We start from the raw sequence: 133315 nt of genomic DNA, 5'->3' as shown, positions 1-133315 counted from the left end.
AGGGTAGGGAGAGCCCCTGGGCAGGCTCGGGGGTGGGTGTGCACCCCCCTGCCATGCACATAGCGTGGTTCTGCCGCCTGATGATGCTGATGCTGACCTGGATGCTCCTTTGGACCATGTGGATCCAGACAAGGAGCCTGATTCACATCCCCCAGACCATCATGGTAAATGGGCAGCTGTAAAGGGAGGAGCGAGAGGGGCAGGGATGCAGGTGGATCGAGAGCTTTCCCGGTGCTGTATGTGCCGGATCAGGACCCACGGAGGGAAGGTCTCTCCTATGCTCTTATCAAAGGTACCAGGTGAGCAGTGACGGACCATGGACTTGGAGCCCCGTGTACAGCTCATTTGATAGGGTCTCTCTGGGATGCTCACGTACCAGGATCCGGCACATACAAACATATCCATGTTTCCATCAACCCCCGCAGACTTTTCCAGCCTGATCATCCATCCTCACAGGATCCTGGCTCCATGTTCTGTGCGTGGGGCCGTGGAGTGGGGTAATGATGGTCTGGGTTTTGTGTTTCAAACGTTGTAATTGTGAGGAGTGTGTTTGTGGGATCCCTCGTGTGTGTCTGTGTGTGTCTGTGTCTGTGTGTCTCTGTGTGCCTCTGTGTCTGTGTGTGTCTGTGAATGTGTCTTTGTGTGTGTGTGTCTGTGTGTGTGTGTAGGTGGCAGGCAGTGTTCTGTGTGGTTTTTGTTGTCGGGTTCCCGTATTAGTTTTTAAGGGAGGGATGGAAGCAGGCACTGCTGCCCCTTCACTTGTTTGATCCCCGTGTGCAGAAGAAGCTCCCCCCGATCCGGCTCCCAGCGTTCCTCCAGTGGCACGGCCGGGATGGACACCGGCGCCGTGCAGTGAAGGAAACCCCCCGAAAACCCTTTCAATCTATGGGAGCACTGGGGCCGTTTGTAGACACCCCACAGACAAAGCCTCAAGAGCGCCTGCAGCACGCGGGGCACACGGGAGGAGCCCAGCTCAGGGTGTTTAAAGTGACCTGGGTGTGAATCCGGGGCTGGGAGGAGCGGATGGATCGGGTGACACCAGAGCTGCAGGCTGGAACAGCGAGAGGGGCAGTGCAGCCCCGGCTCCATCGGCTCCATCACCTCCATCAGCTCTATCGGCCCCATCACCTCCATCACCTCCATCGGCCCCATCACCTCCATCACCTCCATCAGCCCCATCAGCTCCATCACCTCTATCAGCTCCATCAGCCCCATCAGCTCCATCACCTCTATCAGCTCCATCAGCCCCATCAGCCCCATAACCTCCATCAGCCCCATCACCTCCATCAGCCCCATCAGCTCCATCACCTCTATCAGCTCCATCACCTCCATCACCTCCATCAGCTCCATCACCTCTATCAGCTCCATCACCTCCATCACCTCCATCAGCTCCATCAGCTCCATCACCTCCATCAGCCCCATCAGCTCCATCACCTCTACCAGCTCCATCAGCCCCATCAGCCCCATCACCTCCATCAGCCCCATCAGCTCCATCACCTCTATCAGCTCCATCAGCCCCATCAGCCCCCTAACCTCCATCAGCTCTATCACCTCCATCACCTCCATCAGCCACCAGCCAAGCAGCATCGGAGTCAGGAGAAGAGGAAACCAAAGTGAGACGAGGCAGAGCTGGAACAGGAAGGAGCCAGCGCAGCTCCTGTGTTTCCGACCTGCCAGGCCCTTTGCCTGCAGGGAACGGCCCAGCCAACTCCTGCAGCGTTAACACCGGGCCGCTTGCTTCTGCAGCTGCTGCACGCTCCTTGTGCCTCAGAGCGCCTCTGCCCTAAGGAAACCCTTCAACCTGCTGATAACCTGGGGGGTATTTGTGTCCTCCTGCCTACAGGTCCACGGCGCTGCCTGCAGCCTTTGTCAAGCCTTGCCATGGGCTGGGCAGGGGAGAGGAGGAACCGGATGCCTCAGCTGCAGGAGCTGCCCGTGAGTACCCCAAGCAGAATGAGGCAGAGGAAGAGAGAATCGAATGATTGCAAAGCATCACTTGGGGGCAGCTGAGCAGTCACAGCTTGAACGCGTGTGCTTGTAACGTAGCTGTGATCAGCGGCTGGGATTCTGTGTGTAAAGCACCTGTATTTACTGGCCAGGTGCTGATAAGAAAGTGCACCTTGCATTGTCTGGGTTGGTCCCTTGTAAAAGAGATGTTGGAGCGTGCCCATTCGCAGCAGCTGCTAGAAAATCCTAAGGCAAAAGGCGGAAAGATTCCAATGGGATGGCAGTGTTCTAAAGCAGGCGTTGACAGCAGATCCCTGGAACAGAACGGGGCAGGTCAGGGTTAACCCCCGAGCGTGCACGGTGAAAATGCATTCCGTTTGGGACCTCGCTGGGTCCCTGCAGGATGGGCTCTTCCAGTCTTGTCTTCTGCCTCTTCCTCACAACAGGACTGCCCCTACCATGGCTTCCACCCAGCCACAAGAGAGCATCTGCAGCCAATGGACAGGACAAGACACCCTGTGCCTGCCGGGTGCCAGAGCCAGGAGTGCTTTCAGGCTGCTATGGGATGCCTGGGTGGGGGCTGGCATTCCCTCAGCTGCTCCAGCAATGGCAACACTGTAAAATGGATCTGGATCTGCATTTTCACTCACACGTGGGCACACGGGGGATGCTGGGGGTACAACAACCAGGAGCTCTTTACAGCCACAAGAGATTCCTCTGTTTCCCAGCTCCCAGGGAGCCCAATCCTGCCCCAGCCCCAGCTCCGTGTGCGTGGCCATACCCCGCTCACCCAAGCACACTGTGTATAAAGTGGGGTTTGGAGGCACAGGGCTGTAAGGGACATGGGGTCCACACAGATGCTACCACAAGAAGCAGCCAGGATGAAGCTGGGTGGCAGGGGGTCACTGTAGGGATGCTGCGGACAGGATGGGGACAGGTCGCACAGGCTGGCAGCAAGGTGGCATCTGAGGGCTGGGAAAGGCTCCCTGAGAGCTGCAGCACAGGGACAGCAGCCAGGCCCTGCTGGACCACAGCCACCAGCACTGGGGCACCGACAGCATCCAGACTGGGGAGGTTATAGCAACAGCCAGGGGTGCAAGCTGTGGGCACCCAGAGCCACGGGTTGGGGTGGGGCCCAGTGGTGGCAAGGGCCTTTGCCAGGCCCAAACCCAGCTCGCCCCAGGCAGGGGGACAAGAAGCTCAGCCCTCTGCTTTGAACCAAACCATGTATTAAGAACACAACTTAATTCTTCACATGCCCCATGTGTGGGGAATGGGGGGACGGGGAATGGGGGGTGAGTGTGAGAACAAGAAAGACTTGTTCTCACAGGGAGCACTCCCACAGCCCATCTCGCTGCAGGGAAAGGGCTTCCTTGGGTGCCTGCCTGGGTGTGGAGGAGCACAGGACTCACCTGGGATGCGGGAGGGCTGCACACAGCTCTTGCTGCTGCGCTGCAGGTGGGCAGTGCAGCTCTGGAGCCCATCCGGGCAGGGGAAGGCGACGCTGTGAAAGAGAAAGGGACCATTTCTAACCCCAGAGCTCAGGGCAGAGGCCCCCATCATCCCCAGCCGGCACAGGGGAGGTGGCACAGACACAGGCAAGGATGGGGGCTCGAGCCCCAGCGGGGAGCAGAGGCAGGAGCTGCCTGCACAGAGCACTGAGGGGCACAGGGTGCTGGTGCCTGTCTCACCTCTCCACTCGCCTCCGCTTCAGCGCAGGGGCTTTGGGGATGCAGGAGCTCTGCATGGCCAGCGCTGGGATGGGGGCTCTGCAGCCAAGGAAAAGAGGGTTAGTGCCAGGGCATGGATCCTGACCGCCCGCTCTCAGAAGGCTGAGAGGCAACACCAGTGTCCCCTCTGAGCAGAGCTGCAGCGATCCACAAAGGGTTCCCCCAGACAGCAGGGCCGCAGAGGGGAGACCCCCAAGCACACACTCAGCCCAGCCAGGGCAGCACTTACTCAGGCAGGAAGGGGCTCTCCTGCTTTGGTTGCTGGCACTGCCTCTTCTCCCTGTGCCAGCATTGCGAGAGGCGGATGGGAACGGGCAGGATGGCGCTGGGGGATCTGCTGTGCGGGCAGAGCTCAAAGGTCACATTGAGCTCGGGGGCAGGCGGGGAGCACCGGATCTGGGCAGCTGACACTGCCAGGGGCGCAGGGCTTTGGGGGCCTGGTGCTGAGCTGGATCTGGGGCTGTAACCCAGTGGCACCGGGGAGCCAGGGGATGCTGGAGCTGCGGACTCGAGCCGGGGGGTGCCTGGGCTCTGTGGCCCGGGAATCTCCGCTGCCTTCCCACGTCTCTGCTGGCCTTGCATCTGCCTCCTGATGCTGCGGCGAGGGGCTGAGGGGGAGGCACTGCCCAGCCCAGGCTTCCTCCTCCCAATAGGGCTCAAAGCCGTGGGCACACGGCCCGAGAACGGAGCAGGCTGCTGCAAGCACTGCGGGCTGGAACTCATCACAGGGGCACCGCACACGGTGACAGATGCCGCATCTGAAGGAGCAGGAAAGGAGCAGTCACCTCTCTGCCTGCAGCTCCCAGGAATGCCCAGACCTCAGGGCAGCCCCCTCTCCTCCATCACTGCTCAGGGGACATCTGCCCAACAAGCCCCACGGCAGTCATTTCCCGGCGGGGGTTTCCATCAAACCGCATTAAACCCAGAGGAAAAGAGCCAGCACAAGGAATCCTGCCCCTGGCAGCCTCGGTGATGGCACCAGCCTGCTCCCAGAGCAACTGCCTGGGGCAATGCCTGAGCTCTCCCAGGAAAATGGGGTCTGCAGAGCCCACAGCCTGGCTACTGGGTTCATGGTTAACAATGAGGACGAGGAGGAAGAGCTCAGCCCTGGTCACACGTAGGCCGAGGACACAGCCAGGGTGACTTGGGCAAACCAACCAGGGAGACAAAGGAGAGGGGCCAGCACCAACTGTCCCAGCTCCAAATCCTCACCATCCCAGCTCCACTTCATCCTCTTGCCTGGGGTGGCCTCGCTGAGCTCTGCAGGCCTGCTCAGAGGTAGAGCTTGCTCAGGGCTCCCACCAGTGTCCTGAGGGACCAGCTGGGCCAGTTCCTCCAGCACAGACACCAAATCTGGAGTGAGGAGGTTGGCAGCCTTCAGGACAGAATAAAGCTTCCGGATGCCGCTCAGGCCAGAGGCCACAGGCCTGGGGACAGAGACAGGAACCAGTTAGCAGGTGAGCTTGAGCCAGTGTCACCAGGAACAGAGGCTCAGCACCACCAGCATCACCTCTGAGACACCACCTCAGCTGAGGCAGAGCCCATCAGCAGAGGTCTGGGGCAAGAGAAGCAAATGTGAAGCTGTGAGGTGCCCAAAGGTGAATCTCTTGCTGGAGAACACCGAGCTGTGTGTTCACCTGCTGGTTACAAGGGACCAACCAGCACCTACAGGCTTTTTGCTGCCCTTCAGACACTCCTTAGCTTGGCTAGAGACAGATCCAGGCCCACGTCTCCCCCCAGGAGACCTTTCTAAAGAGCCAAGATGCTCGGGGCAGACTCATGAGCAGATGGTGCTGTGGGAGCCCTGCCAGGGTGGAGCCAAGGCAGGAGCAAAGACCTCAGAGGTAGTTTCACAACTAACAACACACACTTCAGGCTCCAACAGTTGCTGTGCCTGGAAACCTTCAGAGCTGGCATCGCCAGGACAGATTATTCCATGGCATTAGATCCCAGGAGCCAAAGCCCTTCCTGTACAGGGCAGGCAGTCATCTGAAAGCGAAGATGTGGGCCCGTCTTCATCTAGACCATCCCCAGGATGGCCACATGCAACAGCAGGGGGGACCCCCCACCTTCCACAGGCAACCAAGAGGACACAGGGGGGGCAGGAGGACACTCACTGCTCTGTGCGGTGGCCGGACAGAGGGCTGTTTCCTCCAAGCTTTGGCTCCTTCAGTCCCAGCCGCAGATCCACCCCATGGGATGCTCCAGGGCTGCTGGTTGGCATTTCCTCTGGAGCCTGGAGCAATCACCCAAAATTCCTTACCCATTAGCCCAGGGTTAGCCCACAGGTGAGCTGAGTTTGGTCCCCAAAATGCTTGAACCTGGGAAGTTAAGGGCCTTCGCTAGCAAACCACAGCCCAGCACGTGCTGAGCCAGGACACACGGACCCCTGAGCTCCTGCCACCTCCCAGCAGGCCCCAGCTCAGCTGAGAGCCCCAGCTTCCTCTGGGCCCTGCTCATCACCCCAGGCCCTCCTGTGCTGCCCATCCCTCCTCTCACCTCGCCCTCCAATTGCAGCTGCATCTGAAGAGGAAAACGAGCCTGCAGCTCCTGCTGCTCTCTGTCATCCTGCCCCTCACCATCAAGGGCCAAGCCCGGCTTTGGGACAGCTTCCTCCAACCTACAGAAGCCAGAGAAGCAGGCACTGAGCCAGAGAAGATCCTCTGCTGAAGCGCCATTTTGCATAAGAAATTTTGGGATGGACCAAACACCAGATTGGGCCTTTGCAACCCAGCTCCCCTTGGGGCTTGTGTGCTCTGCTCCAGCAGGTTCAGAGCCGAACCCAGCCACAGTCGAGATGATGCTGCACACCAGCAGCTCCTCTGCTTCCTGACAGGCACTAGGCTCTCACCAGCACTAAAACCCTGCAGGTTCCTTGACACAGGGGACACCAGGAGGTCACACACAAAAGCTCTGTTGCTTCTTTCCCCCCAGCCTCACCTGGGCAGCTCCACTGGGCTCACGCTGGACGGAGCCTGTGGCCCTGCTGCCTGGTTCTCTGCCTCACGGGCACCATCCTCATAAGCAAGAAGCTTTGCCCTCAGCTCCGCCACCTGCAAGGAGGGATTTTCTGTTTGCTCAGATGGTTTTATGACCCCTGGAGCTCAGAGGTTTGCACCCCAAACAGACCACAGCTAAAGACAGAGCCCTGCCCTCCCCACCAGCATCTCACCTCCCCTTTCAGCTGCTCACACAACTCCACGTATTCACAGAGGTGGGAGTCAGAGCTGCACATGTTGCTCTTCAGCTGCAGAGACAGGGACGAGACAGAGGTTACAGAAGCACTGGGGCAGCACATACCCTCTCCTGACACCGGAGCGGGGCACCTCCTCGGCCTCCTCCAGGATGCAGGGGCCCCGTGGAGCCCCGGGCTGGCTGCAGCAGACACAATCTGCACTCGTGGACCTACTGCCGCAGTCACAAGCCTTTCTAGGCTCAGGGCTGGGGAGCTTCAGCAGAAGCCTGGGCACACACTGTCTGCAGCTCCATCAGCTGCTTTCTGCCCAGAGCAGCACCCCCAGGGCTGGAAAACTCACGCCGGAGAAGGGAGGCTCCCACTCACCTACCCCAGCATGCAGCAGACTCCCTCCCATCCAGCAGCAGCTCCCAAACACCCACAACAAACACATCACCCCCACCACATGAGCTCCTCACCGACAGCTTGATCTCCTTGGCCCTGCTGGCATACTTGAGGGTGTTGTAGGTGTCTTCGTAGGCCAGCACAGAGGGGCTCACCGCTGCCACCATGACGCTGCGGCAGTTGCCACCCAGGCAGTCCTTCAGCAGGCGCGTCAGCTTGCTGTCCCGGTACGGGATGTGGCTTTTCTTGCCCTGGAGCAAGAGAGCCAGGATCTGCTCAGCTTTGGGCCCCCAGGCACTCAGCTCCTACCCCTGAGTGACCAGGGGATGGCTGCGCTCACCCCACAGCACCAGCAGCACTGAAACTTGAGCACACCGCTCACATTCAGGCAGCCCAGGGAGCCAGAGCCCAGCAGGGCCATGTGGGGAACAGCGTTACCTTTGCATCAGCCAAGGCGTTGATGACGTTGATGAGGGCCAGCAACGAGCGGTTGATGTTGGCCCCCTCCCGCAGCCGCTCTCCCCTGGTGTTGGCCACCGACGCTCGCTCTGAGCCTGCCAGGTCGATCAGGCTCATCTTGGCCACCTTCAGACCCCGACTGAGGCTGCCAGGGCAGTGCTGCTGCTTCACGTGGATCTGTGAGGACAGAGATGGGTGAGGCTGCAGCTCGACAGGGGGTCGGTGGTTGGAGGCGGCTCAACAGCAGGGCAAGAGGGTGATGCTTAGAACGGGATGGCCAAGTGGATGGTGTGGGCTGTGAGGCAGAGAGGAGCCTGGCACGCCAAGAAGACAAGCCAAAAACTCGGTGATGACCCAAACAGCAAAACCATGGAAGGGATCCTGCAGGAAGTGACAGCTATGGGAAATAATCAGCATCTCCTATGCTTGGTGCACAAGCAGGGCAGAGCCGGCTGGGTCCCCAAAGGGCCAAACACCACCCAGAGCCCCAGCCCCAGTGCATTTTGTCAAAGTCAAGACACCGATGGGGGCCTACAGGCCTGGCATCAGCCAGGGCTTTCAGTGCTGAGCCCAGATCCCAGCTGGTGTGGGCAAGGAGGGACACAGCCACCAAGACACATCGGGCAGCATCGCTCCCTAACTTCCCCTTCTGCATCCCTAAAGGTCTCCCTGGAGAATGCAAATGCTTTCCCCACAGCCTTAAAACACACTCAGCCCCTAGGAACAGCACCTGCACGGACTGGAGGTGCCATGGGACTGCTGGAGCCCACTAACAGGTCCTGCATCCTCACCAGACTGTGCCGTGCCTGCCAGGAGGCAAAGCTGGCAGCGGGAAGGGCACATTTCCAGCACAGCAAATGGATTCAGAGCAGGCAGGAATCCAGCACCCACCAACAAACCCAGCTGGGGTGCCACCTGGAAAAGCATCCAGGCACCTGGACTTCCCCCTGCAAGCAGCCACGGGTGAGACACCAGCTTCAGACTGAAACTGCAGTCGGAGCCCCCCGTTTCCCCACACAGCCGTGACCGCCCTGCTCATTCAGGAGAGGGCCTGGCTGGAACTGAAATCAGCTGGCAGGTGTGCATAGGAGAGCACCACCAAACTGGGGAGCCCATTTACAGAGCCCCTGCGGGAGTGTAATTCCCAGCTCAGTGCCAAGGAAGACACGACGGAGGAGACAGCCTGCTCAAGGCACGAGCACAAACCAGCCCCTCTGCTCTGGGTCAGCTTTTAGGTACAGCTGCCACACGTTGAGTCAACAAGAGTCAAAAGCACACAGTGAAGTTTCAGCCCCAAGGGGCAGAACACCAAGCTGAGAGCATGGAGCTGGCCGGGAGGTGCGGCCACCAGCGTGACCGGTACGTCCCGTCCTGCGGCAGCGTGCCCAGGGCCCTGTTCAGCCCCATACCTCTCTTTGCAGGGCTACAACTGCTCTGCTTTACCCCGTGGCACATGAGGGGCAGTGGCAGGAATCCCAGTCCCGCCATGGCCTTGCTTCCTCCTCTCTTTTTAAGCACAACCCCCCAGTGCCACTGCATCCACCAGCCCTCACCTGGAAGATGGCATGCGAGCGGGAGGAGACAGCGTTGGCGTCAGTGGGATGCTGCGTGCGATTCCTGTTGCCGTTGGCCAACATCTCCAGGAGCTGCTCTGCTGACGCAGGCTGGGAGAGAACAGGGAGAGGGATGCTACCAGTGTGCCCCATCTGCAGGCACAGACACAACCCAACACAGAGCACCCACGGCTCTGGCATCCTGCAGCACCGTGGGCCTCGTCTCAGCTCAGGCTCATGTTTGCTGCCAGCCAGGAGCTGTGCAGGTCGCACCCCCCTATCTTCAGAGACCCCCTGTCTCCAGGGACACATCTGCTTTCAGAACTGGTGGAGGTGCAGCACTGCCCATTCTTATACCTGGTGGAAGGAGAGGCCCTGGACCACAGCTCCTCGCTCAGGATCCTCCCGAATAGCTAGAGGTCCCTTGGGCTCCAGCAGGTCATAGATCTGCTCGTTGTACACCTGAAGCAGGGAACTCAATGTAAGGCTGAGGTTTGGCTCCCCAGTGGTGAGCAGGGAGAGGAGCTTTGTACCCCAGGGTCACACATGACCTTGTGTCCCTCTCCCAACACCACCTGCAGGACATCACTACACCCAGGGCAGCTGATGGTGCTCTAGCTGACAGCTCAGGAGGGCTTTCAAAGCAACTCACTTTGCCACAGCTCCTCTAAAGCCTTTCCAGCCAGGAACCCCTCATTGCTACGTGCATCATGGCAAGGAAGAGAAAATCCCATGACTCCAGACAGGAGAAACCAGGAACACCAGGTCATTGACCCGGCAGGGTGAGCTGCTCCCTTCCAGTTGGGCTCTAGGGCTGCCCTGGGGGCACTGGGTACCCTGAACGGGGCACTACAGGGTCTGCATCAACCCCAAATCTTAGTGACGGGGACCCAGTTGCGGCAGCCCCAATGCACCTCCTGGTAGGAGACTAGGACCTCACAGCTCTTCTCCTGCCTTCTGGCCTCCATCCTCTGGTACAGCTCCACCATAGTCAAGTACATGATGCCAGGGCTGTGCTCCGAGCCCAGCATGGTGTAGGTTTTCCCTGCTCCGGTCGCGCCATAGGCAAACACTGAGAGGAGAAAGGGTGGATGGGTGAAGGAGTGAATGGGAGCAGCAGAACATCCGCTCCTTGCTGCAGAGGAGATGTGGAGATCTTCCCGCAGCAGCCCCTGCAGCAGGGCTCGCTCACAGGCTCCCGGAGACGAGGCAAAGCTCATTACCCTCTGCACTACCTGCAGCAGCCTTCAGTGCAGGTTATTTCCTCATTGCAGCCTCTCCAATTTAGCAGAGGCAGAATGAGCCCCCAAACCATCACCGCTTGGATGCTCCAGTCACCTCCAAACACTTCCCTTTCATAAACCAAGCAGCCCCATTCCCCCATCTCTCACCAGAATGGCTTTCTTCATCCAGCCCTCATTATTCATCTCCATTTTCAGCCCCAGTCTTTCAACACCCTCTTTAAAACATCACCATCAGACCAGGACACACTGATCTAGAGAGCCTCAGCCCTTCTCCCTGTTAGCAGCACTCGGGGCCCAGCCACTCTCTCCTGAGAGGATCCTGGAGCTCTTTTATGCAGACAGAGACACGAGCCGTGCCTGCCAGGTGGGCACGGTGACAGAGGCAGCCTTCAGCGCCTCGCAGAGCACACGGGGAGCCAGGAATAGCATCCTGCAGCGCCAGTGCCCGGCCCGGCACGCGATGAGACAGGAGCGCGGTGTCTCCCGCTCAGTGCCTGCCTCGCACAAGGGATGGGCTCATTAAGGCACCGTCTGCTGACAGCCTGCAAACGGCACAGGGGCTGCAGCACCACGAGAGGAGCTTCCAGGCCCAGCTTCATGGAGCTGCCAGCCTGGGAGATGCTCAGGAGGGGCACAGCAACCCTCAAAGCACCCCAAGGTGTGGCTGCTGCACCCCAGATCCCTCCCCGAAACTCAGCATCCCTGTGGCCGCAGCCCCACATCCAACCTACCTTCACTTCTGCCACAGGGCTCTGCTGACTCCCGCTCAGGTCAGGGCCCACCAGAACCCACAGGTCCCTCCCAGCCACACAGTCCCCAGCCTGTACCCAGCTCCTGGGTTACCCCATCACATCCGTGTTAAACTACACATCCTCGTGGTTGCCTTTCCCAGCCCAGGCAGGTCTCTCCCACAGACCACATCACATCCTCAGCACACTTGTCATCACTAAGGGATGCCACCACCAAGTTGAAGGCTGCAGGTTTAGCACTGCTCTTGTGCCTCCCGTCCTCCCCACTCCCAACCGCCTGGGGGCTTCCAAACTAACCCCCCAGCTCTCCCAAGCAGATGGGGCAGGAGCTCCCCCAGCACCCAAGCCAGCGGCCAGCTCTTACCGGAGCAGTTGTAGCCCTCGAGGACGCTGTCGAGCAGCTCGGAGGTGCTGTGCTGGAACACCTCCTCCTGCGTGGCCTCTTCCCCAAAGACCCGGTCAAAGACAAACTCCAGGTCCTTGCCCTTGGGCCCCCGCGCGGGCAGCGCGCTGCCGGGGGCAGCCCCGGGCTCCGCGGGGCTGAGGACGATGCCGTGCTCGTTAACGACGTGCACGACCGGGGGCAGGACCCGCTCGCTGCGGGCCAGGGGCCGCACACGCACCACGACAGTCACGGGGCCCTCCTCGGGCGGGGGGCACGGCCCCATGGTGGCAGCAGGGACAGGCACCGGGCTGCTGGGACGGCTCCGCTCCGAGCTCCAACGTCTCACAACGGAGCTCGCACACTGGGGGAGGGCAACGGCTCAGCGCGGGGGCAGCGGCTGAAGGGGGGGGGGGGGGGGTCTGGGAGCTGGGCACCCACCCCTGCCCTAACCCCGGAGCCACCGGGACAACACCAGAGCCACCGTTACAAACCCCAGAGCCATCCCTATAACCCCCAAGCCACAGCTATAATCTCAGAGCCACCGCTATAACCCCAGAGCCACCCCTATAAGCCCAAAACCACCGCTATAACCCCAAAGCCACCGCTATAATTTCAGAGCCACCCCTATAACCCCAAAACCACCGCTATAATCCCAAAGCCACCCCTATAACCCACGAGCCACCGATATAACTCCAGAGACACCCCTACAACCCCAGAGCCACCCCTATAACCCCAGAGCCACCGCTATAATCCCAGAGACACCGCTATAATCCCAGAGACACCGCTATAACCCCAGAGACACCGCTATAACCCCAGAGCCACCCCTATAACCCCAGAGCCACCGCTATAATCCCAGAGACACCGCTATAACCCCAGAAACACCCCTATAACCCCCGAGCCACCCCTATAACCCCCAACTGCTCCCCAACAGCCCCACATCCCCTCCACCCCAGCACCGACCCCCCCACCTCCGGGCCCCCACAACCACTCCCCCCCCTCCAGGTCCCTGTCCCACAGCCCTTCCGGACTCCTCGGACCCCGCACAGCGCCGCGCCTCCCCTCCAGACCCACATCACCCCACAACCCCTACACCCGCCCCACATCGCCCCCTGAGCCCCACTCGCTCCCCTCAGACCCCTTTGCCCTCCCTCCCCGCCGCCCACCTCCGCTCTCCACACCGGGCACCGCTCCGTATTCAAACGGAAGCTCAACAACCGCTGGACAGCAGCAGGGCGATGCTGTGGGGCAGTGGAGGTTACCATGGGGAACACACCATGGGTTGGGGGGAATTCTGTTGGGCCAGACCACAGCAAAGGGATGCCATGGGGCAAGACTGTCACTGGGAGATGCCAGGGGGGCGATGCCGTGGGTCCAGGCTCAGTCCGAGTAGATGATGAAGCCGGAGAAGGTGCTGTACTTGTTGTTGTTGCCGCCGTGGGCTTTGCCCCCGTCCAGCTTGATGAAGACCTCGTCGCCCGCGTCCAGGTGCAGGATGACGCTGTTGCTGGCGTAGTCGTAGTTCTGGTCGGCGTCCTGGGCGATGGCGCTGGCCCGGACCTGCGCAGGGGACACCGCGTTACCCGGCTCGGGGCCGTGCATCCCATGGGATACCCAGATCCCAGCTCAGGCACAGCCAGGGAGAGGGCCTGCGAGCGCCGGTGCGGTGGGGGGGGAGCCCTGGGTGCCCACCCACGGGTGGAGGTGGCTGCTCCGAGCATCACCCAGAGCCTCAGCTCGAGCTGGCAGGTGTGGGTTTGGATGGGGGACAATGGCACGGACATAGGACTATGGGTGCGGGACCACGGCTCGGACATGGGAGCCCATCTCTGGGTTCGGATGCATGATGGCAACGGACCCTGACTCCAGGTTTGAGTGCAGGACCACGGCTCGGACATGGCACCATGGCTCCGGGTACGGACACAGGACCACAGCTCACACACAGAACCCAGGCTGAGATGGGGCACCACAGCTCTGACGTGGACCCGACCCCAGGTCTGGACGGCTCAGACATAGCTCCACATCCAGATGTGGGACCACATCCTGGACACGGGACCCCAGCCCCAAACCAACTTAATGAACCCAGCGCATCCCCACAGGCTTCATGGGGATCGTGAACATGTGGTGAGGGCTGAGCTCAAACCCGCCCCCCCCCCGCCCAAACCAAGCCTTGAGCTCAGCCAGCTCCCACCCCGCTGCGGAGCAGGATGCAGGAGGCCAAGGCCAGGAGGTGCTGGCAGAGCTGGAGGTGCCTGGAAGCTCTGTGGCTGGAGCCTGCTGCTGCTGCTGCAGCATCATTTGGGTAATCAAATCCACGGCGGCGCCTTGCGGGGCCGTGGTGTGGCGCTGGGTGACAGTGACAAGCTGGCAGGTAAAACCCCAAGCGAAAGGCAGACGTGATGCTCCTAATTACAGCCAACCGGAATGGGCTTTTAATTGGATCGCGCCAGGCGGGGAGGCACCGGCGAGAGGCTGCGGGGTCCCAGATGTGGGGTGGGAGGAAGGAGGGGTGTCCCCAGGGAGCCCTGCCTGTTGCCCCTAGGGCAGCGTCCCCTGGGAATGCAGCCGCCCCTTCCCGTGCTCACTGCGATGGTGGGGGGCAAGCACTGTTAACTCTGGAGCCTACTGACAGCCCATAGGGCTTGCTCTCATGCAGCCGTATCCTTCGTGCCATCACCATCACCCTGGGTTTACCCCAGCAGCACCGGGGGTCCCTGTCGCCAAGGCTCACCGTGGGTCACAGTGCCCCGCTCTCAACCAGGGGTTGTGTGAGGAAGAGGAGCAGAGGAAGAAGCACAGAGGGAAGGAAAGCGAGGAAGAGCCTTGGCGCCTGGCTCTGCTGCCATCGTCCCCCCCTGCAGCCAGAGCCACTCGCTGCCATCCATCCCTCTTCCCTCGGCACTGTGTGCCCTGGCACTCACCACGGCCAGGCCGAGCCCATGGCCTCATGCCCCTCATCCTGCTCCGTGCCTCAGTTTCCCCTTGCCACAGCTACAGGTGGAAACCATGGCGGGGGGACACATGGCCCTCGGAGCTGGCTCTGCCATAGCCTCTGTCACCGACCCCAGTGACAGCGCTGGGGGTGTCACCATCCCTGGGGACACTGTGGGATGGTCCCCAGTGTCACTGCTGCACCCGAGGGCCCTGGGCTATTGGGGTACGGGGTGCTCCTGTGTAGAGGCTGAGCCACTCGGTGCCTGGGGGACACCATGTGCCACGGCCACCATGGCCCAGGATGCCCAGTGTGTGTCAGTGGACCCCCCCCAGAACCCACAGGTGTGGTGGTGGGTGCCCCCCTTCAGCCCACCCCCGGCCAGGGCAGTGGGTACCCTCCAGACAGGGTCCCCTGGGGACCCCAAACCCACCCGGTTCCAACCCAGCACCTCCCATCCCGCTGCCCCTCTGGCTTCATCCCCGGGTAAGGCAAACCGGAGCCATTGCCGCTAATGAAGCACCCGCAGCAGCTCCCTGAGCACGGGCTCCCCAGGCTCTCATTAGCTCCAGCCCCGACACGGCGGTGATGGGCTGTGCCCCAAACCGGCAGCGCCCAGAGGAGGGAGAGGGCTCAGAGTGGGGCGGGGGGGGGGGGCAAGCTCTAATTGCCTTGGAGAACCCCGCGATTGACCCTAATCCATTGGGAACCCCCCTGGGACCTCCCAGCCTTGCCAGGGAGGGGGCGGTTTAGCAACGACCCCCCAGGGTGTAATGAGTGGGGGCGTTTGGGGGGTACCCGTCTCAATCCGAGCCGAAGCGCTCCCGAGCGGCTGCTTCAGCACCACCGGAGCCCTGACAGCTCCTCAGTAATTAACAACCCGTTAATTGAGCTGCATCCCCCGGCCGGGGGCTCCGCATCCATCCGCTCCCATCGACCCCACACGGGCTGGAGCGCGCCGAGGGAGGGGAGGAGGTTGGGAAGGGTTGGGGGGGGGGGCAACACTATTCCAGGGGAGGAAAAAGGGGTCCGGAGCTTGGGGGAAAGACCCAGGTGTCACTGAGAACCCCCGGAATTTGGGGGAGACAAAAGAAATGAACCAAAGGGAAGGAGACGCCAAGTGTTTGGATGTGGGGAAGCGCCGCGGGGCTCCTGCTCCTGCTCCCGCTCCGGGGGGGGCCGTGCAGGGCTCCCGCTCCCCACACACCCCCACACACCCCCCCCGGCTGCTGTTTGGGTTGAAAACTCAGTGTTTGGGTTCATTCCGCGCTGTACGTCCTCAGGACAGGGATGCACCGCGGGGCTTGGTGCCGGCAGGAAACGCTGGGAAGCAGGAGCAGGGTGGGATGGATCCCACCGGTGACACCCAAGGGGATGGGGCTCCGGTGAGGTTTCGGGGGTCAGGGCCACGTCTTGTGCCCCGGGTTGTGACTGGGGGGGGGGGGGGGGGGGGGGGGGGGGGGGGGGGGGGGGGGGGGCACGGGGTGGGGAAGGGGCAACGGTTTGGGCATCACCCGGACGCCGCGGGGATGGAGAGGCTGTGTCTGGGCATCGGGAGGGTTTCCCGATGGATTGGGCTGGGGGGAATGCTGGAGCAGGGGGGGCAACAACGAAGCCAGCCTCGAGATGCCCCCCCCCCCATGTTGTCCCCTGTAATATCTCGGCACAGCCCGGGCAGGGATGGGGACATCTCTCCTGGCACAGCAGCAGCAGCAGAGCTGGCTCCGGGCTGGGGGTGCAGCACCCCAAAAGCAGGGCAGGCGCTGCCCCCCTCCAGGCCACCACAAGCACTGACCTCTGTGGAGGAGCCCTATCCCGTCCCCCTCGTCCCCCCCCCACCCCGGGCAGTGCAGAGGGGCCAGGAGGGGCAGAACACTGCGGGGACACCCCAGAGGCACAGCCAAGGATGGGACCGAGGGGACCCTTGGGGACACATCAGGGCAGCGCGGATATGGAGCACTCAGGGGAGCATCTCCAGGGATGAGGCACCCTGGGGATGCACCCAGAGCCCAGCATCACTACCGGGAGAAGGATGGAGCATCCCGGGGGAGCTTGCCCAGGGCTGGGAGAAGGATGTGGCCCAGTGGGAATGCACCCAGAGCCCATCATGTCACTAGGAGAAGGACAGGGCACCCCAGGGGTGCATCTCGATGGCCAGGAGCTCATCACTGCCACCGGGAGAGGGACAGAACATCCTGGGGGTACATCTCTGGGGATGGGAAAAGGACGGGGCACCCTGAAGGTGCACCCAGAGCCCACCATCACCTCTGGGAGAAGGATGGAGCAGCCCAGTGATGCATGCCTGGGGCCACGAGAAGGACAGAGCACCCTAAGGGTGCACCCAGAGCCCACCATTGCTACCGGGAGAAGGATGTGGCATCCTCTGGATGCATCCCTAGGATAGGAAAAGCACGGAGCACCCCAGGGAAGCACCCAGAGCCCATCATTGCCACTGGGAGAAGGATGGAGCACCCCAGCGATGCATCCCTGGGGCCACGAGAAGGACAGAGCACCCTAAGGGTGCACCCAGAGCCCACCATTGCTACCGGGAGAAGGATGTGGCATCCCCTGGATTGCATCCCTAGGATAGGAAAAGCACAGAGCACCCCATGGAATCACCCTGGGGCCACTAGAAGGACAGAGCACCCTAAGGGTGCACCCAGAGCCCACCATTGCTACCGGGAGAAGGATGTGGCATCCCCTGGATTGCATCCCTAGGATAGGAAAAGCACGGAGCACCCCAGGGAAGCACCCAGAGCCCATCATTGCCACTGGGAGAAGAGATGGGGCACCCTTAGGAAGCCCCCCAGAGCCCATCCCCGGTGTTTGGGGGGGGGGGGCAGCAGCTCATCCCCGTCCCCGCGGTGGGGCTGGCAGCCGGGATGCCCAGCCCTTACCTGGCCGTTCTTGCAGAGGTCGGCCCACATGCTGGTGCCGTCGCCGCCGCGCATCAGGACGTGGTAGGTGAAGAAGTAGGTGCCGGGGATGGCGCAGGTGAACTTGCCCGAGGCGGCGTCGTAGCTGTTGCCCAGGTTGGTGACCACGTCGTCGAACTTGAGCACCTCGTAGCCCTCGTGGGGGTTCTTGAGGCCGGCGTAGAAGGCGACGCGCGGCACCGTGCTGTAGGTGGCGGCGCTCACCGCGCCCGTAGCCCCCGGTCCCGGCAATCCCGGCGGTCCCGGCCGCCCCGCTTCACCCCGTGCCCCCGCCGGTCCCGGCGGTCCCGGTTCTCCCGGCGGTCCCGGTGGTCCCGGTTTCCCCGGTCGCCCCGGTTTTCCTTGAGGACCTTGCACCAGGGTGGAGGGCGGCGGGAGGGGGCCTCGTTCCGCCGGTTGCGGGGGGGGAGCGGCGGGGCCGTAGGGCTCGCAGACCATGCGGCACGTCCCCAGCATCTCGTAGCGGCCGTCGGTCCCGGCGGAGCTCACCAGCACCGGGATGAGCACCACCAGCACCAGCACCATCACCACCCCCGCCGCGGCCGCCAGCAAAGTTTTCCGGCCCAGGCTGAGCCGCCGCCCGGCCGGGGCGCGCTGCCGCCCGGGGGGGGGAATGGTGCCGGTGGGGGGGAGCAGGGCGGCGGCGGCGGGGGGGGGGGATCGGCGGCGGCGGCGGCGGCTCCGCTTCGCTGCGCTCCGCTGGCTCCCGTGCGCCCCGCGCCCGCACAGGCCACGCCCACTCCCGACACGCCCCGCCCACCGGACACGCCCCCCCCCCCCGAACCCTCCCCCGTTTCTCCATGGGACCCCCCCCCCCCGAATCCTCCACCCGGTGGCCACGGGGACACCCCCCGGGACCCGCCACCGGTGTCCCCAAGGGGGGACGGTCCCCAGAGCCGCCCCCCCCCCGTGCCTCAGTTTCCCCTCCCTGTGACAGCGGCCGCGCACCCCCCCCGCGGTGCTCGGCGTGGCGAAGGCCGCGGTGACAACGGAGCCGTCCCCGCGGGGCGCTGAGCACCGGGGGGCTTCGTGGCACGGGGACACGCGGCTGCGCCCGCTCCATCGCCCGCCACCGCCGTCAGCCTCGGCGGGGACAGCGGGACGCGATGGGAAGTGACAGCCGCCGCCAGCGCCGGGGGTGAGCGAAGGACGCGAGGCCGGGGGGGACACAGGCGATGGGGACAGGGCGGGCGAGGGGGGGGGGCACAACACACACAGCCCTGCGCGGCCCCGGGGCTGCTCCCGGTGCCACCCGCCACAGGTGACAGCGCCGAGGTGGCACCAACCCCGATGGGGTCCATGGGGTCATCGTTGTCGTCGTCCCCCCCCACCAAGAACCCGCCCTGGGGGTGCGTTCCCCAAGCCTCAAAGGACACACGGGGGGAGGGGGACACAGCCCCCCCAGCCCAAAAGAGGAGGGGACCGAGGGGACACTCGGCAGCCCATCGATCGTCCCCAGCTCCCACAGAGGCTTTACTTTGATGAGCAAGAATCAATTAGTCAGCTTTAAGGAGGTGATTTATTCCTGGGGCTTAACGAGGCTGGGGGGGGGGGGGGGGGGGGGGGGCTGCCAGCCCCGTGTCCCCCCTCAAGCTGTCACCATCATGGCACTGGTTCCTTCCCTGGCTCTTTCCTCCATTCTGCCCCTCTCCCCCCCCCCTTCACCCCATTAATTCTCCTTCTGTTTTAACAAGCACCTAAAATCACACCCGGTTGAAGCCACCAGACCTGAGTCACGGCCGCACAGTGCCCCCGGTGGGCAGGGGCTTTGCGTGGGGATGGGGTGGCCATGGGGGTCCCAGGCACACCCCGGCTGCATCAGGGCACTGAAGGATTCAGGGGACATCCCTGGTCCTGGCCACTGGGTCCTTGCAGTGGGGACCCCAGCCCAAGTCATTTGCCACAGGCCATTGTGCTCCCATGGCATGGCCACTACCCCAGGCCACCTCATCACCCTGGGCCACCACGTCCCCATGGCATGGGTACCACGTCCACAGGCCATGTCCCTACAGCCGAGCCAGGACGGCCTCACCACTGCCGTGGGGTGGGACCAACGCCGCAGCTGGTCCTGGCCGGGTACCCCAAGGTGCTCCCTGCCCCTGTTCCCAACCCCTGCATGAGGAGGTGACGCAGCGCAGTCCCCCAGGCCGGCTGCATCCCCCTGGGGATGGAAAACGGATCACAAACCTCCGAAGGGCCCTGTTTGAGGAGGAAGGACAAAGGCGGGAGGTGACAGCGGTGGCAGCGGTGGCTGCGGCAGCGGCTGCGGCGCTGGCTCTGCTCGACGCCAGCCGCTGCCGCTCCTCTGCAAAGGTTAAGCAAACAGCAGCGCCGGCACAATCGATGCGCGGCCGAGCCTGCCGCTGTTTGCTCTGCAGCATCACGCGGGGAGCGGGGTGGGTGACACCGAGGGGACGCTGCCGGCGGGATGCATCCCCCCATGGCTCGCTGGGGAGCTCAGGAAGGGGGATTTGGGTCAGGGAAGGGGTTTTTGTGGGGAGCAGTGCTGGGCCCTGCCTCAGTTTCCCCTCGGGGGGGCACAGGGGCGCTGTGCTGCTGCTGTGGCAGCACTGATGGCTCAGCAGGAACATGGCACTGGGAGCTGGAAACAACCAACAACCCCGATGTCAGCCCACGCTGCTGAGCTTGGGAAAGGAGCTGCTGCTCGCAAACTGTCCCTGATGGTTTTAGGTGCTGGCCCCCAAACTCATGCTGTGTGCCCAGGATGGGGCCCAGAAGGGGCTGTGGGAGCACATCCATCCATCCATCCATCCATCCATCCATCCACCCATCCATCCATCCATCCATCCATCCATCCATCCCTCCATCCACCCATCCATCCATCCCTCCCTCCATCCATCCATCCATCCATCCATCCATCCTTTCATCCATCCACCCATCCATCCATCCATCCATCCATCCATCCATCCATCCATCCATCCATCCATCCATCCATTCATCCATCCTTTCATCCATCCATCCACCCATCCATCCATCCATCCATCCATCCATCCATCCATCCATCCATCCATCCATCCCTCCATCCGTCCATCCGTCCATCCATCCATCCATCCATCCATCCATCCATCCATCCATCCATCCATCCATCCATTCACCAACCCGCACCTCCTTGCATCCACACATCCTTCCATCCATGAATTCATCCACACATGTATGCATGCATCCATTTGTCCATCATCCACTCATCCATCCTGTGTCCCTGCATCCCGCCATGCATCTGTTCATGCACCCTTCCATCTGCGCATTCATCCACGTATGTCACATCCACATAGGACACATGTCCATGCATCCACGCACCTATACATCCACATGGATGGCTCACTGGTTGGTTGCACACTTGGACAGAGGGTTGGCCAGTTGGCTGCATGGTTGGATGGCCAACGGGCTGGTTGGCTTGAAGGCCACTAAGGTGGCTGTTTGCTGGCTACCTGCTCACTCGCCTGACTGGGTGGCTGCTGGCTGGCTGGCTAGCTGGCACTGGGTAACTGGTGGCCAACTACCTGGCTGGCTGGCTGGTGGCTGGCTAACCAGTTGGCTGGCTGGCTAAGAGGTGGGCTAGCTTGCTGGCTGCATGGCCAGTTGACCCGTTGGGCCCAGGTCTTGCTGGCCAGTGGCAGGCTCATTGACCAGCTCTGGCCCTGGGAACAGGGACGTGCCAGTGCACCCCAGCCCAACACCGGGCACTGCCCCTGCCCATGGGGGAGCACAGCTGCAGGTGTCCCCCCTGTCCCCATCCCAGTTCCCGTCCCCATCCCGACCCCGATGCCTCTCATTACGGACACAGCGGGACTCATGCCCCCCCACTGCGCTGCAATTAAGGGCTGTGGTGCTGCTGAGAGCCTGGCTGGGGAGGGATGGGGCACCGGATCCGGGATGGGCTCAAGGGAACATGGGGCTGGAGCAGCGGGGACTGGAGCTGCTGGGACCTGCGGTGCTGTCCCCAGTGTGCCCCATGGCCAGGGTGCGCAGTGGCACTGGGTGACAGCCTGCGGGAGGTGCAGGGGGTGGCACTGGAGGGTGTCCTGCACAATGCCAGCATGCGACACCCCAGGCCATGCAGTGATGGTGACAGTGGGTGACAGCCCTTGGGCCATGCAGTGACAGCAACACTGGATGATACACTGCGGGACAGCAGTGACGGTGACGCGGGGTGACAGCCCGTGGGCCATGCAGTGACAGGGCACCGTGTGACATCCCATGCGCCAGGCACTGATGGTGACTCTGGGTGACAACCCACGGGAGCTGCAGTGGCTCCGCGTGGCACCCGGTGGCCCCGCAGTGACAGTGACACCCCTGGGTGCCACGCAGTGACAGTGACACCCCACAGCTTGCACCAGTGACACTGCGAGACCATGGGGCTGTGCCGCAGCACTGGGTGACAGAGTGGGACTGGGCAGCCACGGTGTCACTGTGACACCCCAGGGGCTGTGCAGTGACAGGGACACTGTGCTGCACCGCAGGGACCATGCAGGGATGGTGCCAGCGATGACATCCAGGGCCACGCAGTGACACAGGTGGCACCAGTGCCATGTGGTGACACCACAGGCGGGCCCTGCAGCCTGGCTCCCCCCACTGGGGGTTCCTCCCTTGTAGGTATTGGGGCCCCCACCAAGCCCACACCTGGGGACAGTCCCTGGTGGGGGATGTCATCATGTCCCTATAGCCCTGGAGGGGGGATCCTGCCAGCTCCAGCACATCTGCACTTGCCATTCCCAGTGGATACCCTGGGATGGTGCTCTGCAGGGAGAGTGCTCTGGGACAGGATGCTCCAGGTAAGGGGTGCTCCAGGAGTGGGATGCACTGGGGAAGGGGTACACCAAGGACGGGTTGCAGTGGGATAGGGGTGCAGTGGGATGGGGGTGCAGCAGGATGGGGTACACCAGGGACAGGTTGCAGCAGGATGGGGTGCAGTGGGATGGGGATGCAGCAGGATGGGATGCAGCAGGATAGGGGTGCAGCAGGATAGGGTACACCAGGAAGCGGTGCAGTGGGATGGGTTGCAGCAGGATGGGGTACACCAGGGACGGGGTGCAGTGGGATAGGGGTGAAGCAGGATGGGGTGCAGCAGGATAGGGGTGCAGCAGGATAGGCTACACCAGGAAGCAGTGCAGTGGGATGGTTTGCAGCAGGATGGGGTACACCAGGGACAGGGTGCAGTGGGATGGGGGTGCAGCGGGATGGGGTGCAGCGGGACAGGGTGCAGTGGGATGGGGGTGCAGCAGGATGGGGTGCAGCAGGATGGGGGTGCAGCAGGATGGGGTGCAGCAAGATAGGGTACACCAGGAAGCGGTGCAGTGGGATGGGTTGCAGCAGGATGGGATACACCAGGGACAGGGTGCAGTGGGATGGGGTGCAGTAGGATGGCGTGCAGCAGGATATGAGTGCAGCAGAATAGGGGTGCAGCGGGATGGGGGTGCAGCGGGATGGGGTGCAGCGGGATGGGGTGCAGCGGGATGGGGGTGCAGCGGGATGGGGTGCAGCGGGATGGGGGTGCAGCGGGATGGGGTGCAGCGGGATGGGGTGCAGCGGGATGGGGTGCAGCAGGATGTGTACGGGAAGGCTGTGCAGCGGGATGGGGGTGTCCGTCCCTCACAAGCCCTTAGCAGCAGCAGCAGCAGCAGCAGAACGGATCCACCGCCATTGCCAGCAGTGAAACGCGGCTGCGGGACGGGCCCGGCTCCCGACCCATGGCGGGAGGTGCGATGAGCCGGGGCGGTCTCAGCACCCAGCGCCAGTGCTGGGGATAAGGGCTCAGGATGTGTCCGTCCCGCCCCACCACCCCGGCTGGGTTGCGCTGCCCTTCAGGCCCCCAGCAGGGCCATCAATCGCGCTGTCGATGCCACCCAGCAGACTCATCCGTCACCAGCGCTGCCGCTTGGCCCCGAGGGGGGCTGCACTCTGCGGCCGAGCCCCCAGCTCCGGAACCCTTCCCTGGGGAAGGGGGACCAGGGTGGGTTGAGCCCACATGGGGAAGGGGGGGCTCAACCCGGGTCACCCCAAAGCCAGCCCCCCCCGCCCCGCTAACCCTGTTAGCGGCTGGCGCACGTCAGCAGGGCCGCAGCGGAGCCGCAAACGCGATTACGGGGCCGGTCTCGGCTCCCCCCTGCTCCCGCAGCCCCTTCCCCCGCAGCGCTCCGGCTCCAGCCCCGGTTCACGGCTCGGCACCGCCATTAACGGAGCGCAAAGCAGGGGAGGGATGCGCGGAGGGGTCGCGCTCCCCCGGCACTGCCCGCAAAGGGGGGTACCGAGGGTCGGGGCTGCACAGGGAGCACCGCAGGCGAGTGAGGCACAGGAGCCCCGGGGGCAGAGCTGGGCTCAGGGCATGGCCATGGGGTGGGAAGGGGGCTCGGTCCCAAAAAGGGGCTGTGACGCCTGGGGAAGGTCCCTGTGCTGGCACAGGGGACAGTGAGGATGCTGCCTGGCTCTGCTGCATCCCTGCCTGCACAGGCAGGAGGTGGGCAGGGGCTGCAACGCCGGCCTTTCCCTATTGCCAGGGCAGGGAGACAGGGGGGTGGCAGCGGGACAGGGGGTGGCAGAAGGACAGGGTTGTGGCGGTGGGACAGGGGGTGGCAGTGGGACAGGGGGGTGGCAGTGGGACAGGGGGGTGGCAGCGGGACAGGGGGTGGCAGCGGGACAGGGGGTGGCAGCGGGACAGGGGGTGGCAGAAGGACAGGGGTTATGGCAGTGGGACAGGGGGTGGCAGCAGGACAGGGGGGTGGCAGCGGGACAGGGTTGTGGCAGTGGGACAGGGGTTATGGCAGTGGGACAGGGTTGTGGCAGTGGGACAGGGGGGTGGCAGCAGGACACAGTTGTCCCAAGGGGAAAGCACCGCCATAGAAAACCACAGCCAGCCCCCAAATCGCCCCCCAGGAAGCCAGCCCCAGCCCATGCAGTGCCTGGAGCCAACACAAAGCCATGCCCCCCCCCCCCCCCCCCCCCCCCCCCCATGGAAGCTCACGGCAGGGGCTGAGGCTCCCCCAGGCTCCCCAGGAGCTGTGTACTCAGCGCGCACATCAGCCCCGCTCGTGTGTGCTGAACTTTACCGAGCGCGGCGTGCCCCGGCATAGGAACAACCTGGGAATGGGCCAGGAAAGAGCAGCGCTCGCAGCCCCCCGCTTGTGGAGCTGCAGGGAGCCGGCTGCTGGTTAGCGCTTTATTAAAACAAATGCGAGGAGCCCGGGCTGGAGCTCCCTGCGGGAACACTGCCGCTGCCGGAGAGCTCTAACAGCGCTCGATGAGCTCTAACAAGGCAGGGGCTCAGGGCTCAGCCTGCTCCGAGGATGAATCAGACCCTCAGCCAACGCCGAGGGTGACCCCTAAGGGATAAAGGCAGAAACAGAGGGCAGGAGGGAGGGGGAGCTGAGCACCCAGCCTGCACGATGTGCAAGGAGGCGCTGGCTGCCAGCCCCTGGGGACTGAGCACGTTTCCATTAAATCAGCGTGCAAGAAGGGGGAATTCCATGTCTGAATTCAGCCTAGCCGGGGCTGGGAGCCAGGAAGGGATCAACCTGGGGACACCCAAGAGCAGAAACAGGACCTGGGAAGCCACCTCCCCCCCCCCCCCCCCCTGCATCCCCAGTGAATGGATTCACAGAATCCCAGCCTGGTTTGGGTTGAAGGGACCTCAAAGCTCATCCAGCTCCAACCCCTGCCACGGGCAGGGACCCCTTCCACTGGAGCAGCTTGCTCCAAGCCCCTGTGTCCAACCTGGCCTTGAGCACTGCCAGGGATGGGGCAGCCACAGCTTCTCTGGGCACCCTGTGCCAGCGCCTCAGCACCCTCCCAGGGAAGAGCTTCTGCCTAAGAGCTCATCTCAGTCTCCCCTCGGGCAGGTTCAAGCCATTCCCCTTGGCCTGTCCCTACATTTCCCTGTAAAAAAATCTCTCCAGATTCCTTGTAGGCCTCTTTTAGGTATTAGAAGATTGGCAAAGATTGTCCCGGAAGACATTAAAGTGCCTAAACCCACTGAAGTCCCACCACACAGACCCAGGAGGGGGAAAACAAGGGACGTGTTCCCTCCACTGGCCACAGCCATGCAAGGGGAACGGTCCCATCCCACAGGCAGGAAGAAAGGAGAGGGGCGACGGTGCTGTAGAACCACCCTCCCCTTGGGCAGGCTGCAGGGAGACGCCTCACCCCGCTGTCTGCATTCAGCCGGCAAAGCTCATTAAAGGAGGTGGCCTTTCAGTGCTCTTTTCAAAGGTGGAAATCCAGGCCCCTCGCACAACAGCAAGAGCAGGTGAATTACGAGCTGAAATGCCGGAGGAGGAGGTACACGAGCGCCCCGAGGCCGGCCACAGCCGTGCCCGCTGCCAGCCGCGCCCAGAGGAAATGCAGGGAATCCTCGAGGTGGCTGTGGAGCCTCAGGACCTGCCGGCGGGTGCTCTCCCGCTCGCCGGAGTTGTCGATGATGTGAGTTGCAAGCCTGCGCTTCTCCTCCAGCGGGAGCTGGGAGCGGATGCGAGCTTCTGCCTCCGCCTGGGACAGCCCATTCCTCCGCATGAGCCGGGAGAGCTGCGCCCCGGGGCTGCTGCCGGCAGGGGAGGACGGGGTGAGGTGGGCTCTGAGGGAGGAAGAGGAGGCTTCTGCCTGCCTTCCTCAGCAGAAGTTGGGGGGGGGGGGGGGGGGAGGGAGAGAGATGTGCCCTGTGTGGGCATCCTGCACTCAGAGCAGCACAGGCACCCCTGCAGCACTGCCAGGCCCATAACACCCTAAAGCCTGCCCCAGCCAACAGGGCGCAGGTTGTGGAAGGCCTAAAGACAGCGACTTCCCCTGTCACAACGGTGCCAGGCTGCAGGAAAACCGCAGTAAGAGGCCCCTTGCACACTAGGATACAGGGAGGTGCCACCCCTCACTCCTCATACCTCCAGGAAAGAGATTGATGCTGCTCACAGGCTTTGCGCCGGGGCTGTGGCTAAATCCTCACCAGAGCAGGAGGGCCATGATGGTCCCCTCCAGCCTCTCAGAGAGGCGGCAGCATCCCAGCCTCATGGCTCACACTGCACTTACCAATAAACCAGGACCGTGTATTTCATCAACTTGGTCAGTCTGTTGGTCTCAAAGAGCAGAGGGATGTCGAGGATCACGTAGCGGTAGCCTGCAGGAACATCCCCCCCCCCCCCCCCCAACAAGGGAACAGCATTACTTGGATTCCCCTATCTCCCATGCTGCACACACACTGCAGCCACAGCTGCTCCAGCAGCAGAGCTCCACATGACAGCCGAGAGGAGAGCAGAGCCTTCCTGCCCTCCTCCCTCTCAGGATGTGGTTTCATTCCTAGTTTCCAGAGGGGGGAGAAAAAGCAGAGCCAACAAACCCTAACCTGGCTGATCTCCGAGCAAAGGTGAAGCTGCACAAATATAATGAGGAGCTGAAAGGAGCTCAAATGAAAGTGCCTGTTCCTGCCTGGCGGGAGCCACAGCCACATCGCTGTTGCTGGGCTCTCCAGGGGAGCAACACTCACAGCAGAATCTGCTCTCCTCTCTTTCACTTGTCCAGGGCTTCACCCGACTGCAGCCGCTTGAGCTGATGTTTCCCAGCTCAATTTGCTTCCCTTTATGGAAGGCTTCGCTTCAACACTTCCAGTTTTCCAATGGGAGCAAGGAAATCTTGCAGACTTTTTGCAGCTGTGACACTGGCACAGCCCTGGGGGCTGAAACCTCCCCAAAACTGGGCCAGCTTGGTTTAAAACCCCATCACCACACAGCAGCTGCAGAGGAGAGCTCGTACCCACCAGCCACCATCCTCCTGGGCCCTGCAGCCCACCCCAGGCTCTCCATGTCTCCCTGTCTCCCACAGACAGCAGTATTTGGGGATGTGGGGCACATCCTGCTGCACTCGGGGAGGAGGTGAGGGCAGGGGAAAGCTCAAAGTCAGGACCTCGCTCCCCTCTGTGTCCCCCAGCCATGAGGACACCTCCAGTTCTCCAGTTTCACTGGTGTCCCCTCTTTACAACCCAAACCCCTCCAGCTGAGCTGGCCACGGCAATAACAGCCTTGACAAAGACATCCTCATCCACCAAGCGACCATTTTACCAGCATCTCCGCCCAGAGAGACTTCTTGCTGCCCTCCAGTTGGATCGATACAAGCTTTCCTTGCAGAGCCATCCTTAGAGACAGCATCCAGCTATCCCAAATCATTAAAACCTGACTAATGAGGACAAAGCAGCCTGCAGAAGACACTCGGTGCTCTTGCTGAGGGGCAGGACAGCGTCCGCCTCCCGAGCCTGCAGCCCTGGGTACAAGACTCCATCTCTGGCTCCCGGCTTTCCTGCCTGTTGCTTCCTTTGTGCCTCCTCCTCCTCCTCACCCTGCAGCAGAGCACGGCTCCTGCAGTGCCCCGGCACAGGCCTATTCAGCTGTCACAGGGCTCAGCTTTGATAAGCTCTATGAAACCAGACTGACTCTATTAAGACATCCTTCTGTCTACACAGAGACCTCCAAACCAGCTGGTGATGTTATCTGGCATTTGATTAGACCAAGTTTGACAGCTGTATTTGTTACATTTACCAGGGGGAAAAGCAGGACTTTGGAAGACACAGCTGTCAGCCCAGTTCTCACCTTATCGAGACTAAAAGGGCTCCGCAGCTTCCCTGGCAGGCCGGGCAGGCTGGCGGCAGGCAGGAATACTTGCCCGTTTCGGAAGGTATGACATTATACATCAAGTAATCTCAGAAGAGGCCTCACAATGCTTTTGCTCAGGCCCTACAGATGTACTTTAAGCCACAGAAGAAGGTGGTGAAGGGCAGCAGTGAAAGGCAGGAATGAATCCTCCAAACACCAACGCTAAAGGCCACCGGTGGCGGAGCACAAAGGCCGTCACTCAATGTCGGTTCCTTTTGTCCTTCCCTGTCCCTCTCCCCACTTTAAAACCAAAGGCAGAGCAAGCAGGTAGAGCTCCCGCTCGAGGAGGAGTCCCGGTGTGCTGGGACACAGCCTCTTACCTAACACAAAGTACTTCAAGATCTGCTTCAGCATCTCCTTCTGGATCTCCAGGTGGGTGATGGAGTTCAGCAGCTGCCGCTTCTCCGGCTGGGAGAAGATAATGCTTCCCAGAGCCTCACGATTTATCTCCCCATTCTCCAGGAGGATCTCGGTGCCAAAGTGATGCACTATCTGCTGATAGGCCTTGAGCTGGGGCTGCACCACTGAGAACATGAAACAGCTGGAGGTTAGAGCCAGTTCTACAGCACAGTTGCTGTTTGCATCAGTGATCGGCCTCAGCTGAGTTCGGTTCATTAAATAACCCAGCTCATTCTCCGTGGTGGGCAGCACATCTGCGTGCAGCACACACTGCACTGAGAGCAGCGTGGCTCAGCACCACAGCCCAGCACACACCTGCATCGGTGCTGCTGCAGGAAAGGGGCTGCAAAACCCCCTCTCAGCCCAAGGTCCCTTTGAGCACTGACACCCGAGAGATCGAAGCATCCTGCCCACATTAATTCAGAGCCACAACCCTCCCTGTGCTGCTGCTGCTCGGGGTTAGGAGGCACAGGGTGGCTGGGAGGATCTGCTGACAGCCAAGGCACAGGCAGGAATGGGGCTGAATGATTCCCAAGGCATGGGCAGGAATGGGGCTGAGCAATTCCCATCACCTGCAGGGTGAGGAGTGGAGCAGGGAGATCCCAAAGGGACCAGGACCAGCAGCAGGGTTGTTTGAGCTGCAAACTTCAGCACTGGGTGAATACAGCCCAACTGCTACAGTCAGCTACTAACGTGGTTTATCCTTTTTTTACTGTCTTTCACCTCAGTCACCCAATTCTTCAGTGCCATGAGCAGAGAAACCCTCTTAGAGATTGATTCCCAGTAGGTATTTGCAGGCCCTCTGACGTTACATGAGTGGATTTGAAAGCCACCAAAACCCCATCCAACACAAAGGATGCAGTAATAAAAGCATCATGAAGCTCAAGCTGAGGCTAAGCACAGAGAATCACAGACTGTGTATCATTTCCTCTCCAAAAGCCTGGAATGCTGCCACAGGTTGGAACCTCAGCCCAACCTAATAAAAATCTTTCAGGCCAATTTCTTTCTCCCATGGAATTTCACACGGAGGCAGTTTGAGGATGGGGGAAGTTCACATAGTAAATAAACGCAGATAAAAAAGGAATTGGAGGAAAAGGAAGCGATTGGTAGAAACCCAACACCGAGCAGCTGCGGTGTTTTCCTACCGTCTCCGAGGGCTTTTAGCACCTCCAGCAAATCTCCCACACCTTGAGGAGAATTACAGTGCAATAAAATGTTCAGAGCATCACAGCCTTGGGAAGCCCTTGCCCAAACAGAAAAGCACAGGCACTTCAAAGCAGCACCTCCTGCCCCACGCTCAGCCCCCAGCCCTCCCGCATCCCCAGTCGGCCGCTCCTCCCACTGCTCTCCATGGTATCCCAAGGGCACAGAGGGATGAAACCTCCAGCTCTGCGAGGGGACCACAGCTGCGGGTCTGGGTCTTTCCTGAACCGGGTTTGGGGAGCAGCAGGAGGCGGATGTGCTGTGCCACAGCCCAAATTCCCACTGACCTGGGATACTGGGAGCCCCTTTGGTTTATTGGTTTTGAGGCACAAGGAATTTTGTGGACCAGCCCCTCAGTGTTACCAAGCAACATCCAGCACGGAGGGAAATTCCTTTCCAACCTTGTCACTAATGCCACCTAACATTGGTTGTGGGTTGGGTGTCCTGGGGTTTAAGGGGGGGACATCAGATTAGAACCTACTTTACAGAGAGCCACCTTTATCTTCAGCTTTCTCAGCTGGGAAGCACTGCACTCCAGGAGAGGAAAACCGAGGGCAAGATCTCCCCGCAGTGTTCATTAGGCCACGATCTTGGTTTTCACTTTATTAAATGCAGATCCTCGATCCAATCCTCCCCGAGCCAGCAGCTCCAGAGAGCCTGGGAAGAGGAGGCAAAGCCTCATCTGCCGTACCCAGAGCACCCTCTGCTGTCTGCGCTTCCCCACAGCAACCCCGGTTGTCAGGAGCCGCTCAGCGAGCAGCGCTCACCCTGCCTGGCGATAACATCGGCGTCAATCACAGCGCAGCCCAGCTCCTGCAGCACAGCCACCACCGTGCTCTTCCCCGACGCGATGCCCCCCGAGAGGCCGACCAGGAACATCGTGCTCTGAAACGGAGAGAAAAAGACCTTGGAAAGACGTCAGGATGGGACCGTTCGCCTCATGCACTATGGGCTCCTTCCCCTTCCAAGAGGAAGGCAAACAGATGGGGTTAAAGGAGCAACAGGGAATCAGAGAGGGCACTCATGCTAAACAGCAGTGGCTGATGGAAAGCCCACTGATGCCAACCCCATTCCTGGTGGTACAGAGCCCTTCCTGGTGTTGTGCTGGGCCTGGTGTGACAGAGCGGCCGTGCCTCTGTTTACCACAGTGGGTTAAAACCCTGCCCTCCCCAGCACGCTATTCCATGCCCTCTGCACCAGCCTGCAAGGGGTAGGGCTGCAGGATGGGAATCAGGCCTTTGGCCCGCTCGGGATGGAGGCTCCACTTGTGCGAGAGCCACATGGAAACCTCTTGTGCATCGAGGCTTCAGCTGCAGTAACCCCGATGCTCGGGCCTCCAGCCTCAGCTGGGACTTGCTCCCAACGACCTTGGCTGTTTCTGTCCCTCTGCCGTGACAATTACTGCAGGGGTAAGAGAGCACTTGGAAGGGATAACCTAGAAACCACGGCCAAATGGGGCTTGAAAACGCTTGTGCTGTCACAGGGCCTGTACAGATCCGTGGTAGGAAGGATGAATCTTTAATGAGCCTGTGGCTGAACTGCACACAAGGGTACCGGGGCTCCTGCAGATGTTACAGGCAGGAGCCAGCACCACTTTTCCCCCAAATCTGCTTTATTTTGGTGTATATTTGGCCAGCAGCAACTAAATCAAATGGGGGGAAAGCAGAAAGCCACAGGGAAAACCTGGCAAGTTATCCCTCTGCGAGAAATGGGCCCTGGGGGATATACCCCAGAGCTGGAAAAGCAGCTTTTAAACACCGAGGTGCCCCAACTTCCCCCGTGTCCCAGCTCCTCCGGTTTTCCAGCACGAGTTGGCTGTCCCGAGCCCATGGAGGCTGAGGACAGAGCTGAAACGTGTCCTCCGGCCCCATCCCACCTCCAGCGCTGCTCCTGCTGCCCTCGGCTCTGGCGCACTCGCAGACCCGGTGCTCGGCTTGAGGAGCCTGCAGTTAAAGGGAGCACCCATATAATGCACCAGTACCTGGATGGAGTCGCATCACCTGCGACTCCTTGAACGCTTTCATCAGCGCTGCCTCCGTACAATTCTAAACATAGAACCATAGAATAGTTCGGGTTGGAAAGGACCTTAAGATCATCCAGTTCCAACCCCCCTGCCATGGGCAGGGACACCTCACACTAAACCATGGCACCCAAGGCTCCGTCCAACCTGGCCTTGAACACCGCCAGGGATGGAGCATTCACAACCTCCCTGGGCAACCCATTCCAGTGCCTCACCACCCTCACAGGAAAGAATTTCCTCCTTAGATCCAATCTAAACTTCCCCTGTTTAAGTTTGAACCCGTTACCCCTTGCCCTGTCACTCCAGTCCCTGATGAAGAGTCCCTCCCCAGCATCCCTATAGCCCCCTTCAGACACTGGAAGCTGCTCTGAGGTCTCCACACAGCTTCTCTTCTCCAGACTGAACAGCCCCAACTTCCTCAGCCTGTCTTCATACAGGAGGTATGAACATCCATAGGACTGGCTACGTGTCAAATGTCACTGTCCTCGAACAGGCAGGGGTCACCAGTACCGACGCCGTATTGCTGAACTTGCAGCTGCGCTGGGCAGGGCCCGTCTCTAGGATGAGGGATCACTGCCTCCCTCGGATCGTGTTCTACAGCGAACTCGCCACCGGCAGCCGCAAGAGAAGCACCCCAAAAGAGAGATACCAGGACTCCCTGAAACAACACCTCAGCCTTGGCCATATTGACTACCATCAGTGGTCCACCTTGGCCTCCAGCTGGGAGACCCGGAGACACCACACTGACTCACGCAGAACCAGTCCCGAGGGGAACAGACAACGCAGAAAGCACCGCACCCCGGCGGTACCACCCACGGAGCCCTTCCGCTGTGCTTCCTGCGGCCGGATGCGCCTATCCCACACCGGCCTCTTCAGCCATCAGCGCGCTCGTGAAGCCCTTCCCAAACGTGTGTGGGCGAAGTCCGGCCATGACGGTGATGACACCGGTGGGGAAAGGGAACCCCCGGCACAGCCATGAACCCACCCCTCGGCGGGTGCCCAACCAAGCCCCATGCGCTGCCTGACCTCCGCGGACACGGCCCTGCCTGCGAACCGGCGCGGTCCCGGTGGGCCCGGGCCGCGGCCACCCCCGAGGGCCGGGGGTTGGGGTCAGACCGGGAGGGCCGCGGGAGCGCCCGGGCCGGGCCTTCACGCACTCACCCTGTGCCCGGCTTCATGCGCGGCGCAGCATCCCGCGCGCCTATTGGCTGGTGGGGAAAGGGGACGGTCTGCCAGCCAATTAGCACCTCCCTCATTGGATTCGGCCTGCTCGCTGAGGCAAGAAGCGAGTGAGGGCGAGGACCCCGCAGCCTCAGCGGTGGACAGCGGACACAAGAGCCGGGCAGCGGGTGTCCGCGCGGCTGCGCCCGTGTGAGCGAGCCCTCCCGCCACCGAGCCCCGGCCCGGGACGTCCACAAAGGCCGACGGGAGCTGTAGTCCCGGGGCGGCCCGGTCTCCGCATGCTGGCACGGACTACCGGTCCCGGCATGCCCCGCGGCCCATCTCCCAATCGCGGCTCGCTTTGTTGTGGGGGTGCGGCAGAGGCCGAGGCCCCGTTGCAAGGCGGCGGACGGCGGCGACGACGACACAGCAGCGAGGCGGCCACCGCCGAGGTCTCCGCAGCCTCCGAGGGAGAACGACCCCGAGCACTGCAACGACTGCGAGAAGGAGACGGAGCACGGCTCCAACCGGCGGTGAGCGGCGCCCGGGCCCATTGAGGCTGGCGGTGGCAGGGAAGTGAGCGGCGGCCCGCCCTGCGGGCGTGCTGATTGGCTGCGAGGCAGCGTCCTGTTGTACGATTGGTCCAGGTGCCCGTCAGTCTGCCGATTGGGGCGGAGCCTCTGGCTCCCGTTGACGGCGGTGATGGGAGCGTGTCGGGGAGCAGCCGGAATGAGCAGGAATGAGCCTAACCCGCAGCTCTTGTCCGTGTGTTGGAATGCGCTTCCCATTCCCAATGGTCCCCAGTAACAAGTCCCGTTATCCCCCCTAGCATCTCCAGCACCACGGTGGTACCCAGGGTGCGTTATCCCGCTGCCCGGAGCCTGAGCCTGCCCTGGAAGAAGCCCAGGCTCCTGCACACCCGTTCTGGCCTCACCTTGGAAACAGCCCAGGGTTTTGCAAAGCTCGGCTGATGATGTCTTGTGGTTTGAGGAGCCGGGTGTGCAATGGTGGGTTAACAGCAGTTAGGCTGGGAGCGAGTGGATGTGGCAAGGAAGGGCTTTATCTAGGCAGGAAAGATCTAAAATCCCCAGCAATCCTCCCACTACTCGCTGCTTTATTTGATAAGGCAAGGAGCTGCCTCAGCTGTTGCTTTCCTCCCCTTTCCTGCTGGCTTTGCATGCAGCAGGGCATGTCCATGCGGGGCTCATGCCACATCGTGTGCTTCCAGAGGTCTTGAGCCCCTGAGCCTCACCAGACTCCTCTTCCCTCTCACCCTGTGCCCCAGCAGCTCTGCGGTGCGGAGCCCATCACCTTGAAGAGCTCCTCTCCCTCCACCAGCAGCTTTCCAGAGGCAATCCCGCCTGCCCGGTAACCAAAGTGAATAAAAGGTCACTCAAGAAATATCGCAGAGGATTTTGTTATGACAGCACAGATGCCTGTTTATGGTGTATGTGCCTCCCGGGTGCGGCGCTGTGTCTCAGGCTAATAGGTTTAGCTGGGCTTGGGGAGATCTTTATTCTCTTTCCCTCTGACATGATTAGGTTTGTGGAAAGCAGAGCCAAGCAGAGAGGAGACGCTGTGCTTAATCACTGTTACTTGCCAGCCCAGCCGTTCAGCCTGCCCTTTGCCAGGAAAAGGTGTGTTCTTGAGCCCTCTTCACATCATAGGATCCGTATCTCACCGCCTGCAACCTCCAGGAGTTAAAATGCAGTTTTCTGCCTGGACTAGGGTGAGCATGGAAGTGCAACGAGCTAACTGGGCAGCCTGGGAAATGCCAGTAACAAGGAGAGAGCTTGGATCACTCAGGAACTAACATTGGAAGCGTGGCTGACAGGCACAGTGATCAGAAGCGAGGCTTTGGAGTGCTTTGGCAAAGCTCCTGTTTCCCCAAAACCTAATGAGGGGGGGATCCACTTAGAAAAGACCGAGCAGTAGGAAAAGAGGGGGTTTCTTTCTCAATGCTTCTGTTGATTCCATACCATTGTGTTACACTGGAGTGGGGGAGTGTTTCCTGTCACTGTCCCCCAAAACAGGGCAGGGGAAGTGCCTTGAGCTGCCAGGGGGTTGCAGAGCAACACTCCGAGTCCTGCCTCTGCCTTTGCCCTGCCCGTGGTGAGAGTCTCTGGATGTGGGCTCTGAGATTTAAGACATAATATTACTTAGCGAAAGCAACACTTCTTTTAATGCCAGGAAAGAGGAATTGAGCTTCCTGTGCCGTGGTTCTGTGTTAGCACAGGGAAGTGGCTTCTCCGCTCTCTGCTGCGGTGTCCAAGTCGATTTCCTCCCTGAAAAGCACAAACGAATCCCACTGTTGTCACCCTTTGTGCTCCTGTCGTGTCTCCAGTGCTGTGGAGGGTTCATTCCCATTGCAGAGGAATGACACTGGAAGGGCAGAGACCAGCAGGGGCTCTGCTCCCCGGAGCTGGTGCCAGCCCGTGGGGTTTGGCAGGTCACAGGCAGCGAGTGGCAGTGATGAGAGCAAGGATTCGGGTGTCCCGGCCCTGTGAAATGGGGCTGTTGTTGGCAAAACCACCCAGGGAAGGTGGGGAGTGTTCAGGGAGGGTCATGGAGCATGAACTGGGTGTTACTGGATGGAGCCTGGGGGGGAAAAGGGGCTTTCTGAGAGGGGCAGCTGCTGGGTTTGGCAGGGGGATGTTCCTGGGACAACCACCGTGCTCTGTCATGCAGGGTTCAGTTCTGGATGTTGTAAGGAGCATAGTAATGGCACACTCTGCTCTGGGACCTGTGCTCCAGCCTCAAAGCAGCGCAGGCTGGAAAGGAGATAGGGGAGGAAGGCTGTGGGACAGGAGCTGGGCTGGCAGTTAACCCTTCTAGGGGGGAAACCAGCCTCAGCCCTCGCATCTTCGTGGGTCTCATCAGCCGCAGATTTTGGTGTTGGATCATCCCAGGACACCAGTGGGACATTTCTGTTAATTTGAGGAGAGGCCAAGGGGCTGCAGCTACACTGGAGCCTAGAGAAGGTGATGTTTGCTTTCCTAAATGGACTTTAAAATAGAAAATGCCTATAATGACTGCTTCCCAAGGCGCAGCAAGTTGGTCCTTCAGGTTTTCCAGCATGCTGGCGAGCCCGCTGCTGGGTTGGTTTTCATTTCCCAGCTGGAGCAGAGCTCTTCCCCACACCACGGCCCCTGGGAATGCAAAACCTCATCCTGCCTTACTCCACCCTGATTTCTTCCAGGTCACGATGGCTTTGCTCATAAATCAAGGAGGATTTTTTCTCAGTGCCTTTATCCAGCGAGCCTGGCGTGGGGTGAAGTGGTGCTGGTTGGGCTGAACTCATTAGCAGCGAGCTGGGAGTTGGCAGCTCTGATTTATGAAGCAAAGTGACACCGGGTGAATACTCAGGGTCTGGGAGGATTTTGTTTGTCTCATCTGACACCTGCAGCATCCCGATGTGGAGGTGACCTGGGAAAACGTGTCCGTCCTCTTCGGAAGGGGTGATTCCAGCGTCTGCCTTCAGATGTGCTCACAAACCTGCCTCGTGCCATCAGTTTGTGGTGTTAAAAGTGGTAAGAAATCATAGAATCCCAGCCTGGTTTGAGTTGGAAGGGACCTTAAAGCTCATCCAGCTCCAACCCCTGCCACGGGCAGGGACCCCTTCCACTGGAGCAGCTTGCTCCAAGCCCCTGTGTCCAACCTGGCCTTGAACACTGCCAGGGATGGGGCAGCCACAGCTTCTCTGGGCACCCTGTGCCAGCACCTCAGCACCCTCACAGGGAAGAGCTTCTGCCTCAGAGCTCATCTCAGTCTCCCCTCTGGCAGGTTAAAGCCATTCCCCTTGGCCTGTCCCTACATCCCTTGTCCCAAGCCCCTCTCCAGGTTTCCTGCAGCCCCTTTAGGCACTGGAGCTGTTCTCAGGTCTCCCCTTCAGGAGCCTTCTCTTGTCCAGGCTGCCCCAGCCCAGCTCTCTCAGCCTGGCTCCAGAGCAGAGCTGCTCCAACCCTGCAGCATCTCCGTGGCCTCCTCTGGACTCACTCAAGGAGCTCCACGTCCCTCTTGTGTTTATTGCAGCTCCACAGTGGATCGTTTGCCTCACCCCAGTACCTCAGTGCTGCTATCCTGCCTGCTTTGGGCTCTGCCCAGCCAGGTCTCACCCGTGCTCCTCTGCAAGGAGTTTAAAACATAACCCGTGGTGCATTTGTCACCAGGATCAATGGTGCTGTCAGCACTGCTTTGCTGTAATCACTTGTGCTGTCCTGCCAGAGCTCAGCAGCTCCGTGGCTGCTCCTCTCCCTGCTCTGCTGCTTAATGTGCTGCTGGAGAAGAGCTGGGGCTTCTCATCCCAGCCCAGCTCGTGGAGCAGCTCGCCCTGCACCGCTGCTTGTTCCCCTGCTGCTGAGCGATTGCTGGCTCCTTCCTGATGTTTCACTTGGGGATAGGTGGGAATCTTCCTTGCCAGCAGATGCCATTTGCAGAGGCCCCAGGAAGGTTCAGGTTTTGTCCATGGAAAGCCTGCACCAGCTCAGCTGCTCCGTGTCCCGCAGACATCTCTGCTCCACAGGCTGACAGCTCCCCATCGTGTCAGGTGGCTGCTCTGGGTCTGTGTCCTTGCCATCTGCAGGCGTCTCCATGCCCAGCTTCATCCCTCAAAGCCACATTTCTCTGTCGGGCTGCATTCAGAATTCACTGCTCAGCCCAGGGATGGTTTTAAACCTTTTTCCCCTTCAGGTTCTCTCCTTTTCCTGGCCTTGTTGAAATAAATGGTTGGATGCTGCTCCAGGGTATTTTCCACCCTCTTCACCGCTCTCTTGTGCTTGTTAAAGACATTAATGTGGTCCAGGAGCAAGTGGTACTCACTGGGGTTTCCAGGCTGGCTGGTGCCTCTGGGTAGGTCAAAGCTGTGTGGTTGGCCCTGCTGGGAGAGCAGCACTCGTTTTGGGGATGCGAGGAAGGAGATGCCTCTGTGCCATAGAGCAACAAATACGGTGGCTTGGATCCCTGAGGTTTGGGGAAGGAAGAGGACAAGGTCCCCGAGTGCAGGAGACCCCAGACATGTCCCACATCACGCCCTGGGCAGAGCCAGCCCTGCAGAGCTCATCCTGGTTTCCAGCGAGGTCCACGCTCGTGTGGGTCAGTGCCCACCAGTGGTGGACCTGGCGGATGTAGGTGCTGCGGATGTGCCGCTGGATGCAAAGAGCAGCTCCCACCCAGGGTTTTCCATGGCTTTCCTCCCTCTGGCCTCTCCCCATGGAGCCAGACCCGGGTTGTTGTCCTCAGGGAAAACAGAGGAGGAGATTTGCTGCAGTTTGACTGCAGCACTGACGGGGACAGGACAAGCTGCTGGTGTGCACAGGCCCCTCGTGCGTGTTGGCAGCTGGCAAAGCACCCCTGGACCCGGGTCCTGCTCCTTCCCCTCATCCCTCTGCTCAGTCCTGCTCTGGCCAGCCCGGGGTTGAATTTCCACCTGTAACCTTGCTGTGGGGACCAGCGACAGGGAGGCTCCTGCCCTGAGGTGTCCCAGCCCTGCAGCAGTAGCACCCAGCTGAGGCCACATCCACTGCGCTGGGAGCAGGCACCTTTCCTGTGTGCTGGCATCGGGTCCTTGCTGTAAGGCTGGGTTCAGGGGGAGGTTTCATGCTTTAGGATGATCACATTGGCTATGGGGCTGCCATGCATCCCAGGGAGGATGGGCCATGCCCCCAAAGAGATTTGCTGCTCAGTCCCAATTTGCTAGCTCCAGTATAGCAGTATAATGATTTCCCACTATAGCAGCCACCGTGTCCCAAGATCATCACCTCTGCAGGGGGGTGACAGTGGCCTTGGCCACCTAAAACCCCATATGCGCGCTGCTCTCAGCTCACAGAGCGCGAGCACCCGGCCCCTGCTCCCACAGCCGAGGAGCCAGGACAGAAAGCTGGTGCTGGGCATCGCCCAAACCCCTGAGCTTGGTGGTGGGGATGGTGGAGAGGAAGTCACCAGGACCTGGACTGGGCAGGGGATGGCAATGGCACTCGCTCTGCCATTGCCCAGAGCAGCGTGTGGGGGGGCTGCGGGTGATGCTGGGCTCAGTGGAACAGAGATGCTCCCCTGCTTCCCAGCCCACTGGAAGCTGCAAGTTCCCCTTGGAAGTTCCTCCACGTGAGCGTGAGTTCACAGCACGTCCCCAGCACCCGGTGAGTAACCGCGGCCTCACCAGCGCCGTGCAGGGAGAGGCTCCTCAGCGGGGCTGTCCCAGCACGGGTCAGCTGCTTTGGTGGTGAATCCACATCGAACTGTCCCGAATCCCTGACCCTGAGGGGGTGGCAGGGCCGGGCCGGCTTCATCTCTGCTCCTGCCATGTGTGTGCTCTCTTTGACTCATGCCAAAGGGGGAAGTGGTGCTTGGGGAGCCGGGCACCAGCCTTCTCCTCAGGGTGCCTTGGCTTGAGCCCGCTCCCTGCACCATCCCCAGGGCTGGGCTCTTGCCTCCAACCCCCCTTGGCATTAGCAGGGTTCACTCTGTGTTCTGGGGGCTGCAAAGCGGGTGCTTTGGTGATGCCAAGGAAGAGGCAGCACAGGGAGGGTCTGATGCGGTGCCGGGGGCTTTGGGTCAATGCTGCAGGGAACAGGCAGCTGGATGGTGAGTGAGGACCTGTCTGACCCCGAGATGAGCTCAGGTCCTGGCTGCTCCCGGGCTTTGCTGCAGGGACAGACCCTGCTGCAGGCAGTGGAGGAGCTGTGCGGGGCCGGGCTTGGGTTGAGTCCTGCCTGGAGCTGGCACCTCTGCCTGGGGCTGGTCTTTACCGTTAGCTCGGAGCAAAGAGCAGGACCTGGCCCTCGGCCTTCCCAGCTCTGTCAATATTTGCCGGCAGCAGCCCCATGCTTGGCCCTGGCTCCTGCTCTTCACCTTCCAGGAAGGGGCTGGAGCGGGAGAAGGGGGTTCCTGTAAGCACTGATAAGCCGGGGCAGGAAGGAGCCGTGGCTCTCACTGGTTGCTCTCCCAGTGCGTGCACCGGAGCAGGGTGGTGGCAACGGGGGCTCCGTGCTTGGCCCTTCCCAGGGCTGGGAAAACTGAGGGAGGGCAGGAACAGGCACCCGCAGGCACCCACCGGGGCCAGGCTGAGTGTGGTGCGGGGATGCCAGCGGTCATGGGACGTGAGCATGGGACTGGTGGGAGGAAACGGGGTTGGTGCAAGGCTGGGAGCACAGGGACAGCCCAGGGGGGATGCCCAGGTTTCCTTGGCTTGGCTTGGCTTTGCTCTTCATCCTCTTCGCGTTTCTCGGTTCTGGAAGTCCCATCCCGTTGTGGCAACTCCAGGAGGGCTCCAGGCACATCCCTGCGCAGCTCTGGGACAGATTCCCTTTATGGCAGCAGCAAAAGTGGGACCGCAGCATCCCCGCTGCCACCAAGCGCAGGGCACGGAGCCCTGAGCGCTCCTGCACCCTCCCGGCGCAGCGCAGGGATGCTCCGCGCTGCCGGCGGCTCCCGGGGCGCTGCTGGTGCCGTTGCCCCCGCTCGGTGCTGCCGCCGCTCAGCTCCGATGCTTTCTAGGAACCGGCTCTTGCCCAAGTGCTGGTGCCAGAGGAAGCCGCCACCCCCGCGGCAGCCGCATCCGGTCCCCCCACCCGGGGACCCGGTCCACCCCGCCTTGGAAGCGCCGGGGCCGGGCAATGGCAGCAGCCACAGACCGGTCCCGAAGGATGCTGTCCCCTTGTGCCCCGTGTCTCTGTCCCCGTATCCCCGCGCCCCGGCCGCACATCATCACCCCCACCCCACCGCAGGCAGCACAGGCAGAGAGCCGGACTCTGGAGCAAAAATAGTTTATTTCCATTTATATTGCGTATAAAACCGAGCAGGGATGTGTCTGTGGGGCTCAGGCAGCAATAAATACGGTACAAAACACACCGGGATGGGCTGGGAACCATCCAGTACAGCTCCGGGAACCGGGAGACCGGGAAATGGATGAGAATAACTTAAACTGCAATAAATACACTGAGTTTAGCAGGGAATGGGGATGGGCGGTGGAAAAACCTCCTCGTGGGAAGCTGCTGCATCCCTACGGCACCTCCCTTCTCCCCTCCCTCTTCCCTAATGACTACTAAATATCAGTGTCACTATGCCAACGAGAAGTGACACCGGTCAGGTCTGTCCCTGCAGCCCAGGCAGGGAAATGCTGCTCCAAAGCTGCTTCATCCATGGATGAAGGCGGTTTTCCTGTGGGATGCAGCGCGCTGAGCCCTTGGGGTAGCCCATGGGGGCTCAGCCCAGCAACTCGTAGCAGAGATACACTTTTGTTTAAATATTAAACAAGGGCGATGCTGCGCACGGGTCCGTGTGCGGTGGGGCCGGTGCCGAGCAGCATTCCCGTCCGGAGAGAGCTTAAATAGCCATAAATATTAAATAGGTGGGAAAGCCGGGAGCTCCCGGGCAGGGCGCCAGGGCTGGGACATAAATAAATGGGGAGAGGCGGTGTGGGGCCGGGGTCAGAGGTGTGCGAGGTGCCGCAGCGCCCGGTACGTGGCCTCCAGGAACCGCTGGAAGTCGGCCAGGATGAAGAAGCTGCCGACCTGGTGGTGGAAATGGGAGGAGAAGGCGGGCAGGGGACCCCGGGCCTCCGTGGGGTACGTCACCGTGGCCAGGCCCAGGTCTTCCATCTGTAACTGGGCAGAGGCAGAGGCATCAGCTCCGGGCCCTGGGAGCGCGGCAGCAGAGCCCCGTGAAGGCACAGAGTGGGTTGGGTTGAAGGGACCTTAAAGCTCCTCCAGCTCCAACCCCTGCCACGGGCAGGGACCCCTTCCACTGGAGCAGCTTGCTCCAAGCCCCTGTGTCCAACCTGGCCTTGAGCACTGCCAGGGATGGGGCAGCCACAGCTTCTCTGGGCACCCTGTGCCAGCGCCTCAGCACCCTCACAGGGAAGAGCTTCTGCCTAAGAGCTCATCTCAGTCCCCTCTGGCAGGTTAAAGCCATTCCCCTTGGCCTGTCCCTACATCCCTTGTCCCAGGCCCCTCTCCAGGTTTCCTGCAGCCCCTTCAGGCACTGGAGCTGCTCTCAGGTCTCCCCTTCAGGAGCCTTCTCTTGTCCAGGCTGCCCCAGCCCAGCTCTCCCAGCCTGGCTCCAGAGCAGAGCTGCTCCAGCACTCGCAGCATCCCCATGGCCTCCTCTGCCCTCATTCAGCAGCTCCACATCCCTCTTGTGCTGCTGCCCCAGAGCTGGATCAGGACTGCAGGGGGGGTCACCCCAGAGAGCAGCAGAGGGGCAGGATCCCCTCCCTGAGCTGCTGCTCACGCTCTGGGGGTGCAGCCCAGGATGCGGTGTCCTCGCTGTGCCCATCCTGCCCCCCAGCTCCCCTCACCTGATGCTGGATGTTGGAGGACAGGTTGGCAGCATCCAGCTGCACGCTCTCCACCAGCGCAGCGTGCCCGGGCAGCAGCTCCAGGACAGCATCGAGGGAGCTTTGGTAGGTGCGGAGTCCCTCTCGGATCTGGCTGAAGCAGGCTTCCTGCGGGGTGCATGGCGTGGTCAGCTCGGCACGGCCACCGCAGCGCCGGTGGTACTGAGCCCGGCCAGCTCGTGGCACAGGTGGGCCCTGGCACTCACCGCCTGGAAGCCGCGGCCGTGGCACCGCTCCATGGGCACCTGCGCCATGCTCAGGTCCTGCCGCAGCAGCAGCAGTTCTTCCTCCTTGCACAGCTGGAAGGTGTCGCACTGCGGCCAAAGGGGGGACGTGGTCAGGGGGGCTGGAGGACCCCGTCACCCCCAGCTCCCATCCCTGGGGTTTGGGATGGGGGAGACCTGGTGCCGAGTGTGGTGGAGATGGGGCTGCCCCTCTGCTTTGTGCCCTGGGGCGGTCCCCAAGGGAGCAGCAGCCCCGTGCACGGCCACAGCCCCACAGCAGCGAGGTGCAAGGGGTCAATAAGGATGGGAGGGGGACGGCCACCGCTGCCACCCCAGCGCGGTGCCCGGGACTCACCACCGCGTGCTGCAGCGCGGCCACGTCCCCCTTGATCTTGCGGGTGAATTCCAGGTTATTGCTGAGGAAGATGAGGAATCTCTGGTCCCCCGAGAGCTCGGCCAGCGGCGCCCCGAGCAGCGCCGGCCACGGCGCCCACAGCAGCAGTGCCAGCACGCCTGCGGGAACAGCGGCTCAGCACCCACCGTGCCACGGCCCCACCGCTGCCACCGGGGATGGAGGCACCGGCACAGCCTGGGGAAGGGACCCCGTGGAATGGGGGAGATGCAGCAGGCGCTGCCCGTGTGCCACCGGTGCCGTGGCGCTGGGGCCGTCGGCTGCAGGCTTTGGGTGTGTGGGTGCGGCGGGTGCTACAGGTAGAATGGGGTTAGTGGGGGCTCTGGGAGCTGTGGGAAAAGTGGGTGCGGTGGGAGCGATGGGTGCATTGGGAATGATGGGTGCAGTGGGAGCAGTTTTAGCAGTGGGAGCAGTTGGAACAGTGGGAGCACTGGGAGCACTGGGAGGAGGAATGGGAGTAATGGAAGCAGTGGGTGCAGTGGGAGCAGGTTTAGGAGTGAGTGCAATGGGCTCAGTGGAAGCAGTGGGAGCAATGGGACCAGTGGGTGCAGTGGGAGCAATGGGAGCAGTGGGAGCAGTTTTTAGCAGTGGGAGCAGTGGGTGCAGTTTTAGCAGTGGAAGCAATGGGAACAGGGGGAGCAGCGGAAGCAGTTTTAGCAGTGGGAACACTGGGAGGAGTTTTAGCACTGGGAGCAGTGGGAGCACAGGGAGCGCTGGGAGCAGTGGGAGCACTGGGAGCACAGGGAGCGCTGGGAGGAGTGGGAGCACTGGGAGCAGTGGGGCTGTGGGGCTGCGGTACTCACGGGTGACAGCGCACATGGTGCCCAGCTCGGTGTCTCCTCCTGCGCGTGAGGGTGGCCCGGCCGATGCAGCTGCTGCCCCGGCATTGATCAGGGCATTTATAGCGGCCGCGGGGATTCACACCGATGTGGCAACAGCTCCGGTTGCTTCATTGCCTTAATCACCAACATGCAAATCCGGGCGCGGGTGCTCGCCGCTGCCCACCCCTCCTGGCCTGGGGCTTTCCCGGTGGGCAGCGGGTGCCCCTCAGCGCAGCGGCAGCCGGCGCCCGGTGGAGCCCTGGCACCGCGGTGGGTGCCCGGTGCGGGGCCGGCGGCTCGGTGACACATTAACCCGGCTCTCGCCTCGCCGCCCAGGGCCCAGCACTGCAGGGTCACTCCCCGGTGACCGGGCAAGGGGACGGTGGCTTTTCACAGCCGGCATTCCCTTGGGATCAGCGCCCTTCCCAGCCCATGTGGGCACCTCCCCTGCCCGAGCCCCTCACCGCGGCATCGGGGCGGGCAACAACGGTGTGAGCTTCCCGGTGGTGGGAGCAGTTGGAGGTGGTCAAGGTGAGATCCCAGCCAGGCACTCGCCCAGGGCCGCAGGGCTGGATCCTGCCTCGTTGGGTGCTGCAGGGCTGGGCTGTGCTCAGCATCCCCATCCATGAGCACAAGGGGCCTGACCCCCTCCTCCCCGGCTGGGGCCGTCCCGATCAGCGCCTTCGGGGAAGCATTGGCCAGGGCAGCCCGGCACGGGGCCGGCTGCTCCCACCCCATTGTGTCCCCACGGCGCTGACCAGGGGGATTTGGCTCATGCTGCTTCCCGCAAGTGCTTCCAGGATGATTTGCTGGGTCGGTGCCAGCTGGAACGGCTCCTGCCCGGCACGGGCCAGGGTGTGGGATGCAGGGATCCGGGCAGGGTGACGCCAGCGCAGCGCTGAGCTCTGCACCCAGCCTGGGTCCCATCACTGCCCTCCTGCAGGCCATGGGGAGGGGGACAGGGACCACTGGGATGGGCCCCAGAGCCAGCACCAGGCTCTGGGAGCTGCTCCCACCTCCAGCTGGGGAAAGGACCCCCCCCCATTGGTGGCTGTAGTCAATCTGTGAGCATCACCCAGGGCCTGGCAAGAGGCTGGTGTTCACTCTGAAACCTAATGGTGACTTCCCCTCTTAGACCTGGCACTACCTGTCCTGCCTTCAGGCTGTGTGAAAGGACCCTGGTAGTGGAGCCTGTTTATAGGGAGGACACCCCCAACTCTACACGTGCCCTCCCCAGAGCCACTGGAAACCATGGCCCTCCTGGAGCCGGTGCCCATGGAGGGGGTTTGTTGCATTGTGCCCATGGGGGTGAGCCCGGAGCAGAGCTGACATCTCAGCGGGTCGGACTTTCAGGAATCAGGGTGAGGGGGACGTGAATCAGTGCTTGGTGGAGCCCAAAGTCCCCGTCAGCTTTCCAGGGAAGGAAGGAAGGAAGGAAGTGGTGACCAGACCCGAAACCCTGTGGGTGGGTGCTGGGGCACGAGGGCAGCACAAAACCCCCTGGGACCGGAGCTGTCCAGCCCCAGGGACTGTCCCCAGCATCCACCCCACTGCGGTTCTGCCTCTTGGTCACCCTTCCTGTGTGGGGCCTGACCCAGGCACCATCAGCCCCTGCCCAGCATCCCTAAGTGAACGCTTCCAGGGTGTCCCCTAGTGTTCCCAGTGCTGGATCCAGCTCTCACCTTCCCTGCTCTGCCCCACAGGTGACCTTAGAGCAGGGACAGGCCGGACCCTGGGCAGCCCCATGCTTAACCCATAGCCAGGCATGGACACATTGGGACACTCATGGATGGCCCTGGAGAATGAACACCCATGGTGGTGTGACCCAATGGTGCAGCTGCAGGTCCCATCACTCCCCGACACTGGTGCCTGTGAGGGACAAGGATCCAGCTTAACCCCAACCCCACCCCATGCCCTTCCCAGCAGGACTTGGGGGGGGGAGGGGGGGTTCAGCCCTCTATGCAAATGGTGTTTTTCCCACTTTTATTTTAAAAGTCATAATTGAAGCTTAACAAAGTTTGACCCCATCATCGCTGCGAGAGCCGGGGGCACCCGCGGTGCCGCGCTCCCCGCACCCGCCCCGGCTCTGCGGCCCAGGGAGGCCCCAAGGGCAGGGGCTCCTCTGTGCAACCCCCGTGACCACAGGAGACCTTAAAAGAATGCTGGGTGATTGGGGAAGGGGGATCCCGCTGCGGGGAGCAGGGGGTGGGAAGAGGCTGCATGGCCAGGGATTTCCCCCCCCCCCCCAGTGTCCCCCTCCCACCGGACAGACATGCAGGTATCTATAAAAGAAAGGGGCCGGGGCCGTGCGGGGGAAGCGCTGCACAGGCAGCATCTGCCCTAGGGACAGCTAAAAAAGTAGAGGCAGGCCAGAGGCTCAGGGGAAGCCGTCATCGTCGTCCTCTGCCATCTCCTTTGCGAACTCCAGGTCCTGCTGCTCGCGCTCCCGGCGCTCCTGCAAGGCAAAGGCCAAAAGAAAAAGGTTGGTGGAGGGCCGGGGCCAGGAGCTGCGTCCGTGCTGCAGCCTCGGAGGTTGTAAAGGAACCCCCTCCAAAGAGACCTCACCTCTGCAGATTCCAAGTCTTTGTTGTAGGATTTGGGTGGGAACCTCATGGCCTGGAAAACAAAGAAGGAACTTCATTGGGGACAAGGGGTGATGGGTTCAAACTGAACCAGGGGAAGTTCAGGTTGGAGATAAGGAAGAAGCTCTTCCCTGTGAGGGTGCTGAGGCGCTGGCACAGGGTGCCCAGAGAAGCTGTGGCTGCCCCATCCCTGGCAGTGCTCAAGGCCAGGTTGGACACAGGGGCTTGGAGCAAGCTGCTCCAGTGGAAGGGGTCCCTGCCCGTGGCAGGGCTTGGAGCTGGGGGAGCTTTAAGGTCCCTTCCAACCCAAACTCTTCTATGGTTCCAAGAGGAGAAGCTCCTCGAGCGCCGCCGCTGTCCCCTCAGCCAGGCCCTGCAGCCCCTCGCACCTTGACGGACATGTTGTGGATGTCGAGGCAGAAAGAGATGCGCTGGTGAAAAGCCAACTGGGGCTCCCGCGTGGAGTAGATGTCGATCATCTCCTTGGACTGGACGTAGCCCTTCTCGTGGTTAATGCTGGCCTCGATCACGCCGTCCCGGATGGCCTGCAAGCCGGAGCGCAGGTCAGGGCACCCGCTGCCTCCCGGGGCTGACCTTTAGGGGGAAGGGAGGAGCTGGCTGCTGTGACAGCAGCGCTGAGCTCAGGCCGCGGCGCACAGAGAGGGGATGTGGTGCCCTGGGTGTCCCCAGCGCCCCTTTGGAGGGGCCTCAACCTAAAACCAGCGACTGCCCCAGGGAGGGAGCCTGCTGCCAGAAGCGGGGGCTGTGGGCAGCTCAGGACGCAGAGGGACAGGACTTGATGCAGGTACCTTGGCAACAATGAACTCTGCATCCTCTGGACTGTCCAGCTGCAGCTTCTGGGCGATGTCAGCCAGGGAGATGCGAGAGTAGGACAAGCTGATCATCCGGACACCTGCGAGGAGGGACAGGAGTGCAGCCCCCCGGGCCAGGCAGCCCAAGGGTCCCCAAGCACCATCCCTGCAGCCTCCTACCCGTCTTGATGACGTTGTGCCTCAGACGAATGATCAGGGTGTAGGTGCCATCGGCCTGGAACTTGTCCCCAAACTGATCAAGGACTTGGTTGAACTTGGCCAGGTTCCCAGTCCTGACAGCTGGAGGAGAGAAGGTGCTTGTCAGGGAAAGAGAATGGGGAAAGCGAGGAGGGCAGCTCCTTGCCCCCGAGAGCTGCCTCCTCCCCCTCCCCAAGAGGAGCCTGCAGCTGAATCCCCTTGAGGGGAGAGGAAGTCCCCACTGCTCCCCTTCCCAGGGCTTCCTGCTCCCCCAGAGCCTGGGACACGGCTCAAGGCGCTGCCTGTTGTACCCTGAGTCAGGAGGAAGTAGGGCATGAGCGAGCGCTTGAGGGAGGGCTGTCTGAACTGGAGCCTGTCTGGGATCTCCCCCAGCAGCAGTTCCACCACGATGAGCAGCTTGTGCACCTGGAGCAGAAAGAGACCCCGTGAGCCGCAGCTTCCCTGAGGATCCAGGAGGATCCGAGCCCCTCGAGCTTCCCATCCCTGCTCACTGTCTGCTTGAAGCCGACGGCCGTGTGCTGCGGGGCCTTCCGCAGGGCGTTCGTCATGGTCCTCCGCGCCTCCGAGTACTCCAGCTGGATGGCCTTGATGCGCCCTGCGTTGAGACAGGCCACAAGGGGCTTGGAAAAGCAAATCCAACTGGATCCACTGGATCAAATCCTGCCTGGAAACCCCATCTCCAGCTGTTCCAATGGGTTCTGTGCAGATGCAGAGCCCTGGATCTCGGGCACAGCCCAAGCGCAGGACCCTCTGTCTCACCCGTGTAATAGAGGTACCGAGCCCACTCGTTGTTGTTGGCCTGCTCAGGAAACACGGACTTGGAGACGAGCTTCTCGGCCTGGTCGTAGAGGTTGTAATGGAGATAGTTCCTCAGCAGCAGGTTCAGGATGGTGGCCTGGCCGTCGGCATCGTGCCGCAGCGTGGCCGTCCGGAGCCGGGCGTGCAGGAAGCTGCAGGGAAGGGAGGGAACGTGGCAGGGAGGAGGAAAGCAGCAGCCCTGGCTCTTTGGGACGCAGGTCCCAGCCTACCTCCTGACCACGTCGAGTTTGTTCAGGAACTCATAGATGCGGGAGTGGTAGTAGTAACATTTTGCCACCACCAGGTCAAGGGCCCGGCGGTTCTGGGAGCTGATCTTTTGCATCAGGTCGTCAGATACCTTCTGAGCCTGCAGGAGGGGAACAGAGCTCAAGGTGGGGGAAGTGATGCTCTGAAGAGCAGCGAGGCTGCGGGGCTGAGCCCAAGGCTGCCTCCAGATGCAGCTGGAACAAAGGGCAACACAGAGATGCGGGTCCCCTGGGGGTCTCCACACCCTGCCTGGTGCAGCAGCACCACACAAAGAGCTCAGGGGACCTCACCTCTGGGTACCGCTTGCTGTTCATCAGGTAGATGACCAGGAGCAGCTGCAGGTAAGTCTCCACTTCTGGCAAGAGCGGGGCTGAGGCCGCCTTCCCCGTGCGCGGGCGAAACTGCAGCTCAGCTTCCGTGTCCATGGACTGAGGGCAGAGACATTGCTGGATGCCTGCTCCCCCCCCCATGCCACCTCTGCCTGCAGCAAGGCCCATGTGCAGCCCGGTGACAAGAGCCAGCCCAGCTGCTGGCACCCTGAGCTCCCGGTGCCCTCCCACTGCCCCCCAAGCAGAGGTTCCTCAGTGCAGGGAATGGTGTCCCCTCTGCCCGTACCTCCTCCAGGAAGCCGAGGAGGAAATCCCGCACGGCGCTGTTGGAGGTGAAGAACCCATGGATGGCTTTGTGGAGCACGTTGGAGTTGAGGCGGCGGGAGGTGGAGGGCAGGGCCCGCAGAGCCCGCAGGACGTAGCGCGGCTCCTTGCCCGACACAGCCTTTTCCAGCTGCTTCACGTGCTCCTTGATGTCTGCGGGAGGGAGCACCGGGAACAGCCTCACCCGGAGCAAAGGCAGCACAGGGTCCCTCTGTCTGCTCAGGGCACCAGGACTGTGCACTCCCCAGTGTCCCCCCCCAACCCCTTCTCCGTCCTCCCTCTGCAGCCCACCGAGGCTCTTCTGCAGCTCCCGCCACCCCCTGCTCCTAAGGGTGCCCCCCTCAAACACAGCTCCCCTCTTCCCTTCCCCTCATAAGGCCCTCACAGCTCTCTTTTGCCACTGACACCCTTTGCAGCACCCCCTTTTCCTCACCCCGCACTACTCCCTCCTCCTCAAGGCCCCCCCATTACGCCCTCCTCATCAAGGACCCCCCATTACCCTTCCTCCTCCTCAAGGACCCCCCATTACCCTTCCTCCTCCTCAAAGACCCCCCCATTACCCTTCCTCCTCCTCAAGGACCCCCCATTACCCTTCCTCCTCCTCAAAGACCCCCCCCCCATTACCCTTCCTCCTCCTCAAGGACTCCCCCACCCTCCTCCTCAAGCCCCCCCAGCCTCCCTACACCCCCCCATTCCCCCCTTCTGCCCCTCCCCAGCCCCACACAGTTCCCCCACCGAGGCTCCCAACGTGAGACCCTTCTCCCTTTCCCACCCCCACGTTACCAGGACCCCGTCCCCGTCCCCGTCCCCCCCCGCTCACCCTCCAACGTGATGGCATCGAGCTCCCGCTGCGGCTGCCGCTCCCCGCCCGTGTCTGCGGCCGCCGCCTCCTCCTGCATCTCCACGTCGGGGGGCGCGGGCGGGGGCCCCTCGGGGGGGGCCTTGGCCTTGTCTCGGCGGCGGGACGGGGCCTCCTGCTTCATGACACTGCACCAAGCGCGGGGCACGCCGGGAGCCGCCAGGCCCCGCCCCGCCCCGCTCTCAGAGCTAGGCCCGCTCAGCCGAGCGCCGAGCGTTCGGCTCCTTCCGTTCGCGCCCGCTCGGGACTTTCCGTCACGCTCTCGGCTGTTCCCGCCGCTCCCGCCTGGCTCGCTGAGGTGAGGTGCGAGGGAGCGGGGATGGCCGCGGGCGCTTCCCTCCGCGAGGGCTCGGCTTCCCGTCGCCCCGTGGGTACCCCCTCCACCCCCTCCCGTGCTGTTGGTGTCCCCGGAGCCGTCAGTGGCCGCCCAGGTAAGCGGCGGGGCCCTTCGCTGAGGGACCTCAGAGCTGGGGGGGGAGCCGGGCGGGGAGCAGCGCGGCGTTACCTCAGGGTAAAAAGCGCCCTTTGAAAGCGCTGTGTTGGTCAGGAAAGAGCTTTATTTGTAAAGCGGCCATCAGGGCGGCTCTGAAGCGTGCTGCTGCAGGTGGGGCCTGCGTCCTTCACCTCCTCTGAGCTGCCCCTCGGCAGCTCATTGAGCTCTGGGGTTGCTGGGGGGCTGCATGAGCAGCGGTGGAGGTGCTTTGGGCTGCTGAGGAAAGCCAAGGTCGTGTAAAGCTCAGCCAAGGGGTGGGCATTTGGGCCAGTGGGGGTTGCAGTTGGCATTCGGCATTCATGTGGGAGGAAAGGAAAAGCAGGGTTGGGGTCTGTCTTCCATAAGGAGTTTTCTTGCCTTAGGTTTGCTTTTAGAGTCATTGAGTGGTTTGGATTGAAGGGACCTTAAAGCTCACCCAGCTCCAACCCCTGCCACGGGCAGGGACACCTTCCACTGGAGCAGCTTGCTCCAAGCCCCTGTGTCCAACCTGGCCTTGAGCACTGCCAGGGATGGGGCAGCCACAGCTTTTTTCCTTTGCCACTCATTTCAAAGCAGTGCAAGAGCCTCACCTATGCAGGGATGAAACCTGGGGAAAGAAGCTGGCTTGTGCTAAGAGACTTTCAGATACATTGTGAAGTGATTATCTTTAAATGATTGTGCATGGGAGGGCTGTGTAACCTAACAGGGGTTACTCAGAAGATTGAGGATGTACAGAGACACATAGAGGGCTTCTGTGGCTGAGGAGGCGTCTTCTGTGCAAGCAGCAGATCCATCCTCACGGAGCTTCACCCCGCTCATCTCCATCATTGCAATGGTTACTTGGCGGTCCCTCTCTCGGGAGAAGGAGAGCAAGCTGGGGTCTGCGCTGAACCCCTTCCTATATTCTCTCTGTTTCAAGATGCTCTCAACCTTCACAGCAAGGACCAAAAGAAAAGGCAAAATCAGTATTTTAATATCGCAGCTGTGGAAGTCGTTAAGCAAATGATCTCTTGGGTTTGCGAAGTGCTGCTCATATGGGACTTTTCAACCCGAAAGATTATTGTGCTTGTGTATTCAGTTCCTGCCTTCTTGGGGATTGGTTATGGCCAAGGAATTAAAATTGTAGAATCATAGAATAGTTCGGGTTGGAAAGGACCTTAAGATCATCCAGTTCCAACCCCCCTGCCATGGGCAGGGACACCTCTCACTAAACCATGGCACTCGAGGCTCTGTCCAGCCTGGCCTTGAACACCGCCAGGGATGGAGCATTCACAACCTCCCTGGGCAAAATAGTGTTTTTTTTGCTGTTTTCTTATTTAAATCAGGAGCCAAAGAAGCCAGGGATCTCTGACCACCATTTCCAGCCGAGCAGTGGTAGCTGGGCCCGATTGAATGCTGATTATCAGCAAAACAGCTGGTAGAAATCTTTGGCCTTCATGTCTTGGGGTGATTTTCCTTAAAGTATGCTGATCTCTGCCAAGTTTGAAGCAATTATTCCTTCCCTTTTCCCAGTGTTACCCTAAATTGGGGTACTGCTGCCTGTGTCATCATGTCAAAGTTGCTTTACTTGAAATAACACCCCCCCATCCCTTCATTTGGGCCCAATGAGGTGTATGTTCTCTCACCAGCTTAAGCTGTTGGGACACGATCTTGTTTTCCAGGGACTCGAGCAGCAGCAGGTGCTGATCCTCACTGAGCTCTGCAGAATTAAAACAGGTTGTGCCAAAACCCCACCACAACTGGAGCCAGCTGGGGAGAAGTGAAGGGTGAGGAATGCTTTTGGTGTATTCTGGTGCTACTGATTTCTCTGTTAAAGTGGCCAGCAAGCCTTACCTTCTAAAGCATCAAGGGTGTAGGTGATGGCTGCTGCCATGCTGAGGAGAATGTCTGCTGAGGAATGGTGCAAGCGGCTCAGCAGGTCTTTTAAGGCTGCGCTTTCTGTTTTCAGCTCGCCCCTGTCGCCTTCATCAAGAACTGCTTCCATCTAGGGGAGATAGGAGGAAACAGCAGGGTTTAAGAGGCTTGTGAGTCCAGGAGTTTGTGAGCAGTCATGTAGTATGTATCTTCCCCTCCCTAAGCTATTTGTGAGGCTGTAATTGATAGCTGCAGTTAAAGACAGGATAGGACATTTAAATGGTTTGATACCTTCAAGTTAACCTGCTAGGCTCTACAGAGGACACATTTCTGCAGTTGACTCTGTCCTGAGCACCTTCTTTGTCTGTATGGTGATGGAGACCAGACATGCACTGTGTGAAGGCTTTTGGGGTTGGTAGTTGTGGTACAGGAGAGGTGGCAAGAGGTGGATGTCTCTGTCTATAAATCCTGGTAGTAAGAGGAGCTTTGCTTACCTTGTGGCTCAGTTCTTGGAAGAGGTTCCTGTCTCCCATCACAGCTTTGATGGCTTTTAATAAGATGATGGACAGCTGAGAAGACAACATGGAGAGAATGTGACAGTTCCTTTTCACTTCTGCCTCCAGTGCTCCTAATATTCCTTCCAGGACATCTGAAAAGCAGAACGAGCCCAAATATCAGTTCCAAAACAGGCAAGGATGAATACTTTCTTTTAAAGCAATGTACAACTTTGAGTTATCGTGTCTCGAAACTACAGCAAAGACACTGATTCTGGTGGCTTGTGTTTGGAGAGACTCAATCTTGCCCAGAGGGGGAAGAAATAGTGCGAGGGAAAGGAGTAAAATGCATTTCTTACCATCAGATGCAAGCCTCAATGTTTGTTTTCTTGGCATGTAGCAAAGATCTGCAACAGGAAAAAAAGGACATTGCTGCAAGGCTTCAAGCTGGGGTGTCTATTTTACCAGGGTGGTTGATTTTAAGCCTGAAGATGTTGGTGTCCCAGGTCTGAGATACCACATGCTGGTTGTAGGTCAGGTGGTGCTCTTCTCTAGTGCACCTGTTCATTTAGGACTCATTATTCCTGAATCTCGTTCCTTACTGTCCTGTGCTTTTCATCAGGCAGCGAATGTGTTAAAACACAAGGAAATTAATATGACAGCTTATACTCCACCAGATCCACGCACGTGTGGGGAGCACAGGGGCAGAAAGGCAGCTGTGCGCTCTCCAGTCTTGCAGGCTTTATGGAGCTCAGTCCTTTCTTTCTTTGCCCATCCCAGTGAAGGAGCAGCCACCCTGTTTGCTCCCTGACCTTCCGAGGAGGAAAAGAAACCAAAACCAGCACTGCTCTGTGTCATGTCTCAGCAGGAGCTCTGCAGTTCCTGGAATGTGGAGCTGGGGCTTCCCTCTCTCATTCCTTATCACCCCCTTGAAGCTGCATCTCTTTCCCAGGTAGCTCTTTTAACTTGTATACTATGCACAGCTTTTTCTCCAGGGGGTTTCTGTCACTCACACTGTGTTCATGCCTGAAATCAGCTGAGGGCACCTGTGAGGCTAAATAATGCTTCAGAAAACATTTTTCCTCTTCTGTGATGTTTCCCAAATGGAGGAGTTGGCAGTTTTTGGAAGTTACTTACCCCACGTTGCATCTGAAATGGCCAGCTTGAATGCCCTGAAGGCCAGGGTGCAGCCTTTGGGTATGGTTATGCTTTGTTTGTTCCCTCTGGTGCCCTGCTTAGCAAAAGACAAATGTGTTACCAGGCTTGAGGATGTGCAGAGGGTGGGGAAGGGCCGAATCCTGAGCCTGAAACCCAACCTTGGCACAGAACTTGACGTAAAACTGGGCCATGAAGTTGCCGTCTGCCTCAGAGATTTCCTGATAGCTGGCCTCCTCCAGGGTTTCTATGGTCTCATGAACCACGTACAAATTCTGCCCTGTTTTCTGTAGTTGTTGAAGGAAGGTGTGATTTGTATTAATTTTCCTAAAAGAGAAAAAAGGTCGTGGTTTAGTTGGGACAGAAGTCCTGTGGGACTGTATGCTTGAAAATATCACTCTGTTTGTGGCTTCTGGGGGGAAAAAGGTGGCAGAAAATAGGCTTGGAATTCTTGCTGTCCTCAATGCATTCCTCTTCTCAGAGGGGCAGTGGGGTGGTGGCCTGTCAGGTCAGATGGATGACGTGTCATGATCTAACTGCTCCTTTCCAGGCACAAACCATGAGAGGAGAGGCCCTGACTCCATCTCGAGGTGTTCCTGCTTTCTGAATGGCAGAGAGATCTGTAAGCATTACAAAGCTTGGTTTGGAGTCTTCACCACCTCTCTTTCCTGGCCTCTGGAAATCTGCCTGCTTAGGGAGGATGCATGCTCCCTGGTTTTGGGGTTTGGCTGTTGGAAAAACCATTGTGTGACCTGGCGTGGGGCAGAGGAGGATGACCCTTTGTGCCTGCCTTACCTTTCTGTTTTCAGTGCCTCAAGTTTTGCTGGTGGTATGTGTTTCTTCTGCAGCTTGATGGACCACTCGCTGGCCAAGGAGGCAGCTCCTTTCAGCTCCGCTCTTGCGGGGTCAGCAGGAACGATGAGACTCCCATCAATTCTGTCAGTGCCACTCTTTTTGATTAGAAATTGCCTTGAATCTTGTTCACCTCCATTGGGAATGAGAGACTCTGAAATCATTCCATGCATTTGCGTAAGCATGATTACGCAGACTCAGTCTTACAACTAATTGTGCACAAGAAAGATGGGACATGGTGGAGCTCAGCCCCAAATGTTTTGTCTGTGGAAACTGTGAGTTTAAGATTGATAAATGTGGTCTTTACCTGAGCTTTTACCATCCTGTCCAGGCAGCAGTACGTCCTCCAGTCTGTACCATGTCTGTTTGTAGCGGGGAGATCGCTGGAATATGGTTTGTTTTTTTCTTCTCACTAGCCACAGGGGTCTGAAATGTTCATGGTCCAACATGCTGCGAACTGGGACCAGGTCTCCATCTGGATCCATTTGTTTCACTATGGATTGGGTGACTTTTTTAAACATCCTGTTGCAGCTGGATGAATTTTTGATCCACAACAACGTAGACTTGTGCCTTAGGAAGAGGCAAGACACGTTAAGCCAAATTACTTGAAATATAAGGAGAAGGATGTAGCAAAACATTTTGGTTTAATTAGGAAGACCTTTTCCAAATGGATAAGCACCCCAAAAACCCTGTGTTAGTCCAAGACACAGCTTAAACTGGATGGTTTATAGGAAAGCTTTTGGAGAGGTAGGAGTATGAATCTCATTTCAACTCACCATATCCTTTGCTGATGAGGAAAGCTCATTTGGAAGCACTGATCTTCAGCACTGGAGTCTCTTACTGCCCTTTCAATTAAGCTATTTTGTTGCATGTGCCAGTACATACCATTAGCATTTTCATTACTGGACACTGCACCTTAACCTAGGACCTGTCATGGTCCTAAATGCTTGAATCAGTTTAATTTGGTGATTTGGTGCCCTGATGCAAGTTTAAAAGGAAAAAGGTTGAGTAGTTTATTGCCAATTTTTGCTGTTTCCCCTGTGCATTTTGTTGCTTGGCAGGAAAGAGCAGTGCTTCAAAATAAGAGCAGCACAAAAAGCTTGTATTTTTGTCTTACTGAGAGAACTGAAAGTGCTGAGAGTTGAACAGTGTGTTGTAAGTAGGAGAAGTATAAATGAAACCCAGAAGTGTTGTAAGTAGGGAAGGAAGAGACCTTGTCAATGGCAAATCTCCCCCAAAATATAAAGGAATCCCCCCAGCACAGCTCCTTGGATGGGCCCTGGTGCTCTGCCTGTGTCCCGTCCCCCCACCCCAAGAGAACTGGCTGTTTCAAAGGCAGAAGAAGAATCACTGTTGGTTTCCTAACAGTGATTTTAATCCAGAGTTTGAGGTTTTGCTTCAGTTAGTGTATAGAAGGGGTGATGAAGAACTTTGTATTGGATGTGATGGAGCTAGGGATAGAAAATCATCTCCTGCTGAATGTGGGATCATTTAGGTAGCTCTGACAGGACTCATTCCCTTGGGAGACATCAACCAGGGATAAAAAAGAAACCAAAACACTTCACAGTTTGCTCTACCCCTCATCAGGACCGAAAGCGCTTCAAAATATACTTGCCTGTTTGTGGGGTGAGTGGCTTCTCCTTCACGGGAGGGCAACCTGCGGAGCGGTGCACGGAGCTTCCAAAACGGAGCAGCCTCTCAAGCAGCAGGCTGGGACCTGCTCTCTCCCTGCCTTTTTCGACTGATTTGGAAACATCTGCTGAATGAGACAGAAATGCTCCTTGCTTGTGCAATTCTTCCGGTAAAAGCTAGTCACTGACCTGGCTCCAGCTGTTTGATTGGTTACAGTGGCTGTGAGTAACTTCTTCTACAGATAAGGCACTCCTCTGGGGCTGGATTTCCAGCATCATTTCGGTTTTCATTCATACTCTGCCTCTTGGAATGAGGAGCAGAATGTCCTGAGATTAGGAGGATTTCAGTTTAGCCTGGGAGAGGGGTAGCTCATCAGGTGTGGTGCTGATAAGGAGACAACATGATGTTGCTGTAGGCACTTTTACGTTGACTTATAGATGATATTATAACTTAGATGTGCACACATGCTGCCATGCATTAGGGCTTGTTGGTAGCAGAGGGGTTTGTGTGGCATACAGGTGTGGTTGCCTGCTGAAGTGTCTATTGTTGCTCAATCCATCATGTGTTGGAATTGCCATGAATTGCCCCTCTGCTCTCTTGAGACCTCACTTGGAGTATTGTGTACAGTTCTGGTTTCCTCAACATAAAAAGGACATGGAACTGTTGGAACAAGTCCAGAGGAGGCCACGAGGATGATCAGGGGACTGGAGCACCTCCCGTATGAAGATAGAATCATAGAATCGTTAGGGTTGGAAAGGACCTTAAGATCATCCAGTTCCAACCCCCCTGCTGTGGGCAGGGACACCTCACACTAAACCATGGCACCCAAGGCTCTGTCCAACCTGGCCTTGAACACTGCCAGGGATGGAGCATTCACAACCTCCCTGGGCAACCCATTCCAGTGCCTCAGCACCCTCACAGGAAAGAATTTCCTTCTTATATCCAATCTAAACTTCCCCTGTTTCAGTTTTAACCCGTTACCCCTTGTCCTACCACTACAGTCTCTAATGAAGAGTCCCTCTCCAACATCCCTATAGCCCCCTTCAGATAATGGAAGGCTGCTCTGAGGTCTCCACGCAGCTTCTCTTCTCCAGGCTGAACAGCCCCAGCTTCCTCAGCCTGTCTTCATACAGGAGCTGCTCCAGCCCCTGATCATCCTCGTGGCCTCCTCTGGACTTGTTCCAACAGTTCCATGTCCTTTTTATGTTGAGGACACCAGAACTGCACACAATGCTCCAGGTGAGGTCTCACAAGAGCAGAGTAGAGGGGCAGGATCACCTCCTTCACCCTGCTGGTCACGCTCCTTTTGATGCAGCCCAAGATATGGTTGCTTTCTGGGCTGCAAGCGCACACTGAAGCCAGTCCATGTTCATTTTCTCATCAACCAACACCCCCAAGTCCTCCTCCTTGGGCTGCTCTGAATCTCTTCTCTGCCCAACCTTAGCTGTGCCTGGGATTGCTCCGACCCAGGTGTAGGACCCTGCACTTGGCATGGTTAAACTCCATGAGGTTGGCATCAGCCCACCTCACAAGTGTGTCGAGGTCCCTCTGGATGGCATTCCTTCCCTCCAGGGTATCAACTGAACCACACAGCTTGGTGTCATCGGCAAACTTGCTGAGGGCGCACTCAATCCCACTGTCCATGTCAGCAACAATGATGTTAAACAAGACCGGTCCCGACACCGATCCCTGAGGGACCCCACTCATTACCCATCTCCAGCCGGACATTGAGCCATTGACCACAACTCTTTGTGTGCGGCCATCCAGCCAGTTCTTTATCCACCGAGTGGTCCATCCATCAAATTGATGTCTCTCCAATTTAGAGACAAGGATGTCGTGTGGGACAGTGTCAAACGCTCTACACAAGTCCAGGTAGATGCCATCAACTGCTCTACCCCTGTCCATCATTTGCGTAGCCCCATCATAGAAGGCCAACAAATTGGTCAGGCAGGATTTCCCCTCAGTGAAGCCATGCTGGCTGTCACCAAGCACCTTGTTGACTTTCATGTGCCTTAGCATGCCTGCCAGGAGAATCTGCTCCAAGATGTTGCCAGGCACAGAGGTGAGACTGACTAGTCTGTAATTCCCTGGGTCATCCATTTTCCCTTTCTTGAAAATGGGGTTATATTTCCCTTTTTCCAGTCCTTGGGAACTTCACCTGACTGCCATGATTTCTCAAATATGATGGCCAGCGGCTTCGCAACTTCATTCTCCAGCTCCTTCAGGACCCGCGGATGGATCTCATCAGGACCCATGGACTTGTGCACGTTCAGATTTTTAAGATGGTCTCGAACCAGTTCCTCTCCTACAGTGGGCACAGGGTCTTCATTCTCACAGTCCCTGCATCTGCCTTCCAAGACTTGGGTGGTGTGGTCAGAGCCTTTGCCAGTGAAGACCGAGGCAAAGAAGTCATTCAGAACCTCAGCCTTCTCCAAATCCCGTGTAGCCAGTTCTCCTGAGAGCTTCCTGAGGGGGCCTGCATTCTCCCTAGTCTGGTTTTTATTTGCTATGTACCTGTAGAATCCCTTCCTGTTATCTAGCTAAGTTTAGGGTTTATCTGCCTCTAGCTAAGTTTAATTCTAACTGAGCCTTAGCTTTCCTAACCTGATCCCTAGCTTCTCGGACAACATCCCTGTACTCTTCCCATGCCACCTGTCCTTGCTTCCACTTATTATAAGCCTCTTTTTTCAATTGAATTTTCCTCAGCAGCTCCTTATCCATCCAAGGAGGTCTCCTGGCCCTCCTGCTGCACTTCCTTCTGGTTGGGATGCAACACTCCTGAGCTTGCAGCAGGTGATCCTTGAATATCAACCAAGAGTCTTGGGCCCCCCTGCCCCCTAGGGCTGTATCCCATGGAACCTTCTGAAGCAGGTTCCTGAAGAGGCCAAAGTCTGCTCTTTTGAAGTCCAGGGCAGTGAGCTTGCTGAACGCTCTTCTCACTGTCCTGAGGATCTCAAATTCGAGCATCTCATGATTGCATGAGATCACATGAGATAGGCTGAGAAAGTTGGGGCTGTTCAGCCTGGAGAAGGCTGCGTGGAGACCTCAGAGCAGCTTCCAGTATCTGAAGGGGGCCTATAGGGATGCTGGGGAGGGACTCTTCATTAGGGACTGCAGTGACAGGACAAGGGGTAATGGGTTAAAACTGAAACAGGGGAAGTTTAGATTGGATCTAAGGAAGAAGTTCGTTACTGTGAGGGTGGTGAGGCACTGGAATGCATTGCCCAAGTAAGTTGTGAATGCTCCATCCCTGGTGGTGTTCAAGGCCAGGTTGGACAGAGGCTTGAGTGACGTGGTTTACTGTGAGGTGTCCCTGCCCATGGCAGGGGGGTTGGAACTGGATGATCTTAAGGTCCTTTCCAACCCGAACTATTCTATGAAGTGTTTATTTGCTCGGCTGCTTTAAAAGCAAAACCTGTCTGTGTAACAATGCAAGGACCCAAACCCAGGTTTTTAGAGGAATACTTTATTAGTTTCTCTTAGAATACTGTACAAAGGAGTAATAAAAATATTCACACTTTATTTTAGAAAGTTCTCTACATGAGACTCATGTATCCACAGCAAAAAGAGGAAAAAACCCCTACAACTTTGTACAGTGTCAGAATGTTCCCTTAAAATCCCAACTACTTCAACTCCAACTGTTCCAGGGAGGCTACAGACACACAAACACTTGCATGCTGAAAAGAGATTATAAGCAATGATAAAGCAATGTCAGTCACAAGAAGAAACATTAATGTGTTGACAGGAGTAAGCAGCTGCTGGCCCTTTAGCAAGGGTCAGAACCGGGTGTCTATTAAAACAAAAATGAAACCATGATTAAAAAGAAGTTCTTGGGAATTCAGTAGCCCCAGATCTCAGCTTTGCTTTTGTCTTTTTTGTTTTTTAAAGGCCTTTTCCTGGTAAGGGTTGGGCTGTTGGCCATCCCATGGGGTGTGTTAAAGGCATTGCAGGACAGAAGCATCAGGCTGTCAGTACTCAATTGTTTTCTGACTTCCCTTGTGCAGTAACTGCCAATCTGTGTAAATACCTGCGTGGCCTTGACAGTGGCTTAGAAGAGGCTTTGCCCAGGACAGGATGGGGCAGGGAGACTTCTTCTGCCAGTGCCTGTGAATGGTTCAAGTGATGCTTTTCAGAGGCTTTTCTCCTTTGGCATTCATGGGAGAATGAACAAGAAAAGCATCTGGAGTACCTGCTTACCCAGTAACTGCTTCTCAAGCACAGGATGGAGCCTGCCATTAATTCTCCAGCTGAAGTTTGCCCTGGTCACTCTGCAGGAAGCCAGTACAAGTTTGAGAGGCAAATCTGTCATGATCAAAATCCCATTTAAAACCAGTAACAATCAGTTGTCTCCTTCACACAGGTACTTGAAGAAAGCTCTACAGTCTGTGTGAGCAGACAGTCCTTGTGCTCGCCTTCTGGTTCTCCACGCAGAAGGTGGGCTTCACCCTGGGATCACTGCTCTGGTGGCTGCAGGTATGGAAATCCCCCCTCCTGCCCCCACTGTCCTGATCTCCTTTCCTCAGGAATCACTTATCCCTTGAGAGTTTTAGTATTTCGATTCCACTCTTGTGCATGTGCAAGAGCAGCCTTTGAGTGCTGAACGTGCTTCTACATGAATTTAACACACACAAAGAAACTAAAAGTGGTTTCAGTTCCAGGAAACCCAGAACTGTGTCCAGTTCTTTCAGGCCACTACAGTGGTGGTTTCCAAGCAGAAGCTGAAATGGGGCACCACTTGCTCCTGTGATACGACAGGAAAGAGCCATGCAAGTGGCACAGGGGGTGCTCAGCCAGCACCCCCCAAAACTCTTTCACGTCAGGTACCCCTAACAAGTAGCAATTGTGGCTGTGGCTTTAATTACAATTCTCTTATGGTTTCTTTTGTAGTCCTGATTAATTCTCATACCTACCCTTAAGATGGGATCTTAAGGAAGAGACTATCAGATGTATAACTACTCCATTATTAATCTTGTATAGATACTTAACACACCCCACTATTACCATAAAACCTTCTGTTCTCACTTTGCCTATTTTTCCAGTTTTCATCTATGTTCCCTTGATTGGATTAACTCTATGAGTCTGAGTTAATTTCAGTTATTCCATGGCATCTGTTGTAAAGAATGTCATTTGCCATGGAACACATCTGTGCTATTTTAATCCTTTGTGTGAACAAGGTAAATCAGAAAACTCACTATCGCAATTAAGGCTTTGCCTAAGAAGAAGTTTTAAACTTCAGGCTTTAAAAACTGGTCTTTCAGAAGTTTCTAATCCCACCCTGGTTTAGGATCGGATGTCCCAGCTAACAGCACGAGGGACAAGTTCAGACCCTCCGCTGCTGTAATGCCAAGGCTTTCAAGGAAACTGCATCAAGTGCTGAGCCCTGCCTTCAAGTCACACTTAGGCTAAAAATACCAAAACTCCTCTGACTTGGGGTAATGTGCATGTACTTAGAAATAATCAGCACACATCTGTACAGGAGTAATGGTTTTAAGGATACAGGGACTGTTTCTGTTGCAAAAAAAAGGCTGTTTTCTCCTTGTTTTCTACCAAAATATAGAAGTAGTTTTGTTTTCTCTGGAGATTTACCAGCCTGAGCTGTGGGCAGACATTGAGATCTGTTAAAACAACATGCAGCCTGTGTTACAGACCCAGCTGTAGCTGAGGACAGTCCCCCTACCTCTGAGGGCATTGATGCTATTGATCTCTCAGGCATTTCAGAGGTAATTGCCTGATAGAAATGTCTCTACTTTGAAAACAGTATTTTTTCCCACAAGTCATTGTCTAGTAGCTTAAAGAGTATTGGCTTTAGGGCATATGGTACCTTAACTAGAGCAGCAGTCCTTGCGTCGCGGTGGTTAAAAGCTTCAACCTCCCTATCCAGTAAATTGCACGTGTCAAACTGGACAACAGCACTCAGGTATCCAGCCAGATTCTTTCCTCTTCCCACCTTCTTGAAAACTTCTTTTCACTTCAAACATTCCCACTTATCCAACATTAGGTAATGATTCTTTCTGCTTTCCTCTCTGAGGTACATGAAATGTTTTTTCCCTTCTCTGCAGCAGTAAGTCTGAGATAGAAGTAAAGCCGCTTGCCTAAAATTCTACCTGGAATAGTACTAGATCTTAGATGCAGACCTGAAGTTCCCATCTCCTACGCTCAGACCATCAAACAACTCAACAATGTCCACTCTGACCTCTAAAGCTAATGCAGGAACAAAAAGGACATATTTAAAATGATTATACCACTGTCCAAAGTTGGAGAGAAGCACTGAGACAACAAAAGAGAGGCTTTTACAGGGGAAGCATGAGGGTTCACACATTCCAGCAACACAACCCAGAATTAAAAACAATGACTTTGAACAGGAGAAAGCTCTCTCAGCCAGGGAATCGAAACCTGCAAACCTGCATCCTTTAGGTGGGAATTTAATGGGAAAAAGGCTTGATTTTGTTCCTGTACTAAATAATTATTACCAGGGACCCACTGTGTCCTTCTGTTGGCCACATCAGGCTGGTGCTGGTCAGTATTACTCTCCTACAGTCTCCTCACCAGTGACCACATGAGGACTCACGAGTGGAGCTGAGTGACAGATTTCCAGGTAAGCCAGAACTGGAACACTTGCTTGCCTCGAGTCAGGAATTGAGCCAAGTCCATGGCTAAGTGGAGAACTGGCAGATCCCAGTAACATGGACATGGACTTGAGCAACCAAGAGCTGGGCTGAGGAGAAGACAGTCCAAATTGCAGTCACTGATTTCAGCAAGCAGGCATCATCCATCCATCTCGCTTGGCCTGTACCTGTCAGTCTGCAGCTTCTCCCACACTGGTGCGGTCGCTGTGTGTGAGCTGCTCAGTGGCATTTGCTGTCAGTCATCACTGCCCTGCACCCAGCCCTTGGGCTGAGTGCTGCACTGCCTGAGCACTCAGAGTGCCCTTAAAAATCAGCAGTTTGGGCTGGGGAGCCGTTAATCAGCTTCTGGCACAAGCTGAAAATAACAAATCAGATGTAGGTTCTCTTGAGCGTTTCCCCGAAGCACACAAATAGTTCCACAGTAAAGAGGAAGTTGCTCAGGTTGCAGGTCACTCCTTCCTCTACTGCCTTTACTAAAGAGCTTCCTATCTCAGTGACGTAAAAGATTGCAAAACAAGAATTTGCCATTCTCTTCCCACTGCCCTGCCCCAAAATGGAACTCAAACCCCAAAACAATCAGGTATTGGGAAAGCTTGGCTGTATCCCTTTGAATTTCCCCCACATACTGCTTAAAGCACTTAGCTTCAGAAAGGGAAATATATTAAAGTGCATTTACCACAGCAATAGTACCAGCACTAAAAGCTTTTCCCCTCATCCCTCTTCATTCAGTGTCTGGGATAGATTAAAATCCCACCAGAATTCATCCTCGTTGTACCTTGAAGTCTGCATCTAGTTATGACACTGGAATGTAAGGAACCCAGTGCCACGCATCCTGCTTCCACTAAACTCTACTCTGGAGCTGGTTTAGGTTTATTGGGCGTGAGGATCCAGCATGCGGTGTATGTCTATGGGATACTGCAGTTAAACAGCTGCTGTGAAATTGCATCCCAGTCTGCGTGGGGAAGAAGAAACGGAACTAGAGAGAAGGAACATCCCCCTCTCCCCCTGCTCCTCTTGCATTCGCCCCAGCCACGCAGCTCAGTACTTGTTGATGCCAAAGATCCGGACGCCATGGAGCTGCGGCAGCTTGGGGATCAGGACGCTCATGAGGGAGATGGTGTTGATGACGAAGTGGATCCGGTCGTACTTTGTGTAAAAGCTGGTTAGAAAATACCTGGAAAGGAGGAGAACAGAGAGGGGGAGAGCTGAGTCACAGCGCTCTGTGGTTTTGTTTCCCAGGCCAGCACATGAAGTACTCACAGGACGATGGGCATGATGGTGAGGAACTTGCGGGACGCCGTGAACTGCACTCCATAGTCCATCTGCTCCCAGTGCGTGAGCAGCCGAGCCTTGCCCTGGTCCGGAGTCTCAAAAGGAGTTCCTTTCACGGTATGGAGAAAGATGTACATGCTCTGCAGCAAACACAAACGCAGTGTGAAGCACGCAGGGGACCTCCACACCACCAGAAACGCTCAGCTTCGTGAACGGCCGGGGGAGCTTGCACCAGCGCGCTGTGCCACTAGAGGGATGCATCCTCCCCGCCGGAAAATGCAGCTAAGCGAGTGGGGAGAGCGGGGAAGGGAAGCAGCCGGGGTTAGCTCGGGGCCGGCTGTCACACGGGAGGCCTCTGCTTCAGCTCCTGGGCGTAAGCCAAGAAGGTGGCCGCAAGATTACAGCGCTCCCGTCTCTGGGGTCAGGAGATTAGTGTGGAATGGCTCTGCCGTGCACCAGCAATGCCCAAGGCTGTCTAAAAACAGTGCTGGTGGGGCTGTGGGCAGTGAGGATCTGTTCCTGCCCTGATTACGAGTGAACCTCTTGGAGTGGAACCCAGGGCACAGATAAACAGCAAGTGTCTGGCTGCATCACGTGGCTTTGAAGAGTAGCCATTGCTGGCCTTTAAACTCCTTTCTGTTCCCATGACCTCATTGTTTAAGCTGCCAGAGAAGGGGAAGGAGCTGGATGTAAAGCAGGCAGCTTGCGAGCTGAGCTCCAGGCAGCTCAAGTTAGTGGTTTTGTGGGCTCCTCCTCTGCTAGATGTGAAAAACATCCCTGGTAAGGGGGTCACTTTTGCCTCTGGAATATTCTCAGGCTGAGGTATCATTGAAAATAAAGGATACAAAATCAATTGCTGCATCTCTGAGGGTTTTTGTCCCCTGTGCCTGAGGCTGAAGGGCTGCTCCTCAGCTGCAGGACATGCAGAGGCTTGTGCAGTGGAGGCACTAAAGCAGCTCCTGGCCTGCACCCTGGAATGTGCCTCTGTGCCCCCAGCACAGCGCTGACACCCATTCAGCTGGGTACCTGGTCCTTAGAAGGGATGAACCTGGACTAATCTTTAAGGAGAACAAAGTTTGGGTGTTCGTTTTGTTTTCTTAACTCTGCTAAGGCCAATTCAGGTTGTATCCACCAAAGTGAAGGCTGTCCTGCCAGCTTCTGTGGCCTCTCAGCTAAAGGACTTACCCTGCAGGCAAGTTATTGCAGTGTCCCCTCTGAGCAGCCTCACCACATCTTTGCTGTCTCAACAGTACCTAGGCTGGATTTAAATCTATGACCTAGAGGCAAAGATTGCAGTCTGAGGGGTGGAGGTTGAGTAACTTACACTGCACCTTTGGAAACAGAAAGGAATTGTTTGAACAGGAATCTCCCTAGATGGCTCTCAAAAGAAGAGCTGGTGCTGAGAGATGATGTCTCCCTGCCCCGGGGGAAGTCAAGCCAGCCACACCATTCCCTTACCATGTTGTGAATGATGTTGGTAAGAGTCCAAACCACGGGGACACTGAAGAAGGGGATGCTCAGGAGCACGACGTGCAGCAGCCCAATTCCAAGGATGTAGGACAACCAGATGCCCCGGCTGTTCATGACCCGGGTGTTGGGATTCACCTCGCTGTGCGCTGTCCCCACGTTCATGTTGGCTCTTGTGTCCAACAGGCACCCCTGAAACTAAAGCAGAGCTGGGTCAGTACTCAGAGGTGGGAACCCTCCATCTAAGCTGAGCACCCTCTTACTCTCCATCAAACCTCGAACCTGTTGTTTGCTCTAAGAATCACAAGTTCACTTCTCTGCACCTCGTTGCTTTCATTCTTAGAGCTGCCATTTCTGGGGGGAAGCTAACTCTGGGAGCAGTTTTGGGAATACTGTGTGGGAAGCCTGTCCGTGATCTGCTGAAAGGTTTTCCTGGAACCAAAATGGGAAGGTTCAATCCTGTGATTGCCTGAGGAGACTCAAAGGAATACCTGAAGCTGTCTGAAGTCACCATCGCAGTGTTAATCATGGAGGCACTCGGCACATGGAGCTTGTTACACGTTTATGGATTCAGCACACTTTATACTTGGAACGAGCATGTTTGCAGAGTAAAGGCACCACAGCTCCACAGCAACACATCTCCCCATCAGTTCAACTCAGTTAGCAGCGCTCTGGGGAAGTAACTTAATTCCCCCATGGGGAAGGAACAAGAATCTTCTTGAGGATCATAAAAAGTTAGAGATAATGAGGAAAAGTGCATTGGGAAGGTATTTCATGAGCAGGAGCTGCAGAGGAGATGGCCCTTGCCCTACCTGCAAAGAGCTGCCACGTAGGAGGAACACAGGTGTTTTTCTGTATCACAGACTGGGCTGTGTTGGAAGGGACCTTAAAGCTGATCCAGCTCCAACCCCTGCCATGGGCAGGGACCCCTTCCACTAGAGCAGCTTGCTCCAAGCCCCTGTGTCCAACCTGGCCTTGAACACTGCCAGGGATGGGGCAGCCACAATGCCAGGAAGGTGAGGAAGGACAGTGTCATCCTCCTGGAGACAGTGCAGGTGTTGGTGGGATTTGGGCTGCTGCGCTGATAGCACAGCAGGTATCAGTCAGCTTTCAGGCTTTCTGAGAAGATGAGAGCTCTGGTTTGCAGAGATCACAGGAAGCAGCACAAATGAGAACATCTGTAAAACTGAGTATCTTTGAGATCAGGGAAGTTCTTGTGTAAAATCATCTTTGTCTCCTGGGGAAATGCAGTTTAATGCGGTCCATCCCTCGCCGGCCCCCAAGGTGAGGCTGCTTCCTGATGTCTGGCCTTGTGGTTGGGCTGCTTTGGCTCCCGCAGCTGGGAGATGGTGTTGCTGTTCTCCAGCTCTCAGTCTGGGTCTCAGGAGGCGAGTCTGAGCCAGCTCTGACATTACACCACAGCCAGCTGCTTGCTCCCTGTGGAGCACTGGGCCTGGTGTGTGTCAGGAGCTGGCTCTCTCCCCTGGCCCTGCCTGGGGCTGGGACATGCGGTGAGTGCTTGGCTCCACAGCCCCTGGGATGCTGGCTGGAACTTCCAAACCTCTTTCACCCACACAAGGTGGCTGTTGCTCGGTGCTGCAGGCTGCCAAGGTGGGCTGAGCAGATGCTCACCTACCTCTGCTACCCAGGTGTCAACCAGGGCGCTTATGGCTGGAGGTTTGTAGTACAAGAAAAGAGGCTGCAGGTCTGGGGAGTGCTTGTTGTAAATCATCACCCATGCCCATAGCCGAGGGCAAAGGGTATCCTCGATATTCCAGGGGAAAGCCTGAAGCTTACTCTGGAAGCTGGACTTAAGAGCTGGGCTTGAGTCCTAGCAGGCGGAGCAGCTCCATCCCTAACCTGGTGCAATTCCAGAGGGCTTTCAGAGGAGACCTATGGGTTGCAGTGAAGCATGACGTGAGTCAGGAAGTCTTGTCGTTGCTACAAATCCCAAACAGAGCAAAGGTCCCTGTGGAATGCATCCCCAGCAGTGCTGTTTGCCATTCTCCTCCATACTGGTAAGGGCTCAGCTCTAGAAACTGCCTGGCTGAGGCTTGGACTGAGCATGGGGAAGGGGCTGGTGACCTCGCTGGAGGCTTCCAAATCCAACTTCATCCAGAGCTGAACCCTTCAGCTTCCTCCGTGGGCTGGGGACCGAACGGGTGGCCGAGGGGCAGATGGAGCAGCCACTGAGGGCCCGGTTCTCCTCCTGGTGCCTCCGTTTCCTTGCTTGTAACAATGAGTAAAGTGTTAGAACATACAGGAGGTTAATTTGGTCTTGCAAGAGAGACCCAGCGATGTCAAGCGTTCCGTCCTACCATGAGGATAATTCCACGTGCTTCTGCAAGCCCTTCCCCACCTTAAAACCACTTCATCTCTCGGGCTTCCCTCCTGAGTGGCATCTGCAGCCCTTGGCCGAGCTCTTTGCTCCCTTTGGATTGCACACACGGCTTTTGCTGATTGCAAAAGCCTGGCTGAGGGAGCTGAGCTCCCTACCCCCATCCCGCATCCCATGGTGTCTGCTTTTACACCCGGGAGTTGTTCACCTGCAGCCAAAGGGAGGCAGCTCCGCTTCCCCACGTGTGCTGCGGGGCTTTGGGGACAGAGAAGCTTTAATGTTTCACCAGGCAGAGTGTGAAGGTCAGGGCTGTGCTGACATTGGACCCTGTCTGTCCAAGGAGGGGAAAAGTCAGCTGTGGTTACGCCGTGATGGAGGAACCGAGCCCTTCCTCGGCCCGATCCTTCCCGACTTCCCACTCCCTGTCCATGGATCTGTAGGGAAAGCCTCATTCCGGGGCTTGGGATGAACCCCAGCGCTGCCAGCTCCGTGTCTGCCGTGCCAGCATCTCGCTTCTGAGGAAGAGGGGGGAACAGAGCGACACCGGCAGCTTCCTGCTCGCTTTGTCACCCATCAGCTGCTGCTGAGTGCAGCCAGCACCCCACAGCACGGCTCCTGCCCCCCGAGGAGGAGCGTGACCACATCCGCTCCTGTCCCTGTCTGCTCTGGCAGCAGCATCGCTCTTCCCCAGCGCCTGGCACCCCGTTCTCCATCAGCCCATCACAGGAGCTTCATCTGGGACGGCAGCCAGAGGGCAGGAGGGCTCAGGTGCTTATCTCAGATCTTCCCGAGTGTTCCCACAACCCGTGTGATTCTGATCCCAAGCGATTATGATCCCATGGAGCCGCTGAGGAGCCTGCACCAGCGAGCACCATCTCCCAAGTGGACAAATACTCAACCCCCTCCTTTGCAAGGCGGCATCAGCATCTGAACCAGAGCATCAGGTACGTGGAGGATGTCCACAGGCACGGCTGGGCTTGGAGGGAGCGGTCGGGCCGAGGCGGCGCCGCTTTGTGTCCTGCTTGGGCCTGGAGTCGGGCTCGGAATTCCACATCTGGGAGCCCTGGGAAAGCCGAGGGGGCCTGGGGCTGGCTGGGGAGCGGCGAGCACCGAGCGGGCGCTGCGGGGCTCCGGCTGCCGGACACGGGGGTGATGGGGGGGGGGGAAGAGTCTCGTCCGGGGGCTCCTGCACCCCGCTCACCCCACACGGACCCCGGGGGTGTGGGGCAGGTCCCGGTGCGCCCCCTCCTCCCCACCTCAGCAGCCGCTTGTTTCTCTATGGAGCGTTTTCCCCTTGGGACGGGCCCCGCTCCCACCGCCCCCCCCCAGCGCCGGGCCTGGGGAAGGGGACGAGGCCCCGCACCGGCCCCATTACCCCGGGGTGCGGGAGGGGGGGTGACCGGGGAAGCGCCGCCGCTCCCGGCCCTCACTCACCGCTGCTCGGCCCGGCTCGGCGGGGCCGGGGCTGTCTCCGTCGCGCACCCACGGCCCCGGCTGCGCTCCCGGCGGGCTCCTCGCCGCCGCCCGGCCCGGCCCTCCCCGCCCCGCCGCCGCGGCACGCCGGGAGCTGTAGTCCCGAGCACCGGAGCCCGCCCCCGGGGCCGAGCCTGCGGAGCGGAGCCGCTGTAGGAGCCGGGGTGACCCCGCAGGCTCCTTGGCAGCCCCGGTACCGTCCAGCCCCAGCGCCCACCGCGGCCAGGCCCCCCCCCCCCACACACACACACCGCGGGGTGGCTCCGGTCCCGCTGGGGGCTCCCTCCCCTGAACACCGCGGAGGTCGGGCTGGGAGCTCGGGGGCCCCGCTCGTGTCTGCCCAGGACGGGAGCGCGGGGCTTTGTGCCACCACCGCACCCCCCCTGCGCGGCTCTGCGGGGTCCCGGTGTGCGGGGCAGGGGCAGCCCCACCAGGGCCGCTCGCAGCCCCCCCCGGCAAAGCCTGGTCTTGGGGGGGGGGGGGGGGGGGGGTGTCCAGTTTAACCCTGGCTGGGTTCATGATGCTCCCCGGGGTGCGCTGCGTGTGCCCATCCCAGCCGCTGCGGTGCGGGGATGCCGGTGCGGGGAGCGGGAATCCCGCAGGAGCGGGCCCTGCTCTGCAGGAGAACCACGCACGCAGCGAGCTCTATTTTTATCCCTCTCCTGCCTGGCTGAGCAGCTCCCTCTGCGCGGTGACATCTGATTTAGCAGCTTCCCCGCACCCCGCTGGCTCCGCACGTGAGGGGGAAGCACAATGCGGCGGCTATTTTTAACCGCCCATCAATACGGATTCCTGCCGGGATGCAGCAGGCAGCATCCCGCTGCCCGGGTGGGCACAGGGGATGGGATCCCGCTCCCTGCGCCCCCCCCAGCGGCACCGGGGCTTGGGGGGGGGGGTTCCTGAATGAGGGATTCAGCCCCATCCATTGTCTGGCAGAAGCCTGGACCAGCGTTTCCCCGCTCTCAGTGGGCTCAGGGGCTGTTCCCATAGGAATTCCTAGGCCTTGCTTACTCCGGCCTCCCCTGTGCCGGGAGCCGTGCAAACCTCCGGCTCTCTGGGGCTGCCGGTCCCACTGCCCGGTCGATACTGACTGTATTCAGCCCCGGTGCAGCTTTCACCCCCGGTGCAGCTGTATTCAGCCCCTTTGCAGCTGTATTTAGCCCTTTGCAGCTGTATTCAGCCCCGGTGCGCCTGTATTTAGCCCCGGTGCAGCTGTATTCAGCCCCGGTGCGCCTGTATTCAGCCCCTTTGCAGCTGTATTCAGCCCCGGTGCGCCTGTATTTAGCCCCCGTGCAGCTGTATTTAGCCCTTCGCAGCTGTATTCAGCCCCTTTGCAGCTGTATTCAGCCCCGGTGCGGCTGTATTCAGCCCCAGTGCGGCTGTATTCAGCCCCGGTGCAGCTGTATTTAGCCCCGGTGCAGCTGTATTCAGCCCCTTTGCAGCTGTATTCAGCCCCTTTGCAGCTGTATTCAGCCCCTTTGCAGCTGTATTCAGCCCCGGTGCAGCTGTATTCAGCCCCTTTGCAGCTGTATTCAGCCCCTTTGCAGCTGTATTTAGCCCCGGTGCAGCTGTATTTAGCCCTTTGCAGCTGTATTCAGCCCCGTTGCAGCTGTATTCAGCCCCTTTGCAGCTGTATTCAGCCACCTCTCGCTTGGCTGCAGCAGGGGAGGGTGCGTGTGGGACCGTGCTGCACTGCAGGTGTTGGGGTTTCTTGTTCGTGGGTGCCGTGTCCTGGCATGGGGGACCTCGGGGGCGCAGCCCTGGTGCTGCTCCTGCTGCCGGGGTCTCTGCGGTGAGCCAGCACCGAAGCGGGACTCGAAGCTCAATCACCCCCTGAGCCTGTCGCCTTGTCCCCTTGGATGCGGCAGGTCCCGGCGGCACTGGGACTGCCCGACCCCAAGGCGCACAAGAGCCTTGCCCACGGCTCCCCGAGTGCCACCACCATGGCCAGGGCCAGCCCCGGGACACGGGGCTCCCGCTCAGCCCAGCGGGTTGGGGTCCGGGGGGTCCCCGCGCCCTCCCCGGCCGCCCCTCTCCATCAGGCTTTGTTCTCCGAAGGGAGCCGAGATCCAGGGCGGGCGCCTCGTACCCGGTACCCCGTGCCCGGGGCTGGGCTCTCCCCCCTCGAGGAGAACCGGGGACCGGGGCACCACAAGGACACAGCCCCCCCCCCCCGGTGAAGGGCGGGAGCCTCGGGGATGCAGCGGGCAGGGGGGGGGGGCTCGGCGGGGTCAGCGGGGTCCGGTAACGGCGGCCGCTCTCCATGGTGCTGAGCGGCCCCTCCGGTGTCCCGGGGCGGCAGAGCCCGGGTTAGCGCCGAGCCCCGGCCCCGGAAGCCCGGGGATGGCCCCCCCCCACCTCCGCGGGTCGGGTTTCCCCGAGTAAGCGATGCCGGTGCCCGCGGGAGGAGGGGGGGAGAGGTCCTGTTGTCCCCGAAGGGCTGCGGGGAGCCCCGGGGGCAGAGCCGGGGGGGGGGGGGGGGGGGGGGTCCCCGCGCTCGGGATCCCCGCGGCTCCTCGCCGGGTCCCCCCGGTGCCGCCCCCGCTGCTCCGGGCGGGGGCCCCGGGGCAGAGCCCTCGGGTGCGGGGACGGGAGCGGGGGTGCTCGGAGCTGCGCGGTTCCCCCCGCGGCGGGGCGGGCCGGGGGCGGGGAGCCCCGGGGAGGCCCGCGCGGAGGATCCCGCCCACCGGCCCCGCCGCTGCCGCCGCCGGCTCCGGTCGCGGGGCGCGGCCGCTCCGGGCCGGGGCGCGGGGCCGCGCTCGCCAGGTGAGTCCGCACCGGGACCCCCCCTCCCCGGGCACAGGCGGGAAGCGAGGGCGGGCGGGGGGGGGGGGGGGGTCCCCGGCAGCGCGGAGCGGAGCTTCCCGGGGAAGCACCGGGGCTTCCCTCGCCCGCGACGCCCCCGGTGCGGAGCGGAGCCGGGGGGAACCCCGGGGCATCCCCGAGCGCACCGCGGGTCCCGCACCAGCACGGGCAGCCCCGTCCTGCCCCAGGGGCTGGGGCTCCCGCCGTGGCCGGGGGCTGCTTTGTGCCCGTCCTCACTGCGGTGCCTGCTCCGGAGCACCGGGGGGCTGGGGACCCCCCGCTCCCCCGCCGAGCCCAGCGCGGAGACCCGGGAGCCGCATCCCACCCGCGGGGTCTCCCGGGATGGAGCAGTCCCTGCCCTGGTCACCGGCTCCCTGATGGGGCTGGCTCCAGGTGCCCTTTGTCCGCTGTGAGCCCCGGTCCTTGCTCGGGGCCCTCGAGGAGCTGGGGGGGGGCGGTGGTGCAGGGGCTGGGGCTGCAGTGCTGTGACCTTGGGGTGCTTTGGCGTGGTTGGGCCGTGTTACACTGTGCAGTGATCGGGGGGGGCTCCGGGGCCACCCTTGGGTGAGCACCGCGGCCCCTTGGTACCCAGTTTGCTGGACTGGGTGCTCCGGGAGCCCTCCTGCAGCGCGGAGCTTTGCTGATGGGAGCCCTTTTACAGCGGTGTCTTTAACCACGGAGAGCATCCGCACCCTGCCCGGGTGGCTCCACCAGCGCGGTCAGGCTGGGGCTGGGATGGGGCCGCGGTGGGACCCATGGCTGGGGAAGCCGGGGCCTTATCTGGGACCCACCCTGGGAACTCGCCGCACGCTCAGCTCCAGTGAATTTCCTTTCTCTGTTTTCGTTTCTTTCCTGCTGACGTTTTTCCCCTCCGGAATCAAGGGCTGGATGGGGACCATGGTTACGGGGTGGTGTGGGCAGCCCGACCCCACAGTGGCACCGGGCAGGGGACCGCGGCGCCCAGCCTGCACCGGCACCCTCCAAAGGGGAAGACCCCGCGTGTGCCGTGGGCACTGCTGGAGCCGGGACGCGGGCACCTGCTGTGCCTCTGCCCTCGCGGGTTTCCCATCGCGCTCGCCCGGAGCCGGATCCGTGCCGGGATGCTCCGGCCGCGTGCGAGCGAGCGCAGGAGCCGTCAAACGCAGCGACCTTGGCGGGGCCGGAGCTCAGCCCGGGCTGACCCCGTTGTTACAGCCCAGCTGCAGGAGACGTCTTCGCTCGGCCCCTCGAGGCCTGATCCTGCTGGATCAGGAGCCCTGAGCCCATGGCAGGGGGACGCATGGGCCGTGCTCCCTGGCCCTGTCCCATCCCATCCCTGCCCCACAGCCGTGCTTGCAGCCGGAGCGGTTCTGCCCCTTGGTCTGACGCTGTCCCTTTGCTGTCTCCACCTCAGATGCACCGAGTCCAGCTGAAGCCACCGGGGCTGAGAGCTGCGGGGCCGGTGGCCCTGTGACAGCAGCAGCAGCAGCAGCAGCGCGGGACCATGGCTGCGGCAGCGCAGATCCCGCTGTGCTCCGTGACCGCGTGGCTGCTCCTGCACGGCCTCCTCCTGGCCTCCCGTCCCCGCTCGGCCGCAGCGTTCCCCAAGGGCTGCTACCCCTCGGAAGAGGAGGGCCTGAAGACGTTCCGCTGCAGCAACGCCCGCCTCACCGAGGTCCCCAGGGACATCCCCAACGACACCAACAAGCTCTACCTGGACTCCAACCGAATCCCATTCCTGCCTCGCGACGCCTTCCAGGACCTGCCCCTCCTGCTGGAGCTGGATCTGTCCCACAACGCCATCGCCGGCGTCGAGAGCGGAGCTTTCCGGGGTCTGGCAGAGCACCTCCGCTCCCTGGACCTGTCCTCCAACAAGCTGGTGTCCGTCAGCAAAGACGCCTTCAGCAACCTGAAGGCCAAGGTGAACCTCTCCGACAACCCCTGGCTCTGCGACTGTCGGCTGCAGGAGCTCATCCGCACCGTGGAGCTGGCGGCCGGCTCCTCCGGCGGCCTCGTCTGCGACTCCTCGGCGCAGGAGGAGCACGTGGGCAAAGCCTTCCTGCAGGTGATGGCCGACACGGACCTCTGCAACGTCTACAAGAAGACCACGGACGTGGCCATGCTGGTCACCATGTTCGGCTGGTTCGCCATGGTCATCTCCTACCTGGTCTACTACGTGCGGCAGAACCAGGAGGACGCCCGGCGGCACCTCGAGTATCTCAAGTCCCTGCCCAGCAAGCAGCGGAGGTCGGAGGAGTCGTCCACCATCAGCACCGTGGTGTGAGGCTCCGGCAGGACTCGGCTCGCCCGCGGCTGCCAGGAGCTGCCACAGGACCAGGCGTGGATTTCTCCGGTTCTCCTCGGGGAAGCAGCATCCGGCAGTGGGAGCTCTGGTGCAGCGAGAGGTGAAGCAGGGATGGGGATGGGCACCGGGCACCGAGCATCCACCCGGACCAGAGGGGACCCTGGACACCCTGGGGCGTTCAGACTCCGTTTCAAACCGGGGTATTTCCTGTGCAGGGATCCCTTGGGCCGTTGGTGATGTTCATGGTTTAATCCCTGCCCAGCTGCCCAAGGGATGGTCCCAGCAGCACAGGGCAGCCGGTGCTGGGCTCCCTGCCTGCACCCGGAGCGGTGTGGCCATGGGGCCGGAGCCACCGGACCAAAGGGTGGTAACAAGAGGTGGGGACACATCGGTTGGGAAGGGCGAGGGGCAGGTCCTGGGTACCCCGCTCCAGCTCTCGAGCTGGGTGGTGCTGCCCCATCTCCCATCCCAGCCCCTGCTGCTCCCCACTCCTTTCCTGGCACCCCTGGTCCAGGCGGAGCAAGGCGCATGGGGGGGGGGGGGGGGGTCCCACTTGGCGATGGGGTGGCTCATGGGCAACCCCGGCACTGTCCCCCTTGGAGCAGGATGTTCTTACAGGAAGCAAATGGGGAATGAAGCTCCCCCAGGGATGAGCTCCCTGGAGGGATGCAGGAGCTGCTGGAGGGGAGCTGAGGGGTGCAGGCGGTGGGTCTGGCCCTGCTGGGATGCGCTGGGGGGAGCAGGATTCCCCCCAGTTCTCCCTTGGCACCGTGCAGGTCGGTGTTTGCTGCCCTCATCCGCCTGCTCCCTCTCCAGGAGTCACAAGCTGCCGACCGGTCACTGTGAGGGGAGCGGGGATGGAGGGAGCCGCCGCGGCTCCTCCGCCCTCTCCCCACTCCCGCAGGAGCCCGAATCTGCCCTAAAACGCCCCCAAAATCCCTTCTCGACCCTTCCAGCATTGGGCTACAGGTTCCTGGTGTCAGTAGGTAGAGGGCAGGGTGCCGGTGGCCAGCGTGGGTCAGGGTTGGTGCCCACCTTTGGGTGCACAGGGTCCAAGCGGCGACTCGGAAGCAAAGCCAAGAGCGGAGGCAGCCTCCCCCAGCTGTGTCTGGGGGCTGGGTTTGATGGGGTTGCCCTTGTTTAAAACCAGCTGAAGCTTAAACTGCCTTAAATCACCCGGAGCACCAACCAAAGCTGCTCGAGCACCCCCCGGCTGCTGCCCGTGCTCCAATGGGAGCCGTGGTCCAGAGCCGGCCGGGAGCAGCCCCTGCACCCTTCCACAAGTGCCTCCATCCCCAGCACACACCGGGGGCTCCGCCACGCACAAGCACCTCAGCCCCAGCTCCAAACCAGGCACCCCTGGGGCCCACAGCCCCACGGCAGCTCCCCACATACAACCAGGGCTTGTGGGGCCCCAGAGCGAGGCACTGGCGTGGCTGCGGTGCCCGTCTGACCCAACGTGTGTTTTGTTTAAGGGACCTTTTACGTTCTTACTTTGTACACCAATAAAGTCGGCTTTGACTTTGGAGCCTGTGCCCATGTGTGTGTGTGTGTGTGTCCGTGGGGGCATCACCCGGTTCCTGGTGCCATCCTGGCTGTAAAGGGAGGGTGAACGGTGCCCGTGCCAGCCGGTGCCCTCCCGGTCTGTGTGCCCCGGCACCAGAGCTGTCCGGAACCCGATACGTGGCGCTGCCGGTAACCCTGCCCTCGGCTGCAGTCAGTGAGCGCTGCACGGCTCAGGTCACCGGCACGGTGACAGTGCCCGAGCCACGTTGTGCCAGGGCCCTGCTCTGCCCTCCGGTCCCCACCGAGCAGACCTGGGCATCACCACGGTCGGGAGGGACAAACCCATCCTGATGCTCACGGTCCCACTGGTCCCTCTTGGGGCACTGGTTTGCGGCACCTTTCCCTGCACGGCGCGTGGGGATGCGCGGTGGGAGGAGGAAGCCGGGACCCTAACGCGTTGTGACAGCTCCTGCTTGGGGACATTGACCTCGTTTGGCACTCGCTGTCTCCAGACGCAGGCCCAGGCTCCCAGCAGATGGCTGCTGTCCCCAGGCTGGGGTGCTCCGGGGGTCACCCTGCTCGGGAGCAGCTGGGGAGGGCCCAGGGATGCTGCTGCCACCCGGTCCATGGGGCTGTGGCTCCCCCAGGGTCTCCCCATAGGGCTGGATGATGCTGAGCCCCTGGGGCCAGCCCTGCCCTGAGTGATTAGGATGGAAAGCGCTGGGTTCATGGCAACCCCCATAAGCATGGGGAAGGGAGGTGGATTCTGGTGGCAGCAACAGTTGGTTGTGGAACTCCATGGATGGGGGGGGGGGGTCAAATATGTAAGAAACCTCATGAAAACCTGCAGTGAGCTTTGGGAAGAGAACCTGGACTGGGATGGACCCAGCTGTGTGCTGTTGGTAGTGTCTGATATTTGATTGGGTGTTAAAAGGGAATGGGGAAGAGCAGAAAACTGGGATTACCGGATATTTCCTCCAAGCTGGGGCATTGGAGGGGTCTTAGGATGTGTCTGAGCACAGGAGGAATCTGGGGCCAACAGCCTGCAAGGCTCCTCCATGGCTCCATCCCAAAGAGGGGTTTTCCTCATCCCACTCTTCCAGCACTTGCTGCTGTGGGCGAGCTCCTGCCTCAGCGCTGGTGGGTACCAGGGCTTCCGTGTCAAAGTCAATGCTTTCCCTGCGGCACGGCGATGGAATCATCCATTTTAATGCTGCGTTCCTGGGTAATTCCTCTCCTGATTTATCTGCTGGGATCAGCAGCAGCAGCATTAGCAGCGTGACCTCCTTCTGCAGTGTTCCACACACCGCTAAAGCTGTTATTGACTTCCAAGGTGCTCTCTGCCCATCGCACCAGGCACACGAGGAACTGTTCTGCCTCTCCAGGATGGAGGAAAATGGGTCACTGGTGCGAGATGGGTCCTCACTGGTTGTGATGCCTCCTCTGCTGCCTGGTCCTGACTCCCTCCGTGAGCCAAATGATGCTCCTGGTTGCCAGGGTCTGTGCATCCATGGGATCCATCCTCCTGGCAGTGCTGACGGAGGCTGCACGCCTTGGGATGCGCATTCGCTTTTGCTGTGGGGTTTAGAAGCGAGATAAAGCAAGGCTCTTGTCAGCCGTAGACAGAAGTGTGTTCGGCAGCCACGGCCCCAGCCTGCATCCTGAACTTTGAACTGATTAGATTTGCCAGAGGGAAGGAAGGATGTCTAATTGTTTAATTTCCACCATTATCAAAATATTTATAAGTAATTAGGACGGATGGCGGCAATTACACTATGATTAAGGCTGGCCCGCACTTCATCAGCGGCCCTTCAGCTCTGCAGCCTCACTTATTTATCTCCACCACAAACAAATCCATTCCCAGTGGCGCTGCTGCCAACAAGGAATCACAGTTATTCACTGCCTGCAAAGGGCTCATTCATCCCAGGCTGCCGCTCGTTGTAGGAGCGGGGCTGCACAGCGAGCGCGGTCGCTGGGCTGCAGCGGGAGGAAATGGGATTTCAGTGGGGAGGGAAGCAAAGCAGAGCTGAAAATCCCCTCTCTTCCCGTGCCTGGGGTTCAGAGCTGGGTGCTTCAGCCGGGCGCACGCACCCCTCCTGCTCATCCTGCCTCGTGCAAGCTGCGCACCGCTGAGCCCCGGGATCAGTTCTCATTGATGCTCTGTGAGACAAGGTTTTGCCTGTTAATAGAAGAGGGGGACCTGCAGAGCTGCCCCTCTCAGAGGAAGCATCTTCTCACCAAGCACCCCACTTAAACAGACCCGGTTTTCCTTCACGCGCGTTGTCCCAGCCCTCCTCCCGCCTCACACGTGGGATTCCATCTCCTAACATGCATCCCGGAGCTGCATCCCAGGTTGTCCCCATGGCACTCAGCCCATGGCTCCTGCAGCATCAGCTGGAGGTCCCGGGGGACCCAAATGACACCCTCAACTCTTGGCTTTGTTTTCCAGCCACTTTCCACCAAAGCAACTCAAAGGGGAATTCCCCAGGGATGGATTAGCTGGGGCTGCACCCAGCACGTCCTTGGCTCAGCTCCTCTTGTCTCAGGTGTGACGAGTCCCTGGGATAAGTTGATCATAGGGCACCTGAGCCAGCTTCTCTGCAGCCCTTCTTCTTTATAATCTGCTGAGGAGAGGGATGTGTTGTGCTGCGTTGGGATGAGCTGCAAGCTGCAGTGTGTCACAGCGATGGCCTGAGACCTGGTCAACTCCTGCTGCCTTCCGTTTAGAGCAACATCCTGCTCATGGGGTAAGAGAGATGCTGTGGGGAGCTCTGAGCCAACCATCCCATCAGAGCCGGGGCAGGGGCTCTGCAGTGAGTGCTTTAACACGTGCTTGTGGAGCCTTCCTCAAGTGCTTTGTTCCAGGCTGGGAAAAGGCAGAGGCGATGGGAGAACAATGGGCTGCAGCTTCCAAGTTGGCAGGTTCCTCTTGTCATTTCTGGGTGTTCCAAAGGGCTCGGGCGCTGTTGGGATGCGGACCTTGGGAAGGGCTGAGTTCCCGGAGGCCTGTGTCGGAAGGAGACAGGAAGTTTTAGGTTCCAAATGAGTTACTGAGGGGGGAATTCATCACTACTCTTGAGGTGTTGTAATCGTCCCTTGCAGGGAGGGACATCAGAGCTGCCTGCTTGGGGCTGGTTGGAGTGGGGCTTTGCAGGGCTGAACCTCACAGGAACAACTGCGGTTCCCCCGCCTTGTACCGAGAGCATCGGCTCCAGCCCATGTTGCCAAAAGGAGGGTGTGTAAAACCAGAGCAGAGCAAGGAAAAGAGGGTTTAAAGGGGTGAGGAAGGCTCCTGCAGTTCCCCAGGAGCTATTATCACAGCTGGGGGAGGTCGAGAGGGAAGTGAAGGTGAGGTGCAGGCAGTGATTCACAGAACCTCAAGTGTGATCACAGCAAGCTGTGAGGGATGGCATGTCACCAATACAAGGTTCAGCTGCGTTCAGGCTGTCACAGGCAGCGAAGGCTCGATGGAGAGAGCTTTCCTTTGGGAAAGGTCAGAGTGACACTGTTTCACATCACATTTTCACAGGATTCTCCATGGAATCAATGATACAAACTCCTCCGCGGTGCAAAACTGCAATATTTGACCTATTTTTCTACTTTTAAGGCCCACTGAAGAAGTCGAGGCACTGTAAGAGCTTCCTGTACCTCCAGTTTTCAGAAGGAGGAGGGAGTGTTTGTGACCCGTTGCCATTGCACTTAGGAACTCCTCACTGCTTCCCCCCCCTCTTAATTTATGTATGTGGCATTCCTCTGTTGTGAAACAGGCTGAGGGATGCAGGCAGCAATCGAGCCCGTCTGCTTAATCAGGATAAGCCCGATCTGTGCACACAGTGTCCAGTTGGCAGTGAGGATAATCAGCCTACAGGCAGTTTAAATGCTCGTTAGAGTACATTTTATTCATCAGTATTTAATAAGTAATGATTCTGAAAAGCTCTGAGCGTGGTCTGTGCCCGCTCCGTCTCCTGCTGTGTTCCTGTCAGAGTGGATAAGTTAAACGGGGTTGAATCTGGTTGATTTTTGGATGAATACCCACCAAGGCATTTCTAGATGCCACAAGAAGTTGCAGTTATTGAGTAGGAGGTGCTCTTTTGCTTGATTTAGTCCTACATACTGCAAAAAAAAAAAAGAAAGGAAAGGAATGGCTCTGAGCTGGGAAGCTGGGCCTGGTTTTCCATGGCTCAGTGTGTGCAGGCACTGGGGTGGTGTTCCCCTCACTTGGACTGTGGGGGGCTATGCCACTGTCACACAAGTGGCTTCAAAAGGGACCATGTTGGGGGGGCTGTGCTTCACAAGGGAGAGTTTTCTGCTGCCCCTGGACAAAGTGAGTGTGGAAGGGAGCAGCTCCTGGCAGGGAATGGCTTACAAAGGTTAAAATCAAGTTCTAAAAGCCCATGTTCTGGTAGCTCCACTTCAGAAGCCTCACACAGCCCATGCTCTGACCATAGCAGCCAGGGTTAGTGGTGAAGCTCCTGACAGGAGTAAAATAGTCTTTACTAACAGTGCTTTATGAGCTAGATGATCCATTGCTGCAGATCCAGCAGTTAGCCTTCAAAATGAGACCAGAGTCAGGCTTTTCTGGGAAGGAAACTTTCCCATTATCTCAGTGCTTTGGCAAATCCTATCATCCGGTGAACTTGATGGAATTTCCAGCTGGTGTAAGAGGATCATCTGCTCATACAGCACCTGGGGCCAGCAGAGCTCTGCCGCGAGGATTTGGTACAGCTGAAAGGAAAGATGGAGTGGCAAACACAGCAAGCAGCGTGAGGCAGCTCTGCAGCCCCCCTGCAGGACTGACCTGCAGCAAGGCGAGAAGAGAACCATGAAAGCTGGGTCCTTCATTCTCCTGTCTGCAGGGCTGTGGAATTTATTTACCCTCTCTCTTGTCTTAGAGCCCCGATTTTGCTTTCGCTGCTGCTGGTGTCTGCATCCCAGCAGAGCTCCCACTGGTGGAGCAGTAGGGAAAGCCCTGAGCCAGTCAGTGTTCGCCAGTGCACTGCACAGTTCTGCACAGAACGCTTCAGACACAAAGGAACAGTGAAAAACAAAGGGAAGGGCATTTAATGTTTCTAAATCACAAAGATGAAATACTTCTCCTAATACCTACTAGGAACTGCTCATAGAGGTTCTGCTGTGTGTCAGCATGGCACGGAATTCCGCTCCAACTGTCTGCCGTCTTTCCCTGAGTGCTTCCCAGCTCCTTTACATTCTCTGAGCAAACTGCAGCACAAAGCTGCAGCGTGGCTGGTGTCACCACCAAGAAACGGGCTCTTTGCACTAACAGCCACGTGACAAACGTCCTTTTTGTTCTCACTGAATTCCTTTACCGTGCATGAACGCTTCAGCTCCTGCATCACTTCTACAGTTTAAGTGGTCCCTGAATACAGAAAATCCGGAGGTGGATGAATGAAGTTTTGCAACTGTTCATAAAGGAATGCAGGATTCCAGAATTGGCAGCTAAAACTGAACAGAACATCACAAACTGAGTTTTCCACAGCTGCTCTTCGGTTTCCCAGTTTTTGCTGTCAGTTTATCAGCAAAATCTTGCTCCGTACATCCTGACTTGAGGATCTGCACAAACCTGGCAGATCACCTCGTTGTTGGGACTGTAAGTTCCAGGCTCACAGACCACTGTGAAGAGAACAACAGGCAGCACGTCAGGCAGCTCTCCTCTGCCTTGGCTGCGTCTGGGGCCATCAGACACCACCACGTGCTTCCCAGTGCTCCAAAGGGATCCTCATCTTTCCCAAGCTCTCTGAGCCTGCCTCTCACTAAACCCCCAACCTCCAGAAGTAGCAGTGGGTGCTGCTGGCAAAAGGTCTTTTAAAAACAGCTGGGTGTTTTCTAGCAGCTCTGCTATTAAGGTCATTGCTCATTTGCTTTACACCCTGAGCGTAGTTACTCACCAATGACCTGGAATTAAAACCCCACCTCACCGCTTCCACTTTATTTGGCAATACGGTTTCACACCTGCAAACGTGCTAACAAAGGCTTTTCCGTTCTTCTCTTTCTTAAACCTGCAAGGGAAATGTCTTTCCAAAAGACGAATGGAAACAGTGCCTTCCACACTGATATTCACCAACCACTCTTCAGACAAACCTGTGACCTGAGCTAATAAAGCCATACATGAAATTGCTGTGCTTCATATTTACCACAGCAGCCCGCACAGCCCCAGTGGCTGACGTTGTCCTTCCCAAAGCCTGGTCGGCAGCTGTCGATGTGAGTCACTGAGAAGCTGTTCTCCACGTAGTGTATTGTAGGGACGGTTTGGACCTCGTGCCTCAAAACATACGTCTGCTTCTTGAAAAACTCCCCAATTCGATCTCTTGCCTAAAATCCAGAAACATTGGAGGAATGAAAGACGAGCCAGTTAGTCGTTAGTGATTTAATGACATCAGTTAACGCTTTATCATCCTGATTCCCGCATGCACTGACCCGTTACGTTAACTGGGAATCTTCCTCTGGTTTCAGGGGGCCTGGGATCAGACCCAGTGTGTAGTCTGATGGTGTGGTTTAACATTAAAAAGCCAGAGAACAGGTTTTAGAAGCCAGCTACGTTAGACTTACTTTAAATGGCATTCTGTTTATCAAATCATTAATCAGAGATTTAGTTTAGAGCTGGAAGTTCAATATACTAATACAAATGTTAATTCTTCTAAGTCTTTATTCTTAGGGGTAAATATAAAGGACATGATGAGCCTGACTTCTTATTTTTAAACTGTTTGGATCAATTTGCCTTTTAAAACCAGTTTTTTATCCTGAAATGAATGATCTGAACTCTGTGAATTGTCATTTGCAATGCTATTAATCCCGTAAAATGCGGGTGAAGCTGGATAACCACCAGTGGAATCAGTTAAACACACAGAGAAGACACAAGGGTGGTTGACACAAACCTCTTCAACTCTCATGTTTGTCACACCTTCGCAGTCGTAAGGAACCTGTTTGCAAACTTCCTCCCATCCTTGTGCAAAAGGATTGACTATGGGTGGGGGGAAAAAGACACAGTTAAATGTGTTGAAGAATGCATTGCAAGGAACTCAAGTATCTTTAGGCTCATGACCATTTTCCTTTTACAAGGGAAAAATGGTGGCATTTTATCAGCTATCTCCTTTCAAGAAGCCTTTCCAAGTGCACACCTTGAAAAGAGCATTTCTTGTTTAGGTTGTAAGAAGGATGGTGCTGCAAATTCAATGTATAAACTGCATTTTAGCTCCATCTGTGGGCTAGTAAGAAAAAATACAGGGACTCTGAAAGCGAACAGGGAAACAGCTCTCAAAGGCTTGCCTGATTTTCATGTATTTCAGGTGTTGTTTATTGCACTCTCGGCTTTATAAATACAAATGATCCCTCCTAAACAAACACGGGAATCTGTTACCTTGAAAACTAACAAACAGTTCGTGCAGGAGGCCTCGGCTGGGTACCCTGACAGAGTGGCACTTGTAGGAGGACTCGGTGATGTGACACGTCAGATCCGAGATGATGCTAGTTAAGATTTTCAAGAGCTCCTCAAAGAACTGGCTGTTGGCTTGTAGCTCACACTGCCTGGTAGTAAAGCGAGCGAAGATCTGATATGCGTGGTCAGCTTCCCTGTATGCTGTAAGCAGAGTGTTTGTGTGTGATCACAGACTGAGGCTTCAATAGAACCTTAACGTCTCTAGCAGTGTACTTTGAAACATGGGCTCTTATTCAAGAGCAAATGAATATATAAAACTCACTCATTAACCACAACACAACAAATTTGGCCTTGCCAGAGCTGACTTGGGAGTGAGAGACATCTTAGTTTGAAATGTACAGGAATTTCTGTGCTTACGGGGCTCTGCTCTCAAATACTAAAACAAGAAAGTGGGCAAATAGTGAAAGAGCACAGACCGAGTGTGTCTGCAAAGTTGTAGAGCTGCAATGGGTTGGGATTGTGCACGAGCACCCTCTGCAGCTCTGCTGGAGGAGGGAAGGGTTCGTAAAATGATTTTAGAAGTGTTTCTCAAACAGTTTTGGATGTTATTTTGTGGTGGGGAGGTGATATTGTGAACAGGGGTTACAATGGGGGAGTGGCCTCTGCTTGGTTTGGCAGTCTCTAATGTGGGAGACTGCACTTGGACATGAGCTTCCTTTTCAGAGCTTGGATCTGGCTGGAGCTGCTGTAGTTCACTTGGTTCCTAACAAGGGTAGAGATTGTTTTATGCTTGGTAGCAGTTATTGAAAACATTTCCCAAAGGTGGGAGAAGGGCTGTGTGTGTATAAATATAAAAAAATAGAGATTTTCTACTCTGAGATAAAATACCAGCTCATTATTTTGTTATATCAAGCCTTGCCATAAACATGCACTTCACAAACCCACCAAACCACAAAGGCCACGTGCGTTGGTTGGCTAAGGAGCTAGCCAGCTTACCATACACCATGAATTTGTACGTCTCAAACATTTCTCTTTCTTCCTGTGTCGTAGTTTCTAAGATTTTGTGAGAAAGAGTGCAAGTGTAGGCTCCAGACATGTACTCCTTAAACCCCAGCAACATCAGCTTTCCTGTTTCTGTCAGATTCACATGCAATTGCCCTAGAATAGAAACAGGAAACACTTGGTTACTGGAAATGTTTGGTCTCTGATGCTCTGCTCATTTAGGACATTTGAAGATGAAACCTTGCTTTTGTACACAGTGACACTGATTCATGTTAGTCTGAAGCAGTCTAAAATTGATGACCTTTGGGACTTATTGCAAGTTTGCTTCTGTCTCAAGCATTTGGGCATTTTAGAGGGAGAAAAGAAACACAATCTAACTTCAGAGCTGATGGAAAACATTGACAAAAGACCAAGTGACTCTTTGGATCCAACATCCTGCTGCTGGATGGTTGAAACAAGGAAAATGGGAGATTTCATGCACAGTAATCTCCTTAGCCACTTGTGGCTGACTTTTCCCTGGTAAAGAGAAACCAGGAACTATTTCTCTATCTCCTGATTGTCTTCCCACCCCCCAAGGCAGTCTCTACATTTGTGAAGTGTCTGTAAAAGGCTCATTTTATTAGTGAGTGGGGGGGAAGTGGCCAAGGCAGGCTGAGGGGAAACCCTTTGTAGTCTGAACAAGGTGGCTGACCTTCCAGACTTCTTCCATCTGGACCAATCCACAAATAGTTGGGATCTATTAGTTCTTCTCGAGCACGAGCCAAATCCATACACAGAAGAAATGGGCTGTTGGTAAACACCTTAACATAGACGCTAACTGCAATACAAGAGGAAGGTAAAGGATGTGAAATGCTTCTGTTGGATGAAACCCCCAAAATACTCATTTCAAATACACATTTAATGTAATGCAAGGTTTATTTTTCCGGTTTGGGCTTGGAAAGTGTCAGGTTTGGGCTAGGAAAGCGCCAGGTTAACCTTTCATCTCCATTCACTCTCATTATGGAACTGTCCATTGTGTGGTTGGTGCTGACTGCACGCAGGAGACACTCGAATCCCACCCAAAGCATATTGGTGTGGCAAAAAAGGCCTGCGATGTTGAGCCTGTTGCTGAGTGAGACCCTCATTGAGACACTGGATTTTCATAAGAGCTTATAGGACAAACTTCCAGCTTATACAAACAAGCTTGTAGGACAAACTTGTTCCTAAACCCATGTATTGTGCTCTGGAGTCTCCAGCGTTGCGTTTAGTGTCACTTCTCTGTGTAGCTGCACCTACATACTGCTCATTGTACTTCAAACTCCATTGTTAAAAGTCCAATAAGACCTATGTATATATATTTATAGATATATAACCCAAATTTATGTATATATATATATATAAAAGGCAAGTTTACCTTCATGTTTGGGGTTGCCATAAACACAATTCTTTTCCACTAAATCAACGGAACGCTGCTCTTCCTCTGCTCTCCCTGTAGGCAAAAGGACTTCAAATGTTAAGCCAGAAACCTGAATGTGTGCCAGTTGAGCATTTATTTTGTCCTAGGGGGTTTATTGCCTTTTTCCTCCTCCCTTTCCTCAAAAACAGGGGCTCCCGCTTGTCGGTTTTCATCGCTTTAGTGCCCAGGGTGCAAATCTACCTGGATGTTACCAGGTTCCAACCCTTTCTCCTTACATAAAGCCAAGGCAACGGTCATAAACCGAACCGGGAAGGCAGTGTGGGGAGAACCAGCACATGGGGGCTGTGGGGGTCCGCAAGCATCTGCGAGCCTTTGCCCCTCGGGGCACAGCCTGGGTTTGAGGGTTTCTGTGATGAAACCCCTCAGGAGATGTGACAAGCATTACAAATGTGTGGGGTTTTTGCAGGCCGTGGTAGATGAAGACAGCTCGAACTCAGGCCCAGGGCACGAAGGATGCTGCTGGCATCACGGAACAGTAACCCCAGGCCGGTTTGGGTTGAAGGCACCTCAAAGCTCCAACAGTCAGGGACACCTTCCACTGGAGCAGCTTGCTGCGTCCAACCTGGCCTTGAGCCTAGCGTCACTTCTCTGTGTAGCTGCGCCTACATACTGCTCATTGCACTTCAAACTCCCTTTTAAAAGTCCAATAACACACACATATATATTAATATATATATAACCCAATTTATATGTATATATATATATATATATATATATATATATATATAAAGGCAAGGGATGCGGCAGCCACAGCTCCTCTGCGCTCTCCCTCCACCACCCCGAGCCCCGCCGCGGCTCATGAGGGAAGGGAAGGGGGGGGGGGGGGGGTGTTGGTTTGATGCCGGCCCCGGTACCTCCGTGCAGGGACCCCAGCGCCGTCACCGCCATCACCACCACCACGAAGCGCAGGAGCCGGCCCGGGGCGGACCCACGGCCCCCGCCGCCCGCGGCCATAGCGGGGCTCAACGGCCCCAACCGCCCGCCCTGAGGAGGAACGGCCCCGCCGCTTCCCGCCCTGCTCCTCCTCCCCTCAGCGAGGGCGGGAACAGCCCCGGGGGGGGGGGGGGTCCGGGCCGCTTCGCTTTTTCCTCTTCGCATTCACTTTTTACTTTAAAAAAAACCCTTTTTTTGGTCGTTTTCTGCCCCGCGGGGGAAGGGCGGCTCCGCGCGCCGGTTGTGAGGCACCTCCGTTGTTCAGCGACGCGGACACGCGTTCTTTGGGCTTGAAAGGGATGAAGTGAACCCCATTGCTGCCGCTGGCTGTGACAGGGATCGGAATGAGGGCTGAGCGTGTCCTGAGGGCTGGAGAATGCATCTGTGTGTGAGGGGTGGGTTCTGCAGGGAGAAACCCCTGCGGGCCTGACCCGGCTCTGGGGAACAGCACCAGAGGGATGTGGAGGGGATGGATGAGGGCAGAGGAGGCCATGGAGATGCTGCGAGCGCTGGAGCAGCTCTGCTCTGGAGCCAGGCTGAGAGAGCTGGGCTGGGGCAGCCTGGAGAAGAGAAGGCTCCTGAAGGGGAGACCTGAGAGCAGCTCCAGTGCCTGAAGGGGCTGCAGGAAAGCTGGAGAGGGGCTTGGGACAAGGGATGTAGGGACAGGCCAAGGGGAATGGCTTGAACCTGCCAGAGGGGAGACTGAGATGAGCTCTTAGGCAGAAGCTCTTCCCTGTGAGGGTGCTGAGGCGCTGGCACAGGGTGCCCAGAGAAGCTGTGGCTGCCCCATCCCTGGCAGTGTTCAAGGCCAGGTTGGACACAGGGGCTTGGAGCAAGCTGCTCCAGTGGAAGGGGTCCCTGCCCGTGGCAGGGGTTGGAGCTGGAGGAGCTTTAAGGTCCCTTCAACCCAACCCAGGCTGGGGTTGTCATTTGAAGCACTCTGGTTTCTCAGTCAGTTACGTGCTTTGGAAGACTTGCTCATGGCTTGGAAACTCTGTAAAGTAGAAATATTCTGTTTCTAGAGCAAGTGCTCTAAAACCACTCGGGAAACAGCAGAGCAGGGAAAGGAGGGGACTTGGGTTTGACCACGCTGCGCATCCTTAGGCTCGAGCTCAGGAGCCCTGGCCCCTGGTAATTCCCTAAATCGTATTTTACTGGGCGGCCCCAGCCCAGGACAGTGTCCAGAAATGATGTAATAGTATTTGCATAACAAATATGGAACCAGGCAGCACGGGAATGAGGGTTATTTCTGTAGACAGCTGTCAACGTTTTAGTTCAATGCTTCCACGCAAAAAAAGCACTTAAGTTACGAGTTCTGTTTAATAAAGTATGCAAAAACAAGCGTGAAAAGAAGGTATCACATTGCTGACAGAAAAGTCTTTTACTCAAGCCTGGTGGTATTGTAAAGTAGCGTCCCTCTCATTTAATGCCTTGTGAAACTCCTTGTCCTGCTAAATGTGTGTGCTGCCTCTTTATTTCACTTCTCTCTTTGCGGCTACAACTTTCTTCTCCCTTCACCCAAGATACTTGCTCTCAAGTGGTCGGTTAAGGTAGAAGAGCTCTGTCAGGGTTCTCATTTTTAATGGCCTTGAGCTGCCCAACAGCTCAGAATGAGGTCCACCCCAAAAGATCCAGCGTTCCCATGCAGTGAATGTTTTCAGGTTTACTCAAAGGTCACACTCCACTTGGGTCACTTGGTAAACTGTCTGCCACAGACGAGTCACGGGTCAGGCTGACCATCCCCTGGTCCTAAGGATGTAACGGCCCTGCACAGCCCAGCTTGCTGGTGGTTATAAAATGGGATCTTTGCTATGAAGCTTTGCCTGCAGTTCCGAATCTTAAGCCTGTAACTTAGGCTGCTGGTCTGCGTGTTTAGTCAAATGACTCCTTCCTTTTCTAGTCTCCAAGATTTCGAACTGATAAGTTGTCATTGCAGATTTGTGAGCTCAGGGGAGGGGAAAAACTGGTTTTCTTTAAGCACATGGTAATGGTGGTGGGGGGGAGGATTTAACAGGGCAAGATGTGAAGTCATGTCATTCTGAATTACATTACTAGCTATTTCTGCTAGCAGGCTAGAAGCCGAAGTAGGAAGTAATAGAAGAGTTAAAAATACATACTGTGGACTTGATCATGGTGTGAGTAGATATTAAAAAGGCAAATATATTTTATCCTAGGAAATACATGGAGAGAGTTCCAGGAACACAGGGGCACGTGAACGACCTGTGCAAGGCTCTGGAGAGATGTTACCTGGGATGCAGAGCACAAGTTTTGTCTCTGATCTTTAAGGTGGGTGACCTAAAGAGAAGGAGAGCCCTGATGACCACTGCAGAGGTTTTTACAGGCTGGCAAACCCAGGCTCTTTTGGTTTCTGCCCTTGAAATAAGAGCAGAAAGAAGACATTATTGGTTTTCTGATGGTAAATATGAGGGGATGTAAAGGTTTAAATTGGAGAACAAACCTGGGAGTAGGAGAAAATGGCCCTGAATAATCCTGGGCTTTCTGATCATCACATAGTAGTTTCCAGGGCTTCCCTGAAGTTCATAGGAGCAAGAAACCTTTCAAATTACTAAATGGTTGGGGAAGGGGAATACAGAGATTGTCTGGAATAGCAGAGAATTGGGCTTGATTCTCCCAGGTACCTTTGTTTTTTAAACACTGTATTTCCAGAATTGTTTTCCACGTGATGGAAAAGTCTCGATTGAAGAAGCAGTCATTGACATTCCACGGAAAGGAGGAGAATCCTGGCTCCATGTCGTGTTCTCACACACCTGAGCTATGGCCGTTCGCACTCACTGCCTTTGGGTTTGCATCCAAGCGATCAGGTCAGATCACAGTTTCATTTGCCACTTTGTTAACTTCTAGACGATCAGGTTGTGGGAGTGTTACCAGTAAAAGAACAAAAAAAATGCATTAAGGCTCCATCCACCCTCTTATCAAACATTGATTTCTCAGTGTTAAAGCACAGCTGAGTTCAGGGCTGATCTGAGATCAGAGCCAGCTCTTACCTTTTCAGGCCTTTCCTTGGTGAGTAGCTCTGGGTGTTGGCTGAAGCAAAATGCCATGATGACAAGGGCTCAGCTTGCACATGAAGTCAAGACTGTGTTGGCCTGGCTTTAATTTGTTTTAACTTAGTAAATGACTTTGTAACTTGATTTTCTTCTAAATAGCAAAGCAACTTTGCTAAGAAAAGCAGCTAACTCAAGTTTTGTTTTGCTTATCTCAGTCATTTCATGTACAATCCGAGGAGCGTGATCCCTGAACGAGTAATGCCATGAAAGCAGCACTTGTTGAACAGCTAAGGCTGCCTTGCCATGTTTATGGGATGTGTAGACGGAGCCAGGACAGACTGAGCACAAAGGAAAATGGAGTTTGTCGAACAGAAGTTACTCTTTCACGTGCGTGGGCACTGCAGTGCACAATCGCTGCACCAGTTCTAATCCGAGCTGAGCCTGCTTGGCTCTGCAGTGTGAAATGAAATGAGTCAGGGCTCTGCCAACGCAAAATAGCTCCATGTCACCCTGCTACGCTCTCCATATGAATAGCTGGTGTCCCTTGAGTGACCTAACCCAAGCCATCGCAAGATTTCCAGTGCTATTTTGGGGTATAGGCGCTTGCTGCAGGCTTTACAGATCAAAGGCTCCCTAAAATAAGTATTCTGGGTTAGCTGCCCATGATGGGCTGTGGATCTGTGCACACAACCTGGGAGCACTGCAGGAAACAGATCAGCTTCTTGTCAGATCCACTTCCGAGGGGAACTGTGGGTTGAAGGAGACCCTGGATGTCATAGGAGCATGTGTAAGCCCTCAGGGTGAGGTTACTCCTGTCTTGTTGGTTTACATTCCCTGGAACTGCTCCCCTCAATCCCGTTCCTGCCTGTATCCCTGCCCAGGGACTGGCCATGGCTTTCTCACTGATGGAGCCACGTCTCATGGTGGGGACAGAACTTATCTCCAGTGATGCTGAGGGAGGTTTCCTCTAAAGCACAGGGCTTCCAGGGTTTTCTTTTGGCCCCTTTTGTGTGGGATTCACCCTCTGCCCATCCCATCTCCCAGCCTCTGGGGGATGGCCGAGTGATGCTGCTGCAGAGACCCCGGCGCTTTGCGCTGCTGCTGGCCTCCCGTTTCGGAGATGCATCCCTCAGCCCCTGTACCTCTTTTCTCCCCCCGTTCCCGAGGGGCCTACTTCTGCCTGTGTCATCGCCGAAGCACCAGCAGCGGCCTCCCAAGGGAGGGCAAAGCCCCCGGGGCCAGGTCGCCTCCTCCGGCCGCCGCCCGGCGCCGCTCTCCGCCCGCCCAGCGCCTCCGCCGGGCCGGATGTCGCGGTACCCGCGGGAGGCGAGGCCGCTGCGCTCTGACAGCCCCGAGCCCGGGCGGGCAGGTGGAGCCGGGACCGCGGCCGGAGCATGGAAGGTGAGAAACGATCCCGCTCGTTCCGCGGGCCCGAGGCCGGGGAAGCGCCGCCGCTCGGGGGCTCGCCCCGGGCTCCACCTCCCGGTGCTCGCGGAGTCTCCTTCTGCAGCCGTGAGGAGAAACCTCATCGCGTGGTGCAATTAAACAGGAAACGAACGGGGCTCTTTGCCCCCTCTCTGTTTAATTTCAGCACCGTCACAACGTGTAGGATAAAGTCGGGCTTTAGAGCCTACTGTATCCGCTGTTCATATTGTAGGTTTTAACGAATTAAAGGGGGTGTTGGTTTCTTTTTGCTTGGAAAACGTGCAGGTAACTTTCAGAGCCAGCAAACCCCAAGCTGTATGTTAATCTTGGGCTGCAGTGTAATTTGATTTGGGAGAAAAGGAGCATTAGCAGAGTTTGTAACAAGCCTGGCAACGCATCACTTGGTTTGTTGTGTCAGAGTTGAACGGTTTTATTTCAACTCATCATTTGAAGGACTTGAGTTTAGGTTCTTTTCCGTTTCAGTGCCCTGAGGTCTTTGGTTATTGTCAGTTAGATGCAGCTGCCTCTTTAAAAAGTGTATTCTCCTTTGCTAAAAGCTTTAAAAATGTTTGTATTTAAAGAATTCTTCTCCTAGAATCTGACTGAATCGAGAGACATAACTGATGTTGAGACAGACTGGGTCTGGTGCCAGCTGGGCAGCTTCATTTTCTTGGTCCCCCTGGGTCCACTGTGTGTCTATGGGAGGAGGAAGCTCTTTAGGTGTGTCAGTGGAGTCTGGTTAGAACGGGAGCATGTTTTTGGCATTCCAACTGAGGTTATTGAAGTCTCTTTTCTGTGTTCCTGTTTCTTATATGCTTAAAGTTAACATGCAAATAACCCTTTGGGTTTTGGTTCTGTCCATGGGGATTAAGAGTATCAGAGGATCAGGTAATGTGCCTGAGCTTGTTACATTAACTTCATCCAGAAGGTGAAAGTGCTGTTCTGTGTATCTCAGGCTACAGTAACTGAGCAGTGTCTCTGTTTCCATGGGTCTTGGGGAAACCTGAATTCCACTGGATGAAGGGGGATTTTCTGTTGAGGAAAAAAGGACACCACTTTTGTCCTGGATTGTCAGTGTGAGGAGGCCCCATATGATCACTGCCCAGGACACAGGCACCAGCAGGAGAAGCTATTTGAGACCTGGGGCCAGGAAGCCAAAACCTGTGATCAGCTTGGTCGTGTTGGGGGATTTGCTGCACTGGGATGGACGTGTTGATCTGGATGTCAGAGTTATTCTGCTGGGTTTAGAAGGTTGCATGCTACAATGTGAAAAAAAAACAACATTATCTTTACTTACTGCTGGTCAGGATTTCTTCCCCAAATGGCTTAAAATGCCCTTGTCACTTCGAGCATCACATGGTGCTTAAGAACAGGAAAGTGTAAGAGACCATGTAAAGAGTTTCTTTGGTGCCTTCCTCAGAAAGTCATTGAGAGTGGAAGTGCTGGAGAAGGCCATTCAGTGGGGAAATTTGCTTTTCCCTCTGTTCGGCCTGAAAGCGAAAACCACATTGGGAGAGAGCAGTTGAGTGCTGCACATCACAAAGGTGCTGGCTCTGCTGTGAGCATTTAGGGGTAAGGCTGGAGGGGGTCTACCTGTAGGGCAGAGGCCAGGGTTTGGTGTGTGTTTTATTTTGCCTTGCTTGTGCCTCTGAAGATGGCACGAACAAGGAAATGAGCTGTGCTTGTTCCACGTGCTGTGCTAGAACTGACAGCACACAGGATTTGAAAAGAAGTCCCCTTCGTGATGCTATTGGGTTGAAACCTGCAGCTGGCAGTAAAAAGACAACGTTCTGGGTTTCGCTTTGGAGGCAAACAGGTAAGGTTAGAATAATTCAAGGCATCCCTCAAGTTTTGATGGCTGCACTGGTGATGGAGGGGTATCAGTGTTATCCTTTGTTTGAAAAACATCCAGTTTGGGGGTGTTTAAAATATGGGTCGGTTTTGTTGCTTCTATTAACTGGTCAAATACTAGGATAAAGCGTGAGTCCAGTTCCATGTTATAATGCCCCAGTGCTTTCTTAGCGAGCGATTTGAATATCTGTGCTCACTTTGGCTGTTGAGGGGACACAGGATGCCTGAGGATTGCTCTCAAAAGCACACGGACTTTACTTCTGCTTTGCAAATGCACATCGAGCGCCCGTTGCAGCACACACAGGCACGCATCTCCTTCCCGTGCACCCGGGTCAGTGCATCCCTTTGAAGCTCAAGAAGACTTAATGTGTTCTGTAAGTGACCTCCTGTGATGTTGTCCTCTGAATGCTGGGTAGGAACATGGTCTTATTTGTACATCATCAGGGCTGGAAGCTTCCTAGACCTCCTTCCAGCATGCTTATGTGACATAGTGAAGGATCCGGCTTAAAATACTTTATTCAGGAAAGAGACCTGAGCCTGAATAGTAAAAGACCACTAGGGCTTTAAGAAGCTGCTTGGGACTAATATAAAGAAACCAGACTCTGATGGGTGGATGTTGGAGGCTTGAAAGTGATGGGAAGTCTGGTTTATTTCTCAACAGAAAAGATATCATACGGTTGTTCTTATCTCATCAAAAGGAGGTTTAGATTGGATATTGGGAAGAAATTATTCCCTGAAAGAGTTGTTAAGTGTTGGAACAGGCTGACCAGGGCAGTGGTAGAGCCACCATCCCTAAAGGGATTTGAAAGGTGTGTAGATGTGGCACGTGGGGACATGGTTTAGTGGTGGACTGGGCAGTGCTGAGTTAACGGTTGGACTCAGATGCACTTAAAGGTCTTTTCCAACCTAAATGATTGTGTGACTGTGCTGCCCAACAGCCCATCATGGCCAGGAGCCTGTTACACTCAATAATAAACCCAGAGGCCATCCCACTAGGAAGCAGATGGGAAGCTGAGGGCTGAGCAGATCCAGCTCTGCAGTCGCGTGGGTCAGGCAGTGCTGATCTCTAGCAGGTTGTCCTGCAGCTGCAGGTCAGAGTTGCTCAGAGCAGGATGGTGCTTGGACTGTTCAGGGCACACAGAATCTTGTGTGATGTGATTTAGCAATGCAGCCTCCCTGGTGGAATGCCTGTGATCTCCTGGGGAATCCCATGGTTTCTAAACCAATAGAGCTACACAGGAACATGTGCAGAACTATGGACTTTGAATCATCATTTAGGGGCTCTCACTCTGCCTTTCAGGACCTCCTGCAGCCCAGGGCAAGGCAGAATTGCTGTGTGTTCCCACCCACACCTCCCCCTGCCCTGGCTGGCACCTTTTGGGCTTAATTTTGGCTTTGGTCGGTTCAGGATTTTCTCAGCCCAGGATTTCAGAATGCAACTAAACCCCAACTCAAGTATTCCAGAGAGATGGGGAATTGTCTTGCCCAAAGCCTAATTGTTTGCACAGTTCCAAGGGTTTGTGCGATTGAAATGTCTATATTCTTGCAATGTAAAGTTAAAATTGATGCTAGAGAGAATTTTGGTTGTGTATTTACTGGTGTTTCCCCATCAGTATTGGTCTGTTTGCTGCTTTGGATCTCACTTCTACTGGTGTGATGATAGATGAAACAAGGACAAACTAAGAGCTCTAACCATGGACTTCCTTCTTCTAATGTGTTGATTTTAAAAATACAAATTTAGTAAATATTTGAGTTTTTGTCAGTAAATTTCAATCCTATCTTTAGGCCCCAAAGCAATGTTCTTAGCTCTAATAAAAGCCACTTGATGAAAAGCTCCCACTCATGCTGTATTTAGTGTAAGGAGAGGAGCTCTGGTTTCATTTTAGGATACGTTTCATAAGTGCTAATGGCTTAAACCACTTGTCTCCAGTCAGGAGTTCCACCCTGAAGAGCTCAGGCCAGCTCTAGTCATTAACAGTGTTTGGTTTTCCTTGCCCTTCTTTGATAACAGCCAGTTAAGAGCAATGGGAGCTACTGCATAATGTGACCCTGAGGCCCACTACTGAGAGATGGGAGCTGAGTGCTTTCAGTTAGGAAACAATGAACCAAAGAAGGAAAAGCTCCCTTTGGAGAGTTCTGTTGTCTTGGCGTTTGCCTTTATTCTGTTGGAGGCATCAGCCCCTCCTCTGCTGCTGCAGGTTTTTGGAAAGCCTCCTCTGCTACCAGGCTGCTTTGCTGTAGTTAACAGAGCTGTGTATTTTGACGTTGCAGAGACCACAGAAATGTTCCATAGGCAGAGAGAGAGCTCTGGGTAAATGTCAGTGGTGGTTAACACCTCGCAGCCACTGTAAGTGCACTGCAGTTATGTAACTATCAGGAAGGAATTCTGCCAGGCTGGGAGCTGCTATTTGATACGGTCAAAGATGAGAAAAGATTTTATGGCGTGTAAAAAATAGAGGAGAGAAGGGAGGAAGGAGGCAGGTAGCTGTGACACTGTGAAGAAAACCAACCCTTACATCGATGACATCTCAAGACATCAAGGTGCTGAGTAAAGCCTTCACTGGACAGGTCAGAGCTGTCTCCAGTTCACCTCACCACCCTGAATTCAGGCACTGCAGTGGGAGATGGAAAAACCTGCAGCTTGTCTTCAGGCGTTCTTTTGAGTGCTCAGAGCTTTTGGAAACCACACATGCAGCCCTCTAAATTCCTTCAAAAATCCCTATCAGAATCTCTAAATGGGAATTAGATATCATGGGAAGGTGTCATGAAGATAGGTTTTCCCTTTGTGTTGGAAAAGGAATGTAAAACACCTTTGTGCTTTATAGAAATTCACTTCCTACAGAGTTACTACCCCTCCACTGTACTTGCAGGACGGTACATTGCAAGTGTAAGTTACTCTGTTCTGCAGTAGTTCAAAGTCAGAAAATAACATTTAATCCCTTTTCTGGGCACATGCCACTGCTCAAGGTTGTCCAATGAAACAGAACAATGAGTTGGTATTTATTTCTGGGGAAGGTTTGCTTTTTCACTTTTGCTTTCAAGCAAGAAAATGGGAATTTATGGGCTTAGAGCAACTGTGTCACAAATGGTTCTGAATATTAAACAAATCCGGTGGCTTTTCTGTCTTTTTGCAGGTTCAGAGGCAGGTATGGACCTAAGTAATCCTCAGGAACAGCCACTGGCTGCAGGTACAGTGCTTCATGTTATGTTCTTTCACCCTCTTATATGGAGGAAAATGTCTGCATTGCAGCTTATTTCAATTCCCAGGACACTGAATAGCACCAGGACAAAGATGGGTGCTGAAGGCAAAAGGGAAATTGCAGAACTGAAATAAAACTGTGGATATTCAATATAATATTGGAAAATTATCCTAAAAGCCAGGGTGGGGGGAAGACTGTAGAGTAGGGAAGGAAATGTTTCGGGAGACACCTGGAAGTTTGGATTAGGGAAGCAAGAATAATGTGATCCTATGTGAGAGTTTGTCCATGACTTTGAGAAGCAAATCCATCCTAATGCCTCTGCAAGCAGAACACTGTGGCCATGATGAGCAGCACCAGGAATTTGCAGATGCTTTGAGGGAATCACTTGGAAATGCTCTTGGAGCATAAATAACGAATTGTTGTGTTGGGGTGTTTTTCAGAAGGACAGGAGGTTTTGACAGACTGTAATCTGAACAAATCCCAGGAAATGGAAAGGATGGATAATGCAGCAGATATGAAGGAACACAGTCAGTCTAATGAAGAAGCAGAAGGTAAAGTGGAGACTGAGTTCTGAAAACTAACAGTTATATTTTGTCTTTTGAATTATCTGGGCATGCCGTGAGAGTGATTAGGAAGTTTATTTTGGATCATGGCTCTGGTTTTCCTGTATGGCTGCAAAAGGATGTACAATGCAATTACTTTAGAGCGTTTCAACATGCTCTGGAGGAGGAGTAACTGTATCCCACCAGGGAACCTCACGTGCATTTCCTAAAGGTCACTTTTACAGGAGCAAGATAAAAACCCTGTGCGTAGGGTGAGCTCTTCAAGATGTGTTGGAGCATACAAGTTCTTAAAAGTAGTTTGCATATGACAAATGCACTTTTTATTAATGTTGCTGAGCCACTCTGATATCTGAAAAATAACATGCTTTTTGTTTTAAACAAAGGATAAATTACCTCAAACTCCTAGGACAGCCCAGCTCTTTAACATGTCAAACTGTGGCAGTAATCCTGTGCTTTAAACTGTGGGTGGACAGAAGGTTGGCCAGTTTACCATGGTGTTTAATTTGAGCAGTAAACCCTTCCTATACAGCTCTGAAAGAAGACACAGGTATGAACAAAATGTTAAACCAATTGGTACTATTTCTCATTGAAGAGGTCCTACCTAAGTGTGTATTTATGTGTAGCTTTAAAAACTAGTAGCCCACCTTCATTTAATAGCTAAAAGGTAAAAGAAGCAGCTCCTGGATATGGCAGTCTTGCAGCCCCTCAGGGTTCAGGAGCTGTGCAAATGACAGATGTAGAGCAAGAGACTTTCAATCCCTTCCTCAAGGTAGAAGCTGCTAAAGTGAAATCACAGCATGAATAAACCTTCCTGCCAGTTAGCTGAGCGTGTTCATTTATGCCAGTTCTCAACCACAAACAGTGAAAGATGCTGCCTGGTGGAGGATGTGGTGTCCATATCCTGGGGAAAAGGCAGGTTCATGTGGCCTTTCAAGTGCTGCATGGCCATGGCACTGTGGCACTGTCAGGACAAATGAGGGCTGTGGCTTTGATCAGTTCTGAGGTAGCATTTATGTATCACTAAGGAATTGTCTCTGTCTTGGATGCCCAAGTAGCTTGGGTTGTGTCCTGCAATGGAAATGAGATTATTTTAGACTAACATGAAATGTTCAGGATTAAACATTATTAAAGCTCTATTAAAGATGGAACTTTTCCTATTTATTAACAAAGTAGAAAACATGAAACCCTCGAGGGAAGTGCTGCACTAGCAAGAGCCCATCAGGAGGGAGAAGTTATCTCCCTTGGGTATCTATGACCTTGGTGTCTAAGTGAACTGCACCAGTGCCTGGCCTTGCTTGGCAGTTGCTGCAGTGAGAGCTCACAGGTTCCTCACCAAATCTGGCTGTGTGACAGGGTGAAATGCCTCCTGTCCCCAGAGCAGCTGCTTCTCGGCAGGACTCCATTTATAGTCAGTGGAGAGTAGCTTAGTGTACGTCTGCAATGTGGGATGTAGCTTGGGCAGGTGAGTTCTGCTCTGCTTACCCCAAAAAGAGAAGTTTAATGTTTTTATCCACAAAATGTGGATGGGTTTGAGCCTTTTCTTCATCCAAGGCGCCTGATCTCTCTTTTGGATCTCACAGCACATAAAATCTTTGCATCCATGTTCCAGCTATTTGCCCATCCCACTCATATTCACTCACTTCCACCTCTGCTTCCCCAGTGTCCCTGCCCTTCCCTGTCCCCTTCCTCCATCCCTAAACTCTGCATGGAAGAAGCCAGGGAAGGGTTTCTTTCACAGCCTCCTCCAAGGGGAACTGGGAATATTGACCATCCAAGAGGAATTGCTTTAGCTTCTCCCCGCCTTCCCATTCCAGGAGCACTGTCTATACTGCTTGCACACTCAGCATCATGGCATCAAGTCTCTTTTTCCATTCCTTGACTGTCCTATGTCACCTTCAGCACCTTTCCTCAGGCTCTTTTCCACACACATACATCAGGTGCAACTTTGACACTTGTGAGAGAATGTTGATGCTGACACTGCTCTTGTGCACCATTCGTTGTTCTACATCACTGCTGATCTCTTGCACTCTCTTTCCAACTTCTTCTGGAGTGCAAATATGGAGAATTCACATTTCAAAGATAACATTGTGAATACCAACAAAACGTCATTTCCCTCTGATTGCCTCCCTTACCATGAGAGCATTCCTTCATTTTAAAGTGAGTATGAACCTAGTACCGTGGTGCTCAATTCTTTGATTCTCACCGTAGGAATAAAGACACAACTGCTGGGAGAAAGCTGTTAGAAATGCACAGAAAAGCTGCAGTATCTCAGTGTGAAATGGCACAAACTAAAATCCATGTGGTGCTTACTCCATTGCTTCGCATACAGTTCTCCACAGTCATTCTGATACCGGAAGCACGATAAATCTGATGTCTTTACGTGTGCTGAAGTCCTCGAGGCTGTGTGAGCAGCAGGAGCTGTGTCCAAATTCCTGACAAAGCTAGGATGCTAGAATTCCCAAATAATCTTAGTTGACATGTCATGCCTACTCAAGAGCAGGAGCAGCTCCGTTAGGAGCAGTGCTTGTGGCTCTGTAACTATCTGTTGTGCTTCTGGGTAAGTGGAGCCACGCTCTGGTGGTGCTGCCCGGGTGGGAGTGTGATCTTTCAGGATCACTAACCCTGGTACAAATGAGTATGGAGTATTCTCCAGAATCACAGGATAGAAATCTCAGGATGAGTGATTGCTCTTGGGAAATGGATTATGTCCTGTGTGCACCTGAAAAGTCTGTCTGTTGAAAAACCTAAAAGCGCTACTTGTCCCTTTTCTTGATGTGATCACTAACACCCTCCTTGCGTGTCAAATGTATAGAGGAGTCTTGCAAAGATGTTGGTGTGGTTCTCATAAATGTTAATCCCGGTATCCATGATCCATGCCTTTTGTGGGTAAGCAATTCCACTTCAGCATCCTTGCAATTCGTTGCAGATGACAGCCTGCAACACTGCAAACTCTTTAATCCCAAATCCCTGCATATGAGCTGTGCCCACAGGGTTTGTTCCATCTGCTGAAGGTGAGACCACTGACTAAGAGAGAGATCAAGCATTTGATAACCTGGTTTCCACTGCCTTAATATGTCTGTAACGTGTGTTTCTTCAGCACAATGATGTGTTTTTTCCATCTTTCGCCAGGCATTCAGTAGTGATCTTCCATTCCTTGGACTTTACGCTTTTTGTGAAGCTTCCATTATTAATGGCTGATGCTCTAAATACACTGTGAGCTTTATAGAACCATAGAATGGTTTAGGTTGGAAGGGACCTTAAAGGTCATCTAGTTCCAACCCCTGAGACTTTAAGCAGAAGTTGGAGCCTGGTCATATCTAGATGTCGCCTGACTCTAGTTTGGTGGGGTTTTATGCTAAGCTGCAGAAAGTGGTACTCTGATCCTTTCAAAAGGCTACAGAAATTTCATAAAGGCACTCAGTAATGGTAGAGGCTTCAACCTGTCTTGCTTTTGAAAGGACTTCAGCCATGCTGAGTGCTAAGTACAGGGCAAACAATTAGGCAGAAGGCTGGAGTAATATGTTAATTAAAAGCCTGCTGGAGAGCAAGGAGGAAAAAAAGAAAGAGCCCCCCCCTCTTTTTGCCTCAGGGGAATGAAGCTGCATGCTGTGGTGCACATGGTGCACGCTTGCCTGCAACCATAAAAATACACTGTTCCCATGGTGCTTCCTGTGGCTGGGCTGAGAAGAGGCAAACCCTGAGCCAGAGAGGGGAGGAAGCACTGAATTTCTCTGGCCTTTTTATGTGTCCCCAACACTTATCTTTGGAGGCCATAGATGAGGCATCTTTTGTTTAAAAATGAAAGAAAAAGGCCACATTCTTCCCTATGGGAGTCAGAGTCAAGTTTAATTATGTCTAAATTCCCTCCTCTGTTGAGGCTGCTGATTTTGGGGGTGTTCTGAATGTTAGTGAGCTTTCCTGGTTGTGAACTAAAAAGCAATAGAAGTCACATTCGTGGTTTCTGGATGCTGACTGCTGCTGCATTTAGGTGTGTGAAAGGGGGGGGTAAAAGGCTGAAGGGAGCCAGGAGGGGATGAAAAGCCCTTGCCTCGATGCACTGAGGTTCCAGTGGTGCTGCTCACACACACTCACTTATCTGCTCAAAAAGGAAGTGCCGTTTTTTATCAGCTATTACATCTCCCAAGCCCAGATCGAGCCTGGCTGCTCATGGGACTCAGGGCTTATCTCACAACATCAGCAGAACCGTGCTGCAGAAGTTCACTTAACAGGGGATTTCTGTAAGTGTTAAAACCAGGCAAGGAGTCTGTGCTGCTCCGCTGTGTCTGAGTCTTATCACCAGAAGATCCTCTTGACTTTGTTTTAGCTCTCTGTACTGTACCAGCAGCAGCAGGGGTGCACCCAAGAACATTCAGTGACATCAACAGTGGGTTGTCTCACCGCAGCCTTAAGTGACTGACATCAGCTTGGCCTATCCTGCACGATGGGAAGCCCAGAGCTGCAGGAGCTCGGATATTCTGATGGCCTTGAAACAGCCAGAAAAATGCAGCTATTTCTTATTCCAATTAACCTGTCATTGTCAGCAGAAAGTGGAATTTGCCTGGGAGATATCATGGAATCCCACAGTGGTTTGGGTTGGAAGGGACCTTAAAGCTCATCTGGTTCCAAGCCTTCCCCTCTGCTCTGAGTTTGGGTTTGGTGGACAGGCTTGGACATTACTGAGGAAACACTGGGTGGACACATGGAGAAGAGCAGGCTAAAAGTAAATCACAAGTATTTAATTATGAATCCCTAAATTTGGAGAGAATGTCCTTGAAATCTCAAATTCAAGTCTTGAAATCTAGTTATTTACTGCAGACAAATAGTTTATAGTTGAATCAAATCAATACACTTGGGTTTGTGAAGTTTATATTGTTTAAGGAATTTGAACAACTTCTTAACCCACCTCTTGTCTTCAGTTAAAACTCCGTTGAGATTGATCACAGATTTCCCTGTTCTTCATATTATTAGACTATGTTTTCTTTTCATATGATACTTTTTTAGTACCAAACACAAGAGGATGGTGGATTATAAGAAAAGGCTGAATGAAACTCTTCAACTTCTTAGCTTTGATGTTCATTTGCAGAAGCAGTTGACCAGAGAGGCTCGTGCCTGAGTGGTTGCATTAGTAATAGGTCCCCTGATATAACTAATGAAGGTGATTATCTGCATTTAACATGTGCCCTTTCTCAGTCTGACTGTTGGGTCCAGATGTTCTATGATTAAGTGTCTAATTGCAGCCTGATTTAACGGTTGTGGTTGTATGTGGCTTTCTGGACTTCAGGAATTGTCATTTTACAAGTGTTTTCTGTGAGTGTGGTTCTCTTCCCTGGCACAGAAGGGGGGAACTCATCCTGTTTCATATTGTTACGTGTGGTTTTTAAGAGGCAGGCTTTCAAGCTCTTGAGATTTGAAAGGGTGATGTTAACAGGTGTCATAAATGAGCCAAGATTCAGCTGGCCTTTGGAAAAACTGGGTGCTGGTAGGCCTGGGGATGGGGGGTGGCATTCCCCCGATCCTCTGTGCTCCAGTATAGACAGCTGAGGGAAACCAGCAAGCTGTTGGTGCCTTTTGTAAGTAAAAAAACCCCACAAGTAAAATCCTATGGGAGTTACAGCACGGCACTGACCATATCCAGCCCCTGGTCACGTTGTCTCAGGTGATGGCATTCTGCCTCCCCAGGTTTTGTAGCACCAGTTAAATGCCCTGAGCCATGACCTGGGGCTGTGGGTTGTCCTGCTCAGCTCCAGCTCTGGTAGTGCTCCCTTTGGAGAACGTTTCATTTCTCCCTGTTTCTGTTAGTAGAGTTTTAATTCCTGTAGCAACATTTTGAAAGAAAGTCAAATAATTCCCAGTAGATGATGATTAGGCAGAAATTGGGAAGAGATGGGAAATACTGGGTGTGAAATGATAGATTTATAGAGGAACATACATAATTACAAGAAAAATCTTTGTCTTTGAATACGATGCTTGAAGGCCCAGTTACACAATTCAAGTTTCCTGGCTCACACAAGCTTGGAGATGATGTGTGTTGTTTCGTTATGTTTTATTGAGTTTTGCTTGTGAGGAACTGGACAACTAGAGAAATTATTCTGTGTTTTAATGCTAGAGAGACCCTGGTATTAATGAAGTAGAAAATATGCATCCAACCACTTGGAAAATGATGCCTGGGTCAGGTTCTCTTTTTTCCTTTCCAATCCTCCAATCCAATGCAGCATGAGCATTTCAATTTTGTTTGTTTCTATTTTTTGTTTCAAGTCACAATAAACCCAAAGAAGCACATTACCACAGAGTATTTTTAGAGTGACATTTCCACCAGGTGCTTACCACATGGGTTCCTTTGGGAATTACCACCCAAGGGTGCTTCAGACAGTGTCTAAGCAGCATAGTGCTTGGGTGTTGCACAAAATGGAGACTGAACAGCAGTACTGGAAGGCACAAAGATAAAATAAAGCAAATATAGGATCCCAGACTGGTTTGTGTTGGAAGGGACCTTAAAGCTCATCCAGTTCCAACCCACGGGCAGGGACCCCTTCCACTGGAGCAGCTTGCTCCAAGCCCCTGTGTCCAACCTGGCCTTGAACACTGCCAGGGATGGGGCAGCCACAGCTTCTCTGGGCACCCTGTGCCAGCGCCTCAGCACCCTCACAGGGAAGAGCTTCTGCCTGCTTTGTCCAAGTAATAATTTTCATAAGTGGAGGCAGTGAAATCTGTGGATTTCCAGTGATTTCCTCAACAGAACAGAGGTGGTGGATGCCACACTTGGGATTTTTGGTGCTAAAGACCCTAGCAGGCCAGGCCTGGTGCTGTACTCACCATGGGTGGGAGCACATGGTTATTGCCACTACATCTTTGCCACTGTTGTGGCCACTGCTGTCTAGCTGGAAGCTAAGAGTGCTCCTGGGCGATCCCTCCCTCCCTTGGTGGCAAACAAGGCTTCAGAAAAGCTTCAATCTCCTAAAAGCATTGTTGCGGTTGTAAAAAGGGAGCTTATCACTGGAGTCCGTGTGAGAAACAAGGCCAGGTTGGGCCACGGAACCTGGAACTCCTTTTGCTTCCCTAGAACTGAACTCTGCAGTGGGGTGAGACAGACATGGAGAAAAGTTCCCTTCTCTCTGTGTTGCCTCTATTAAACCCCCAACAATCTCACGTTGCTCTTGTGTCACTTCGCGTGTTATAATTCCCCATTATAGTCTCCAGATGTTCAATATACACATGCATGTGTGTGTCCTTGTTTTCTTATTATTTAAGGAAAACCCCTTAGGTACAGCATTGCTGACTATTTTGATGTTTGTCATTCCGATGCAAACCTCTCTCTATTCATTGAGGAATAGGGTTGGGTTTAATTCATGGCAAATCTTCCCCCCGCAGTGTGTTAATTCCATGGCAGAGGTGTTTATTGTGACTCGAATCTGGAAACTCTGCTGCCTTTTTCAGTTTCCACACGTAGGGCTGTTGTGTTTCAAGCTGCCTTAGGTACAGGAGTCTCACATCCTGGGAGGAGAGCAGCTCTAGAAGGACTGCACTGGGTTTGGGCTTTATACTGCTGTTTCTGGGGATGACTTGTGGAGGGAACAGTGCTGAATCCAGCAGTTAATACCTGTCAAATCCAGGTAGGCACCAGAATCCTTCAGTATGTGCCTGTATCAACTCCCTTCTTGTTCTTTGGCATCTGACTCCTATTAACAGCTGTCAAAACCTGGTAAACTATTTATGTGCTTTCACAATTTGTTTAATTGCATAGTTAGGAAATGGCATACAAGAAAAGCTTTCCCTTTTTCTTTTCCCCCTTTAGTCTGCCTGAACATCTGTAGCATTAGGGGCTCATTATCTCGGAATTGGCACAGCAAATCAGCAGCAGCATTAAAGTGCCACATTAAGATGATGAAGTTTCTTTGTTACCCAGCTGACTTCTTGCATGTGCTGAGGATTTCACGATTATGACCCCGCTCCTTGTAAAACACTTGAGTAACATCACCCTTTTGTGCTGTTGTCTTTAATAGCTTCTGCTTTATATTCTTTGTGCTTTTCAGAGCACTGCTGGTAAACTTTGCTTAACAACAGGACCAAACTGATGTTCTTTTCTCTAGGTTTGATGCCAAGGTGTTGGTTTAAATACAGGACTTGGCGGGGGGGGGTGTTCCTTCCAGGGCCTCCTCCTGGGGGGAATAGCCAAGATAATGCTGTGTCCTGGCCTGTTTGCTGCTGGTGCCTCCTCTCTTTAGTCATGCATTTTCTAACGTACACAAGCACTGTTCATGTGGTGACTCAGTCTGCAGTTGCCACCACAGCTTTATTTTGGATTTTTTCCAGAACCCATTGTTTTTACAGTGTTTCGGGTGAAACAAAAATATTACTCTGGAGTAATGCCTTTCATCTTGTAATCATCTCCCCAGGAAATGAAACCATGTGCATCAGCCTTAACACATCACACTGGTGCTTTGTTGTGTCAAATCCACAACAGCGCTGTGCTGTGCTGTTATTACCTTCCTGAGCTGCCTCAAGAAAAATGGGCTTGGACACCATGGATGTTTTTTCCCTCTTACAAGCTCTTTGCTTTCCTAAGCAGGGAGAGATGACAGCAGTTTTGTTCAACTGGGGGAGCTTTGTGTGTGGTGTTGGGGATAAAGGTGGTTTTCCTCTGTCAAATTTCCCTGTTCTGCTTGAAGTTACAGCCACTTTCCTCTGGCTGAAGACCCTGCTCTCTTTGAAATATGAGTTTTGAGTGACAGATACAAACCTTTGCACACAGCTGCCGGACTCCTGATCTCCCAGGGTTCCCTGTGCTGCCAGTGCACAGAGCAAAAGCCAGGGCTGCCAAAGGGTGCTTCGGACCTCTGCAGCTACTTGGTTCTGTGACCTGTACCGAGTTGGCCTTTCTTCTGAGTGCTTTGTACCAAAGTTTCCTTTTGTCATATTCTAAAGAATAACAGGAGTGTTAGGAGAGAAAAATCCCAACCCTTCTAACACCTATCCCAGGCACAGCTACAGGTTGGGCAGAGAAGAGATTCAGAGCAGCCCTGTGGACAAGGACTTGGGGGTGTTGGTTGATGAGAAAATGAACATGAGCCGGCTTCAGTGTGCGCTTGCAGCCCAGAAACCAGCCGTATCCTGGGCTGCATCAAAAGGAGCGTGACCAGCAGGTCGAAGGAGGTGATCCTGCCCCTCTGATCTGCTCTTGTGAGACCTCACCTGGAGCATTGTGTGCAGTTCTGGTGTCCTCAACATAAAAAGGACATGGAACTGTTGGAACAAGTCCAGAGGAGGCCACGAGGATGATCAGGGGCTGGAGCAGCTCCTGTATGAAGACAGGCTGAGGAAGTTGGGGCTGTTCAGCCTGGAGAAGAGAAGCTGCGTGGAGACCTCAGAGCAGCTTCCAGTATCTGAAGGAGGCCTATAGGGATGCTGGGGAGGGACTCTTCATTAGGGACTGGAGTGACAGGACAAGGGGTAACGGGTTAAAACTGAAACAGGGGAAGTTTAGATTGGATCTAAGGAGGAAATTCTTTCCTGTGAGGGTGGTGAGGCACTGGAATGGGTTGCCCAGGGAGGTTGTGAATGCTCCATCCCTGGCAGTGTTCAAGGCCAGGTTGGATGAGGCATTGGGTGATATGATTTAGCGTAAGGCGTCCCTGCCCACGGCAGGGAGGTTGGAACTGGATGATCTTAAGGTCCTTTCCAACCCGAACTATTCGATGATTCTATGATTCTATTTGGTCAAAACCCCACCTCTTCCCTCGTTCTTTCTGTTGTTCTCAGTCAACCAAAGGTGAGATTTTTCTATTGAGGCTCTCCAAGTGCCTACATGGAAACTGAAAAGCAGTGGAGCTTTGGTGGGACAGCACCGCCAGCTGAAGTGGGGGTGAGGGTTGTTGGGGGAGGCAGTGGTGGGAAAGCCTTGCTCAGAACTGGGGTGCATCCTTCTCTGTTGCTGTCAGAACACACAAGTATCGTGAGCAGTCAGCGATGCGGAAAATGCAGAGATACTCATTTTCCAAGGGGGAGCTGTAGGATGGTTTGCCCAGTTTGTGCCAGTCAGTAAGTGCTTGCCATGAGGAACTCAAACTGGTGCTAGTGCCACGCTGCAGGAACGCTGGCAGGACTGTAAAAGAGTGAAAACCTGTGAGCTTGTGGTGAGAAACAGCAGAAAACGGTAGAGAAGCCTGCTCTGGTCCTCCAGCACTAAGCAACTGCCTTTGATGCAGACCAAAGGTGAGACGTTAAGTAGAAAGTGGGAATTGAAATTGCTTCTGAAAGTACCACCAAGGTGCAGCTGCAACGTGCACTTCCTTTCACCATGCTCTGCAGGATGTAGCAAATCAGTTTGGAGCTGCCTCCTTTTGAGAGGGGAAAAAAAGACAAGCAACAAACCTTGGGTTTGGGGGGGGGGGGGGAGATTCTGCTGAAAGCTGCTTTCAGGAATTGGTAGGAATTTTTCCTTAGAGTAATGGAAATGGGTGTATAACCTAATTTTGAAGGAGTCTTCAAAGCAGGATCACTCTCGCACCCTCGGACATAAAGTTGGCAGCAAAGGCACCTGCAGAGGAAAGCCTGTTTGAGAGGAAGCAGGAATCATAGAATCATGGAGTGGTTTGGGTTGGAAGGGACCTTAAAGTTCAGTCCTGAAGCCAAACTCTGAAACCCATCTGAGATAGGGGGATAAAACTGCACAGAATGGGTGGAAAACCCACCCTGATGTGGGTATCATCATCTAGGGAGAGCACCGAGAGGAATCTTGGAGTTTTCCACACTACTGTGGATTCTCACATAGGCTGAAGAAATTACCACTTGCCTGTTTCTTCTGCCTCATTTCAACCCAAATGGGCTCAGTGCAAACATCTGAGCTCGAGGAGGGAATTTACCCCTGAAACATAGTTGAAAATGTTGATTTCATACAGCATGGCTTGCCAGATCTTTCTTTTTCAGGGCTGCTTTCATGTTGCCACCTCATTTTCGCTGTTACCCATTGTTTGTTCTCTGCATTTGATGTGGTTTATTACTCAGAACCAGAGTTAATACATATTCAGCAGTCCATGGTCTGTACTTTGGAGAAAGGACAAGTGATTCAGTGCCAGATTTAACTGTCTAACCCTCAGTCTGAGCGAGGAGCAGGTGGCCAGAACAGTACTTTCAAACAGGAAGCTCTGTATTTGATCTCTTGGTGCTTTTCTTCGATTGGTAGCTTGAGGCATAACCTTCAGCTCTTGTCTGGATGGAAAAGTCAGCTTTAAGCAGAAGGAAAAGCTATCCTGGCTTTTAATAAGGATTTGTGTGCAAGTGCTGGTGACGCTGGGGTTAATGGTGGAAAGGAAATCCAACAACAGGACTTGGGAATCCTCAGGTGTTTATATAGTGGGACCGAGATGGAGCATTATTGCTACGTGTTGCGTTTGCCTCTTTGTCATGAAATGATAGTCGTTTAAGGCAATGGCTTTGTTTTCTCTGGACATGGCTCCAGAGCCAGGAACCTGTCTGAAGGCCACGGATCTTCAGGAGTCCTTGGGTTCTTTACTGTGTACTTGCAATCTGACTTTGGGCAAATCTTTTCCTGTTTCTGGGGGGCATTTATTTATCGGGAAATCACCTTTCAGGCACCAGAGGTTCCAAGGGAAGATATAAATATCCTTTCTCATTTGTGTCTTGCTAGATTTCCAGTTCACAGGAACAGCCTGGATAGTGCCCTGTCATTGCAGGAGTTTATATTGTGATATACTTTATACAGTAGAAGGAAATTATCCACCAATGGTAAATAACAGGCAGCTCAGTGTTTTTAAAGGTTCTCTTGCTGTGAGTATCACGAAGTGTACGTGACCCATGAAGATTCACATCTCAACTGCATTTCCTCATCTACGGGGGTTTAAATGAAACTTTTAGGAAGGTTGATAATGTCATTTGCTGCAATACTTGTTTTTTTCCTAAGCTACTTCCTTGTGCCTAAAGATGAGCGTTTTTCACTTTTGTGCTTTGTTTTACCTGCAGATGATGTGGTTAAAGTGAAAGGTGAATACAGTGAAAGAGAGGAGAGTGCTTTACATTCAGAGCCAATGGAAACCCCTGAAGAATCTGAACTGCCTTACACCTATCCCAGAGAATATAATGAATATGAAAGCATTAAACTGGAAAGACATTCGGGTTCATATGACAACATCAGGCCAGCTAGTGGGAAAATGACTTGTGATATCTGTGGATTAGCATGTATTAGCCTCAATGTCTTGATGGTTCATAAGCGTAGCCACACTGGTAAATATCTCTCTATTATTCTTGTAAGAGCTGACTACTGAATTATTTGTAATCTAGTCTATTTATTTTTATCAAAGGATACTAAAATCAGGACTTCCTCCTTCTGTCCTTGATGCCACATGTGATCTGTAGCAAGTTACCCACTTTTCTGTGCCTCACTTTACCCCCTTTTCTTCCTATCAGGATCAAATGTCAGCCCAAGTGTGTTTGTGGGGCATTTTAAGGATTTTGGATGAAAGGCACTACGTAATTGAAGTGTTTTAGACACAAAACACAAGTTAGATTGGTTTTGTGCTGCCGTTTCCAGTCTGTGTGTGTATTTCTCTTTGTGCTACACTTTGGCAACAAACTGGTGAGCATCTTGGGTTTCAACATGCAGTAAGATAAGCCCTTCTTTTTCTAAAAGTTGCTAGCTTGTTGGAATCAGCCTCCTCCAGAACACTTATTCCCATGGAAAAACTGTACAGTGTTTTCCATAGTCTACATATGTTACGAGAAGCTCTGACACCAGAGCTGCAGTAACTCCCACTGAAGTCAACGGAAGGGCTCTGTGTGTTTCTATAGAAAGAAATTGATCCAGTCTCTCATTCTTTCCCCTTCCAAAGAGGAAAGGGTGTGAGGATAAACATGATACCCACATAACCATTAAATGTCCTTTTTTGTATGTCATTTTAAGGTGAACGGCCATTCCAGTGTAATCAGTGCGGAGCTTCCTTTACTCAGAAGGGAAACCTCCTCCGCCACATTAAACTACACACAGGGGAAAAACCTTTTAAATGTCATCTTTGCAGTTATGCCTGCCAAAGGAGGGATGCGCTAACAGGTCACTTAAGGACACATTCTGGTAAGTGACTTCAAAGGCACTTCATGTGTTTTAGATGTGTGTCACTAGGACACGAGGCGTGGAAAATGGAGAGCTCGTCAGCAAAGTCGGCTCAGCCGGTCTGGTTTTGAGGAGTCAGCAAATAGCAGTGACCACTCATGGGCCTGCTGTGCTGATGGAACCATCTCAGGGCTCGGCTCCCCTCTTGATGCACAAGGAGGGCCCAGGGAACCACGCTGTGTTCTGTGACAAACCAGACCACCCCGCACAAAATAACTCCTTGGTGTTTCCAGAGTGGAGCCAGCTGTGCCAGCAAGCTCCATATTTGAGGAGTGCTTTGCTAGGACTTCCTTCTCTTCCTACCCTGCGCTGGTAGGAGAGCTCTAGGAGCATCACCCAGGACAGCACGACCTTATTGGCAGTTAACACCTTGCTGTTGTGTAGTGCCTTTCATCTGAATGTCTTAACATGCTCAACAAATGCCAGGGGTTTTTCCCCAAGACTGGTAGCGTGTTCTGTCCATTTTCCAGATGGGAGAAACAGAGGCACAGACTTGAGGTGACTTGAATAACAATCCAGGTATAAATCGATTGTTAGTTCCTCCAGAGCCAGGCTGTGCTTCCTCTTTGCTTTGTGTATATCCTGTGTTATGCAGGGACCTAGGCACAAAACAGTTATTCTAAATGATAGATGTTATCTCTGCACTGCACTTCGCAGGCAAAAAAAGTTCAACTTCCCAAAGAATCAAAGTTCGAAATGCGATTATCTGACATGAATAAATGAGGTTCTGGTTTAGTCAAGCCCCAGCACAGTGGTGGTCACTGTTCCCCACCAGCACAATGCTAAAGCCATCATGCTTCAAACACGCCATGTGGTTGTCGTGACTAAAGTCTGCAAGAGCTGGCTTATCAAATGGGAGAAAGAAAATCTCTCCAAGTGTATCACATCAAGAAGTGAGCAATTGCATTAGCAGCAGGGAGCACAGTATCCAGTGCAAGGCTAGCTGTATTTGTGCTGTACAGGGCTGATATTTTGCTTGGGTGTGTTAGAGGATGTCTGTTCACAAAACAGTAATGAGACAGTCTAGAAGGTGCTGCCAGTCCTTGTCCATGAGGCACTGGGAAAGGCTGTGTGGGTATCTTGAGCTTCAAACAGGTTTGCTTTAGCTTAAACGAATTAGGAACGTCATTCCCTTTACAATACGTGTCTTTGGATATTAAATGAAGCTCACATATAGTTTTGGGTTGGTTTAAGTTCTTCAGTTTCATGAAATCCTTGAAAAAGTCTGTATAGGCAGGAGCTAGGTGAGGCAATTGGGACAGCAGCAGCCCTGCTTTACAGCAGAGCAGTTGCTCTTCCCTAAGGAAGTTAGGCCAAGAAAAGCCATCAGTTAGAGTAAAGCTCCAGCAACCTCCTAGGAACAGGGTCTAATCCTAAATCCTCTTCTTTCCTGGTGCTGAGTTTAGGGGATGAAGAGGAACTCTGTGCCTGGTGGGTTGCACCCTTGTGTAACCCTCATTTTTTGATGATCACCGTCATCATAAACTTAACAGAAGCTTCAAGCATTTTCAAGCAAGAGCTGACTGCATGCTATTAGTAATGATACACTTGAACGCCAGCGTTTCAGGAGTCTCTGGTGGTTATTTATGCTGCTCTCTTCCTTTTCCAGTGGAGAAGCCATACAAGTGTGAGTTCTGCGGGAGGAGCTACAAGCAGAGGAGCTCGTTGGAGGAGCACCGGGAGCGGTGCCGTACGTACCTGCAGAACGCTGGCATGTGTGAGCCTGGTGAGTGTGTCACGCTGCAGTGGCTTTAGAAAAGGGCATCTGGTAAGCTGCTAATGGACAGCCTGAGAACAGTTTTTACTCCAGTCATTTTCAGGAGCCTCAAGGTCTATAACATCTCTGGAAAGGGTCTGGTTTAATGCATCCCTCAAGCAGCTAGTTAAAGAATGCTGTTATCGTAATCACTTTTTCATTTCACAGTTACTTTGGATAAAACATCTAAACCACCCTGCACACAGCATTTCTGTAGGTGACACTCACAGTAAGTTAAATGATTCCTACATTACTGCCATTTCCTGGCTGGTTTTATTGGCCAAGTTGGTGCCTATGACTGTTGACGATACTTGTTCACATGTCTCAGTCCATGGTCTGCCTGGAGCCTTCTCTTCTCCAGGCTGAACAAGCCCAGCTCTCTCAGCCTGGCTCCAGAGCAGAGCTGCTCCCATCTTTGGAGCATCCATAACTTGAAGGACTCGAGCTTCCTAGTTTGAGTTTGAATTTTCTTTGCAAAGAAAAGGCTAAACTGAGTTTTCACAGTTTCACACTAACATGTAAAAATATACTTAGATGACAACATTTACTAAGGCCCTAGAATAATGACAATAACTTAAAAACTGCATTTAGTGAGATGACTATCAAGCAAGGATTGTGCAGGCTCATCACAAGTCTGGCCTAAAAATCAGTGTGAAGACCTGTTGATACACGACAGTAGCCATGTGGGTACAAGAGCCCTTACCCTGAGCAGAGTGAGTAGCTTGGTGTGTCAGGCCTTAGGTCACATGCATACACACAAGCCTCCATAAAGAGACAATGATTTAAAGAAGTTTGAGTTTTATAGCTTTCCATGGGCTATTTTCTTTTCAGCAAATGACATGTTTTTGTAGTAAAATTGAATTACAATCAGAGCATCAGCAAGTTTTGGGTTTCATGAGAACCCATACGCACTGTAAGTGTGGTTTGATGGTACAGCACATACTCCCCTGATGGCAATCACTCAGAGATGTCCATACCATGTGAAAATGGAAAACATGATACCTACTACAGATTTATGCTTTGAAATCTGCTTCATGGTAGATATTCATTTCAGAATAGCAGCATTTCACTTATCCAGAATATGCTCTGTGTACTTGCTGCAGTGACACAGAGGAAATGTGAATTTCCAGTACGACATAACGTACCCCTGCCTTTGAGACTTTGCATCTTAAAAATGCAGCCCTGGTTTTAGTGGAGCACTGAGGTTTCTGACAAACAGGAACCCCACTCTTGCTGAGGCTTTTCCATTCCATTCTCTGCTATCAGCACTCTGTTCGATGACAGAGCCCGAGCGTGGGAAGGCGGGAAAGGGCCTCAGGAGCTCATTTAGTGCTTTTGGTTTGATTTTTTTCCCCTAAATGTAGCATTTTGTGCTTGTGTTTAGTGAGCATTTGTTTTACTTTCTGACCATTCCCCTACTTATCCACATCCCTTTGAATTGGGGAACTTCCCAATTCAAAGCTCAAGCACACTCTCCACGCCATCATCCAATAATTCATGACAATATCAAAGAGCAGCAGTGGTAACCATTCTGGTCACTTTGTAGTACAGGGTTTGCGTGTTCCAGATGTGGAAATATCTCTGAACAAAGAGTTTCATGTAACAGTATTGTCAGAGCGTTGCTCAGTCCCTGATAGCAATCTCTGCTCGCATCGTTCTCATTGCACAAGAGCCCACCTCTCCGTTCCACTCTCCAGTATTGAGTGACCACATAGAAATGCTACAGGAAGCAATGCCTCTAATTTGAGCTCTGCTTTGTGCTTTAGGGGTGTGTTAGCAATGCCCACAAGTTCTAAAAATGGCACTCACATTTCTGGGGGGACAGACAGAAACCACACCATGGAAACAGCTCAGCAGAAGTTAAATCATTGTGTGTGCTCGTGCCCCGGGCTGGAAGGACAGTATCTGCTCTGCATGTCTGCAGAGTGACATGATGGTGAGGTGACAGCACTGTTTGAGAGAGGTGGCTCGTCCCTCAGTCATACATAAGTAGTCATTCATGGAGATTTAGGTTAGATATTATCTAATCATATCATTATTATTATTATTAGATTATTGGAAGGGAGACTGAGATGAGCTCTTAGGCAGAAGCTCTTCCCTGTGAGGGTGCTGAGGCGCTGGCACAGGGTGCCCAGAGAAGCTGTGGCTGCCCCATCCCTGGCAGTGTTCAAGGCCAGGTTGGACACAGGGGCTTGGAGCAAGCTGCTCTAGTGGAAGGGGTCCCTGCCCGTGGCAGGGGTTGGAGCTGGATGAGTTTTAAGGCCCCTTCCCACCCAAACCAGGCTGGGATTCTGTGATTCAGCAGTTTTCTTCTGGAAATGCTTTATAAAGAGAAGCTCACAACTGCAATGTTCACAGCCCTCAGGCGGGCAGCAGTGCGCTGAAGCACCACCGACCCCTCTCTGGTGGTGGTGAGGGGAGGCTGTAATCACTGTTAGCTGAGTAGGAGGCAATGCCCCAGGTTTAAAAGCAGTCAGGACATTGGAACTAAACCCCATCCTACTACTGTAAGAAATCCTGTGGTATTAGTGGGTCAGGTAATTGAAGAGAGAGACAGGGCCTGATTGTTTCTCTCTGAGAAGTCTGTAGAGGATTTTGAGTGATTAAAGCCGATGTTTCCTAAATACTAAATATTATTCTTGGGCTGTTTAATAAATGGTCCAGAAGAAAGAGGTGGGGGAGATAATTTTAAGTTCACTTTTGGGTAGAGAGCAGTGTTGTGGGAGGGAACCAGTGTAACCATCTGTGTGTCAGTGGGAGCAGAGGCTGTTTCCCTCAGGCTGCTCTATGAAGAGCTTGTCAAAGACCCTTTGTGGCCCATAAATGGAGATGATTTTTTTTTCTTGAGGAAAAAAATGGCTCTTAGCAAGGAGTAGGAAATCTTAATGTGCAAGAAAAGACTCCCAGCCTTTAAGTAAAATGGCAGAGAGACATCAAGCTGAGAGACTGATAATTACAGATGTCCTAGAACATCTTATGTAGGTCAGTAGTTACTGTCTCCTCAGCAGTCTCCTCTGAGTAAAGACTCTTGTTACCTCTGCAGGAAGCTGCTTGCCTGCCCTCTTGACACTAATTTAATGACATTCCCTTGGTGGCACTTAAAATACCATTGACAAGACAAGCAGTCAGTGACACTGCACCCAGGCTCCAGCCTGCATCTGGGCTGGCTGATAAGGCTCCAGAAGCTTCACTATCAAGAGCAAAAGAGTCTGCAAATGTGAAATTAAAGCTGGAGTAGAGCATAAGTGCAACTGGTGAAGTTAAAGGTTGAGAAAAAGCGGAACTAGAACAAAACAAGAACCGTGAAGGAATGGTAGGGACCAAGGTGCTGCTTTCTGACGTGGATGAATCGTGTTTCCTTTCTTTATGTGTTTTTGAATATACAGCACCCTTTGTGTTATCTTGTTCAGGGCAGTTGTGGGTTGCTGGGGGGAGGGGGGGGGGGTTAAATTCAAATTACTACTGCTTTGTGCAGTGATCTGACAAGTTGACAGCTTTCTGCCTTGGGGATAGTTCCAGCCTTGAACTGCAGTTGTTTGCAGACTATATAAGGAGCTCGGGAAGCATAGTCCATCTTTCTGGGGCATGAGTGTTAAACAGAAGCTCTGAAATCACCAATCCCATCACAGCATCCTCAAGAATTAACTAGAGCTTCTGGCCAAAATCCAAAGGGATGATCATGTTCTGCTACCTCACTTTCCTTTACGGTTTCAACTTAATCTGATGTTTTGCTTCACTTTATGTCAACTATTACGTAGTGTCTTGGTATTTCATGCTGGCAGCAGATGCCTTTTAGCAGCTAATGAATATATTCATTCTAAGTATAATATGAGTTCTATTTATTCTAAGTCTTTAAGCATCCTAGGGTAATTTAGAATCAAGGAAGGCAGGATGTTATTACCTTTCAGGCCCTGAGCATGCCCTTTGTGGGTCTCATTATCACGTACATCACGGGGTTACAGCCTGATGAAACAGGGCTGAAGTGAACCCTGTTCTCCATCTACCCTGAGTCATACTCAAAGGCAGTATTTGTGGCATCGAGTGCTTCTGAAGCACTTTACATGTTTAAAATGCTGAACAAACATTAACAGATGCTTCTGGCTGAGGTTGGTGCTGACTGCAACTCATATGATATCAATAGCAGCACTAATAAACAGGGGTGACTTTGGCATTTCCAGGGAGATGCTGCATTTTTATCACTTCTTGTACTGGGCAAACTGCAATTTAAGCCCAGTACTTAATGAAAAGTGCATTTAACAGGACTGCAGTGATACCAAAGCACTTGGATCACTTTCCTCTGGCATTACTTCCGTCTTACATACATGATGCTTCATATATTTAGGTACAAAAGTACAATCACACGCAACCAGGATTCTTTCACAGTGAGAGCTGACCTTTAGTATTACCTTGGGAAAGTAAATTACCCTGCCTTGCCTTTGCTTTCCTCTACTTAGATACCAGCTCTTAAAGGCATGGGCAAGCTCTTGCAATGTGTCCAGTTTCACCACATTTGCTCCCTGACCCTGAAACTCTTTGTGCTACTTGTTAATATAAAAACACCACAACTGCTGCTTGTTCTGCAGGCAAGCGGGAGCTTTGGGGGGGGGAAGCCACAGCAGTTACACTCAGTATTAGTCTGGTAGTAGTGATATGAGGTGGCTGATCCACCTCAAAAGCCTGTGCAGCCTCCCTGAGGTGAGAACAAGCAGTCATTTCCGTGAAATGGGGAGCACCGGTGAGCTCTGGTGAGCACGGCTCAAGGAGACTCTGGAAAATGGTCCTAGCCTTAAAGCTGTCGGTGGCCCTGGGTCGAGGGAGTGATCGTAGGGCATGTTTTCCTGGAATTGGGAATTATGGAGGTTGTGATGAGCTTTAAAGCACCTCATGCTTAGGAGCGTGCCAGGGAGCAACGTTCTGAGGATGTTCGGGGCAAAAAAGAAGTGATAAAGTCACCTGGGGGGAAATGAGCTGGAAGAGACTCTTGAAAGGTTTTATTATTTGAATCATTTTTTGCTATACTTCGTGCCAGTTTCTTACTGGTTACTGAAGACCTCCAAGTGTGAGTGATACCTAAAGCAGTGTGGCAAGAGGACCGAATGTCTTTTACTGCAGCATTGGAGCATGGTGGCAGCCTGCACATGTCCTGGTCTTACTCAGAATAGAAAAGGCAGGCTAGCAGAGGTTGTATCTCCAGCTACACTTTGTAACCAGCCCTTCCAGCCAGTTGATTTTGCACTTCCTCTTGCTAATGAAGATACTGGGTCTTACGGTTTCTGCTCCCTTTGCATGAGCTCAGGACTGCAAGATCAGTGTCTGCTTGGTTCCACTGACCGCAACTGGTGCCCAAGACGCAAAGAGCAAGAACAGCAGAAGCAGCAAAACAAGCTGACATCAGATCTCCAAACTGTTTCCTCCCAGTTAGCGTGGCAAACTCCGGAGATTAAACCATTCATCTCCTCCTTTATTATTTTAATTTCTGTCTTTTTTTTTTCTTTTTTTCCCCTTTTCACCTACTTGTTGTGTTCTTGTTTTTTTCTTGTCTTCCTTGTCACATTTCGGAAGTAGCGAGCGTGGAGGGAAGGCACATCAAGGCAGAGATGGGGAGTGAAAGAGCCCTTGTGCTGGACAGGCTAGCGAGCAACGTGGCAAAGAGAAAAAGCTCAATGCCTCAGAAATTTATTGGTAAGAACAAAAAACCTTTTCATGTGCAACAGTTTAATGTGCGCGAGCTGGTTACTTCTAGGACAATGCCTCTGCTTCTTTTAAACAGCCTGCTCGAGTTTATAACCTAAGCTAATACAAAAGAGTATAAATAAAGTAACTTGGCTGATTCTGATGTGGTTTTAGTGATTTGTTGTAGGGGGTTGATTAAAATACAAAGACTAGATACTTAAACTGGATGGAAGCTACTGCTGTGCTGTGTGTCTGTCTGTGTAGGCAATGTAGAGGTCTGACAAGCTTCCATGTGCTGTTTTCTGTACCTGTGTGTTTGAAATGTTCTCTGCTAGGCTCTTCCCAGGAAGAGAACAGGAAGGCTCCATGCTGTTAAGAGCAAGGTGCTCTGTCTGGTCAGCAGGAGCTGAAGATACTTAGGATGCATGTGTGGCGTAAGGCCTAGAGACAGAAAGGTATTGGATTTCTGTTAGTCATCCTGCTGCTGAATTTGAATACGATTCAGAAAATATCAGATCCTTTCTTGTGGTAATTTAAGCAACAGGATGTTTCCATAGTATTTTCTTTGCATTTAATTTCCTATGATCAGAGTTTTACATGCCGGGGATCTCACATACTAGTTTGGCAGGTTCTGTGCTCCAGTGAACGCCTGATCCTCTCGGCTAGGCTGCTTTCATTAACTCGCCTTTTAAGAAAGTGATGGAGCTCTGAGTAAAGACCTGACTTAGTCAGCAGTTACATGAGACTAATACTAGCAATGCCTTGTTTATGTTCTGTTTGGGCATATAAGGCATTGAGTGATGCTTTTCTTTCTATGAACTTTATGGTTAGTGCAGGGTCTGAGCAGTGGCTGGTGCTCACACACATGAGCAGGGAGGGAAGAAGCGTGGGGCTGAGCACACAGGCAGGGATCAGGCCCATTTGGCAGGGGATGTGCTGAGGACCTGGCCTGAAGGCCACGTGTCCCTGAGGTCCAAGCCTAGGTACAGGAATGCTGCTGAATCCATACAGACATAAACCCAGAGTGGTTTCTGAAGGTAACATAGCTCTGGGTGGATTTGGTGGGTAGCACTGGACTTTCACCTACAAAAACTGCTAGTTTTTATTCAGATACCTTAGTATGGCTTTAAAAAGGTCACCTCTTCACACGGGAGTGAAGTAACACTCCATGTGAGTGCCTTTGGGTGCTTCATACTGAAACTGTTGACTATGTGACTTCAGCCTTACATGTCCTGCTGTGATTCAGAAAGTAATGCTAATGCAAATGGGTTTGAAAATCTTTTAGCTTCCTTTTTCTTAGCACAGAGATGAGCTTCCCCCCACCTTGGTCGACACTTGCTACCGTTTCAATCCTGATGTACTTTATTAATCACACACGCAGCATACTTCACTTCAAGTGAAGCGTGTTTCTTGTTTGTTTTACCAGTTTAGCAGTTACCATATGGAACAGATCCTTGTCTGATTTGTGATGGAGCTCAGTAATGCACTGGGGTGATGGCATGCGCTCATGCTGCATCACGGGGAGGGGGTTTGTGGGGAAGTTGGAGGACCCAGGAACAAAATAGCTGATTTCTGAAGCTTAAAGTGATTTTCCTGAACCTGTGGGGTTCTTGTTAAGTTGCATGTGAAAACATTACTCGGTCCCTTTTATCCTTGGGAAGTGGATTATCCTTGGGAAGAGGGGTCTGTCAGACCTCAGTGTGACTCCTGTGACTGTCTGAACTGCTCGTGTGGGAGTGCAGATCTAACAGGACAGCTTTGGGGTTCCTTGGGAAACAGCGTTGTTGGAATGGGTGCTGATTTTTCATGCTGTCAGGGAGGAGGGATAGCGATGTGTACTAACAAGGCCTCTTTGTTAGGCTCAGTTCTGTGAATGAAGTCCATTGATCGGGAAATAAAACTCAACTGCATTATTATTTGAGGGCTCTGCAGAGGTTCATACAAGCACCAGGAGTTTTGCCCACTTTATTTCTCCCATTTTCATCTGCAGGAGCTACCTCGTGTGCATAGTAAGTCTCAAATAAGGACGCAGATCAGCAAACCACCTACTTGACTCTTAACCTCTGCACTACGCCCCTCTCCAAAGCCTTCTCCCATAAAGATTTAGTTTTTCCCTTAGTGCTGAGGGAACAAGGATTTAAATGGAAGTTTATGGTTTTGTGTTTCCTGTTTTGCTCTGGATCTCTGTTTTGCATGTGTATGGAGCAAAGTACAAGCCTTGGCTTTTTGTACTTCCTGGTTTGATTAATGAACAGATACTTATAAAGAAAACAGCCCAGCAGAACAGCTCGATACCTGCTCGTGGTTTCACTGCTCTCTAGAGCACTCATAGGGCTCTATCTTCAATTGGTGCAAGTCAAAGTAACTGCTGCAGTCAAGGCATTGCTGCAGTGTACCTCAGCTGAGCATCTCAGCCTACAGACTTCTATTTCTTCACTTTAAAAACAAGTTCTCCCAGAGACCAAGAGCGAAAATCTATTTCTGATAGTGGTAGAAGTGTCAGGGCAGCTCCAACGCAGCTCCACACACCACTGTTCCCTGGTGTGTGAAGTCTCATGAGAAATGGCTGCTTTGGTTAGCAGGGTGGCAGGAAGCAGGTTCCCTCCCTCTTCCCAGTGTCCACACCTCACCAGGCTGCAAAATCAAAGTGGTTTCAAGTGAGTGAAGAGCCACAGAGCAACCAGCACACGAGAACATGTCCCGCATTATGGCTCATGTGTGGATGTTGAAAGGGAAAGCTTTAGCATTGCTTACAGAGACAAGCAAAAGAGAGGAAAGATGTTCTGCTAACCAGTGGCTGCGTGGCCAGTGAAGACTGGAGAGCCAAGTCTGCATCTGATGCGCTGTTGCCTTTTGAAGGTGTGCAGCACCACAACGCATTAACGTTCTGGTGTCAGAAGAGCTTTTGGGTGTTTGCATTTCATTTGATACAACCTTGAATCAAAGGGCGATGGTCGTGAGGACTTTCAAAAGCCACCAGGATAGTGGGATAACAGCACGTGAGAGCCTCAGAGATCATATGTTGTGGTTTTTGTCTCTTCTCTTATGACAATGAACCCCAAATTCACAGGGAGTCCCAAATATCTATTTTCACTTCTGTTGCCTTTTTGTTCACATTTTTCATTCTCTTGGAGCTGGGTTTGACTCATACAAACATGCTCTATGGTCTGGTTTCCTCCTGTGTGAAGTCCTGGTGAGGGCTGGAAGCAGTTACACACTTTTGGTTCACTCACCTTTTTGAGTGTTTTTATAAGAGAAACGTGAGCTCCTGGGTTTCTGCCTCTGCAGTGAAACCTCATGAGTTTCATATCCATTGAGTCATGGTGTTGACAGGTGACTGATAAACATCTGCACTACCTGAGTTACCGTAACTCAAAGATTGGTGGATCTGATGTTTCCAAGTCAGTAACCATCCTCACCTCCTCCTCTATGAGACTTATTTTGCTTCCAAGCCTGAGCTTTACCAAATGAACAAAACCCATCCCTCGCCCCCAAAAGCTACTTGGGTGTGTGAAGAGCCTCTTTCAGCAGAGAACATTTCATGCCTCTTTGCTTTCCAGAGACTGCTGCCATTTAAAACAGACCTCGTGGAGTCTAAATGCTTCTTTACCCACCCAGGTGACTTCATGCCTCTCCTCTCTTGCAGGTGAGAAACGCCACAGTTTTGATGTTAATTATCATTCAAGTTTCATGTACGAAAAGGAAAGTGATGTGATGCAAGGACGTATGATGGACCAGGCCATAAACAATGCCATCACCTACCTGGGGGCTGAAGCCTTGCGCCCTCTTGTGCAGACACCACCAGCTCCCACCTCCGAGATGGTCCCCGTCATCAGCAGCCTGTACCCCATTGCGCTGACCCGCGCTGAGGTGCCCAACGGCACCTCACAGGATGCTGAGAAGAGCCACCCCCACCTAAGGGACAAAAGCCTGTCTTCAGACAGAGGCCTCTCCCCCAACAACAGTGGCCAAGACTCCACAGACACTGACAGCAACCACGAGGAGCGGCAGAATCCCGCTTTCCACCCAAGCCAGATGCTCCCCGCTCAGGCCCGCAACGGCCTCCAGCCCTTGAAGGACTTCCCAAGGCCGTACGACATCATCAAGCCGCCTGCCATATGCCCACGAGATGCCTTCAAGGTCATCAACAAGGACGGGGAAGCCATCGGGGTGTACCGGTGTGACCACTGCCACGTCCTCTTTTTGGATTACGTGATGTTCACCATCCACATGGGCTGCCACGGCTTCCGTGACCCCTTCGAGTGCAACGTCTGCGGGTACCGGAGCCACGATCGCTACGAGTTCTCGTCCCACATAGCCCGAGGAGAGCACCGGGTGGTGCTCAAGTAAAAGGACCCGTTTCACAAGGTCAGAGGGGAGGCTCGTTGGGTTGTCATTAGCAGGAAGAAACCTCTTGAATATATTTTACGATGAGTGTCATGGGGCAGGTGACACCTTTTTACACGTTCCTTTGCAAACCAGTCAGTGTTCTGTAGCATCTCTGCCTCGCTGCTGTGCTGGCTGGGACTGAGCAAATCCCAGGAGCAGAGACCCGTTTTTAGAGGAAGTTTATTTTTGTGCAAATTAAGAGCCATTATTTTTTTAACGTGCATTTGTGTTTCCTAATGTGTGCTTTAACTCAGCTCAAAAGGGTTTGATGCCCTGCTGATGCTGGTCCCATGTGTAGGAGCAGGAATATAGGAGGAGCTTTGTTTTAGCTGTTACAATCCCGATGGGCTTCAAATCACTAAAACAAGGCAAACACACTGGGAGGGATTAGTAATTCCTCTTCAAAGGTTTTCCCCTAAGTTTTAAAGAGCATGTGGCCCCACCACACTTTCATTTTTCTTCCCCTTCTGTTCACCTGCTTTAAAGTCACTCCCACACGTGTCTCCGTAAGAGCAAAGCGAGAGATGAGACCTGGGTTGGGGGTTTTTAACAGCACGCCTTTTTGGGATACCCAGTGAGGTCACTGCTTGGCTCACCCATGCAGTCTGGGGGGAAATCCTGCCTTTTGGTGATGGGAAGTCCTCCTTTCCGATGGGTGCCAGGACCAAGGAGGACACTGTGTCTGGTGGGGGGGGGAACACCCTGAAGTTCTCTTTCCTAATGGGTGCCAAGACCAAGGAGGCAGCGACGGGCTCGTGGCGGAGTCACCGGCGCCGTGAGAACCTGCACCGGGGTGTGTGGGAGCCGCCAGCTCCGTCTGCTCTTAGGTGGGGATGTCCCTCGGTGTGAAATGTGCTGTTTTGCAAAATGACTATTTACCATGACTTTGAAGCTGGGTTCTAAAATAGCTCTTTTAATCTAATCGCTGCTCTGCAGCTGTATTATTACTCACTGCGCTGGAGATAGGAATTTGATAGCAGTTTTGCTGAGTGAATGTTTGTTCTTTGCAAAGTATTTTGTGTAGCGTGGAGCCAGGTGTGTGCTGGTGGACTTCCTGCATCGTCTGGTTTGATAGCTACAGCGCTTCTGTACTCCTTCGGTGTTGCTGTGCCAACATCCCTGGTGACCCGTGAGGGAAGGTCAGGTGCAAAGACCTGGGTAGAGTGCCGAGGGTCGAGGACTACTGAACTTCCTCCCTCCCTCTGACCTGGGCTCGCTCTTTGGCCTCAAAGACTTTCTCCCTCCCTGAATTTTAAGGTCACAAGTGCTGTGGAAGAGCTAGATCCTCGATCCAGCTCGTTGCAGGGGGTGAGAACTGGTTTGTACCTTGTGTGCTGTTACATGTGTAGGGATAAAATAGGCTTAGGATCTTTTCCCAATGACCAGTTTCCCATTGTGAGGCACAGTGAGAGGGTAAATCTTGCCTCTTCCCAATGCCGTGGCGTGACAAAGATCCTTCTGTGAGCGAGGCTGCAGTTCCACCACAGTCATCCAAGGACTGACATCAGGCAGCAGCCTGGGTTTGGGAAGCATTTGGCCAATTCCCCGCTTCACCTGGTGTAAATCCTGCCACAGCTCCATCCCTCCTGCTGCGTTCCTGGGGAAAGCTGAGCTCCTCACACACCGTGGCTGATGAACAGCACTCCTCATGGCTTGCCAGCGACGAATAAGGTCACCCACCGTGAAGCATCACTTGTCCTTTGCACTGGAAGCTCCTCACAGCACCGTGACCGGTTCCTCACGCCGCTGCCCAGTCCTTGAAATCCCTCTTCAGATGAACTCTTGCCACTTCCCTTCCCGTCAGACAGAGCTGAGGCCACCCCTCCTTCCTCCCTCCCCAGCTGAGGGGAGCCAGCACCCTCCACCCTGGTGCCACCAGCAGCTCGGAGCACTGCTGCCGGGTTGGGAGAGGAAGGAGGGAGGTTTCCCCACCGTTTCCCCACCGCTGCTCGGGCAGAGCCATGATTTCCAGATGGGCTGAACCAGGAGCCATTCCCGGCGCTGCCTGCAGCCTCATTCCAGCTCCGCTGTTGAGCAACCCTGGGGTGGAATTTCAAGCCAGTCGTTCATTAAAACCTATCGCTGTGTTTTGACAAGTTTAGCTGCTGCGTGGTGCCTGAGCCGTGTCCCCAGAGCAGGATTCACCGGCGCCGGGCCGGGCTCAGCCCCCTCCATGTGCTCCCCTCCACACTGGAAACGCCACCAGCGTGGCAAACCCCATCCTACTGCACTGCCCCACGAGCTGAGCACCCTCCCTCGTCGCTAAGCATAGGGAAGCCCATTGAGACGGACCCATCCATCCAAGAGCTCCGCTCCATCCCGGGCAGGCATCTGAGGTTTGCAAATCACCCCATCTGGGAAAGCAGAGGGATGAAAAGCACCGGTGTTTGTTGTGAGCCTGGTTCGTGCTCCTCCTGCTTTGGTTATTTTTGGTACAAAGCAAATTTTGGTGGGGATGGTTCTCTTCAACCACTGCTTGGTCTTGTCTCACTTGGGTTCTTCGTTTACTGATGAATTAGAGCCCAACAGTGGGAGCACGGAGGCAGCTCAGGGAAGTGGCTTTTAGCACTAAGAAAGCAGCCTCTGGGGCCTCAGAGTTGATAGAAGTTCTTTAAAACTTCAATAAACTCTCATGTACGTCATGGTTAAAGGCACTGAAGGCAGCTTGGATGGGACTTGGAGCAACCTGGTCCGGTGGAAGGTGGCCCTGCCCATGGCAGGGGGTTGGAACTGGATGAGCTTTAAGGTCCCTTCCAACCCAAACCGTTGTGTGGTTCTGTGAAAGCAGAGGTGATGGCAGTGCTCAGGGCTGGAAAACTGGGGGAAAATGGTGGCACATGAGGAAGGAAACCTCTTCCTCTTCTCTGATCAGGGGCTGCTCCTGGCTTCCCTTGGCCCCCCAGCCAGCCCGGGACAAGTGTTTGAGGGAGGGGAATGGCCCAAATTTGCCCTGGCAGAGCAGAAGTTCTGTGTCCAGCCCTGGGGCAGCAGTGCAAGAGGGACGTGGAGCTGTCAGATGAGGCCAGAGGAGGCCATGGGGATGCTGCGAGGGCTGGAGCAGCTCTGCTCTGGAGCCAGGCTGAGAGAGCTGGGCTGGGGCAGCCTGGACATGAGAAGGCTCCTGAATGGGAGACCTGAGAGCAGCTCCAGTGCCTGAAGGGGCTGCAGGAAGCTATTCCCGTGCCATGCCCTGGCTGCCTGCCCTGCTCCCAGCCTCAGGACACACTCCTTGTGCCATGAGGTGTCACCAAGCTGCATCCTGCAGTGTCACAGTCCCCCGTGACCTGCCCAGGGCCAGGTCTATGGGGTGAAGGCAGCTCCCAGCCCACTGCAGGATGGGCCCAGCTTTGCCCCAAGGTGAGGCTGGAGCCAGATGGAAACATCCTGGCTCCCACCACCCCTCCCACAGCCCTTTCTCAGCACCTCTTCAGGCAGGGTGACGTTGTTCACGCTCATTGCATGCTCTCCTGACACCTACCACGAGGAGCTGGGCAGGCTTGAGAAACAGAAGGGGAAAAGCAGCAAGCCAGAGGATCCTTTTTGCCTTTTACCTCCACATCCTCCCTTGCCTGGGGGCAGCACAAGAACCAAGAGGTGTTTTCCCTGCATTGTGCTGCTGCCCCAGCCTGGCTTTTCACTCAAGAAGAGCTGGTTTGACGCCACCCCCCCTCCCCAGCCCTCTTCTGGAATCAAACGCTTTTAAAGCCCCGGCTTTATGAAGACGTTGGTGTTATGACAGGGAGATCCTTATCTGCTGATATGCTGTAATGAGGATAGAGCAGAGAGGAACCCGTTTCCACCGTCGTGTCGAAACACGCTTTGTGCCACACACCAAACTCCCGTCAGACGCTGCATCCCCGGAGCATCCCATCCGGCTCCTGCTGCCGCCCCGGGAGCGCTCCAGAGCCCGGCGACTGGGAGAGGGGAGAGCAGGACAGGGAGGATTTGAGTCACCACCAACACCTCCTCCTCCTCCTCCTCCTCCGTGTCGCGACGCTCCAGGCCGAGTCACACTCCCCTGCGCCGGCCCGGTGAGGAGCCGCCGCCGTTCTGCGCCCTCACCATGGGCTGGGATCCTCTGATCCCAAACCGGGGGCATGGGAACACCCCTGCGCTTCCCCTGGGGGCTGAGTGACAACGGGAGGGGAAAGGGAGCAATGAATGGGATGGGATGGGATAAGAGGGGATAGGAGGGAGTGGGGATGGGATTGGAAGGGATGGGAGGGGGTGGAATGGGAGCCTCACACATGCCCCCATGCAGAGCCTTGTGCCCAGCACCGGCACTGCCAAGGCGCAGTGTGGGGGACACGGGTGTGCAGCAGGGCCATGGCCGGGCTGTCACCGCGTCACCGCGCCGGGGGCAGCAGGTTCCTGTCACCCCCCCCGTCCCTGAGCCCCCCGGGGAGCCTCCTGCTCCAGTGCCATCCCCTCCACGGCCTATATCTGGCTCCCCATTTGCATGGCAGCGAAGCAGTGCATCCGGGCAGCGACACCGCGCATCCCAGGCGGCCTCGCCGGGGACAGGAAAGTCCCAGCACGTGGTTGGGTGTAGAAGAACAGCTTCAACCCCTTGGGTTCAACCCCTTCACCCCCGCAGGGCTGCACCCACAGTGGGATGGGGATCACGGAATGGTTTGAATTGGAAGGGACCTTAAAGCTCCCCCAGCTCCAACCCCTGCCCCGGGCAGGGACCCCTTCCACTGGAGCAGCTTGCTCCAAGCCCCTGTGTCCAACCTGGCCTGGGTGATGCTCTGCAGCCGTGCTCCATGAGCAGGGAGGATGCTCCCAGGCTGGGGCTGATGCTCCTCGGCCATAAGCACGGCCCCGGTGCCTCCCATCAATGGAGGAACCCCTCGCCCGGTTCCGTTTTCCCCCTCGCTTTTCCCACCGCAGGCTGTGAGCGGAGCCAAAGCCACCACAGGAACGTTGGGAATGATCCTGCTCCCCCCCAGCCACAGCCCCACTGCTGCTCCCCTGCTCCCTGTGGGGCTGGGGGTACGTGTGGGGGGGTCCTGCCCTCCCTTAGCCCCATTTCCCACAGCTGTGGCTGTGTGTTGGGGCAGGGGGGGGGGGGGGGGGGGGCTGAGCCGCCATTGGGCCCCCCCCCCAGGCTGTTGCAGCCCCCCCGGAGTGGAGAAAGTTACTCAAAGGTGCAGAAACCACAGTGCGGGGGGGGGGGGAAGGTTGTGGCTCTGCCACCGCTTTGGTGTCACCCGGCACGGCCCGCAGGTGCTGCACCATCGCCATAGCCCCAGCTACGGAGCTCGTGCGAGAAGGGGGGGTCATGCAAAACGTGGGTCCTCCTTCAGCCCCTCCACCCATCCTGCCCCCGGACGGGCCACGTGCACGGCACGGCCTGGTGCACAGCACCATCCATCCCATCGCACATATGGGGGGGTTAGGGGCTGCACCCACATCACACGTGCGGCCGCTCGCCATCCCGGGCATGGGGGAGCACTGGGGAGCACGGTGGGAGCTGGGATGGGTTCTGCTCTCACCGTGTGCAGTCACAGCAGCACCCACACAGCAGCACCCTGCTGGGGCGCCCTGACACGTCTGCGCCTGGCGCTGCACCCACCGTGCACCCAGCACCCTGCACCCTGTGCTGTGCTGCACGTGGGGATGGGGCTTTGCCCTTCCTGTGCACATCGTCACCCCATCCCCATCCTGGTCCCGTTCTCATCCCCTCTCCATCCTGTCTGCAGCCCAGCTTCACCTCCATCCCTGTTCCCATTCCATCTCCTTCACATTCCCATCCTACCCCTATCCCCAGCTTCTTCCCATCCCATCCCTATGCCCACCCCATCTCATCCCCATCCCCTTTCCATCCTGTCTTCAGCCCAGCTCCACCTCCATCCCCATTCCTATTCCATCTGCACCTCAGCTCCACCTCCATCCCCGTTCCCTTTCCATCTCCTTCTCATTCCCATCCTATCCCTATCCCCAGCTTCTTCCCATCCCACCCCTCCGTCCATCCCATCTCATCCTCATCCCCTTTCCATCCTGTCTTCAGCCCAGCTCCACCTCCACCCCCATTCCTATTCCATTTGCACCTCAGCTCCAACTCCATCCCTGTTCCCATTCCATCTCCTTCTCATTCCCATCCTATCCCTATGCCCATCCCACCTCATCCCCATCCCCTTTCCATCCTGTCTGCAGCCCAGCTTCACCTCCATCCCTGTTCCCATTCCATCCCCTTCACATTCCCATCCTACCCCTATCCCCAGCTTCTTCCCATCCCATCCCTATGCCCACCCCATCCCATCCTCATCCCCTTTCCATCCTGTCTGCACACATCCCATCCTGATCTCCAGGTCCATCCTGCATCCCTTGGCATCCCCCATGCACCCTCCATGCACCTTGAGCACGCCACACACCCTCTGCACCCTGCACCCGTTTCCCTACAGCTCCGTGCTGATGGGGGGGTGACACCGGAGCCCCCCACCAGGGGCATTGCCAGTCCCACAGCAGTGCCCATGGGGACAGAGGATGCAGCCATCGGGGGACGATGACCAACCCAAGGGCCTCGGGGTGCCATGTACCCATGGATGTGGGGCGCTGGGTGCCCTTCCCAGCACCATCACAGCCGCTTAAAAACACCACTCCCGGCTTTAATGCGGCACGATGTGGGGCTGGGAGCAGGAAGTGAAACCCCACACGGGTCCCGGCCCCCCACCTCCGAGCTGCCCCCCTATGGGGCTATCTGAGGCCCAGGAGCCGGGCTCCCTCCTTCACCTTGCGGATGTTCCAGCGGAGCAGGCGGATGGCGCGGAGGCCGAGCCTCAGCACCGCGTCGTGCTTGAACACCAGCTGGTAGAAGGCGCCGGTGATGAGGGTGCCGCCGGGGTCGGCTTGTTTCAGTGCCGCCATCGGCGTGAACGCCGCGTTGGTCCGGTGCCGGAAGGGCGGCCGTGGCGCCGCGATCACCCGCAGCGTGTGCTGCGCGTGGGGACGCGGCTGTGCCCATCACCACACACAGCCAGCCCCAGCCCTTTGCCGTCCCATCAGCCCCCCACCTCCACCCCCATTGCATCCCCTTCTCACTCCCATCCTATCCCCATCTCCAGCTTCTTCCCCTCCCATCCCTATGTCCATCGCATCTCATCCCACCCCATCCCCATTCTCATCCCGTTCTCATCCTCATCCCCTTTCCATCCTACCTGCACTGCATTCCAATTCCTCTGATCCCATTCTGATCCTATTCTATCCCCATTCCAATTTCCTTTCCCCTTCCCATTCCCATCCGCATCCCTTCTCCATCCTATCTGCACCACATCCCCATCCCCAGTCCCACTCTGATCCCATCCTATCCCCATCCCTATTTCCATTCCCCTTCCCATTCCCATCCCATTCCCATTCCCATCCCCATCCCTTCTCCATCCTGTCTGCACTACATTCCCATCCCCAAACCCATTCTGATCCCATCCTATCCCCATCCCTATTTCCATTCCCATCCCATTCCTATCCCCATCCCTTCTCCATCCTGTCTGCACCACATCCCCATCCCCAATCCCATTCCAATCCCATCCCATCCCCATTCCTATTTCCATTCCCATTCCCACCTCCTTCCAATTCCCATCCTATCCTCATCCCCACCCACTTCCAGTCCTATCCCCATCCCATTCCCATCCCCATCCCCAATCCCATTCTGATCCCATCCTATCCCCATCCCTATTTCCATTCCCACCTCCTTCCCATTCCCATCCTATCCCCATCCTCAACCACTTCCAGTCCTATCCCCATCCCCATCCCATCCCCATACCCAATCCCATTCTGATCCCATCCTATCCCCATCCCTATTTCCATTCCCACCGCCTTCCCATTCCCATCCTATCCCCATCCTCAACCACTTCCAGTCCTATCCCCATCCCCATCCCATCCCCATCCCCAATCCCATTCTGATCCCATCCTATCCCCATCCCTATTTCCATTCCCACCTCCTTCCCATTCCCATCCTATCCCCATCCTCAACCACTTCCAGTCCTATCCCCATCCCCATCCCATCCCCGTCTCACCCCAGCCCCATTCCCAGCCAGGCTCAGCCCTATGAGGATGGAGCTCAGGAGAAAGGAGCTCTCAGGGTGGGACCCCAGCCCCGCTGCTCCTCATTAGGACTAATTGAGGCCCCTCTAAACAGCCCAGCGCGGGCAGGGGACAGCCCCTGCTCCTTGGTCACCTCCGCGATGTCCTCGGGGGTCTGCCCCAGGCTGGCGAAGACGTCCCTGGAGTTCCTCAGGTAGAGCTGGGTGAAGATCTCGGCCGTCTCGGGGTCGGTCTGCGAGTAGTCGGCGCGTTCGGCTTCTTGGTACAGCTTCGTCTCGAACTCCGTCGTCACCGGGCCCGGCTCCACGAGGCTGATCCTGCCCAGGGATGGGGCACTGGGGACCCCGCTACCCCCAAACCCTCCCCTGCCCTTTTTGGGGGGGGGGGGTGTGCCGGGGCTGCCGGGCCCCTTGCACTCACGCCACGTCGAAGCGCCGCGCCTGCACCACGAGGCTCTCGCAGAACCCCTCCACGGCGAACTTGGAGGCTGCGTAGATGTCATTGAAGACGATGCCTGGATGGGGTGGAGGGTCCTGGTCAGGGCATGGAGGGGGATGTGGGTTATTCCCATTGGGGGTGCCCCATTGCCCCCCTCCCCATCAGTTTACCCTGCAGGCCCATGATGCTGCTGATGACCACGATGTGCCCCCCGCGGCGCCGCTTCATGTCGGGCAGCACCTCCTTGACCAGGCGGACGAGGCCGAAGAAGTTGGTGTCCATGAGGCTCTGCATGGCCGCCAGGCTCTGGCACTCCAGCGGTCCCACCATGCCCACCCCGGCGTTGCTGACTGGGGGCACAGGACATCACTGGGGCATCCCCTGTGCCGGGGGTGGGGGGGTCCCCGGTGCCCAAACGGTGCCCAGTATGGGGTGCCCTGCGTTTGGAGGGTCCCTGGCACCTAGCACAGAAGGTCCCCAGTGCACTGAGGGTCCCTGGTGCAAGATGCCCCTGGCATTGGGGGTACCTGGTGTGGAGCATCCCCACCACTGCATGAGACATGCTTGGCATGGACAGACCCAGGGCACTGGGGGGTCCTAGCACAGGGTGTCCCCAATGCACAGAGGGTCCCTGGTGCAGGATGTCCCCAGAATGGGGGTCCCTGATGCAGGACATCCCAGAATGGGGGTCCCTGGTGCAGGATGTCCCCAGAATGGGGGTCCGTGATGCAGAATGTTTCCAGAATGGAGGTCCCTGGTGCAGAATGCCCCCAGAATGGGGGTCCCCGATGCAGGATGTCCCCAGAATGGGGGGTCCCTGGTGCAGAATGTCCCTAGAATGGGGGGTCCCTGGTGCAGAATGTCCCCATAATGGGGGTCCCTGATGCAGGATGTCCCCAGAATGGGGGGTCCCTGGTGCAGAATGTCCCCAGAATGGGGGTCCCTGATGCAGGATGTCCCCAGAATGGGGGTCCCTGATGCAGGATGTCCCCAGAATGGGGGTCCATGATGCAGGATGTCCCCATAATGGGGGTCCCCGATGCAGGATGTCCCCAGAATGGGGGGTCCCTGGTGCATGGGGTCAGGGTTTTGCTGGTGCAGGATGTCCATGGGGACTCCCTGACACAGAGGGTCCCCAGCATGGGACTCTCATGGCACTGACAGTGCCTAGGGCATGGGGCTCCGGTGCGGCGGTGGCAGGGGTGTCCGGGGCTCACCCAGGACGTCGATGTGCCTCCCGGGGATGCTGTCGACGCAGGAGCGGATGGAGCCTTCATCACACACATCCAACTGCTTGATGTGCAGAGTGGTACCCAGCGCCGGCCCCGCGGCGGCCACCAGCGCCGCGCTCCTGCCCGTGTCCCGCATGGTGGCAATGACTGCGGCAGAGGCGGCTCAGCCCCACGCAGGATCCCCCCCCCACTTTTGGCAATGGGGGGGTCCCCCCCTTGCACCCCGCTCACCTCGGAAGCGGCGCTGCTTGTCCCGCGCCAGCCGCGCCGCCAGCGCCAGCCCGATGCCGGAGGAGCAGCCGGTGATCAGCACCGTCTTGGGAGCCATTGGAACCGGGGGGGGGGGTGTCACAGCCCTGCTCCAGGCCCCCCAACCTTTAATAGCGGCTTCTCCAGCCCCCCCCCCCAGATCCAGGCTCTTAATCCTCTCCCGTTAATCCCCATCCCGGGATTTGCCGGTGGCCGCGTGGCCGAGCCGCACGTGGTGCACAGAGGGGTCTTTGTGTAGGACCCGGGGCACTGTGAGGACACGGGGACCCCCCCCCAGCACCCCCGTTTTGAGACGGGAGCTCTGCAAAAATAACCTTTATTCTCAGTGGTATAAAACACGTCACAGTTGAACTGGCCTTGTGGGGACGGGGGGGGGACGGGGACACCGGGTGCTGGGTGCCCCCTGCACCCCCTTCCCCTGGGACCCCCAAACCCGCCTGGCCTGGGAGTGAGAGGAGCTCCAGGCCCCCCCCCCCCCCCCCAACCCGGGGACACGCGGGGCTGGCGCTGTGGGGATGGGGGGTGGACAAAGTGCTTGAGTTGGGGGGGACCCGGTGGCGGTGGCACCCCAGGACCCCACGGGCAAAGCCAGCACCGGGGGTGGTCAGCGGTGCAGGAGCCGTCGTGTTCCCTGCACCGAGCTGGGCCCATCCTGCTCCGGCACAGCCGAGCCATGGTGGCAGTGCCAGGCTGTGCCATGGCGGAGCTGTGCCGTGGCGGTGCTGTGCCGTGGCGGTGCTGTGCCGTGGCGGTGCTGTGCCATGGCGGTGCTGTGCCATGGCGGTGCTGTGCCATGGTGGTGCTGTGCCGTGGCGGTGCTGTGCCGTGGCGGTGCTGTGCCATGGCGGTGCTGTGCCATGGTGGTGCTGTGCCGTGGCGGTGCTGTGCCACGGCGGTGCTGTGCCGTGGCGGTGTTGTGCCATGGCGGTGCTGTGCTGGTGCTGTGCCGGTGCCGGGCTGTGCCATGGCGGTGCTGTGCCATGGCGGTGCTGTGCCGTGGCGGTGCTGTGCTGGTGCTGCGCCGGTGCCGGGCTCAGAGGGCCACGCAGGTGCAGTAGTGCCGCAGCTTGCAGGGCAGGATGCCGCGGTTGATCTGGTGGAACTCCACGAGCTGGATGAGGTCGGCGAAGCGCGTCTGCCCGTCGTCCATGGTGAAGTAAAGCCGCCCCTCCTCTTCGCTCTGCCATGGAGGGGGGTGCAGGGTCAGGACCCCCCCATACACACACACACACACACTGCGGGGTCCCCCGGCCCTGCTGCGGCACTCACCGGCAGGATGAGATAGTGCTTGACCCGCTGCAGGTGGCACAGGGACAGGACGAAGCCCTTGGGGTTGCGCTGGCTCTCCCGCACCAGGAACACGCTGCGAGCACCGGGGGGGGGGGTCACTGAGCCCCCCCCAAAACCCATGGGTCCT

At 55.4% G+C, this 133315-nt stretch overlaps 12 protein-coding genes across 20 annotated transcripts; 2 read left to right on the top strand and 10 right to left on the bottom strand.

Annotated features, from left to right (window-relative positions):
* Positions 1–2235: 2235 nt before the first annotated feature.
* KIF18B (kinesin family member 18B) lies at positions 2236–12034 on the bottom strand. The gene is made up of 15 exons (XM_057416613.1): positions 11627–12034; positions 10184–10341; positions 9627–9731; positions 9270–9380; positions 7696–7893; positions 7332–7508; positions 6850–6924; positions 6618–6730; positions 6177–6297; positions 5795–5913; positions 4890–5104; positions 3907–4435; positions 3639–3716; positions 3360–3451; positions 2236–2261 (listed from the first exon to the last, which is right to left on the bottom strand). The coding sequence occupies exons 1-15, from the start codon at positions 11928–11930 to the stop codon at positions 2236–2238; spliced, it is 2421 nt and encodes an 806-aa protein (XP_057272596.1). The 5' UTR covers positions 11931–12034.
* Positions 12035–12930: 896 nt separating this feature from the next.
* On the bottom strand, positions 12931–18187 carry C1QL1 (complement C1q like 1). Its single transcript, XM_057416642.1, has 2 exons — positions 17474–18187; positions 12931–13204 (listed from the first exon to the last, which is right to left on the bottom strand). The coding sequence occupies exons 1-2, from the start codon at positions 18035–18037 to the stop codon at positions 13025–13027; spliced, it is 744 nt and encodes a 247-aa protein (XP_057272625.1). The 5' UTR covers positions 18038–18187; the 3' UTR covers positions 12931–13024.
* Positions 18188–25756: 7569 nt separating this feature from the next.
* On the bottom strand, positions 25757–33090 carry DCAKD (dephospho-CoA kinase domain containing). The gene is made up of 5 exons (XM_057416660.1): positions 32939–33090; positions 30525–30642; positions 28476–28679; positions 26543–26630; positions 25757–26063 (listed from the first exon to the last, which is right to left on the bottom strand). The coding sequence occupies exons 2-5, from the start codon at positions 30634–30636 to the stop codon at positions 25778–25780; spliced, it is 690 nt and encodes a 229-aa protein (XP_057272643.1). The 5' UTR covers positions 30637–30642; positions 32939–33090; the 3' UTR covers positions 25757–25777.
* Positions 33091–41110: 8020 nt separating this feature from the next.
* On the bottom strand, positions 41111–44079 carry CSF3 (colony stimulating factor 3). Of its 2 annotated transcripts, none has more exons than XM_057416646.1 (5): positions 43709–44079; positions 42849–43006; positions 42476–42583; positions 42231–42377; positions 41111–41538 (listed from the first exon to the last, which is right to left on the bottom strand). In XM_057416646.1, the coding sequence occupies exons 1-5, from the start codon at positions 43722–43724 to the stop codon at positions 41362–41364; spliced, it is 606 nt and encodes a 201-aa protein (XP_057272629.1). In that variant the 5' UTR covers positions 43725–44079; the 3' UTR covers positions 41111–41361. The 2 variants fall into 2 exon arrangements, with proteins under 2 accessions (XP_057272629.1, XP_057272630.1); XM_057416647.1 differs by having other exon boundaries at positions 41111–41532.
* Positions 44080–45695: 1616 nt separating this feature from the next.
* Positions 45696–50088, bottom strand: PSMD3 (proteasome 26S subunit, non-ATPase 3). The gene is made up of 12 exons (XM_057416631.1): positions 49878–50088; positions 49020–49210; positions 48695–48832; positions 48368–48504; positions 48099–48289; positions 47831–47934; positions 47630–47744; positions 47301–47420; positions 47118–47221; positions 46698–46853; positions 46292–46342; positions 45696–46181 (listed from the first exon to the last, which is right to left on the bottom strand). Exons 1-12 carry the CDS (start codon positions 50038–50040, stop codon positions 46104–46106), a joined length of 1548 nt encoding a protein of 515 aa, XP_057272614.1. The 5' UTR covers positions 50041–50088; the 3' UTR covers positions 45696–46103.
* Positions 50089–50715: 627 nt separating this feature from the next.
* Positions 50716–55563, bottom strand: GSDMA (gasdermin A). Its single transcript, XM_057416661.1, has 10 exons — positions 55520–55563; positions 55051–55313; positions 54687–54897; positions 54053–54218; positions 53874–53967; positions 53096–53143; positions 52737–52891; positions 52222–52372; positions 52014–52087; positions 50716–51318 (listed from the first exon to the last, which is right to left on the bottom strand). Exons 1-10 carry the CDS (start codon positions 55546–55548, stop codon positions 51088–51090), a joined length of 1422 nt encoding a protein of 473 aa, XP_057272644.1. The 5' UTR covers positions 55549–55563; the 3' UTR covers positions 50716–51087.
* Positions 55564–63644: 8081 nt separating this feature from the next.
* Positions 63645–69603, bottom strand: ORMDL3 (ORMDL sphingolipid biosynthesis regulator 3). 2 transcript variants are annotated; one of them, XM_057416651.1, is made up of 4 exons: positions 69513–69603; positions 65732–65938; positions 64262–64413; positions 63645–64175 (listed from the first exon to the last, which is right to left on the bottom strand). In XM_057416651.1, exons 2-4 carry the CDS (start codon positions 65903–65905, stop codon positions 64040–64042), a joined length of 462 nt encoding a protein of 153 aa, XP_057272634.1. In that variant the 5' UTR covers positions 65906–65938; positions 69513–69603; the 3' UTR covers positions 63645–64039. The 2 variants fall into 2 exon arrangements, with proteins under 2 accessions (XP_057272634.1, XP_057272635.1); XM_057416652.1 differs by having other exon boundaries at positions 69509–69587.
* Positions 69604–73749: 4146 nt separating this feature from the next.
* Positions 73750–74634, top strand: LRRC3C (leucine rich repeat containing 3C). Its single transcript, XM_057416640.1, is given in 1 exon segment — positions 73750–74634. A coding segment is annotated over 1 exon segment (870 nt). The 3' UTR covers positions 74620–74634.
* A 6647-nt stretch (positions 74635–81281) lies between these two features.
* Positions 81282–86951, bottom strand: ZPBP2 (zona pellucida binding protein 2). Its single transcript, XM_057416612.1, has 8 exons — positions 86852–86951; positions 85935–86009; positions 85233–85358; positions 84536–84697; positions 83522–83740; positions 83040–83125; positions 82299–82476; positions 81282–81777 (listed from the first exon to the last, which is right to left on the bottom strand). The coding sequence occupies exons 1-8, from the start codon at positions 86949–86951 to the stop codon at positions 81680–81682; spliced, it is 1044 nt and encodes a 347-aa protein (XP_057272595.1). The 3' UTR covers positions 81282–81679.
* A 4248-nt stretch (positions 86952–91199) lies between these two features.
* Positions 91200–121929, top strand: IKZF3 (IKAROS family zinc finger 3). 7 transcript variants are annotated; one of them, XM_057416667.1, is made up of 8 exons: positions 91200–91339; positions 96349–96402; positions 96855–96965; positions 108954–109214; positions 109891–110058; positions 111707–111823; positions 117416–117535; positions 121173–121929. In XM_057416667.1, the coding sequence occupies exons 1-8, from the start codon at positions 91333–91335 to the stop codon at positions 121874–121876; spliced, it is 1542 nt and encodes a 513-aa protein (XP_057272650.1). In that variant the 5' UTR covers positions 91200–91332; the 3' UTR covers positions 121877–121929. The 7 variants fall into 7 exon arrangements, with proteins under 7 accessions (XP_057272650.1, XP_057272652.1, XP_057272648.1 ...); XM_057416663.1 differs by lacking the exon at positions 91200–91339 and adding an exon at positions 93007–93179; XM_057416664.1 differs by lacking the exon at positions 91200–91339 and adding an exon at positions 93011–93179 and having other exon boundaries at positions 117419–117535.
* Positions 121930–128614: 6685 nt separating this feature from the next.
* Positions 128615–131956, bottom strand: RDH8 (retinol dehydrogenase 8). The gene is made up of 6 exons (XM_057416662.1): positions 131860–131956; positions 131614–131775; positions 130567–130746; positions 130379–130472; positions 130092–130275; positions 128615–128854 (listed from the first exon to the last, which is right to left on the bottom strand). Exons 1-6 carry the CDS (start codon positions 131954–131956, stop codon positions 128615–128617), a joined length of 957 nt encoding a protein of 318 aa, XP_057272645.1.
* Positions 131957–132902: 946 nt separating this feature from the next.
* On the bottom strand, positions 132903–133308 carry GRB7 (growth factor receptor bound protein 7). The gene is made up of 2 exons (XM_057416611.1): positions 133168–133308; positions 132903–133078 (listed from the first exon to the last, which is right to left on the bottom strand). The coding sequence occupies exons 1-2, from the start codon at positions 133306–133308 to the stop codon at positions 132932–132934; spliced, it is 288 nt and encodes a 95-aa protein (XP_057272594.1). The 3' UTR covers positions 132903–132931.
* Between the last annotated feature and the right edge of the window lie 7 nt (positions 133309–133315).

This window comes from Pezoporus wallicus, unplaced genomic scaffold (genome assembly GCF_028554395.1).
Source record: "Pezoporus wallicus isolate ANWC-B61680 ecotype Strahan unplaced genomic scaffold, APGP_CSIRO_Pwel_v1 scaffold_7850, whole genome shotgun sequence".
Lineage (NCBI taxonomy): Eukaryota > Metazoa > Chordata > Aves > Psittaciformes > Psittacidae > Pezoporus > Pezoporus wallicus.
This window is presented reverse-complemented; position numbering and strand designations above follow the sequence as displayed.

Excerpts from the sequence above, each read along its gene's own strand:
- KIF18B (XM_057416613.1), bottom strand. The coding sequence starts at position 11,930 with ATGGGGCCGTGCCCCCCGCCCGAGGAGGGCCCCGTGACTGTCGTGGTG. Across the intron at positions 9,732-10,183 it reads TCCTAGTCTCCTACCAGGAG|GTGTACAACGAGCAGATCTA; the intron begins GTGCATTGGGGC and ends TCCCTGCTTCAG. Across the intron at positions 6,298-6,617 it reads AGCCCAGTGGAGCTGCCCAG|GTTGGAGGAAGCTGTCCCAA; the intron begins GTGAGGCTGGGG and ends TGGCTTCTGTAG.
- C1QL1 (XM_057416642.1), bottom strand. The coding sequence starts at position 18,037 with ATGGTGCTGGTGCTGGTGGTGCTCATCCCGGTGCTGGTGAGCTCCGCC. Across the intron at positions 13,205-17,473 it reads ACCTCTGCAAGAACGGCCAG|GTCCGGGCCAGCGCCATCGC; the intron begins GTAAGGGCTGGG and ends TCCCCTGCGCAG.
- DCAKD (XM_057416660.1), bottom strand. The coding sequence starts at position 30,636 with ATGTTCCTGGTCGGCCTCTCGGGGGGCATCGCGTCGGGGAAGAGCACG. Across the intron at positions 26,631-28,475 it reads CTTGAAGTACTTTGTGTTAG|GCTACCGCTACGTGATCCTC; the intron begins GTAAGAGGCTGT and ends ATGTTCCTGCAG. Across the intron at positions 26,064-26,542 it reads TACACGGTCCTGGTTTATTG|CAGCCCCGGGGCGCAGCTCT; the intron begins GTAAGTGCAGTG and ends CCCTGCCGGCAG.
- CSF3 (XM_057416646.1), bottom strand. Across the intron at positions 42,584-42,848 it reads CCGCGCTGCAGCACGCGGTG|TGCGACACCTTCCAGCTGTG; the intron begins GTGAGTCCCGGG and ends CTTTGGCCGCAG. Across the intron at positions 41,539-42,230 it reads CCTCCAACATCCAGCATCAG|TTACAGATGGAAGACCTGGG; the intron begins GTGAGGGGAGCT and ends GCCTCTGCCCAG.
- PSMD3 (XM_057416631.1), bottom strand. The coding sequence starts at position 50,040 with ATGAAGCAGGAGGCCCCGTCCCGCCGCCGAGACAAGGCCAAGGCCCCC. Across the intron at positions 48,833-49,019 it reads TCCTCGGCTTCCTGGAGGAG|TCCATGGACACGGAAGCTGA; the intron begins GTACGGGCAGAG and ends CTCTGCCCTCAG. Across the intron at positions 46,182-46,291 it reads AAGACTTGGAATCTGCAGAG|GAGCGCCGGGAGCGCGAGCA; the intron begins GTGAGGTCTCTT and ends TTTGCCTTGCAG.
- GSDMA (XM_057416661.1), bottom strand. The coding sequence starts at position 55,548 with ATGAGCTTTCCTCATCAGCAAAGGATATG. Across the intron at positions 52,088-52,221 it reads CACCCTTGATGCTTTAGAAG|AGCTCAGTGAGGATCAGCAC; the intron begins GTAAGGCTTGCT and ends TTAATTCTGCAG. Across the intron at positions 51,319-52,013 it reads TGTCCCAACAGCTTAAGCTG|GTTGAGAGCATCTTGAAACA; the intron begins GTGAGAGAACAT and ends CTTGCTGTGAAG.
- ORMDL3 (XM_057416651.1), bottom strand. The coding sequence starts at position 65,905 with ATGAACGTGGGGACAGCGCACAGCGAGGTGAATCCCAACACCCGGGTC. Across the intron at positions 64,414-65,731 it reads CCAACATCATTCACAACATG|AGCATGTACATCTTTCTCCA; the intron begins GTAAGGGAATGG and ends TGTTTGCTGCAG. Across the intron at positions 64,176-64,261 it reads ACCATCATGCCCATCGTCCT|GTATTTTCTAACCAGCTTTT; the intron begins GTGAGTACTTCA and ends CCTCCTTTCCAG.
- ZPBP2 (XM_057416612.1), bottom strand. The coding sequence starts at position 86,951 with ATGGCCGCGGGCGGCGGGGGCCGTGGGTCCGCCCCGGGCCGGCTCCTG. Across the intron at positions 85,359-85,934 it reads TGGCAACCCCAAACATGAAG|TTAGCGTCTATGTTAAGGTG; the intron begins GTAAACTTGCCT and ends CTTGTATTGCAG. Across the intron at positions 83,741-84,535 it reads GTACAAATTCATGGTGTATG|CATACAGGGAAGCTGACCAC; the intron begins GTAAGCTGGCTA and ends CTCTGCTTACAG.
- IKZF3 (XM_057416663.1), top strand. The coding sequence starts at position 93,035 with ATGAGCTGTGCTTGTTCCACGTGCTGTGCTAGAACTGACAGCACACAG. Across the intron at positions 111,824-117,415 it reads CGCTGGCATGTGTGAGCCTG|TAGCGAGCGTGGAGGGAAGG; the intron begins GTGAGTGTGTCA and ends ACATTTCGGAAG. Across the intron at positions 117,536-121,172 it reads AATGCCTCAGAAATTTATTG|GTGAGAAACGCCACAGTTTT; the intron begins GTAAGAACAAAA and ends CCTCTCTTGCAG.
- RDH8 (XM_057416662.1), bottom strand. The coding sequence starts at position 131,956 with ATGGCTCCCAAGACGGTGCTGATCACCGGCTGCTCCTCCGGCATCGGG. Across the intron at positions 131,776-131,859 it reads CAAGCAGCGCCGCTTCCGAG|TCATTGCCACCATGCGGGAC; the intron begins GTGAGCGGGGTG and ends CCTCTGCCGCAG. Across the intron at positions 128,855-130,091 it reads CCCCCGAGGACATCGCGGAG|CACACGCTGCGGGTGATCGC; the intron begins GTGACCAAGGAG and ends CCCCACGCGCAG.
- GRB7 (XM_057416611.1), bottom strand. The coding sequence starts at position 133,308 with ATGGGTTTTGGGGGGGGCTCAGTGACCCCCCCCCCCGGTGCTCGCAGC. Across the intron at positions 133,079-133,167 it reads AGCACTATCTCATCCTGCCG|AGCGAAGAGGAGGGGCGGCT; the intron begins GTGAGTGCCGCA and ends CCTCCATGGCAG.